The sequence below is a fragment of the Rana temporaria genome, chromosome 10, assembly GCF_905171775.1.
Source record: "Rana temporaria chromosome 10, aRanTem1.1, whole genome shotgun sequence".
Taxonomy (NCBI): Eukaryota; Metazoa; Chordata; class Amphibia; order Anura; family Ranidae; genus Rana; species Rana temporaria.
In genome coordinates this window covers 21,006,468-21,129,299 of record NC_053498.1, presented here as the reverse complement: position 1 = coordinate 21,129,299, position 122,832 = coordinate 21,006,468, and the positions used below count along the sequence as shown (strand labels likewise).

Sequence of the window (122,832 nt, the reverse complement as noted above, 5' to 3'; positions counted from 1 at the left end):
GAAGAGCCGAGGCGTGGTCTGGTCTAATAACCAGCGTACAGGTCCGGGGACGTGGCCTGGTCTAGTAATAAACGAAAAGTTCTGGGGGCATGGTCTATTGACAATCGTACATTTCCGGGGGCGTGGTCGGGTGTATAGAAATTTTAATAGGCGTGGTCTGGTCTAATAACTAGTGTACAGGCGTGGTCTGCTTTAATGATAAGAGTACTACGGGGGCCGGGCTAATGACAAGCGTATAGAGTGGGGGGGTGTTTTGGTCTCAGGACACACATATGAAGGGTCGGGGGCGTGGCTTCATCCCGTGACAAGCATACAGGGTGGGGGCGTGGTTGATCTCAAGACGCGCCTACAGGGTTTGGTCTCAGAGGACACACGTATGCAGGATCGGGGGCGTGGCTTCATCCCGTGACAAGCATACAGGGTGGGGGCGTGGTTGAGGATCCCAAGACGAGCCTATAGGGTTTGGTCTAAGGACCGAGAGCACTGAGCCGTGGGCGTGGTCTGGCGCTCTACGTGCTGAACTGCTCATTGCTGTCCTGTAAGGGGTGACGTCATCGTGGGAGGAGCTGTGCGCCTCTTGCTGAACTACAAATCCCAGCATGCCCATCCAGGACCTCCAAGACTGCATTACATATCATTTAATAAATTATAATAAATTACTGTTTGGTGGTTTATATATTATTTGTACACATTGCATGCTGGAGAGAGATGAGATCACAAATTAAAGAGCACCTGTCACAGACTCCCTGCTCATACCTTGCATGAAGGTTTTACTTGCTGAATGTTTTTTTGTTTGTTTTTATTTGCTGCGGTCACTGAGCTTCGGACCGGGACGCGGGCGCGCGCCCGCAACCCACGGATGGACAACAGCACAGCACGTACAGCAGGTACGTGTTTGTGCCCAGCCGTGCCATTCTGCCGACGTATATGTGCAGGAGGCGGTCCTTAAGTGGTTAAAGGAGAATAAAATCAAAATAATTCATTAGTTAAACCCTCAAGTACTTTTTTTTACCACTACTATTCCTTTATACTGGCTTTTGGAATTCACAAATGCAGCAATTTAGACATTGGATGAAACGTTTAGCGCTGATAAACACTTTTTAAAAGATAAAAAGTGCATTTTATATACATCTATATAGATCAGACCAAATTGAGGGACAAATGAGGAGGAATGAGGGACAGAGGGACATTGCTCCAAATCAGGGACAGTCCCTCCAAATCAGGGATTGTTGGGAGCCATGCACCACTGTTCTCCTCTCGCTGTGCAGCTGCGGGCAGCATAGAGATGACATCATCACTCACTGCCCATCCTCTCTCTGGTGACCCTGATGTAAGGAGCGGCTCTCTGTGGACCCTGATGTAAGTGGGGGGGGGCTCTCTGGGGACCCTTATGTAAGTGGGGGACTTTCTGGGGACCCTGATGTAAGGGGGGCTCTCTGGGGACCCTGATGTAGATTGGGGGCTTTCTGGGGACCCTGATGTAAGTGGGGGCTCTCTGGGGACCCTGATGTAAGGGGGAGTCTCTGGGGACCCTGATGTAAGTGGGGGCTCTATGGGGACCCTGATGTAAGTGGGGGCTTTCTGGGGACCCTGATGTAAGTGGGGGGCTCTCTGGGCACCCTGATGTAAGTGGGGGGGCTTTCTGGGGACCCTGATGTAAGTGGGGGGCTTTCTGGGGACCCTGATGTAAGTGGGGGCTTTCTGGGGACCCTGATGTAAGTGGGGGGCTTTCTGGGGACCCTGATGTAAGTGGGGGGCTTTCTGGGGACACTGATGTAAGTGGGGGCTTTCTGAGGACCCTGATGTAACTTGGGGGCTCTCTGGGGACCCTGATGTAAGGGGGAGTCTCTGGGGACCTTGATGTAAGTGGGGGGCTCTCGGGGGACCCTGATGTAAGTGGGGGGTACTCTGGGGACCCTGATGTAAGTGGGGGCCTTTCTGGGGACCCTGATGTAAGGGGGAGTCTCTGGGGACCCTGATGTAAGTGGGGGCTTTTTGGGGACCCTGATGTAAGTGGGGGCTTTCTGGGGACCCTGATGTAAGTGGGGGGCTTTCTGGGCCCTGATGTAAGTGGGAGGGCTCTCTGGGGACCCTGATGTAATGATAATATATATAATATATAATGTTTTATATATGAATATATATCTATATGTACACACACACATATTATTTGCATGTGTATGCCCGCCCAAGCGTCTGACTTTCTTTACTTTCGCTGCTATGGGCTCTAGCCCCAGATCTTTTGTAGACCTGGCAACGCTCCTGCTTGTAACCATTTTAGTGACTATTTAAAGATAATGTGGTACTGCAGAGGGATGGAATATAGAATCCTTGAAACATGATCATCATCAGGAGATAACATATACAATGTCTGAAGGAATAGACAACTGCAAGTCATCGTGATCTGGTCCCGCCACCGACTCCTCCGAGATAATAGAAATAGCTCATCCGTGGTATGCCGGTAAACAACACTTTATGTAGATTGTAAAGGAATTAAATGAAAACATAATAAGAATAATTTATAATAATAATAATAATGATATAAATGGATTTATATGTCTTAATTTATTTCAAATATTTAATGTGATCCTGACAACAAAATTTTAAAGTAAATGTTCTGCATAAGAGCAGAACCCACAGGTTGTCTATTCAGGGCTCAACATTTCAAGTCCTGAGCTCAAGGGTTACTCGCCACCAGTTGCCCCACCCAGTCTGCCCCGCCCCTAATTTCGCCCCTAAACACGTCCTCATAAATTATCTCATGAAATGACACTTAAATGTTTTATGCAGAATTAAGTTATAATAAATATTAACAACAACTGTATCCGTGCCCACCAGTGCAGGCTGCCTATGCCCACCAATGCAGCCCGTGTCCACCAAATGCAGCCCGTGTTCACTAAATGCAGCCCGTGTTCACCAAATGCAGCCCGTGTTCACCAAATGCAGCCCGTGTCCACCAAATGCAGCCCGTGTTCACCAAATGCAGCCCGTGTTTACCAAATGCAGCCCGTGTCCACCAAATGCAGCCCGTATTCACCAAATGCAGCCCGTGTCCACTACATGCAGTCCGTGTCCACTACATGCAGTCCGTGTCCACTACATGCAGCCCGTGTCCACCAAATGCAGCCCGTGTTCACCAAATGCAGCCCGTGTTCACTAAATGCAGCCCATGTTCACCAAATGCAGCCCGTGTCCACCAAATGCAGCCCGTGTTCACCAAATGCAGCCCGTGTCCACTACATGCAGCCCGTGTCCACCAAATGCAGCCCGTGTTCACCAAATGCAGCCCGTGTCCACCAAATGCAGCCGCCGTGTTCACCAAATGCAGCCCGTGTTCACTAAATGCAGCCCGTGTTCACCAAATGCAACCCCGTGTTCACCAAATGCAGCCCGTGTTCACCAAATGCAGCCCGTGTTCACCAAATGCAGCCCATGTTCACCAAATGCAGCCCGTGTTCACCATGCAGCCTGTGTTCACCAAATGCAGCCCAAGTTCACCATGCAGCCTGTGTCCGCCAAATGCAGCCCGTGTCCACCACATGCAGCCCGTGTCCGCCACATGCAACCCGTGTCTGCCACATGCAGCCCGTGTCCGCCACATGCAGCCCATGTCCACCACATGCAGGCGTGTCCACCACATGCAGCCCGTGTCCGCCACATGCAGCCCGTGTCCGCCACATGCAGGCGTGTCCACCACATGCAGCCTGTGTCCACCACATGCAGCCCGTGTCCGCCACATGCAGCCCGTGTCCGCCACATGCAGGCGTGTCCACCACATGCAGCCCGTGTCCGCCACATGCAGCCCGTGTCCGCCACATGCAGCCCATGTCCACCACATGCAGGCGTGTCCACCACATGCAGCCCGTGTCCACCACATGCAGCCCGTGTCCGCCACATGCAACCCGTGTCTGCCACATGCAGCCCGTGTCCACCACATGCAGCCCATGTCCACCACATGCAGGCGTGTCCACCACATGCAGCCCGTGTCCGCCACATGCAGCCCGTGTCCGCCACATGCAGGCGTGTCCACCACATGCAGCCTGTGTCCACCATTCAGCCTGTGTTTACCAAATGCAGCCTGTGTCCACTATGCAGCCTACCTGTGCAGTGGAGGAGAGGAGCAGGAGAGCCGCCCAGGTGATCAGAGCGCAGTGGGGGGGAACACAGTGATAACAGTTTTCATTTTAATGAAATTTCCCGCCGCTCAACGTCATATTCGGCCCCGCCCCCTGGCCGGGGAACTTTGATTGACAGATCACCCGTCACCAGGATTGGACGGGTGATCTGTCTATCAGAGTCCCGGGACCAGGGGGGTGGGGCTGGATCTGACAGCAAGCGGCGGGGAACACAGCAATTAAAATGAAAACTGTTATCCTGTGTTCCCCGTGCTGCACTCTAAACACCCGAGCGGCTCTCTCTCTCTTCCCCCTCACTGGGAGAAGGACTCCCATTACACACAGGCTGCAGGCAGCCCTTCCTCGTCAGCCTTTAACCACTTGCCGCCCGCCAATGACAGATTGACGTCGGCAAAGTGGTTGTAGAATCCTGACCGGACGTCATATGACGTCCTCAGTATTCTTAACCGCTGCGCGCCCCCGGGGGCGCGCATCGCGGCGATCGTTGTTGCAGGGTGTCAGTCTGACACCCCGCAACACCGATCTCGGTAAAGAGTCTCTCACAGAGGCTCTTTACCACGTGATCAGCCGTGTCCAACCACGGCTGATCACAATGTAAACAGGAAGAGCCGTCGATGGCTCTTCCACACTCGCGTCTGACAGACGCGAGTAGAGGAGAGCCGATCGGCGGCTCTCCTGACAGGGGGGGTTCGCGCTGATTGTTTATCAGCGCAGCCCCCCTCGGATCGCCACATGGACCACTAGGGATGCCCACCAGGGAAGGGCAAAAAAAAAAAAAAATGGGGAAAAAAAGTCAAAAAAATAAAATAAAAGTCTGAAAAAAAAAAAAATGGGAAAAAAAAAAGATGCAAAAAAAAAGATGCCAATCAGTGCCCACAAATGGGCACTGACTGGCAACAAGTAAATCAGTGCCACCCCACAGTGCCACCCCACAGTGCCCATCTGTGCCACCCCACAGTGCCCATCTGTGCCGCCCATGAGTGCCCATCAGTGCCGCCCATGAGTGCCCATCAGTGCCGCCCATGAGTGCCCATCAGTGCTGCCTATGTGTGCCCATGAGTGCCGCCTATGTGTGCCCATCAGTGCCGCATACCAGCGCCGCCAATCAGTGCCACCTCATCTGTGCCCGTCAGTACTACCTCGTCGATGTCCATCAGTGCCATCTCATCTGTGCCCATCAGTGCCACCATATCAGTGCCCGTAATTGAAAGAGAAAACTTACTTATTTACAAAAAAATTACAGAAAAAAATAAAAACGTAATTTTTTTCAAAATTTTCGGTGTTTTTTTAGTTGTTGCGCAAAAAAAAAAAATCGCAGAGGTGATCAAATACCACCAAAAGAAAGCTCTATTTGTGGGTAAAAAAGGACGCCAATTTTGTTTGGGTACAGTGTAGCATGACCGCGCAATTGCCATTCAAAGTGCGACAGTGCTGAAAGCTGAAAATTGGCTTGGGCGGGAAGGTGCGTAAGTGCCCTGTATGGAAGTGGTTAAAATCCACTCGCAAAATGCGAGCAGGCAAGTGGATTTTTTAAGGGCTGGTCTATTATCTTTATTAGGCAGAAAAGTTCAGCCTGTGCACCTCTCTGATTTTAGTTTCACTTTCTTACAAAGTGAATAAAAGAGTATTTGTGCATTAATACTCTTTGTATTCACTTCTTTATTGGTTTTAGTACACCTTATATGTATGCAGCTGTATCATTTGGTTATTTTTGTTGTTTCTTCCTTCTGTATTTATTTTAGTAGCGCTGTAGTACTTTTACATTCAATACTTTCTTACAAAGACTTCTCTGTCTTTTGTAGCTAAGCTTTGCCCATTTGCCACCCTTCTGTCAGGTGATAGCACCTAAGTGACCAGTAATGGTTGTTTGCTTGGAGAGGGTGACAGAAGGTGGTTGGAGGGGCATGAAGGGGAACTTGCACCTCTCCTGCAGCTGCGGAACCCCCCTTATCTCTGCCTCTACCTTGTGTCAGCAGAGAGGTGAACAGAAGTCCTCCGCCAGATCCTGCGTTACTTTGTGTACCCGCAGATAGGCTTAACAATGCATTTTTTGCTGTGAAAATGACAATTGTCCCAAAAATGTGTCAAAATTGTCCGATGTGTACGCCATAATCTCGCGGTCACGAAAAAAATCGCTGGTCGCCGCCATTAGTAGTAAAAACATTTTTTTTTATAAAAATGCCATAAAACTATCCCCTATTTTGTAAACACAGTGGCCCGGATTCAGATACCAGTTACGACGGCGTATCTCCGGATACGCCGTCGTATCTCTGAGTTGCGGCGTCGTATCAATGCGACTGATTCATTACGCATAGATTTCCCTAAGATCCGACCGGCGTAAGTGTCTTACACCGTCGTATCTTAGGCTGCATATTTACGCTGGTCGCTAGGTGGCGCTTCCGTATATTTACGCGAGGAATATGCAAATTAGGTAGATACGCCGATTCAGAAACGTACGTCCGCCTGGCGCATTTTTTTACATCGTTTACGTTAGGCTTTTTCCGGTGTAAAGTTACCCCTGCTATATGAGGGGTATCCTATGTTAAAGAGGGAGTTCACCCTAAAAATAATTTTTACCCGTAGATTGATGCTCATTTTGTCTAGGGGAATCGGCTAGTTGTTTTAAAATCCGAGCAGTACTTACCGTTGTAGAGAGCGATCTTCTCCGTCGCTTCCGGGTATGGGTCTTCGGGAGCGGGCGTTCCTTCTTGATTGACAGGCTTCCGACAGGCTTTCTGACGGTCGCATCCATCGCGTCACGAGTAGACACGAAAGAAGCCGAACGTCGGTGCGGCTCTATACTGCGCCTGCGCACCGACGTTCAGCTTCTTTCGGAAAATCGTGACGCGATGGATGCGACCGTCGGAAGCCTCTCGGAAGACTGTCAATCAAAATAGGAACGCCCAGTCCCGCAGCCCATACCCGGAAGCGGCGGAGAAGATGCATCTCTAAAACGGTAAGTACGGCTTCGATTAAAAAAAAACTAGCCGATTCCCCTAGACAAAATGAGCAGGAATCTAAGGCTAAAAAACGTTATGTACGGGTGAACCTACGCTTTAAGTATGGACGCCGTTCCCACGTCGAATTTTGAAAATTTTACGTTATTTGCGTAAGTCGTTCGCGAATAGGGCTGTACGTAAGTTACGTTCACGTCTAAAGCATTGACGATTAGCGGCGTAATTTCGAGCATGCGCACTCTGATTCTTTCACGAACGTCACATGCGCCGTTCGTAAAAAACGTCAAATACGCGGGGTCACACTAAATTTGAATAAAACACGCCCACATCATCCACATTTGAATTAGGCGGGCTTACGCCGGACCACATACGTTACGCCGCCGTAGCTTAGGGCACAAGTTCTTTCTGAATACGGAACTTGCGCCCTAATTTATGGTGGCGTAACGTTACGCCCGCTGAGAGATAGGCAGATCTTTCTAAATCCGGGCCTATAAATTTTGCGCAAAGGTAGAAGAATACGTATCGGCCTAAACTGAGGAATTTTTTTTTTTTATATATATATTTTTGGGGGATATTTATTATAGCAAAAAGGAAAAAATATTGATTTTTTTTCAAAATTGTCGCTCTATTTTTGTTTATAGCGCAAAAAATAAAAATCTCAGAGGTGATCAAATACAACCAACAGAAAGCTCTATTTGTGGGGAAAAAAGGATGCCAATTTTGTTTGTGAGCCACGTCGCACGACCGCGCAATTGTCAGTTAAAGCGACGCAGTGCCGAATCGCAAAAACTGGCCGGGTCCTTTAGCTGCATTTTGGTCCGGGTCTTAAGGTGGTTAAACACTCCCATAAATAATGGCCATAAATGAGGGCACAGCATGTGAAAAAAACACATTATAGTGTTTGCTTTGCTGATGAGAAGGTTAAAAGCCAGAAAAGAGGGAACCTCCATCATGTTGGTGTAGTGACACACGTACACAAATGACATTGCTATGCTCCAGAGGCATTCCTGAAATACAAGTGTTGACGCTCTACGATCAGCCCTTCCAGCTCTTCCAGATGCCGATCAGTAACGGCAGGGTCAGGTTCTTGGTTCTAAAATCCTATTTCCTCATTGAGATCAGCCCTATTGTGCGATCGTTATTACTTCTGATATTAGAAGTATCCAATTGTTACTTTCTGGGTTTCTTGGGATCACAATAGGTCAGGCTTCCTTTGAATGGTGCTAGGGGGTTCCTTGAACAGTGAGCAATGACAGAATGGTCTCCCTCTTCCAATGACTACCAATATAAGGGGGCGATTTCCTACTGACATTCAATGCATTAAGGCAGAGAGGGCGAGATTTGATGAAGTGAATATGCGTGAGGGCCGACCATTTTGCCTGACATTCTTTGAACCATTAAAACCCTTTCATGCCTACGCCTATGTATGACATTTGGTGTTTACAAGTTAAAATCCATATTTTTGGCTAGAAAATTACTTAGAACCCCCAAATATTATATATATTTTTTTAGCAGAGAATCTAGAGAATAAAATGGCGATTTTTGCAATATTTTATGTCACACGGTATTTGTGCGGCGGTGTTTTAAACACAACTTTTTGGGAAAAATTTACTTTCATGAATTAAAAAAAAAATGAAAAAGTAAAATTAGCCCAATTTTTTTTGCATAATGTGAAAGATGATGTTACGCCGAGTAAATAGATACCAAGCATGTCACGCTTTATAATTGCACGCACTCGTGGAATTGCGACAAACTACGGTACCTAAAAATCTCCATAGGCGACACTTTAAACTTTTTTTACGGTTACCAGGTTAGAGTTACAGAGGAGGTCTAGTGCTAGAATTATTGCTCTCGCTCTGACGATCGCGGCGATACCTCACATGTGTGATTTGAACACCGTTTTCATATGCGGGCGCGACTTCCGTATGCGTTTTCTTTGCTGCGCAAGCTCGCGGGGAGGGGGGCGCTTTAAAAAAAAAATGTTTTGTTTTCTTATTTTTTTTTTTTTTTATAATATTAAATTGTGTTTTTTTTTTTTCTTACATTTTGATCACTTTTATTGCTGTCACAAGGAATGTAAACAGTAATAGGTGGTGACAGGTACTCTTTATGGAGGGATCGGGGGTCTAAAAGACCCCTGAGCCCTCCTTTGCACTTCAAAGTATTCAGATCGCCGAAAACGGCGATTCCGAATACTGTGTACTTTTTTAAATCCGGCGCCATTGACAGCCGAGAAACCCGGAAGTGACGTCATGACGCCGCTTCCGTGGTTTCAATGCGGAGACTGAATCAAAGCCGTTTACGGCTTAGTGTCAGTCTCCAACCTGGACACAGAACGCGGCGGATGGAGGATCGGGTCTCCCGGTGGGACGGGAGGCCCGGTCAGAATGGCGAAAGGCGGCGGGAGGGGGGGATGTCCCCTCCCGCTCCTCCGGCATAACAACCGAGCGGCTTTTAGCCGCATCGGTTGTTATGTTTGGATAGCCGATCGCCGGCTCTAAACAACAGTACCGGGATGATGCCTGCGGCTGCAGGCATCATCCCGGTATAACCCCCGAAAGCCGAGGACGCATATATGCGTTGCGTCGGCATTAAAGGGTTAAAATTCGGTCTAAGTGTGTTCCTCCGAGCGCTAATACACTGCCCAACAAGAATTCTCTTGCCTTTGTGGTGAAGAGATGAGCTTGGGCGTATTATTTGGATATACCGTATTTATTGGCGTATAACACACACCTTCACTTTAAGAGCGAAGTTTCAGGGAAAAAAATAAAAGCGCGCCTAATTTAAATGGTACACGCCCCAATTTGAATTAGGCGGGCTTGCACCGGACGGCTTTACGTTACACCGCCGTAAGTTTACACGCAAGTGCTTGGTGAATCAGGCACTTTCCCTGAAAACTTGCGGCGGTGTAACGTAAAGACGATACGTTACGCCGCCGCGATTCTTTATGAATCTGGCCCCTTGTTCCTTTTATTATAAAATCTGTGCAGTGGCCTCACAGTACACAATACTATTTTTGACATTGAGCTCCAAATATACTTATTTTTTTCTTGCACGAGGGCCTCATGTAAACATTCCATGCAGCAGTCTGAACTGTGTAATAAAAGCTTCATGTGTTTCTTCCTTTCTGTCTATGTAACATGATTCAGCATATTCTTCCTGGTAGACGTGACCAGCCAAGTCATTCACTACTCAATGACTTATTGCTCGAGGAATGGGAGGGACAGGCTACACCGAGTGCTGGACTGAATAAAGATCTTAAAGGGGTAGTAGAGGTTCGTTTTTTATTTTCTAAATCGGTTCCTTTAACCACTTAAGGACCGCCTCCTGCACATATACGTCGGCAGAATGGCACGGCTGGACACAAGCATGTACAGGTACGTCCTCTTTTCGGTCACAGTCCGAAGCTCCGTGACCGTGACCCGATCGCCGCTGGAGTCCCGTGATCGGTCCCCGGAGCTGAAGAACGGGGAGAGCTGTGTGTAAACACGGCTTCCCCATTCTTCACTGTGGCGGCGTCATTGATCGTGTGTTCCCTTTTATAGGGAAACACAATCAATGATGTCACACCTACAGCCACACCCCCCTACAGTTAGAAACACAAATGAGGTCACTTAACCCCTTCAGGGCCCCCTTGTGGTTAACTCCCAAACTGCAATTGTCATTTTCACAGTAAACAATGCATTTTTAATGCATTTTTTGCTGTGAAAATGACAATGGTCCCAAAAATGTGTCAAAATTGTCCGAAGTGTCCGCCATAATGTCGCAGTCACGAAAAAAATCGCTGATCGCCGCCATTAGTAGTAAAAAAATTTTTTTTTATAAAAATGCAATAAAACTATCCCCTATTTTGTAAACGCTATAAATTTTGCGCAAACCAATCGATAAACACTTATTGCGATTTTTTTTTAGCAAAAATAGGTAGAAGAATACGTATCGGCCTAAACTGAGGACATTTTTTTTTTATATATATATTTTTGGGGGATATTTATTATAGCAAAAAGTAAAAAATATTGAATTTTTTTCAAAATTGTCGCTCTATTTTTGTTTATAGCGCAAAAAATAAAAACCGCAGAGGTGATCAAATACCACCAAAAGAAAGCTCTATTTGTGGGAAAAAAAGGACGCCAATTTTGTTTGGGAGCCACGTCACACGACCGCGCAATTGTCTGTTAAAACGACACAGTGCCGAATCGCAAAAACTAAAAATAAAAAAGAAAAAGTGCAGCGCTGAATATTCAGTGAAATGAATCAAAAAATATGGTAAATAATCAAAGTTCAGTGAAAAATCAAAGAAATAAAAAAACACAAAAAAGGGGGACACACCCCCAAGTAATGTGACAGGTAAATAACCTGAAAGGCAGCTAGAAAGTGAGATCTAGCTGGATAATGTGTAATGTGAACACACCGTGATAAGTGAGGGAACACAAAAATAAATGATAATAAGAACCTCAGATGAAGTCCATGTAATTTAAACGTGTAACTCCAAAATGTAAATGTGATAGTCCAAGGTCAAAATGGCCTATACAGTCCAAAGAAATATATATATGCAATGTATTTCCTTTTTAGGAGTTGGTCAGAAGTTCTTTGTGGAAAAGACCAAATGACTGTAAAGGAATGGAAGATGTTGTGATCTTCTCAGGTGTGGAACTCAGATGTTCTTAATAAGCAGTTGGAACCTCATCAGCAATCCATAATGGTATCCAAATAAACAAGTATAAAGATGGGTACTCTTACCGGAAAGTGTGGACATACACGTCAGCGACGGTATGTCAAACACGCATGTACGAGCTCCTAGGCAGCCGTGATGTCAGTGGGGAAGCTGTTTGATGTGCCGGCCTTTAATCCGCCAGGACAGGTCCAATCCAATGAGAGGAGACAGCTCGTGCAGGTGTGGTTCTCAGATGAAAGAGTGTGATATGCAGGCCAAACGTAGAAACCATGTAAGGGAAAACGTACTCACATAGTGCGGTTAATCCCAAAACAAGCCTTTATTAGGCATAGAAAATAAAAGCCAAAATAGACACAAAACTGGATAAAAATATATAAAATAGATAAAAAAGTACAAGCCCAGTGAAAGACGAGTACAAGTGATCACAAGTAAAATATGGCGTAATGAGCAAGTAGCATATGAGCTATGTACCCGACATGTTTCGAGCGGCAGAGCTCTTCAACTGGCCAGGTCCTTTAGCTGCCTAAAGGTCCGGGTCTTAAGTGGTTAAGCTAGTGCATTGTTGGTTCACTTACCTTTTCCTTAGATTTCCCTTCTAAATGTTTTTTTTCTTTGTCTGAATTTCTCACTTCCTGTTCCTCCTCAGTAAGCTTGCCCCCATCACCCGAGCTGTTCTGGCTGGGGGTTAGTCAATGCGCTCGCCCCCTCCCTTGGGACTACATCCCTCTGGGAAGACACTGTGAACGTTCAGGAGGCATCTATCCCTGTTGACTGAGTGGTGTATAGGCTTGTATTTTAACTTGTTTTGTGAGTAGCCATGATCTTTGTACATTTTAGTAATCAAACCTTGCCATTGGTAATGCACAAGGTCGGCGCGCCCTTCTTTTACTTTTTTACATTTCAGTCTCAAGAATGCCCATTATTCTGAGGAGGGCAGCAAGATTTTTGGTCATTCCTCATTCCAACGGAAGTCACTGGTTGTACTACTAAGTGATCGAGCTCCCGAGCACAGGAGATTGTCTGTGTTTCTTTGGACACAGGGGTACAGAAAATTACCTTACCCAAACTATTACCACAAAGTTGAAAGCATACAATTGTCTAATGCTGCGTACACACGATCGGATTTTCCGTCGGAAAAACCTTGGATGGTTTTTCCTACGGAATTCCGCTCAAGCTTGGCTTGCATACACACGGTCACACAAAAGTTCTCTGAACTTTCCACCGTCAAGAACGCAGTGACGTACAACACTACGACAAGCCGAGAAAATGAAGTTCAATGCTTCCGAGCATGCATCGAATTGTTTCCGAGCATGCAGAATTTTGCACGTCGGAATTGCTACAGACGATCGGAATTTCCCATAGGAATTTTTTCCAGCAGAAAATTTGAGAACCAGCTCTCAATCTTTTGAACCAAAAGCTCTCATCAGACTTTTCTTGTCGGAAAATCCGACCGTGTGTACACGGCATTAAATGTCTACGTATGCTACAGCTTTACCAGTACCCGTCACTGAAAGCTGCTATACATGTTAATATGGAGGGGTGTCCACAAACATCTGACCATATAGTGTATGTATATTGCCATTGCTGACCTCTGTCTCAAAGTGTTAGCTGTCTGGCTGTTTCTGTTATCAATGCTCCCTAATGCCCCGTACACACGGTTGGTCTTTTGACCAGCCAAAATCACATCGGAATTCAGACGCAAATTCCATCGGAGTAAAATATAACATGTTCTCTACCTAAACTCTGACGGGAAATCCTCAGAATTTCCGATGAAAAAACTCTGATGGGGCATACACATGGTCGGAATATCCGATGGAAAAAGTCTGTCTGACTTCCCATCGGAAATTCCGATCATGTGTATGGGGCATAAGTTAAGTCAGAACTCCAGATCTGCATACTCATTCAAATTTATAACTCAGGAAGTATTTAAACTATTGAATCAGCATGACATCCAACCAACCAGAATTTTAGGAACGCCACATCAAAAATGGAAGCCTATATAATGAGTTTAGCTCACATAGTCAACATTCACAGAAAATCATGTATACTTGTTTAGCTGGTTGTCGACCAGCCGCCGTTGTTTTACGGCGGCAGGTCGGCTCCCCTTCGCGAGAGCCAGTAGCTATACGTCGCCTCTCGTGCAGGCCACTAGGGGCGCGTGCCCCCGACTCCTGTGTGCGTGCCCGGCGGGCGCGATCGCCGCCGGGCACGCGATCGCTCGTTACAGAGCGAGGACCGGGAGCTGTGTGTGTAAGCAATCAATAAACGCGTATTGTGTTTTTTTTTTTTTTACGAAAAATATGTAGAAGAATACGTATCGGCCTAAACTGAGGAAAAAAAATAGTTTTTATATATTTTCGGGGGATATTTATTATAGCAAAAAGTAAAAAATATTATTTTTTTTCAAAATTGTCGCTCTATTTTTGTTTATATCGCAAAAACTAAAAAACACAGAGGTGATCAAATACCACCAAAAGAAAGCTCTATTTGTGGGAAAAAAAGGACGCCAATTTTGTTTGGGAGCCACGTCGCACGACTGCGCAATTGTCAGTTAAAGCGGCGCAGTGCCGAATCGCAAAAAGTGCTCTGGTCTTTGACCAGCAATATGGTCCGGGGGTTAAGAGGTTAAAACAAATGTATAAGCCTACTCCACCCAAGCTGAATACTTTTATGGTTATGTAGAAAGAGAGCATAGACCCCCTTATGTCTACCCTACTACATCTGAACATAGCGACATTAGATTGTAAGCCTTAGTGGGCAGCAACTTATGTGTATTCTATAAAAGACTACAACAGGCTACATCTGTAAAATATGTAATGTAAAAAAACAACAAGCAGGCAGAATTAAAAGCATAAATATGTTTATTCTCCCTGATGAGCTCTCGTCTTGTCATGGAATCTCATTGTCGTTCTGCAGACAAGAAAGGATGAGAATATTAATAATTCTGGGGCATACTGTATATATACAGTTGTGTGCTCATAAGTTTACATACCCTGGCAGAATTTATGATTTCTTGCCCATTTTTCAGAGAATATAAATGATAACACAAAAACTTTTCTTTCACTCATGGTTAGTGTTTGGCCGAAGCCATTTATTATCAATCAACTGCGTTTACTCTTTTTAAATCATAATCACAACAGAAACTACTCAAATGACCCTGATCAAAAGTTTACATACCCTGTTGATTTTGGCCTGATAACATGCACACAAGTTGACACAAAGGGGTTCAAATGGCTATTAAAGGTAACCATCCTCACCTGTGATCTGTTTGCGTGTAATTAGTGTGTGTGTATAAACGGTCAGTGCGTTTCTGGACTCCCGACAGACCCTTGCATCTTTCATCCAGTGATGCACTGACGTTTCTGGATTCTGAGTCATGGGGAAAGCAAAAGAATTGTCAAAGGATCTGCGGGAAAAGGGTAGTTGAACTGTATAAAACAGGAAAAGGATATAAAAAGATATCCAAGGAATTGAGAATGCCAATCAGCAGTGTTCAAACTCTAATCAAGAAGTGGAAAATGAGGGGTTCTGTTGAAACCAAACCACGGTCAGGTAGACCAACTAAAATTTCAGCCACAACTGCCAGGAAAACTGTTCGGGATGCAAATAAAAACCCACAAATAACTTCAGGTGAAATACGGGACTCTCTGAAAACATGTGGTGTTGGTGTTTCAAGATGCACAATAGAGAGACACTTGAAGAAAGATGGGCTGCATGGTCGAGTCGCCAGAAGAAAGCCATTACTACGAAAATGTCACAAAGTATCCCGCTTACAATACGCCAAACAGCACAGAGACAAGACTCAGGCCCCATACACACCATAGAATCTATCCACAGATAAATCCCATCAAATGGGTTTCTGCGGATAGATCCTATGGTGTGTACACTCCGTCGGATATTTATCCGCAGATAAATCTCCCCTGGGATGGATTTCCAGCAGATGGATATTTGCTGACATGCTCAACAAATCCATCTGCTGGAATCCATTCCAACGGATGGATCCGCTCGTCTGTACAGACTTACCGGATCCATCCGCCCAAAGGGATTCCCCGCACGCGTCGTAATGATTTGACGCATGCGTGGAATTCCTTATATGACAGCGTCGCGCCCGTCGCCGCGTCATAATAGCGGCGACGGCGCGACACGTCATCGGCAGAGGATTTCAGCGCGGATTTCAATGCGATGGTGTGTACACGCCATCGCATAGAAATCTTCTGAAATCCTCGAGAGGATTTATCCGCGGATACGGTCCGCTGGACCGTATCTGCGGATAAATCCTCTCGTGTGTATGGGGCGTCAAACCTGGCACACAGTCATTTGGAGTGATGGGACCAAAATTGAGCTTTTTGGCCACAACCATAAATGCTATATTTGGAGAGTCAACAAGGCTTATGATGAAAGGTACACCATTCCTACTGTTAAACACGGAGGTGGATTGTTGATGTTTTGAGAATGTGTGAGCTACAAAGGCACATGAAATTTGGTCAGAATTGATGGCAAGATGAATGCAATAGGTTATCAAAAAATACTGGAGGAACATTTGCAATTCATCAGCCAGGAAGCTGCACATGAGACGTACTTGGACATTCCAACATGACAATAATCCAAAACTCAAGACCAAGTCGCCATGTCATTGGCTACAGCAGTGAAGGTTCTGGAGTGGCCATCTCAGTCTCCTGACCTCAATATCATTGAGCCACTCTGGGGAGATCTCAAACGTGCCAATCAGGCGAGACAGCCCAAGAATTTACAGGAACTGAAGGCTTTTTGCCAAGAGGAATGGGCAGTTTTACCATCTGAGAATATAAAGAGCCTCATCCACAAATACAACAAAAGACTTCAAGCTGTCATTGATGTTAAAGGGGGCAATATACGGTATTAAGAACTGGGGTATGTAAACTTTTGATCAGGGTCATTTGTGTGTGAAGTGGTTGGTAGAGATGTACTATGACGTGGTGGGGTGAAATTGGTGGCAGAGTGGTATTATGACCAAGGTCATGGAAAGGTGGGGGGGGGGGCTGTGTGATGAGTGGCATGGAGGCACAAAGGCCTGGCAGATGTGGATATGAGGGAGGTACTGTGGCCAGGAAATGTAGCGAGGGGCGGGGGTTGAAGTGGTTTTGGAGAGAAGGGGGTAGTTGAGGGGCACAGCAGCATGAGATGTGTGAATATAAAGTGTAGGACAGCAACATAGGATAGAGGTGAGGAGTGGAGGACAGTAGCATGGGATTGAGGGTGAGGTGTGGGGGCCCACAGCTTCAGATGGGGGCCAGCAGTTTGGTATTGTCAGTGAGGACTACAGTATAGGATGAGTGAGGAGTAGGGGACATCTGTGTGAGATGGGGTGAGTAGTGGTGGACCATGGTGTCAAGTGGGTGCTGTGGAGCAGGGAACTGCAACACTGGACGGGAAAGTAAGGAGCAGGGGACCGCGGCATTAAATGAAGGGTTGAGAAGGAGAGGACTTCAGTGTTGGATGGTGGTTGTCGATTGAGGGTGGGATAAGTGGTTGTCGAATGGGGGTGGGATAAGTGGGTTGAGGAACAGGAAACAGCAACATCGGAAGGGTGGTGAGGTGCGGGGCAGCAACATGGGAGGGGAAGGGCTAGCGGCATGGGAGGGATTTTGGGCTAGCGGCATGGGAGGGATTTTGTGTGGATGTGGTTGCAAAGTTAGAGCACTGGAGCTGGAGGAGGATTAGGCAGCATGGGGTGTAAAAAGGGTTCTGGCAAAGGGAGAGCATTGAAGGCGGAGAGGAAGATCAGGCAGCCTGGGTTGGAGAAAGAGGTGCTGTCAAAGGGAAAGCAGTGAGCCTGGAGGTAGCAGGGGATATCAGGTGGCAAAGAAATTGACTTAAGCAACTAATAGTGAAGCAACAGTGCCTGGACTTGCAGGGGGAGGAAGTGACAGCCGGTAGCCTCTAAATGCTCTGCCTCTTTTCAGCACCAGAGGAGAAAATAGCAGGTAGCTGAATTCCACAAGGGCTAGATTCATAAAGCCCGCCGTAAGTTTGTGCGGGCATAGCGTATGCGCCGTTCGTGAAAGAATCCCAGTGCGCATGCTCGAAATTCCGCCGCAAATCGCCAATGCTTTAGACGTGAACGTAATTTACGCAAAGCCCTATTCGCGAACGACTTACGCAAACGACGCAAAATTTTACACTGGCCCGACGTCCATACTTAGCATTGGTTGCTCCTCATATAGTAGGAGCAACGTTACGCCGGAAAAAGCCTTACGCAAACGATGTAAAAAAATCCGCCGGGCGCACGTACGTTTCGGAATCGGCGTATCCAGCTCATTTGCATATTCTACACTGAATTCGATGGCAGCGCCACCTAGTGGCCAGCGTAAATATGCACCCTAAGATACGACGGCGTAAGAGACTTACGCCATTCGGATCTTAGCCTAATTTCGGCGTATCTTGCTTTCTGAATACAGAAAGAAGATACGCCGGCGCAGATTTGAATTTACGCGGCATATCAATAGATACGCCGGCGTAAATTCTTTCTGAATCTACCCCCAAGTCTTCAAAAGGAACAGCTCTGTTCCTGTTGAAGAATTTGAACCTGAGCAACTACTATTTTCTCTGTGCCCAGCAGAGGCAGAACAGAGGCACAGTATTACAACTTACAGGAGGTGAAAATGTTCTAAACCTAAAAAATTAAGAAAACGAATGCTGCCACCACGCAGGACTACAATGTATTCCATTTTTTGTGTTTAGGTTTAGATACCTTGTATATCTTAAGTATGTTACCTGCTTTTAGCTGGGACTTCTAGCTCTAAAAATGTACTGCACAATGGCTGAAAGGTAAATTTATATATGTACAGTTTCCTTTCCTGAGGCTGTTGTAAAGTACACATTGTGCTACTAGCAGTTCCAGTTGTCCTCGGGGTGAATACAAAAGCCCTTTTTGTTCCAGATGCATAAAGGCTCTATTAATGAATTGCCCATGTCAACCAGCCAACTATGTAGGAGGAACAACAAGGCCAAACTTGAAAGGGAGAAAAATTAAATAATTGAAAAATGAGGAGCAAATAAGTTACTGTTAATAGGTAGTTGACCCCGAGCATTATAATGTGTGTTTGGGAATAGCAGAGTTCCCCTTCTGGACTCTCATCCTCACTTACCTGTAGGCGATGGTAGACCCAGTCTAGTAATACAGTGAGGTTAGTGTAAACTCCGGGGCGGTTGGGTCGACCACAGCCTTCTCCCCAGCTGACAATGCCAACCTGCCACCACAGGCCTCCTTCCTGGCACACCAGAGGGCCTCCGCTGTCTCCCTGTTTTATAAAGAAAGTACCATGTCAATGTTCTGCACTGTAGTATTGGAACCAGAATAAAAATATCTTATCTATAGTACTGCACTTTTCATTTAATTTCTTCAGTATAAAGAGAACCTGAACTCTGGAAGCTGTTCCCCCCCAAAAAAGCAGAGGGCAATGGACTAGTCACTAGTATTGTCTATGGTCTCCATCTTGGTAGAGGCATGGTTTTTCATCCTCATATCACAGCCTCCAGCAAGAAGAACAGTGAGCACTACAGTAGTGACATCAACAAATCTGCCTTCAAATCTCCTGAGACTAGTGTCGGAAGCGTTTCAATGCTCCTTTTCTTTGACAGTTGCTGAACTCATTCCGGCATCTTGGTTTTGGTTATGATGCATCCCTGTCTGCCTGTCCACCTGCAAGGTGATTGATGTGGCCAGTCTCTGGGTGGAGACCAAACCTGATTTAAGCCAGCCAAACCTGCAGTCCAATGCTTGTGATAGCGCTGGTTACATGTGCTAAAGCTCCCTGTTTGTCTGCCCTGTTGTTTGGATTCCCTTGTTGAGGACCTTGGATCGGATATCGGACTACTCTCTGAACGCAACCTACCTTTTGACTACAGATTGACCCTGACTATTCTTTTTTTTTTTTTCTTTAGGGGGGGGGGGGACCCTGACTATTCTGACCCTTGTCTGCCTAGTACCTGGACTGTCATTGAACCTCTCTGCCCGTCTGCCAACCACAAGTACATGTTTACTTTGCTCAGTTCGCACCTGCCCCAGCATGGTGGCCAGGCACTATAGCATTGTGTATAAATCCTGGGGGCAACAGAGTACCGTGTTAAAGGGGCCTAATACATCTTCTCCCTGTGCTCTCTTCTTTTAGCATGTTCCCTGTCAGCACATGTGCATGCAGCAAAACCTGATTGGCTCCTAGGCCTCTCCCTATTTACCCCTTTATCTGAGTGCTGCTGTGCAAAAGATGACAGGAGTCTAATATAAAAGCAGATTCAGGTACTTATACTAGTTGCATGTAAAAGTACATGGCACTCTATTTAAAGGAATACACAAATGCACTAAAACAGGTGTGCCCAACCAGTGGCCCGGGGGCAACATTGGGCCCACGGAGCCCTCTGATGTGGCCAACAACCTTCTGCTCTGGGTTGGAATAAAATAAAATAGAATATTGTTATTAAAGGGAAGTTTATATTACTAAAATCACAGCGTGTGTATGTATGGGCATATCTGTTCTGCAGTGGTTACTGGGCTGCTTTCAAACTGATCCATAGGTACAGAGACGTGCACCTGTGGGTTTCCTGCACTGAGCCATAGACTTCTATTACCTGCGAGTTTGGTGTGCTGAGAGTAGAGTGGGCTGCCATCCACCCGCTCCGCTCATTGTGGCCCGCGACTGGTTACCAAGTTGCTTAAGTGGCCCTTGCTCTTCAAAAGGTTGGGCACCCCTGCACTAAAATAACCTTCAACATATTGGTGGAATAGAAATAAACATATTCTTTTGTATTAGATCATCATTTAACAAATCTCATTTGCCAATTTCCACCCTCTACCTCCCAGGTGTCCCCCGTGGCCTGCTCCACTCTGCTACCAGAAAATCACATTCATCAGCAATACCTTTAAATTTATTTATAAATGTATTACATAACAGTCCTGAAACAATTAATTTATAATCAATTATTGTCAATGACAGCAATTAAGATAATGGGTTTTGTTATCAGCAGACTATATAGCTATTATATTGATTATTCTTTAAGGTCATTAGTGCTTCTTGAAGGGATCAAAACACTCTACTGTAAATGTAAAAGTTGTCAGAGTAGATTGGTAGAAGAAATCAATAAGAGCAAAGGTAAGTTATTTCACATCTAGACTGAGGGTAGGCACTCAACCGATGTTTAATTAGGCCATTGTGTATTTCTTAAATATTATTCCAAAGAAATGTTTTTCTTAGTTTTGAAAAAAGCCAAGAAGAGCTAAGATTTATGCCAGAATTGTCACTATGGGATGCATTTTGTGTATTCTGCAAAATGAGAGTTGATCCTGTTGTTTACTGTCCCTCCCTCCTTGTCCGTGTCCCCGCTGCAGCCTGAGATTGTGTAGACCAGCTGTTGCCACATCTACTGGGCATGCTCCAGCATCAGTTCTCTCCTTTTTCTAATCTGTCATAAATATGGGTGTATACATTCCAGACAAATGATAGCCCACTACCTTTCTCCTCCTCCATGCCCACTAAGCAGCGCTACACTATGGGGGCAGTACATATTGATTGATGGAGGCATCACCCCCCTGTAATTCTAAGCACAAACAAAGAATAAATACAGGCTGGAGAGAAGTGAAACAGACTGTGATTGGCAGAACCTTTTTTTTAATAAACTAAATACAGTGCCATTATCCATATACAGAAAGAGAAGGGATAGAGAAAATGAAACTGTGTGTTTGGTTTTACTTTAACCACTTAAGAACCACCTCCTGCACATATACGTCGGCAGAATGGCACGGCTGGGCACGAGCACGTACCTGTACGTCCTCTTTAAGTGCCCAGCCGTGGGTCGCGGGCGCGCGCCCCCCGACACGGTCCGAAGCTCCGTGACCGCGGGACCCGCGGACCCGATCGCCGCTGGAGTCCCGCGATCGGTCCCCGGAGCTGAAGAATGAGGAGAGGTGTGTGTAAACACAGCTTCTCCGTTCTTCACTGTGGCGCTGTCATTGATCGTGTGTTCCCTGATATAGGGAAGCACGATCAATGACGTCACACGTCCAGCCCCGCCCCCCCCTACAGTTGAAAACACATATGAGGTCACACTTAACCCCTTCAGCGCCCTCTAGTGGTTAACTCCCAAACTGCAATTGTCATTTTCACAGTAATAAATGCATTTTTATAGCATTTTTTGCTGTGAAAATTACAATTGTCCCAAAAATGTGTAAAAATTGTCCGATGTGTGCGCCATAATGTCGTGGTCATGAAAAAAATCGCTGATCGCCGCCATTAGTAGTAAAAAATAATGTATTAATAAAAATGCAATAAAACTATCCCCTATTTTGTAAACACTATAAATTTTGCGCAAACCAATCGATAAACGCTTATTGCGATTTTACCAAAAATAGGTAGAAGAATACGTATCGGCCTAAGCTGAGGAAAAAAAAAACGTTTTTTTTTATATATTTTTGGGGGATATTTATTATAGCAAAAAGGAAAAAATATTGCATTTTTTTCAAAATTGTTGCTCTATTTTTGTTTATAACGCAAAAAATAAAAACCGCAGAGGTGATCAAATACCACCAAAAGAAATCTATATTTGTGGGAAAAAAAGGACGCCAATTTTGTTTGGGAGCCACGTCGCACGACCGCGCAATTGTCAGTTAAATCGACGCAGTGCCGAATCGCAAAAACTGGCCGGATCCTTTACCTGCATTTTGGTCCGGGTCTTAAGTGGTTAAGATAATGTGTTTTGTTATCAGCATACTATATAGCTCATTATATTGATTAGTCTTTAAGATAATTCAACTTTCTTGGAGGAATCAAAACACTCCAGGTCATTGTAGATGTAAAAGACGTCAGTGCCAGCGAAGATTAGTAGAGGAAATCGATGAGATCAAAGGTAAGTCATCTGACCTGCCAGACCGGTGGTGGGCCCTCAACAAAAGTGTAACAAAGCCTTTGAATATTTCTTAAAGCCTTACTCCAACCAAATGTTTTCTTCATTTTGGATAACGAGGAGAAGAAGTAAGATTTCAGGTTTGTTCAGCAGGAACCGGCCAAGATTCGAACTGTGTGTGGGCAAGCTGAATGTACGCAGTTGATCGATCGATGAACTTGGGTACAACCGGCCTGCGATTGTCGCTAGCGGCTTCCGCCACCCGCCGGAAGCAGATAATTGTTTGGCAGGAGGGATTCCCCTATTTGTGTTGATGAGATAATTGTGGTTGAAGGAAAGAGATTTGCATCATCTAATATGGCCTGCATAACTCTAATCTCCCATCCACTAATCCCTAATAAATTAATCTGCTGCTACTGATCCAACTGAAGACCCTCTAACCCAGGGGTGTCAAACTCAATTTAATTGTGGGCCGCATCGGCATTATGATTGCCCTCAAAAGGACCAGTTGTATCTGTAAGATTAGATGTCCTGCACATCCCCTCCCCTTATATTAGAGGTCAAGAGCCACCCCACCATCAGAAGTTGAGTCCCCCACCCTCCCTTACATCACAGTGCACCCCCCTTACCTTATGCTGCTGCTGGGAAGAAGATAGATGCATTGCTTCAAAGCAGAAAGTAGGGGTCTGGAGAAGGGCTAGATCTCTCCTGCAGCTGCAGGAGAGGTGCAAGCAGGGCCGGATTCCAGACAAGGCCAACAAGGCCAGGCCTCGGGCGGCAGTGGGTGCAGGGGCGGCACTGTGGCTGATAGGAGAGGACACTTTCACTTTCATTTCGGGAGTTCCCCCCTGTCATGTCACGAATGGTGAGAGGAGAGAAAACAGAGGGAAAAGGAGGTGAGATGGTTCTCAATGTAATTTCCCCCGGCGGATAATTTCCCCCCTGCACTGCGCAGGCGGGGGCGGCATTGAAGGACCCGGCCTTGGGGCGGCAAAGCGAGTAAATCCGGGCCTGGGTGCGAGGGCCACAAGAAATGGTCTGAAGGGCCAGATTCGGCCCGCGGGCCTTGTGTTTGACATCTGTGCTCTAACCCCTTGTAGACAGTGCAGATATTTCCCCACCTAAGTATTTTTAAAAAGCCCTCATGTACTCATTTCTGAGTTTGGTAAACACGGATAACAAATTTCCTTCAAAAGATCAGTGTGCAAAACAGCTAGGATAAATTGGAATTTTCCTGAATTATAAGGAACATAAATTATAATCAATATACAGAAAACTGTAATGATAAGAAAACCAGTTAAATGCTAATTGAAGACTTGCCATGTACCAAAGTCCAATTAATTGTTCCATTTACAAACATTCCTGTAACTCATGTTATCATGCTGATACGTTAATAGGTTGACTCTGATATGACCCCAAACTCTTCGGTAGTTTCCAATGGCCAGTCACATCTTGAAATGCCATTTTTGATTTTGATTAATAATTTTGTCTCGTTATTATTATTATTAGGTGTTTTATCAATGGGATTCAGAGGAAGCCATTCATTATGACTAGAAATGAGCAAATCAAGTCAAAACTTTCTGACCATTGGGGTTGGCTCACTTCAAGTTAGGTTGACCACTTACAAATCCTCTATTGACTCTGCAGAGTGTAGAGTGGTCCTCAAACAGGAAACCCCTGCTCAGGTAACAGCATGGGTTTGCCATCAAGTTTTTCAGAAGAACCATTGGGTTTCTCACTTTTAATTACTACCCTTCGTGACTTCAGTGGCCTTTTAAGATAGAAGTACACTTCCTATTTATGGGTATAGTGCAGTGATGGCGAACCTTGGCACCCCAGATGTTTTGGAACTACATTTCCCATGATGCTCATGCACTCTCCAGTGTAGCTGAGCATAATGGGAAATGTAGTTCCAAAACATCTGGGGTGCAAGGTTCGACAACACTGGTATAGTGAAACCTTGGATTGCGAGTAACGCGGTCAACGAGCATTATTTTTTTTCAAATCCTGACTCGGTTTGTTGTCTCACGAAACAAGCAGGATTTAAGCCTCTGCGGTGTGCAGTACAGCCTTTGGCCATCGGAGCTGTTCGGAAATACTCTGTTCCTGAGCCTTTCCGAGTTCAGCCGAGCTGTCCCCAAGTATTTCCGAGGCTCTCCGGCAGCCCCCACCTCTGGCCACATGCGGTATTGCATGCCATAGGGGTCAATGCGGAACAAATTATTTTCGTTTCCATTGACTTCTATGAGGAAACTCGCTTTGATATGCGAGTGCTTTGGATTACGAGCATTCTCCTGGAACGGATTATGCTCGTAATCCAAGGTTCCACTGTACTATTCTACAGTAATGTAAAAAATTACCGTGTAATGATGTGCTCCCTTAAAGCGCCCTTTTAGCTTGGGGGCCAGTCTGCACTCTATTTTATCTGCTTAGCATTGATCCCTTAAGTCAGTGGATATCAACCCGGTCCTCAGGGCCCACTAACAGGCCAGGTTTGCAAGATAACTGAAATACATCACAGGTGATATCATTTGCTGCTCAGTGATTGCAGTATCTCAGTCTGCATCTCCCCAAGGTAATACATAAAACCTGGCCTGTTAGTGGGCCCTGAGGACAGGGTTGATGTCCACTGCCCTAAGTGATCCTTTGGTTCTCTTTTTATGGACTTAATATTACACTGGGCATTGTGAATATTTACCCATCAGAATAGATACTAGACTCGATATCCCTGAGTTGCTGGTAAAGGCATTTTCTATTATTCATTTATCTTTGATCATGAATGACATATGAAGCTCAGAAACAAAAAGTTCCCATTGCTTAGATGTGTTTTGTGAGGAGGTAGAAATGCTGCACACACATGCTATAATTAATACAGGTGTATTCCAAAAAATGGAGCAGATGTAGGTTGGAAAGATGTAGGTATCCTCTCTGAGTTAGCCCCTCTCAGCTGTCGGCTTATTGCCATCTCCTATCTCTCCACAGTGACTCACCTGTTGACTCACCTGCTCGTCAGTCCTACCTACTTAAGCCTTCCAGCTCACTTGCTCTCTGCCTTTGCCGTGGTCAACATCACAGAGACTATCTCCTGCGTTCCTGTTAAAGACTTCTTTTGCTGACATCCCTTCTGGCTCCTGATCCTGCATGCAGTTCTACTACGTTCTTCTCTGGCTCTATGACATTTGGCTTGGCTGACTATCCGATTTGGTTCCTGAACTCTGGCTAGGTTTTGACTACGCTTACTCTGTTTATCTTTTTATTATTATTATTAAACAAGTGTGATTTAACTGTACTTCTGTCTCGGTCTGATTCATGGTTCCTGTCAGAAGGGACCCCTCCCTCTGTCACATAGACCTGGGCACTGTTGTATAGTACAGGGGCAATGTAGGGACATTCTTTATAATGCCCCAGTCTTTCTTCTGGTTTGTTATCTCCAAGTGGTGTTGGACAGTGAGCACCAACTTCACTTCCTGCCTGACCACCGCTGAGATATACAAAAAGGTTCTCATATTGATGGTGACCCCATTTGGACTGGAAACCATCAATATGTTCACTGTCTAACATATAATAAGCGGTGAGAGAGTTCATGGTACTGCAAAGTTCAGTCTCCATCAGCATCTAGCGCAAAGCGCGGTGACGTACAACACGTACGACGGCACTATAAAGGGGAAGTTCCATTCGGATGACGCCACCCTTGGGGCTGCTTTAGCTGATTCCGTGTTAGTAAAAGACGATTTGCGCTTTTCTGTCTGTTACAGCGTGATGAATGTGCTTACTCCATTACGAACGGTAGTTTTACCAGAACGAGCGCTCCCATCTCATAACTTGCTTCTGAGCATGCGCAGGTTTTTCACGTAGTTTAAGCCCACACACGACCATTTTTTACAACCTGAAAAACAACATTGTTTAAAACGTTGTTAAAAAATGCAGCATGTCTGATGGAGGATTATCCGATTGTGTGTACACAAGTCCATTGGACTAAAGTCCAAAGTACAAACACACATGCTCAGAACCAATGCTAAAGATCAGACAACAATAGCAGAAGTTGCCCAAAGGGTGGTGGTAAAGAGCAGAAAAAACAGGTGATTTGGTGAAAGTTGGTTGAAAAAGTCCTGCCGTGTGTATGCAGAACAAGTTCATGGCCAACGCCCTTCGGACAAAAATCCAAGGAAAAGTCTGATGGAAGTCCGATTGTGTGTATGAGGCTTTATTTGCACAAAAGTATACCTGACAGGAATCCACTTTTCCATCCAGATAGCCGGCACATAACATTCTCTCGCTGATCATTCCAGGATAGTGAGACGTCTGATTACAGATGCTGTTGCTGATCAAGTGGACCTTGGCCTCCCGTAGGACTGGAGACAGCTGACCTGGGTATGATGGGACAGAAAGAAACTATAAGCCACCCTTGACCTCCTCTTGCCAACCATCCAAGGCTCGGCGTAAGTTACCATAAAGGCTGTTTTTGGGGATGATATTGTTTGGGGCCTATATGTTATCACTAATAGCAGACAATCTAACAGCATGCATCACTATATTACAACAGACATCTAGCCATACACAAGAGCCCAGCCACACACATTGAGCCCCTCTGGCTCCTCACCACCCTCGCTCACGTGTCCCCAGCCACTGATCCAGCAGTTTCCTGTGGCCTGAAATTCCTGATGAGCTCTGGGCAGACACACCGGACGAAGGGTCTCTGCAAGAAAAGTGATGGGAAGAGAAATCAGGGCATGAGCAGCAACAACATCCCAAAGCAAAAGAACAAAGATGCATCTCTTCTCACTGTCATTATTGCTGAAGCAAAGGCACTATTGTGTCGTCCCCCCCCAAAAAAAAAGAACAAGGAGGGCTAAACAGACTTTTTGAATAAACAAAAGTGTGCAGTGGAAGAAAAGGCTTTGGTTTTGTACGTACACTATGGGCCAGATTCACGTAGCACGGGCGCAACTTAACTTTTCCGATTTAAGTTACACCGCCGCAATTTTTCCAAGTTAGTGCCCGATCCACAAAGCACTTACCTGGAGATTTGCGGCGGTGTATCCTAAATCCGACCGGCGCAAGGCGGGCCAATTCAAATGGGGCGAGTCCCATTTAAATTAGGCGCGCTCCCGACGTGCTTTGCGCGAAGTTACGATGCGCCAAGGTTTTGTGAATCGCGACGGGTAAAAAAAAGTTGCGTCGGGAAAAAAAGAGTTGCGCCGGGAAAAAAAAATATTTTAAAAAAAATTTGACAGCGACGCGGGAAAGACGGGTACACTTTTACATGGTGTACTAACTTTACACTTTGTAAAAGGTACCCTAACTTTGCGACGGCAAACTAACACTTACGGCGACTTAACGAAGGGAAAAAGCTTTGTGGATCTCCGTAAGTGCTAATTTGCATACCCGACGCTGGTTTACGACGAGAACTCCCCCCAGCAGCGGCCGCGGTACTGCATCCTAAGATCCGACAGTGTAAGTCCATTACACCTGTCGGATCTTAGGGCTAGCTATGCGTAACTGATTCTATGAATCAGTCGCATAGTTAGAAACAGAGATACGACGGCGTATCAGTAGATACGCCGTCGTATCTCCTTTGTGAATTTGGCCCTATATTACCAAAAGTATTGGGACTGGGCCTGGTTCAGGTGCAAATTTAGGCAAAAATTAGGACCAGAATCAGTGAACAGACACTCACCGGACCCCAGGCATGAACCCGCGGCCGCACATATGTGAACGCGGCCTTAAAGAAGGAACAAATCTTGCAGAAGCACCCATAGGCCTCTTGCACATGGGAGTCAAAATTGCTGAGTTTTTTACTGATTTGAGATCGGATGTATTGTTGGGACATTGCACACAGCTGAGTAAAGATCAGTAATACAGCGTTGAGTACAACGCTAAGCAAAGTGTAGAATGTTTTTGATTCTCCTACTCCATCCAGATACATTCACGTATTATACAATAGGACTGACATACCAGAGAAGGCCATAGGCTGGCTGGTTTTTATCAGAGCAACATCAAAGTCATTGGTTTCAGGGTTGTAGAATCCATTGTAGTAGATGCTGCGGATGGAGACAGATGTTGATGGGATGAGAGATGTAGAGCCGACGTGAACCTTCCATCGACCCACCGTAAAGAAGTTAGACCTGTGATGTGGAAAACAGTCAGACTCAGAATGGAGAGTACTCATTACTCAAAGCATAAATATATGGGTGATGGCAGCAGGTGACGGTGGCAGGGGGTGACGGTGGCAGGTGATGGTGGCAGGGGGTGACGGTGGCAGGTGATGGTGGTAGGGGGTGATGGTGGCAGGGGGTGATGGTTGTGGCAGGTGGTGGTGGCAATGGGGTGGTGGTTGCAGAAGCTGATGGTGGCAAGAAGTGATGGTTTTAGCGGGTGATGGTTGCAGAAGGTGATAGTGGCCGGTGATGGAGGCAGAAGGTGATGGTGGCAGGTGATGGTGGCAGAAGGTGATGGTGGCAGGGGGTGATGGTTGTGGCAGGTGGTGGTGGCAATGGGGTGGTGGTTGCAGAAGCTGATGGTGGCAAGGGGTGATGGTTTCAGCGGGTGATGCTTGCAGAAGGTGATAGTGGCAGGTGATGGTGGTAGGGGGTGTTGGTTGTGGCAAGTGGTGGTGGCAATGGGGTGGTGGTTGCAGAAGCTGATGGTGGCAAGGGGTGATGGTTTCAGCGGGTGATGGTTGCAGAAGGTGATAGTGGCCGGTGATGGAGGCAGAAGCTGATGGTGGCAGGTAATGGTGATAGGTGATGGAGGCAGAAGGTGATGATGGCAGGTGATGGTGGTAGGGGGTGATGGTGGCAGGGGGTGATGGTTGTGGCAGGTGGTGGCAATGGGGTGGTGGTTGCAGAAGCTGATGGTGGCAAGGGGTGATGGTTTCAGCGGGTGATGGTTGCAGAAGGTGATAGTGGCCAGTGATGGAGGCAGAAGGTGATGGTGGCAGGTAATGGTGACAGGTGATGGAGGTAGAAGGTGATAGTGGCAGGTGATGGAGGCAGAAGGTGATGGTGGCAGGTGATGGTGGTAGGGGGTGATGGTGGCAGGGGGTGATGGTTGTGGCAGGTGGTGGTGGCAATGGGGTGGTGGTTGCAGAAGCTGATGGTGGCAAGGGGATATGGTTTCAGCGGGTGATGGTTGCAGAAGGTGATAGTAGCAGGTGATGGAGGCAGAAGGTGATGGTGGCAAGGGGTGAGGGTTTCAGCGGGTGATGGTTTCAGAAGGTGATAGTGGCCGGTGATGGAGGCAGAAGGTGATGGTGGCAGGTGATGGTGACAGGTGATGGAGGCAGAAGGTGATGGTGGTAGGGGGTGATGATGGTGGCAGGGGGTGATGGTTGTGGCAGGTGGTGGTGGCAATGGGGTGGTGGTTGCAGAAGCTGATGGTGGCAAGGGGTGATGGTTTCAGCGGGTGACAGGTGATAGTGGCAGGTGATGGAGGCAGAAGGTGATGGTGGCAGGTGATGGAGGCAGAAGGTGATGGTGGCAGGGGGTGATGGTTGTGGCAGGTGGTGGTGGCAATGGGGTGGTGGTTGCAGAAGCTGATGGTGGCAAGGGGTGATGGTTTCAGCGGGTGATGCTTGCAGAAGGTGATAGTGGCAGGTGATGGTGGTAGGGGGTGTTGGTTGTGGCAAGTGGTGGTGGCAATGGGGTGGTGGTTGCAGAAGCTGATGGTGGCAAGGGGTGATGGTTTCAGCGGGTGATGGTTGCAGAAGGTGATAGTGGCCGGTGATGGAGGCAGAAGCTGATGGTGGCAGGTAATGGTGATAGGTGATGGAGGCAGAAGGTGATGATGGCAGGTGATGGTGGTAGGGGGTGATGGTGGCAGGGGGTGATGGTTGTGGCAGGTGGTGGCAATGGGGTGGTGGTTGCAGAAGCTGATGGTGGCAAGGGGTGATGGTTTCAGCGGGTGATGGTTGCAGAAGGTGATAGTGGCCAGTGATGGAGGCAGAAGGTGATGGTGGCAGGTAATGGTGACAGGTGATGGAGGTAGAAGGTGATAGTGGCAGGTGATGGAGGCAGAAGGTGATGGTGGCAGGTGATGGTGGTAGGGGGTGATGGTGGCAGGGGGTGATGGTTGTGGCAGGTGGTGGTGGCAATGGGGTGGTGGTTGCAGAAGCTGATGGTGGCAAGGGGATATGGTTTCAGCGGGTGATGGTTGCAGAAGGTGATAGTAGCAGGTGATGGAGGCAGAAGGTGATGGTGGCAAGGGGTGAGGGTTTCAGCGGGTGATGGTTTCAGAAGGTGATAGTGGCCGGTGATGGAGGCAGAAGGTGATGGTGGCAGGTGATGGTGACAGGTGATGGAGGCAGAAGGTGATGGTGGTAGGGGGTGATGATGGTGGCAGGGGGTGATGGTTGTGGCAGGTGGTGGTGGCAATGGGGTGGTGGTTGCAGAAGCTGATGGTGGCAAGGGGTGATGGTTTCAGCGGGTGACAGGTGATAGTGGCAGGTGATGGAGGCAGAAGGTGATGGTGGCAGGTGATGGAGGCAGAAGGTGATGGTGGCAGGTGATGGAGGCAGAAGGTGATGGTGGCAGGTGATGGTGACAGGTGATGGAGGCAGAGGGCGATAGTGGCAGGTGATGGAGGCAGAAGGTGATAGTGGCAGGTGATGGTGACAGGTGTATTGTAACTATACTGTTTGCCCCCATATTGTAATTACATACACTCAGTGTTGGAGGTGCCAGAGCTGCCTACCCCCGCATTCCTGTTAAAAAAAAAGCCCTGATTGCCAGAACCAGAAGTCAAGGAAACTAGGGAGAGTATTCATTACTCCGGCATCTATTCATTAAATGGTTTGCACTGCATTGTCATTTGTAGCTGATGTCTATGGAGGTGCTTGGAAGAATAGATTTTGGAACTGACCAATCAGCATTCCTTGGCAACAAAGCCAACTTTATTCAGAGAACATAACAGAACACGTCATTATACAGTATATACTAGAAGGATACCTATGGTAGACCACAAAGAAGTGTAAAGCCATGATCCACGCCTACACCTCATGTACTGATGTCTTCTGCAGCCCCAGTATATAAAGCAATACTACCGAGGAATATTTTTACAACATACAGCGAGATCAAATAATAATAATAATACAGTAAAACCTTGGATTGCGAGCATAATTCGTTCCAGAAACATGCTTGTAATCCAAAGCACTTGTATATCAAAGCGAATTTCCCCATAAGAAATAATGGAAACTCAGATGATTCGTTCCACAACCATTTATTCATAGGTCCTTCAGTTTATAGTCCATATAAAAAGATTATAGCAATGTGATTGGTTGTGTAACCATAAAATGTTCATCCACAAATGGAAGCCTCCCCAAGGTGATTAGAAGCAAACCCCAGCAGGAGCGACAGAGTATAAAAGAGAAGAGAGGCGCCTCTAAGTGTAGCAATACGGTTACATTTAATGAAGGTACAACATTTAGCAACTCACATGGTTGATGAATAAAAGAGGCACATCTAAGTATGCAGGGATCCGGGGTAAAGCGATCCACATAGACCGTCCCCCCGCACCACCGGCTCTCACTGCTGTCCAGTGGCGGTGCGTTCATAGTGGGCGCACGAGCGCCGCCTCCTCTCTCCTGCACTCACTCAACAATACATAGATTCTTGCATTGCATGAATCTTTGTATTGTCGCCGCTGCTGCCCGCTATTCAGGTGTCTGGTCCCCTGTTGAGCGCCGGCCATCTGAATAACACCGGTGGGTGTGTTTTGGAAGTGTCTATCAGAGCCAGCGGCTTCCCGATTACAGCCTGTGGGCTCTAATCGGCTTCCAAATGGTTAACCAGAGGGCGCACAGGGTGTGCGTCCCCTGGTTAACACTGACACGTGTGCCAATCAGGTTCACTGGGCCTGGTCACCGGATTGGCTGAAGCGACATCGAGGGCGGGAGAAGACATCGAGGGAGTGTGGAGGAGGATGGCTGACCCGAGCAAGGTAAGTGCCAGGCGGGGGCAAACTGGTGGTATTTTGGGGCAAACTGGCTGCATTTTACGGGAAAAACTGGCCGCATTTGATGGCACAGTGGCTGCGTTTGATGGTACAGTGGCGACAATTGATGGGCACAGTGAGGCTGCGATTGATGTTTTTTTTTTTTCGTTTGTTTGCACCCCCCAAAAAATTTGACCACTAGCCACCACTCCTGCTGTCAGTCTGCAATCGTGACCAGGAAGACTACCCTGCAGTAGAGCGTTCTGAAATCGAGGCTTGAAGCACTCATGGAGCGCAGCCAGAAAGGGATGACGATGGCGTTGAGGGCGGTGAGGAGGACGTTCTATATGGACAGCTTTACCCCGGATGTCTGCATACCTAGATGTGCCTGTTTGTACCATACGTGCTACACTTAGAGGCGCCTCTCTTCTCTTTCATACTCAGTTGTGATATGATGCTACTTATCAAGACATCGCTTGTATATCAAGTCAAATATCTAGATTCAGAGAGGGCGTCCTAACTTTGCGGCGGCGTAGCGTATCGTGTTTACACTACGCCGCCATAAGTTAGCGAGGCAAGTACATGATTCACAAAGTACTTGCCTGCTAAGTTACGGCGGCGTAGCGTAAATCGGGCAGGCGTAATGGCGCCTAATTCAAATTTAGCTGAGGGGGCGTGTTTAATGTTAATGGAGCTTGACCTGACGTGATTGACGTTTTTTTTGGAGCGGCGCGAGCGGCGCGGGCCTATTGGTTTCGACGTGGACGTAAATCCCTATTCACGGACGACTTACGCAAACGACGTAAAATTTTCGAATTTCGACGCGGGAACTGCGGCCATACTTTAACATTACTATTCAACTATTTGATGGAATCTCTTTAGGCCTGATAATGCGTTACGTAAACGACGTATCTGTACTGCGTCGGCTGGGCGTACGTTCGTGAATAGGCGTATCTAGTGATTTACATATTCTACGCCGACCGCAATGGAAGCGCCACTTAGCGGCCAGCCTAAATATTGCACCCTAAGATAGGACGGCGCAGGCCGTCGTATCTTAGATAGGTTTAAGTGTATCTCTGTTTGAGAATACACTTAGGCCCCGTACACACGATAGAATCCATCCGCAGATAAATCCCAGCAAATGGGTTTCAGCGGATAGATCCTATGGTGTGTACACGCCAGCGGATCTGTTTCCGCGGATATTTCTCCCCTGGGATGGATTCCAGCAGATCGAATATTTGCTGACATGCCAAACAAATCCATCTGCTGGAATCCATCCCAACGGATGGATCCGCTGGTCTGTATAGACTCACCGGATCCATCCGTCCGAAGGGATCCCCCGCATGCGTCGTAATGATTCGACGCATGCGTGGAATTCCTTATATGACAGCGTTGCGCACGTCGCCGCGTCATAATCGCGGCGACGGCGCGACACGTCATCGCCAGAGGATTTCGGCGCGGATTTCAATGCGATAGTGAGTACACTCCATCGCATTAAAATCTGCTGAAATCCTCGAGAGGATTTATCCGCGGAAACGGTCCGCTGGACCGTATCCGCGGATAAATCCTCCCGTGTGTATGGGGTCTTAAACATAAGTCGGCATAGATTCTGAGTTAGGCCGGCTTATCTACTGATAAGCCGGCCTAACTCTGAGGCCCCGTACACACGAGAGGATCCATCCGCTGAAAAATCTCAGCGGATCGGTTTCAGCGGATAGATCCCCTGGTGTGTACGTTCCAGCGGATATTTATACGCGGATATTTCCGATTTCCAGCAGATAAAAATTTGTAGACATGCTGACAAATCTATCTGCTGGAATCGGCTCCAGCGGATCGATCCGGTGGTCTGTACAGACTCACCGGATCGATCCGTCCGAACCCATCCCTCGCATGCGTCGTAATGATTCGACGCATGCGTGGATATCCTTATATGACAGCGTCGCGCACGTCGCCGCGTCATCATCGCGGCGACGGCGCGACACGTCACCGCGATGGGAATTCGGCGCGGATTTCGATCCGATGGTGTGTACACTCCATCGGATCAAAATCCTCAGAGGATTTATCCGCGGATACGGTCCGGCGGACCGTATCCGCGGATCAATCCTATCGTGTGTACCAGGCCTTACTGAATCTACCTATAAATGTATGAAAAAAATTAGCTTGTGTTGCAAAACGCTCTCAAACCAAGTTACTCTCAAACCTGTAAACTGCTAGAAAAAGACTCACAGGACAAAGCAGTGAGCCGCGCTCATCACCCACTGCGATGAAATGATGGATCCTCCGCAAACATGGCGTCCATCCCAACGCAGGCTGGCTACCCATGGCCAACGTCCCCAGGTTGACGGAGACCCTCCAACGATACGCTGAATCTCTGAAGCCGACCTTCCGCAATCTGCGACAAATGTGAAATAAGCAGAGCAAATGGCTTCAAACAGATCAATTCTTGTTGTTGAATGAAAAAACAAATTTTTATTTTTATTTTTAACAACATTTGGATATTTTAACCCCTTCCATACCAGGCACTTACGCACCTTCCTGCCCAAGCCAATTTTCAGCTTTCAGCACTGTCGCAATTTGAATGACAATTGCGCGGTCATGCTACACTGTAACCAAATGACATTTTTATCATTTTGTTCCCACAAATAGAGCTTTCTTTTGGTGGTATTTGATCACCTCTGCGGTTTTTATTTTTTGCGCAACAACTAAAAAAAAATCAGATTTGTTTTTATTTTTTTCTGTTAATTTTTTTTGTAAATAAGTTGTCTTCTTTAATTATGGGCACTGATATGGCGGCACTGATGGGCACCGATGAGGTGGCACTGATGGGCACTGATAGGCGGCGCTGGTATGCTGCACTGATGGGCACTCATAGGCGGCACTGATGGACACTCATAGGGGCACTGATGGGCACTCATAGGCAGCACTGGGCACTATTTGGCGGCACTGATGGGCATTAATTGGTGGCACTTATGGGTACTTATGGGTGGCACAGATGGGTGGGCACTGGGCATAGATGGGCACTAAGAGGTGGAACTGATGGACACTGAGGAGTGGCACTGATGGCATTTCTGGGCATCATTTCAGTCAGTGCCCATGATACGCCTGAATGTGGGCTAGATCCGACTGACGTACATCTAAGTACGCCATTGGATCTTAGGTGCATATTTACGCTGGCCGCTAGGTGGCGCTTCCGATGATTTCCGCGTCGAGTATGCAAATTAGCTAGATACGCCGATCCTCAAACGTACGTCCGCCCGGCGCATTTATTTACGTTGTTTACGTAAAACGTCGAAAGCGTTCAAAACATCAATCACATCGGGTCACGATTCATTAGCATAAAACACGCCCACCTCTTCACAATTTGAATTAGGCGCGCTTACCCCGGCACATTTACGCGACGCCGCTATAACTTAGGACGCAAGTGCTTTGTGAATACAGCACTTGCCTCTCTAAGTTGCGGCGGCATTGCGTAAATGAGATGCGCTACGCCGGCCTATATATGCGCCGATGTTCGTGGATCTGGCCCTTGGTGTGTAGGCAAGACTGATGAAAGTCAGCTTCATCGGATATCCGCTGAAAAAATCCATATGTATCAGTGCTCAGAAAAAGTAGGATGTCTATCTGATAGGTAAAGGAGTGAATAACCCATGCCTCTCATGATGGGAAATGGGGGATTTTTTGGTGCCTAAAAATAAAAAGTCAGTATAGCAGAAACATATAAAATCACATAATATTTTATTTATACAAAATTATTAAAAAGGCAGAAGTGTAGGCTTGATGCAAGATACCAAATGTTAAGCACATATATACTTGAATGGATGGAAAATATTGTCAGGATTGACACGTTTCTCCCAGAAAAGGGGCTTCTTCAGGATCCACTTTTTGGAAAATAAAATGCTTTTAACTCACATAATGTAGAGCACATTCAATGAGAACATGCTAGTAGCCCACTACACACTACACAAAGGCATGGGTTCTTTACTCCTTTCAATATCTACTTTCCTCGATTGTGCCAGAATTTTTAAACAAGTCACCCTACCCAATACTCATTCGGACATCTACCTGCAGAGGCGGCTCTTTAATTAGGCAAATTAGGCGGTCGCCTAAGGCCTTACACTCACAGGGGCCTCGTGGCCACCTAACCCAATGCATTACCTCAGTTTTTAGGGACAGGGAACCTTAACGCTGATGTGCTCAGGCAGCGTTATGAGCCCTGACTCAGGAGCGGGGCTGCCAGTGTCCCTAACAACCAGTAAATATCGATGACACCACCCTTGTGACGTCAATGACCCAGCATGCCCTCAGTCAATGACGCTACAAGCAAGCGGGTTCACCAGGTGACATCACTGGGTGGCCCCCACCCCTTAGTTATTAAAGAGCAGGATCTGGGGGCCGCCTTGTTAAAGGGGGCTTCCAGATTCCGATAAGTCCCCTGCCCGCAGACCCCCACAACCACCGGCCAGGGTTGTGGGGAAGAGGCTCTTGTCCTTGAATTATTTTTCCCATCATGGGCGAGAGTGGGGACCCATGTCAAGTTTTGCCTAAGGCCTCACAAAGCCTAGAGCCCCCTCTGTCTACCTGGCACCATTTTCTGGCCATAAGCTATAGTGCAGTCATTAAAAACTTCCACTGTTTGCTCCCAGCTACCGGGGGCAGTGATCAATGTCTTACCTGTGCACTGCAGTGACACCCCCTCCTGAGCTGGGCACGTTTCCCTGTAATAGACATAAAAGACACAAGATTTCAATATATAATCAATTTCCATTCAAGCTGACCCGTGTGTGAGGGAGAAGAAGGGGGAGAGGACAGAGAGACTTTGGTGCCAGGGACAAATGGTCCAATAAAAGTACTTCAGAATTTATTGAATTTGTGCAAATGAACAACGTTTAAAGTAGTTGTAAACCCATTTTTCTCACTTTATGCTACAGGTAGGCCTATATTAAGGCTTACCTGTAGCTAGCCTGGATATCTCCTAAACCTGCACGGTTTAGGAGATATCCCCGTGTCTACATGTGCCGATGTGATCGGCACATGCGCACTGAAGCAATGACATATCGTGCCACTGCTTCAGTTAGCTGTGCCGTTACTGGCGGCTGCCGCGCGCAAGCGTCATCGTGGCTCTGGCCAATCACAACGCTGGAGCTGCGATACCCGGAAGCAAGCTCCGGGAGAGATGTCCGGGGCCGGAGGGGGGGGGGGGGTTGCGGGGGGGGGGGGGGGTCGAGGATGGCTGCAGGGGCTTTGATCTCAGGTAAGTAATACATAATGAGCTAGTATGCTATGCTTACCAGCTCATTATGCCTTTGTCTTGCAGGTTTTTATAAAAAAAAAAAAATTATTAACTACCTGCCCGACCAGCTGCCATCATTTTACGGTCAGCTCCCCTGCGCGAGAGCACGTAGCTATACGTTGGCTCTCGCGCAGGCCACTAGGGGCGCGCGCACGCCCCCCACTCGCCCCCGACTCCCGTGCGCGTGCCCAGCGGGCACGATTGCCGCCGGGCACACGCGATCGCTTGTTACAGAGCGGGGACCGGGAGCTGTGTGTGTAAACACACAGCTCCTGGTCCTGTCAGGGAGGGAAATGCTGATCTTCTGTTCATACAATGTATGAACAGAAGATCGGTCATTTCCCCTAGTGAGGCCACCCCCCCCCCCCTACAGTTAGAACACACCCAGGGAACATACTTAACCCCTTCCCCGCCCCCTAATGTTAACCCCTTCACTGTCAGTGGCATTTTTATAGTAATCCAATGCATTTTTATAGCACTGATCGCTATAAAAATGCCAATGGTCCCAAAAATGTGTCAAAAGTGTCCGAAGTGTCCGCCATAATAACCGGAAAAAAAAATCACTGATCGCCGCCATTACTAGTAAAAAAAATATTAATAAAAATGCCATAAAAATACCCCCTATTTTGTAAACGGTATAACTTTTGTGCAAACCAATCAATAAACGATTTTATTGCGATTTTTTTTACCAAAAATAACTAGAAGAATACGTATCGGCCTAAACTGAGGAAAAAAATGATTTTTTATATATTTTTGGGGTATATTTATTATAGCAAAAAGTAAAAAATATAATTATTTTTTTCAAAATTGTCGCTCTATTTTTGTTTATAGCGCAAAAACTAAAAACCGCAGAGGTGATCAAATACCACCAAAAGAAAGCTCTATTTGTAGGAAAAAAAGGACGCCAATTTTGTTTGGGAGCCACGTCGCACGACCGCGCAATTGTCAGTTAAAGCGACGCAGTGCCGAATCGCAAAAACTGCCCAGGTCCTTTAGCTGCCTAAAGGTCCGGGTCTTAAGTGGTTAAAGAGCAACTGCAAGGAAACCTTTTGGCATTGCCAAGGCAGCCATATATTTTGAAAGCGGAGGTCCGGTAATTATTATTTTTTTTTTTAAAGTCAGCAGGTACAAATACTGCAGCTGCTAACTTTTAAAATAAGGACAACTTACCTGTCCAGCGCGCCTGTGATGTCGGCACCTGAGGCCGACCCGTCCCTCGGTCGCTGCCGCCGCCATTTTCGGTAAGGGAATCAGGAAGTGAAGCCTTGCAGCTTCACTTCCTGGTTCCCTACTGCGCATGTGTGACTCGCGCTGCGCAATGCCACTGGTCCCTGCTATCTTCTGGGACCTGTGTGTCTCCCAGAAGACAGCGGGGGGGGGGGGGCGGATGTGGTGTAGACTGCGGCAGATAATGCGGAAGTCGGTACTGCGCTGCACTTATCACAGGCAGCGAGACATTGTCCCGATACGCGGCTGCAGAGCTGGGGACCATTAGCTGTATTCAGGTATCCGTGCCTAACGTTAGGCAGGCGTAGCGTATCTCATATACGCTACGCCGCCGTAAGTTAGAGAGGCAAGTGCTGTATTCACAAAGCACTTGCGTCCCAAGTTACGGCGGCGTAGCGTAAATGTGCCGGCGTAAGCGCGCCTAATTCAAATTGTGAAGAGGTGGGTGTGTTTTATGTAAATAAAGCATGACCCCACGTAAATGACGTTTTGAACGAATGGCGCGTGGACGTATCCCAGTGCGCATGCTCCAAATTACGCCGCAAAGACTTATTGGTTTCGACGTGAACGTAAATTACGCCCAGCCCCATTCACGGATGACTTACGCAAACAACGTAAAAATGAAAACATTTGTTGCGGTTCCGACGTCCATACTTAACATTGGCTGCGCCATCTTTTTGGTGGAATATCTTTAGACCTGAAAACGCCTTACGTAAACGGCGTATCTTTACTGCGAGCGTACGTTCGTGAATAGGCGTATCTCTCTGATTTACGCATTCTAGGCGTAAATCAGCGTACACGCCCCTAGCGGCCGGCGTAAATAGACAGCTAAGATACGACGGCGCCGGTGGTCATATCTTAGCTAGATATAAGTGTATCTCAATTTGAGAATACACTTAAATATATGACGGCGCAGATTCAGACTTACGACGGCGTATCTACTGATACGCCGGCGTAACTCTACGTGAATCTGGCTAAATGTCTCCCTGCCTGTGATTAGCACAGCGCGTGCCGACTTCCTGGCGGGCTCTGCACGTGGAGTGTGCGAACACGCCGGAGCTCATCCCTAATTACAAACATTCAGTGCTGGGGGTTCCCGCCGCTGGAGGTGCGTTCCATCGCGTTCCCACTGTGAAAAAAGGCAAGTGAATGGGGCCCTAAAATGTGATAGGAAATCCAAAATATAACAGTTGCCACTAGAACAGGAGTAGAGGGAAATTCTCCCAATGGAGTGATGTGTTCCAGTGCCAACTGCCATTAGTGGATTAACTGTCACTTTGGGGATATTTCCTTGTGGGAAAAAAAAGGACAGAAGAAAAATAACAAACTGACGGATGTTCCATCCCTCCCTCATTGTATTCAAAGCTAGAAGAATTTAGTCCAGAGGTTGAGAAATGTGGTCGAGTGGGTACAGACTGCCATCTAGTGTTCATGGGTTGTCACCTACACAGGGCTCAGGAACGTCTCGAGGTTACTGGGAGATCCGGGAGTTTTGTTCACCACAGCGAATGATTGTAGGCAGGCGGCATCTGTCGCGTTCAGTGACACCGGAGAAGACAATACTGTGTTGCTGTCACAGGGAAAGAAATAGAGAGAGACGGTCAGAACAGAACGATCACTGCCAGGGGCGGACTGACCATTGGGACTGACCGAGGGCCCCATGCCACTAGGGGGCCCCATCAGGGTTGCCAGGCTCAATAAAACCAGGGACAGTATGTAAAAATCTGTGGGCCAGATTCACGTCCGATCGCGTATCTTTGTGCGGGCGTAACGTATCTGATTTACGTCACGCCTCCGCAACTTAGACGGGCAAGTGCTGTATTCTCAAAGCACTTGCTCCGTAAGTTGCGGCGGCGTAGCGTAAATCGGCCGGCGTAAGCCCGCCTAATTCAAATTTGGAACAGGGGGGCGTGTTTTATGTAAATGTTCTGTGACCCGACGTGATTGACGTTTTTCCCGTCCGTGGAATTTCCCAGCGTGCATTGCTCCAAAGTACGCCGCAAGGACGTCATTGGTTTCGATGTGAACGTAAATGATGTCCAGCCCCATTCACGGACGACTTACGCAAACGACGTAACTTTTTCAAATTTCGACGCAGGAACGACGGCCATACTTAACATTGGTACGCCGCACTTACGCCACCATATAGCAGGGGTAACTATACGCCGGGAAAAGCCTAACGTAAACGGCGTAAATGTACTGCGTCGGCCGGGCGTACGTTTGGGAATTCGCGTATCTAGCTAATTTGCGGAATTTGATGGAAGCGCCACCTAGCGGCCAGCGTAAATATGCAGTTACGATACGACGGTGTAACACAGTTACGCCAGTCGGATCTACGGGAAATCTATGCGTAACTGATTCTAAGAATCAGGCGCATAGATACGACCGCGCAACTTAGAGATACGACGGCGTATCTGGAGATACGCCGTCGTATCTCGTTTGAGAATCTGGGCCTGTGTTTTTTTTACATCTGTCCCTGCCATGTCTTAAACCGACATGCTTTTGATGTGAAAATCCTGAGATTTTAGCTGCCCCGCCTCTGCACTGCCTCCTGGCGTGGTGGCCATCCTTAAGCCCGGGGGCCCCATAATCTTCTATTGCCCGGGGGCCCCATGGGTTGTCAGTCCGCCCCTGATCACTGCTACAAGTATAGAGGAAGGGAAATCAGAGGACTCCCATTGGAAACTGCAAACATAAGGGATCCTTCACATGGGGTGTACTGTACCGTGCACCCGTTCCGGGGGGCGTGTTTACCCGTATGGGGGTTCCATGCACCCCCTTGCAGGCAGGCAGTCCCACTGATGTCAATTTAATCATAGACATCCTCGCTTTAATGCAGTATTAAACCCAAAAGCAAACCTTTATTATATTGCAGCTTATCAATTCTTAAATGTTATGGCTGCATTCGTTTTCCTTATTAGGCTTTCTTTCTTTCTATTTTCATATGGTGAACCAGCCAGCAAGTCCGTTGTTTTTCAAAAGCACAAGCTCTCCAGCGCAATGTGCCAGTTTTCATGGATGAGACAAACCACTTAACACTGGCAGAGGTGCTTAAAGGGGTTGTAAAGGTAAAAAAATGTTTTCCCTAAATAGCTTCCTTTACCTTAGTGCAGTCCTCCTTCACTTACCTCATCCTTCCATTTTGCTTTTAAATGTCCTTATTTCTTCTGAGGAATCCTCACTTCCTGTTCTTCTGTCTGTAACTCCACACAGTAATGCAAGGCTTTCTCCCTGGTGTGGAGTGTCGTGCTCGCCCCCTCCTTTGGACTACAGGAGAGTCAGGACGCCCACTAACACAGCTCCTTTCTCTATCTGCAACGTAGAGAGCGTCCTGACCCTTCTGCTCGCCCCCTCCCCCCTCAAGGGAGGGGGCGAGCACGACACTCCACACCAGGGAGAAAGCCTTGCATTACTGTGTGGAGTGACAGACAGAAGAACAGGAAGTGAGGATTTCTCAGAAGAAATAAGGACATTTAAAAGCAAAATGGAAGGATGAGGTAAGTGAAGGAGGACTGCACTAAGGTAAAGGAAGCTATTTAGGATTTTTTTTTTTTACCTTTACAACCCCTTTAAAGCGGGGGTTCACCCTTAGAGGGCACTTTTTCCCCTTAGCTTCCTGCTCGTTTTGTCTAGGGGAATCGGCTATTTGTTTTAAAATATGTGCAGTACTTACCGTTTTCGAGATGCATCTTCTCCGTCGCTTCCGGGTATGGGCTTCGGGAATGGGCGTTCCTTCTTGATTGACAGTCTTCCGAAAGGCTTCCGACGGTCGCATCCATCGCGTCACGATTTTCCGAAAGAAGCCGAACGTCGGTGCGCAGGCGCAGTATAGAGCCGCACCGACGTTCGGCTTCTTTCGGCTTCTAGTGACACGATGGATGCGACCGTCGGAAGCCTCTCGGAAGACTGTCAATCAAGAAGGAACGCCGGCTCCCGAAGACCCATACCCGGAAGCGACGGAGAAGATGCATCTCGAAAACGGGTAAGTACTGCTCATATTTTACAACAAATAGCCGATTCCCCTAGACAAAACGAGCATGAAGCTAAGGGGAAAAGAGGAAAAATTAAATAAATGGGTGAACTCCCGCTTTAACTACTTGCCGACCAGCCGTCGCAGTTCTACGGCGGCAGGTCGGCTCCCCTGCGCGAGAGCCCGTAGAGCTACGTCGGCTCCCAAAGCGGCCACTAGGGGCGGGCGCGATCGCCGCCGGGCACCCGCGATTGCTCGTTACAGAGCGAGGACCGGGAGCTGTGTGTGTAAACAAACAGCTCCCGGTCCTGTCAGGGGGAGAAATGCTGATCTTCTGTTCAATGTATGAACAGCGATCAGTCATTTCCCCTAGTGAGGCCACCCCCCCTACAGTTAGAACACACCCAGGGAACATACTTAACCCCTTCCCCGCCCCATAGTGTTAACCCCTTCCCTGCCAGTGGCATTTTTATAGTAATCCAATGCATTTTTATAGCACTGATCGCTATAAAAATGCCAATGGTCCCAAAAATGTGTCAAAAGTGTCCGAAGTGTCCGCCATAATGTCGCAATACCGAAAAAAAAAAACGCTGATCGCCGCCATTACTAGTAAAAAAAAAAATATTAATAAAAATGCCATAAAACTATCCCCTATAACTTTTGCGCAAACCAATCAATAAATGTTTATTGTGATTTTTTTTACGAAAAATATGTAGAAGAATACGTATCGGCCTAAACTAAGGAAAACATTTTTTTTTATATATTTTTGGGGGATATTTATTATAGCAAAAAGTAAAAAAATATTAATTTTTTTCAAAATTGTCGCTCTATTTTTGTTTATGGCGCAAAAAATAAAAACCGCAGAGGTGATCAAATACCACCAAAAGAAAGCTCTATTTGTGGGGAAAAAAAGGACGTCAATTTTGTTTGGGAGCCACGTCGCACGACCGCGCAATTGTCAGTTAAAGCGACGCAGTGCCGAATCGCAAAAAGTGCTCTGGTCTTTGACCAGCAATATGGTCCAGGGGTTAAGTGGTTAAGGCAGAGATTAGTGTCAATAGGGCAGAGGACGCTGTCGGCTACTTTTCAGTAGCTGTGTTCAGCAGCTTGATACATACACTTAGCAGCGCAGTAATTCACACCATACCAAGTAGTTTTTTATTTGAATTTTTTATTTACAATTTTATCTATTATTATTTATTTTTTTGGAAGCCCTAATGGGGCTTTGGTGGAATATCAGGGGTCCAAACAGATCCCTGATGTCTCACTTTTAGGACGGACAAAGGGACTGAGGACAGAGATTCCCCAGTCCCTTTCTCTGCAACCTCAGCTGCACTGAACAGTGAATGAATGGGAAGTGCTCTGTGCTGAGCGCTTTTCTGTTTAAATGGGGTAGATTCAGGTACGACTTGCCTATTTCTTACGGAGGCGCAGTGTACCGTTTTAACACTGCGCCTCCGTAAATTTCCTGCGCTACGCTTGATTCACGGAGCAGTAGCTTCGTAATTTGCGTGGGCGCTCCTGAAAAATGCCCGGCGTAAGCACGCATAATTTAAATGATCCCATAGGGGGCGTGGATCATTTAAATTAGGCGCGCTCCCGCGCCGAACGTAGTGCGCATGCTCCGTCGGGAAACTTTCCCGACGTGCATTGCGGCAAATGACGTTGCAAGGACGTCATTTGCTTCAAAGTGAACGTGAAAGGCGTCCTGCGCCATTCACGATTCACTTACGCAAACGACGTAAAATTCGAACGTCGCGACGCGGGAACGACGGGTATACTTAGCATTGGCTGCCCCTGCTAATAGCAGGAGCAGCCTTACGCGGAACCCGACGGACGTAAACGACGTAAACTGCGTACGTAGGGCGCGCGTACGGTTGTGAATTGGCGTTAGTATGCAATTTGCATACTTTACGCTGACCACTACGGGAACGCCACCTAGCGGCCAGCGTCAGAATGCAGCCTACGATACGACGGCATAAGAGCCTTATGCTAGTCATATCTTAGGCTGCAGTCGGCGTATCGAGCTCTCTGAATCAGGAGCAGTCGATACGCCGGCGCAACTAAGCAATTGCGCTGCGTAACTATGGATACGCAGACGCAATTGCTTGTTGAATCCACCCCAGGGAGTGATTGCCCTGCATGCCCGCAGCAGCTGGCAGGAGAGGAGGGGGGAGAGGGAGCTCTCTTGAATTTGCCTGGGAGAATTTACAAAGACAAATCCAAGTAGAAAGAATGACTAAATCCCATGGAAATTCTTATCTAACAGGAACATTACACTCAGTTGTTGTATCCCACAGACAGAGACGCACTGAGTACCTGTTGAAGCCCAGCTCTCTGCACACCGTCCAACCATGGGAGGTCTTCCAGCCCTGGTGACACACGGTGTAATAGCGGCCAGCCGGAGCGCTGTACACCTGCAGCAGTGACTGTCCGGTCAGCAGCAGCACTGGATTCCTGTATTCTGACAACATAGCCAGAGACTGTTATATTTGTCTGGTGCTAGTTTAAAGTGCATGTCAATACAGAATAATAAAATATAATAATAAAATAATGATAATAAAAAAAATAAGTATTACAAAATTCTATACCTCTGTAACAGGCTCGGACTGGCCATAGGGCATACCGGGCATATGCCCGGTGGGCCGCAGCAGCCCGCGGGCCGCAGGTCATGTCTCTGTAATGTATAAGGGGTCTGTATGGGCTGTATTATGACCTGGCGCCCGCCTGTAATTGAGGCTTTGCGGCCTTCACAGAAAGAAGCTGAGGCCTGCAGAAGGCTCAAAGCCGCGGCCTCAATTACCGGCGGTAATTGAGGCCGCGGCTTTGCGGCCTTCTGCAGGCCTCAGCTTCTTTCTGTGATCTGGCGCCATCTTGTGGTGGCCGTTGGCATTACAGGTTACATTACATTACAATTAGCAAAACAGCAGTTCTGTGTTTTTCACTGCCATCTCCTTCCCTCTAATTAGAACCCCCAAACATTATATATATTTTTCATTCTAACACCCTAGAGAATAAAATGGCGGTCGTTGCAATACTTACTGTCACACCGTATTTGCGCAGCGGTCTTACAAGTGCACTTTTTTGGGGAAAAAATACACTTTTTAATAAAAAAATAAGACATCAGTAAAGTTAGCCAAATTTTGTTTTTTATACTGTGAAAGATAATGTTACGCCGAGTAAATTGATACCCAACATGTCACGCTTCAAAATTGCGTCCGCTCGTGGAATGGCGACAAACTTTTACCCTTTAAAATCTCCATAGGCGACGTTTAAAAAATTCTACAGGTTGCATGTTTTGAGTTACAGAGGAGGTCTAGGGCTAGAATAATTGCTCTCGCTCTACCAATCGCGGTGATACCTCACATGTGTGGTTTGAAAACCGTTTACATATGCGGCCGCTGCTCACGTATGCGTTCGCTTCTGCGCGCGAGCTTGGCGGGACGGGGTGCGTCTTTTGGCTCCTAATTTTTTTAGCTGGCTCCTAGATTCCAAGCAAATTTGTCAAACCCTGATTTAATAGTTAGTTATTATTAGTAAGTTAGTTGTTCTTTCGAATTTTCAGATTCTCTTTTTTTATTTTCAGATTTTGAATTTTCGAATTTACGAATCTATGAATTTACAAATGTCTGAATTTACGAATTGCGATCATAACGAATAACCTGAAAAAAAAAAAGATGAATGAAACATACAAATTTTTCGGCACTGCACATATTTATATTTAACAGACCAAAAGGGAGCAAATAAATAAAGAATGGCCCAGATTCAGGTAGCAATTGCGCCTGTGTAACCATAGTTACGCAGCGCAATTGCTGACTTGCGCCGGCATAACGAGTTCTCCTGATTCAGAGAACTCGTAACGCCGACTGCAGCCTAAAATCTGCGTGGCATAAGGCTCTTATGCCACGCAGATTTTAGGCTGCATTCTAGCGATGACCGCTAGGGGGCGCTCCCATTGTGATCTGTGTATAGTATGCAAATTGCATACTAACACCGATTCACAACGTTGCGCGAGCCCTGCATACGCAAATTACGTAGTTTGCGTACGTCGGGTTTCGCGTAAGGTTACACATCCTAATAGCAGGCGCAGCCAATGCTATAGGATACCCACGTTCCCGCGTCGGAATATTTGAAATCTACGTCGTTTGCGTAAGTGAATCGTGAATGGCGCTGGACGCCATTCACGTTCACTTTGAAGCAAATGATGTCCTTGCAAGAAAGTTTCCTGGCGGGATCATTTACATTGCGCGCGCTTACGCCGGGCAATTTTGCCGGCGCACCCTCGCAATTTACGGAGCTACTGCTCCGTGAATCGAGGGCAGCGCAAAATATTTGCGTGGGCGCAGGGCAAAATCGTTGCCCTGTGCCTCCGCAAATAAAGCGCAAGTCGTACCTGAATCTGGGCCAATATCTTCATCAGGGTTTCCATTCATTTTACCAGACCAGTCTTTTACACCAAAATACAAAAATAATATTTAAAAAATCCACTTTGTTATCATCATCTGCTTCCTCACCGCTGACAAGGGTCCGGTTGCTTGGCTGCCTGCTTGGTGGGCAGGGGTTGGCACCATCGGTAAGAGAACAGTTTAAAGAAGGGACACAACTCTCTAGGTAGTCCGGACAGGCTCGCTGGACCGCTGGATGGTAGAAGTACTGCACTGAAAACAACAGAAGTGTATTCATTATCATCACCGGTAATGGCAGGAGTAGCGCTATACATTGTTCCTATTGTACTATTTATGTATGTTGAAACATTAGGCCCCATGCACACTGGACGTTTTTAAAGCTGCTTTTAAACCACTTCAGCCCCGGAAGAAATTACCCCCTTCCTGACCAGAGCATTTTTTGCGATTCGGCACTGCGTCGCTTTAACTGACAATTGCGCGTAGGTGCGACGCTGCACCCAAACAAAATTTACGTCCTTTTATTTACACAAATAGAGCTTTCTTTTGGTGGTATTTGATCACCTCTGCGGTTTTATTTTTTTGCACTATAAACAAAAAAATAGGATTTTTGTACTCACCGTAAAATCCTTTTCTCTGTAGTTCATGGATGGACACAGCAGATTATATTGACAATAGGGTATTTCCCTTCTATCAGGAGAGGACTAGGCAGAAATATTGTTAAAGTGTTAATACAACCTTAAACTGTACAGTACCGCCCAAGAGGCGGTCCCTCTAGGTACAACCCCTCTCCCTGCACACAGCATCCTTAGTTCCTCAAAAAGCAATACAAACATAAAAAGGAGGGGTGGGTGCTGTGTCCTTCCATGAACTACAGAGAAAAGGATTTTACGGTGAGTACAAAAATCCTATGTTCTCTTGTGTTCATGGACAGACACAGTAGATTATCTTGACAATAGGGACGTCCCCAAGCAGTGTCAGAAAACGAGGGGTGGGAACAGCAATCAAAAACAAAACTTCACCCCAAACATAACCAGAGCTCCTCAACAGAGGAGATGCAACACTAAACAGCCGCCTGCAAAACCTTGCGGCCGAAGCAGGCAACCCGACAATGCACTCACATCAACCTTGTAGAATTTCGTGAAAGTGTGAACGGACGAACAAGTCGCCACCTTACACACCTGGGAGAAAGACGCCTGATGTCGGAAAGCCCAGGAGGCACCTATCGACCGGGTAGAATGCGCTGTGACAGGAAATGGAGGCGCCCGTCAACGTATGGCATAGACCTGAATCATGACCTGTCTAATCCACCTAGAGATGGTGTTCGATGAGACCGCCATACCCTTCTTAGGACCAGCCACCAAAACAAACAGTGAGTCCGACTTCCGGAACGAAGCAGTAGCAGACAGGTACACCCGCAGACAGGGCTGGACTGGGACAAAAATTTGGCCCTGGACTTCATCCAGACTGGCCCACTTTGACATGTCTCTCCTATGGCGGCCGGACAACTCCCGCAAACCCCCCCCCCCCGGCCACCCAAGCCCCCTCTCCCCCTTCACTAGCCGTTCTACTTTATTAGAGTAGAATGGTTGGTACTGGTACTCTTATAGGCGGTACCAGTGGGGAAGCTAGACATTATTTCTCCCGGGGCAAAGAATCAGTTTGGTCCCCCCCCCCCCCTTATGGGACAAGATTAGGCAAAAGTGAGAAACTCCCAGGCCATAGCTGTTGAGTCAGCTGTCTGTCCCCTCCCCCATGCTCCTCTGTCGTCCCCCCTGCTCCTCTGGTCCTCCCCCTGATTCTCTGTTTCCCCCAGGTGAGCGCTGCAGGGAGGGAGAGGAGGTGAGCTCTGTGGGAAGGGAGAGACAGAGGAGCGGAGGGGGGCAGCGGTCCGCTGTCACTGAAGCCGGCCCACTGAGCCATCGGCCCACCGGGAAACTCCCTGTAGTCCCAATGGCCAGTCCATCCCTGCCCGCAGAGCTCGGATCATGTCCAAGGAATGTAAAGCAGCCTCTTTAGGATGCGACGGTCGAGGGCACAAGGACGGAAGTACGATGTCTTTATTGAGATGAAAAGCCAAAACGACCTTAGGAAGAAACGAAGGTTGCGGGCGAAGCATCGCCTTATCCTTGTGGAGGATCAGATAAGGAGCCTTGCAAGACAAGGCCGCCAGCTCAGAAACCCGTCTGACAGACGTAATAGCCACCAAAAAGGCCATCTTCTGAGAGTCAATAGAGGAATCTCCCCAATGTTTTCTAACAACGGTTTCTGAAGTACCGAGAGGACCAGATTCAAGTCCCACGGAGATAGAGGTGGACGCACCGGAGGAGCCACATGTCGAACCCCCTGTACGAACGTACTCACCAGTGAGTGCGCCACCAAGGGCCATTGAAAAAAGATGGCCAAGGCAGATATCTGTCCCTTAATAGTACTTAAGGCAAGCTTCTGGTCCACACCTCGCTGTAGAAACAGCAGAATCTTTGAGACCGAGTATACACGTGGGCGCCACTTCAGCTCCTCACACATAGAGATGTAGGCCTTACAAGTACGATGATAGATCTTCCTAGAGGAAGACTTCCATGCTCTCAGCATGGTAGCAATAACCGCATCAAACAGGCCACGGTCCCTCAACACCTGGCTTTCAATAGCCACGCCGTTAAAGCCAGCGACTGTAAAGCAGGATGAAGTATAGGACCTTGCGACAGAAGGTCCTCTCGCTTCGGTCGTCACCACGGAACATCCGCCACCAGACGCACTAGGTCGGCGTACCAGGGACGGCAAGGCCAATCTGGAGCAATTAGAATCATCAGGATTCCCTCGGTCTGCACCCTGCGAAGCAGATGAGGAAGAAGCTTCAGTGGGAGAAAGGTGTAAATCAGTCGATACTGACCCCACGAAGCCACCAACGCGTCCGTCGTGTCGGCCCAAGGGTCTCTCGACCTGGCCACAAACCTCAACACCTTTCGATTGAGTCGTGAAGCCAGAAGGTCCACGTCTGGTGTGCCCCACCTGTTGCAAACGAGTTGAAACACATCCGGGTGTAACGACCATTCTCTTTGGTCCAGCATCTGGTGGCTGAGGTATTCCGCCTGCCAGTTTTCTATGTCCGGAATGTATACAGCCGATAGAGCCGGCATGCTCTGCTATGCGCACCTCAGAATGTGAGCGACCTCCGAGACTGCCCCCTTGATGGTTGACATATGCCACTACCGTGGCGTTGTCCAACTGAATCCTGACCGGACGCCCCTGAAGTCTCTGAGACCATGAGGAGAGGCAATGCTTGATCTCCAGAAGCTCCAACACGTTGATCAGTAGGCGGGATTCTTCCAGCGACTGGACACCCCAAACACCCCCCCAACCGGTCAGATTGGGGTCCGTCGTAATCACCATTCACTGAAGGGGAAGAAAAGACTTTCCGGCCTGAAGGGCCGGAGATCTCAGCCACCAGATCAGGGAAGCCTTGACCGTCCGGTCCACCTGGATTTAACAACCCAGGGACAACGGAGACTTGTCCCATTTGGTCAGTATTTCCTTCTGCAAGGCCCGAGTGTGGAATTGAGCATATGGCACTGCCTCGAATAAGGCCACCATGAGGCCCAGGACTCGCATGCAAAAGCGCAGCGACGACCACCTGCGGGAGGTCAGCAGCCTCACCGCCGCCTGAAGAGTTTGTAATTTGTCCGAGGGGAGAAAAACCCTCGCCTCTAGGGAATCCAGGACCAGGGCCAGGTACTCCAGGCGCCGAGTCGGCACCAGCACTGACTTCTGGAGGTTCAGGACCCAACCGAAATTTCGATGGGTCTGGATGACAATCGCCACATCCACCTCTAATTCTAAGCTTGAAGCAGCCCTCAGAAGAAGGTCGTCCAGGTAACCCACGATAGCGATACCTCGCTGTCTAAGCAATGCCAGAACTGGGGCGAGCACCTTGGTAAACACCCTTGGCGCTGAGGCCAGGCCAAAAGGAAGAGCCACAAATTAGTAGTGGTTGTCCCCGACGCAGAAACCTCTGATGTCTGACAAATATGGGAACATTCAAGTATGCGTCCTTGACGTCCAAGGACGCCAGGAAATCCCCTGGATGGAGTGCCGCAACTAACAAGCGCACCGATTCCATCCTGAACTTTTATAAAGCAGTTCAGGGCCTTGAGGTCCAGGATTGGCCGGACCCCTTCCTTCTTTGAGACCACAAACAGGTTTGAATAAAACCCTTGAAAACTTTCCAGCGGGGGCATGGGCACAATCACTCCCCGTGCCAGTAAATCCTGCACAGCCCCAAACAGGGCCACCCAACGAGTCAGAGGGAGCTGAAGGTTTGAGGGAAAAAATCTGTTTGGAGGGTAAGAGAGGAACTCTATCTTGTACCCTGAGGAAACCACTTCGAAAATCCACCGGTCGGAAAGTAGGGAAGACCACCGAGCCGCGAATGTGCGAAGGCGCCCCCCCACCCGCGTGTGCATGAGGCCTTATTGAAATTTGTGCAATGTTCCCTCATCCCATATGAATGATCCTTTTACTCAGCATACACTAAAACTTATAGCTAACTATAAGCATAATCTACCCATCAGTTGCAGCCATGCAACGGTCATGGGGAGTAGCGCCAGAACAAGTGGTATTTAATGTCTTGCAGCTGCTTCCCTGTGCTCTGAATTTAAGGAGGGGATGACGTTCTGAGATGGACATGGTGAGGGTTCCAAGGATGAAAGGTGTGCTTTTTTATAATCACTGCAATACTTATTTCTGGCTTTTGCCCTCTGCATTACTACCTACACAAATGAACCATCAAAAAATGTGTAAAGTGCATAAAAAATTCAAATCCAATTTCATATACCTATAAATAAATAAATAGAAATTCATAAACATATAACTTCTGTTGCCACAGTGACGAAATCCGCTTGGGCGAAACGCGTAGAGAAGAGTCTGCAGAAGTGACGCAATCATGTCTGCCGGGGCATGCAATGCTGTATATGCGATATGCTATTGTTACTTCTCTGTGATGTGAGTAGATACCTTTCTTTTCATAAAAAAAAAAAAGAAGAAACCACCAGCATCAATGATCTTCTGTACCACTCAGAGGAAGAGGTGCAAGCTGAGTCAGGATTGGAGTCCAGGGAGCAAGGTGCAGGATATTTCTCTTTGTACCCCTTCCCCTGAGTGGTGCACCCAGAAGATCAAGGACACTGCTGGTTTGGTTGTTCTGATTGGATCAGTAATGCAAAGGACAGGACAGCCATCAGGAGGTAATATATTTTAGTGTGACTTACCAAGGAGAAGGATGGACAAGGATATTGCAACGATCGATACGATGATGGAAATGGCGACGAGGATTCTTGACGCATGGTGTAAAGAACACAGAGACAGCTTCTCCTCTGAATTGCAAAGACTTTCACAATTGAAGACATCTGAAAGAGTTAAAAGTAATATTAGGGGAAAAAAACTAAGCTCTGCTTACACTGAAAATGGCAATAAAAATAGTACTATGCGATAATCACCAGGATTATCTCTATAAAAAGTGCACATGTGCGTAGCCACGCCTCCTCAGCACCTGTGTGTAGCCACACCTTCTCCTTAGCACCTGTGTGTAGTCACGCCTCCTCCTCAGCACCTGTGTGTAGCCACACCTGCTCCTCAGCGCCAGTGTGTAGCCACACATCCTCCCCAGCATCTGTGTGTAGTCACGCCTCCTCCCCAGCACCTGTGTGTAGCCACGCCTCCTCCTTAGCACCTGTGTGTAGCTATGCCTCATACTCAGCACCTGTGTGTAGCCACACCTCCTCCTTAGCAACTGTGTGTAGTCACGCCTCCTCCTCAGCACCTGTGTGTAGCCACACCTCCTCAGCGCCAGTGTGTAGCCACACATCCTCCCCAGCATCTGTGTGTAGTCACGCCTCCTCCCCAGCACCTGTGTGTAGCCACACCTCCTCAGTGCCTGTGTGTAGTCACACATCCTCCTCAGTGCCTGTGTGTAGCCACGCCTCCTCCTCAGCACCTGTGTGTAGCCACGCCTCCTCCTCAGCACCTGTGTGTAGCCACGCCTCCTCCTCAGCACCTGTGTGTAGCCACACTTCCTTCTCAGCACCTGTGTGTAGCCACACCTCCTCAGCACCTGTGTGAAGCCACACCTCCTCACCGACACCTATGTGTAACCACACCTCCTCCTCAGTGCCTGTGTGTAGCCACACCTCCTCAGTGCCTGTGTGTAGCCACACCTCCTCCTCAGTGCCTGTGTGTAGCCACACTTCCTCTTCAGCACCTGTGTGTAGCCACACCTCCTCTTCAGTGCCTGTGTGTAGCCACACCTCCTCCCCAGCACCTGTGTGTTGCCACACCTCCTCAACAGCACATGTGTGTAGCCACACCTCCTCCCCAGCACCTTGTGTTGGCACACCTCCTCCCCAGCACCTGTGTGTTGGCACACCTTCTCCCCAGCACCTGTATGTAGCCGCACCTCCTTCACAGCACATGTGTGTAGCCACACCTCCTCTTCAGTGCCTGTGTGTAGCCACACCTCCTCCCCAGCACCTGTGTGTTGCCACACCTCCTCAACAGCACATGTGTGTAGCCACACCTCCTCCCCAGCACCTTGTGTTGGCACACCTCCTCCCCAGCACCTGTGTGTTGGCACACCTTCTCCCCAGCACCTGTATGTAGCCGCACCTCCTTCACAGCACATGTGTGTAGCCACACCTCCTTCACAGCACATGTGTGTAGCCACACCTCATTCCCAGCACCTGTGTGTAGCCATGCCTCCTCCCACCACCTGTATGTAGCCACACCTCCTCCCCAGCACCTGTGTGTAGCCACGTCTCCTCCACAGCACCTGTGTGTAGCCACACCTCCTTCACAGAACATGTGTGTGGCCACACACATATATCTTTTTTTTTAATAGCATGGGAGAGAGTTAGAAACTTTGATCAGATGGGATCAGATGACACCGCAACAGGAACATTTTTGTGTTTGGAGTTCAGCTTTAAAGGTCCATAAGTATCAGCTCTAATAAGACCGTCTCCTATGTCACCCCATAGTCTCCTTACTCTGATTTCGCCGTTCGGTAGCGGTTGAGATGATCACACCAGCTTCATCCACTGGCAGTGTGGCGCAGCCTTCCCCCACATTTTCCTCTCCACTTCCGCTTGGATTATTCCCATTCTGGAAAATCAACAACGACATAGAAGATAGAAATTAGACCATTAAAGTTACATACATAGTTACATAGTTAGTCAGGTTGAAAAAAGACACAAGTCCATCCAGTTCAACCACAAAAAAAAATAAAATAAACAAACAAAATAAAAAACACAGTACAATCCCATACACCCAACTCCATACCCACAGTTGATCCAGGTAAAGGTAAGGTTTGCAAACTTGATCTTAGTTAAAGCGAGGTTCCACCCACAATTTTTTTTTAAAGTCAGCAGCTACAGACACTGTAGCTGCTGACTTTTAATAATGACACTTACCTGTCCTAGGCGTCTGCGATGTCGGCCCCCCCGAGGCCGATCACTCGATCCTGGCAGCTCCCGATGCCTCCATCCTTACTGAGGGAAACAGGCAGTGGAGCCTTGAGGCTTCACTGCCCGTTTCCTACCTCGCATGTGCGAGTCGCGCGGCACTTTTGTGAATGGGCGGCTACTTTCTGGGATACACACAGTTCCCCAGAAGACACCGCGGGATTGGACGAGGAAGAAGACCTGCCACGGTATGGGTAATTAAAAAAAAAAAAAATTTAATTCTTTGTGGCTACTTAAAATGTATGTCTGGGCAACATAAAAAAAAAAATTCAGTATATCTCAGCAATACATGCACATTTCCCCAGATTTGGTCTCTTTTAAAAAGTCTATGACCCCTCCTGCCCATTAAGACTGTCAGGTCATGTTCCTGCCAGAAGAACTGTGCATTCGCCCAAAACAGCCAGCAGAGCTGTATGCAGAATTAGGGCCATAATTATGCATGTCAGGGTTTTTACGCTTAGGCGCCTGAGCAGCCTCATTAGCATGCATGTTAATTGGACTTCTGGCGCCTAGTGGCCTATTTAAAGTACTGCAAGGCTCAAGGGCTCTTGCTGAGTGGTCATCAGCTCCTGTGACCAGACCCTGCTTGTTCCTGTGTTAGGCTAGGTTCACACCTAAGGGGCGCTGTAATTGGCTGTTGTGCCTGTGTTTTACGTCACCGGCGCATGCACTCTGAAAAGACGGCATACTGTGCTGGAGCTGAGGGCTCCCACATGCATGCATGGGAGTGATGTCATCATGGCTCCAGCCACTCATACAGCCAGAGCCCGCAAACTCATTAGGAAGGGTGTGACAGCACACCTCCCAACTTTTTGAGATCAGAATGAGGGACACCTATCAGCAAAAGTATGCAGGCATAGGACACACCCCTTGCCACGCCCCCTTAAAGGGGAATTGTACAAAAAAAAACAAGATCTGTTATACCCGCAAGTGCTTTTTTTTTACCATTACTATTCCTTTATATTAGCTTTTGGAATTTACAAATGCATCAATTCAGAAATCAGATAAAAGGTTTAGCGCTGGATAAAGACAAAGTACAAAGGGGCAGATTCTCGTAGATCGCCGCATCTCTGCGGCGGCGTAACGTATCTCATTTACGTTACGTTGCCGCAAGTTTTACGGGCAAGTGCTTGATTCACAAAGCACTTGCCTGTAAAGTTGCGGCGGCGTAGCGTAAATCCCCCGGCGCAAGCCCGCCTAATTCAAATTAGGCGGGTAGGGGGCGTATAGCATTTAAATTAGGCGCGTTCCCGCGCCGAACCTAATGCGCATGCGGCGTCCCTAAAATTTCCCGACGTGCATTGGGCTAAATGACGTCGCAAGGACGTCATTGGTTTCGGCGTGAACGTAAGTGGCGTCCAGCCCTATTCACGGACGACTTACGCAAACAACGTAATTTTTTGAATTTCGACGCGGGAACGACGGCCATACTTAACATTGGCTGCCCCTCATATAGCAGGGGCAACTTTACGCGTCGCAAATCTAACATAAACGTCGTAACTTCACTGCGTCGACCGCGCGTACGTTCGGGAATTCGCGTATTTTGCATACTCGACGGGGAAAACGACGTCGGCGACACCTAGCGGCAAAAAAATAATTGCATTTAAGATCCCACAGCGTAAGAGCCTTACGCCTGTCGGATCTAATGCTTATCTATGCGTAACTGATTCTAAGAATTAGTCGCATAGATACAACGGCCCAGATTAGGACTTATGACGGTGTACATTGCGTTGCGCCGTCATAAGCCCTTTGTGAATCTGGGCCAAAATATTTTTTCACTATGCTACATGTAAGCCTATATTAAAGTGGTTGTAAACCCTTTACAACCACTTTTACATACAGGTAAGCCTAGATTAAGGCTTACCTGTAGGTGCAAGAAATATCTCCTTAACCTACACGGTTTAGAAAATATTTACAAAAGAGAGATGGGCGCCGATGTCCACGTTTAGAAACCTTTAGAAACTGCAATCGTGCCGTTTCTAAAGGAGATCGTGCCGTGACTGGCGGCTCCCACGCGCAGGAGTCAACTGGCCACATTGGAGTCAAGTCAAGAAGAGTGAGGTTCAACAGTTGTCTGACTGTCACAAGACACAACCCACACCTCCCAACTTTCTGAGATGGGAATGAGGGACATCTATCAACAAAAGTATGCAGGCATAGGACACACCCCTTGCCACGCCCCAACAAGTACAGCACAATGTACAGGAAATACAACACATTATAGAAATGCATAACATATCGCTGAGCATTAGCGACATCTAGTGTCCTGTTTGTGAACTGCAGTCAATAGGATAAGCTGAAGTTGTTGACCCAGATTCAGAAAGAAGTTACACTGGCGTATCTATTTATACGCCGCGTAACTTCTATGATGCCCCGGCGTATCTTTTTTCTGTATTCAGAAAACAAGATACGCCGGAATTTTGCTAAGATCTGACCGGCGTAAGCCTCTTACGCCGTCGTATCTTAGTTGCATATTTACGCTGGCCTCTAGGTGGCGCTTCCGTATATTTACGCGTTGAATATGCAAATTAGGTATATACGCCGGTTCAGAAACGTACGTCCGCCCGGTGCATTTTTTTACGTCGTTTACGTAAGGCTTTTCCCGGCGTAAAGTTACCCCTCATAAAGCAGGGGTAAGTCATGTTAGGTATGGTCGTCGGAAAAGTACGAACAGCGTCGGATTTTACGTCGTTTGCTTAAGTCGTCCGTGAATGGGGCTGGACGTAAGTTACGTTCACGTCGTCTAGACATTGAGCGGGCGTAATTTAATTTGAAAATTCGACGTGATACTGAGCATCATTTACGTGAGGTCATGATAGTTTAACATAAAACACGCCCACTACCAGCCACATTTGAATTAGGCGTGCTTACGCCGACACATTTACACTACGCCGCTGTAACTTAGGGCGCTAGTTCTTTCTGAATACGGAACTTGCGCCCTGAGTTACGGCGGCGTAGTGTATCTGAGATATGCTACGCCCGCCGAAAGATACGAAAATGTATCTGAATCTGGGCCGATGTATCTCCAACAGCAGTTACGTCGGGGCCGGAGGTCCTCTCTCCTCCAGTTGCACCCGTTGTAATTGTCTAAATGCAGGCACCTGAGGGTGGTCAGGTCATGTCTGACAGGCAAGCCACCCTCTCAAATCTTTGGGCAGATTTAATGTACATACAGATCGAATATTTTGAAAATAAAACACTTGACTGCACCCAACACTGAAATGCCACTCCAGGGTGGGGTCACCCGATTTTACTACATTCCCTCTTGTTTTATTGTCACTGATGGGAATGTGAGATAAGAAGTTTCTGCGCTCCGAACAAACATTTCCATAACAGAGATCATTTTATTTTTCTGCCTTTTATATGGTTTATATTGCTTATTTACAGTTTGCTGACCAGAGAACAGATATAAAATCGGTACAGATTCAGAGCCAAGCAGGTCATTGCAGGACATTTGTTGTCTACAATGGTGGGTTGCCGTTGATGGTTCCTGCACATCATACACTTCTACGTTACATAGTCCTGATAAAAGTGTTCGATGTCTTCACAGTTGCTTGTTTTAATGAAATCCTTCTTTAAAAGGGGGCTCTCGGATTCCGATAAGATCCCCACCCGCAGAACCCGACAACCACTGGCCAGGGTTGTCGGGAAGAGGCCCTGTCCTCATCAACATGGGGACAGGGTGCTTTGGGGTGGGGGGGTGCCCCAAAACACCTACCCCCCCCCCCCATGTTGAGGGCATGTGGCCTGGTACGGTTAAGGAGGGGGGAGACGCTCGCTCATCCTTTCCTGACCGGCCGGGCTGCGTGCTCAGATAAGGGTCTGGTATGGATTTTGGGGGAGGGGGCCTACGCCCTTTTTTCAGTGTACGGGGGTTACCCTTAAAATCCATAGCAGACCCAAGGGCCTGGTATGCTCTTGGAGGGGGAACCCATGCCGTTTTTTTATTTTAAATTTGCCGTGGAGTTCCCCCTCAAGATTCATACCATACACAGTGACCCGGATTCATGTAGCACTTACGCCGACGTATCTCGAGATATGCCGCGTAAGTGCACAGATGCGCTGTCGTATCTATGCGCCTGACTTTGAAACAAGATACGCCTGAAATTAGGCTTCATCCGACCGACGTAAGTTTCCTACGCCGTCGTATCGTGGGCGCATATTTACGCTGGCCTCAAAGGGCGCTCCCATTGATTTACGCTTCGAATATGCAAATGACTGAGATACGCCGATTCACGAACGTACTTGCGCCCGTCGCAGTAATATACACGGTTTGCGTAAGTCGTACGTCCGGCGTAAAGTTATGCCTCATAAAGCAGGTATAAGTCAGCAGCATCAATGCAAATGGCTGCACCAGGGAACACAGCTGTCGTATTTTATGTTGTTTACGTAGTACGTGAATAGGGCTGGGCGTAGGTTACGTTCACGTCGTAGGCAGTGATTCGACGTATCTTAGGCGTTCGTTCTGACGTGATTCTGAGCATGCGCATTGGAAAGTGTCCACGGGACGGCGCAATTTACGTTACGCCGGCTAAACGTTGGGAGCATTTCCTTTGTGAATACTGTGCTCGCCGCTCTAAGCAGCGTCGGCGTAGAGTATATTCGATACGCTACGCCCGCATAAAGATGCGCCGAGGTATGTGAATCTGGGCCAGTGCTTGGTATTGGCAGGGATCCAAGTCGGATCCCCGTTCAATATTGTGCCGTGGCAAAAACGCAACCACAGCTAATAGCACTGTACAAATGCAACTGATCGCTGTGCCTGGAGTCTTGAATTCCAGCAGAAAATAAACATGCTTTTAACTGCGGCAGAACAGCCGTCGGTGTGAAAGTGGCCTAAAGCTTATAGCCAGGTGCCTATAGGTAGTATTGTTGAAGCTAGAGAGTATAAACTGCTAAGGCTAGGGAAGGGTTAAACTTTGGGTCTGTCGGTTTTGATCGCCATGCTGTCAGCATAAAAATCAGGGGAGGAAGGCCGAGCTCGGGGACCGCATGGGAAAGGAAAGAAGGTCCACGCCAGCCGAGGATGTAACCTCCAATCAACACCATCCCACGGGAGCCTATCTATTAACCACTTCCCTACCGGCCCATAGTAAAATGACGTCCACAAAGAACTTCTGCCGTTCAGAGTGGACGTCATGTGACGTCCTGGGCTTTCCGGGTGGATATCTGAATGATGCCTGCAGCTAGAGGCATCATTCAGATATCCTTCTAAACTGCCGGCGATTCTGCACAACGTAAGAACGATCATAGCGGCGGTTCCGCCGCTAGATCGTTCTTACAGGCGGCGGGAGGGGACATCCCCCCCCTCCCGCCGCCATCCGGTGCTTCTCCGGGCTCTCCCGTGCCATCGGGGGCCTGGAGAACGAATCGTCCGGCGCTCGCAAGAAGCATAGAGATGACTGGTGACCAGATGGTCACCAGTCATCTCTATGACCGTCGGAGGACCCGGGCGCGATGTGATGACGTCACGCCCGGGTCCCGTAAGTAAACAAAGCCGCGATTGCGGCTGCTAAGCAACAGCAAGCATGAGATCGGTGAATTTTTTTTCACCGATTTCATGCTTTCCAGCCTGGAGGAGAGATGTGGGGTCTTATTGACCCCGCATCTCTCCATAAAGAGTACCTGTCACACACATTCCTATTACAAGGGATGTTTACATTCCTTGTAATAGGAATAAAAGTGATAAAAAAAAAAAAAAAATTAAAAAAAAAAGTGTAAAAAAAGAAATAAATATATATAAAAAAAAAAGAAATAAAAATTAATTTTTTTAACGCCCCTGTCCCCGGTAGCTTGCGCGCAGAAGCGAACGCACACGCAAGTCCCGCCGACATATGTAAACGCCGTTTAAACGACATATGTGAGGTATCGCCGCGTGCGTTAGAGTGCCAGCAACAATTCTAGCACTAGATCTCCTCTGTAAATCTAAACTGGTAACCTGTAAAAAATTTCAAATCGTTGCCTATGGAGATTTTTAAGTACCGAAGTTTGGCGCCATTCCATGAGTGTGCGCAATTTTAAAGCGTGACATGTTAGGTATCTATTTACTCGGTGTAACATCATATTTCATATTTTACAAAAAAATTGGGCTAACTTTACTGTTTTTAAATTTTTTTAATTCATGAAACAATTTTTTTCCCAAAAAAAGGCGTTTGAAAAATTATTGCGCAAATACCGTGCAAGATAAAAGGTTTCAATGACCGTCGTTTTATTCCCTAGGGTGTCTGCTAAAAAAACATATATAATGTTTGGGGGTTCTGCGTAATTTTCTAGCAAAAAAATTATGATTTGTACATGTAGGAGAGAAGTGCCAGAATAGGCCTGGTATGGAAGTGTGTATAACTGCCCGGTATGGAAGTGGTTAAAGTGAATGTAAACCCAAAAATGTTTTTTTTTTTTTTTTAATGTCACAATGTAGAGTATAAGATTTTCTATCATCTGTGCCCAGTCTTGCCACACAGTTAAAGCGGAGTTCCACCTAAAAATGGAACTTCCGCTTAATCCACTCCTTCCCCCCTTACATGCCACATTTGGCATGTCATTTTTTTGGGGGGGTAGTGGGGGGGTCAGGAGGAGTGGCACTTCCTGTCCCACTTCCTCCTTCCGCCAAGGGGCTGGTATGGCGAATAGCTTAATCGCCTTATTGCAGCCCCTCCCTGTAGGCGAGCGCCTGTCCAATCGGCTGCTGACTTTTAATAAACTTAAAAAAAGGCTGGAACACCCCTTTAATACAGCTCTAAGCAATCCTCTTTTATTGTTCAGTGAAAATTGACAGACTTCCAGATAAAACCCTGTCTAAATTAAAAGTCCTTTCCTCTCTCCTTGCTTTGAGTGACAGGTTATTTACATATCTAGCTTGGACATGTTTATCATATGGTATGTTATGTTTATCATAATATGAGGTGATCCACAGTTCATTGTATATTACCAGGATGTGTTATGTGGGGAAGGGGTGGATTTCTCACTTTTTATACTGTGGATCACCTCATAGAGAGGAAAGGACTTTTTATGCAGACAGGTTTTTATCTGGAAGTCTGTTAATCCACTTTAAGGATCTCTCCAGCAGGGACTTATGCCTGGGGATCCCGGACTAATGTTGGAGGTGTCAGGAGGAAAGAGGGACTCTACTCCACGGGCCAAATTCTCAAAAAAGCTGCCTAACTTAACTTTCAGCAGTTAAGTTACACAGGCGTTAAATTTCTACCTAAGTGCCCGATCCACAAAGCACTTACCTAGAAATTACACGCCGTGTAACCTAAGTGCCTCCGTCGCAAGGCGGTCGTCTGCTCGAGGGGGCGATTCCTATTCAAATGAGGCGCGCTCCCGCGCCGGACATTCGGCGCATGCGTGTGACGTCATTTTTCCCGACGTGCATCGTGCAAACGTACTTTACGCCGGCCTTTGTGGATCGCGACGGGACAATAAAGTTGCGTCGGAAAAAAAAAAATACGGGCCGGGAAAAAAAATTAAAAATTTTAAAAAAAACGCGGCGATCGAAAAAAAGGTTTGTTTTTACAAGGTCTAAACAGTTTAGGCCTTGTAAAAGCATCCCTAATTTTACGTATGCAAAACGTAACTTACGCAGAAAACACAAAGCTAAAAAGCTTTGTGGATCTGCTTAAGTACTCATTTGCATACGCAAAGCGGCATTTCGACTCAAAATGCCCCCAGCGGCGGATGCGGTACTGCATCCTAAGATCCGACAGTGTAAGTCTATTACAGATGTCGGATCTTCTGACTATCTTTGGAAAAATCCTTCTGAGGATCGTTTCCAAAGATAGGCACAGGGATACGCAGGCTGAACAGCAGTTCCGCCTGCGTATCTCCTTTGAAGATTTGGCCCCACGTTCTTTGGTCCTGCCCAAAACTGGAGTACTTCTGGAGGGAGATTTGGTGGATAGTACAGAAATTTACTGAATATAACCTCCCAAAAGATCCAGCTTTATTTTTGTTACATGTCTCAAACATACTTGTGTTTGCGGAGATACGCCGTCGTAAGTTGTTTCTGAATCCCGGCCCTAGTAAATAAATTTAGCGCTATTTTATCAACGCTGCTAGATCGCGTATCGTACGGCAGTGGAGATATACGAGCCCTCCCACAATTCTTACATGGGTCACACAAATTGAAGAGGTTAATAGGATGGAGGATTTGTTACTATCGGCTCAAAATCGAAAGGAGACATATTTAGAAACTTGGGGCCAATGGAATACATTCTCAGAGGAAGGGAGTTCCCTCTTTGCTCCTGAGAGTATTTGAAAAAGAGAGGAGAGGGGGGCCTTAGGGGTGCCCTCACTTCTCGGGATGATGGTATAGTAAACTCACCTTTACCTTGGTACATTTCCCCTTCAACTCCGACTCTCCCTCCCCTATCAGTGTCCCCCTTTTTTTTTTCTTTCTCTCTCTCTTCTTTTCTCTTCCTGGCTTTTTTTTAAGGAATTTTAAGGAATTCTTTTCCCTCATGTTTTTTTTTTTTTGTTACTTTATCCTTTTTCCTCTTCAGATATGTAAAGGTCTTTATTCCAGATGGTCACCAGTCATCTCTATGACCGTCGGAGGCCCGGGCACGGGGTACCCGGAAGTAAACAAAGCCACGATTGCGGCTAGTAAGCATGTGATCGGTGAAATTTTTTTCACGATCTCATGCTTTCCAGCCTGGAGGAGAGATGGGTCTTATTGACCCCAATCTCTCCATAAAGAGGACCTGTCACACACCTTTCCTATTACAAGGGATGTTTACATTCCTAGCAGGACAGTAAAAAAAAAGTTCTGCTAGCCGCATCTTTGGAGTGGTGAAGGAGCAATGTGTATACCACTCCTGCCCATTGAAATGAATGGGCACCGCGGCTTTACCGCTGCTGCAGCGGCACTCTGCAGGTGGTTTTAAACACTTTTTCAGCCGATAGCGGGGGTTAAAAGTGCCCTGCTTGATCCGCCACTGGTGTCAGTAGTTTTTTATTCTTGTTATTTTAGTCTTTATGATTTTTTTACCATTTTATTTATTTAATCATTTTTTTTTTTACAATTGTATTTTTTACTATTGATTACAATTTTTTTAGGAGCCCCGTTGGGGGGGCTTTGGCTTTGGTCAGACCTCTGATGTTTCACCTTTGAGACAAAGAAAGGAGATTGAGGACACAGCCCTCAATCTCAATCTCTGATGCCTCAGCAGTACGGAATGAATGGACAGGAAAACCCTCGTACAGAGATTCCCATTCATTCACAAACTGAAGCATAGTAAACACAGTTTACTGTGAATGGACAGTGATCAGTACTGATTACTGAATAATGCATTCAGAAAAGGTATGACATTTACCTGCCCCTTCCTTGCTCTTCATCCTGACATGTCCCCCACAGCAGCTGGCGTGAGAGGGGAGGGGGGAGGGGAAGCCGTCAGAGCTGCAGGGGGACGAGAGGGGGCCAGGAGAGTACACAGGGGCCCGGGAACAGAAGAAAGAAGAGAAAGCAGTGTAGGATGGTTGGCGGGGGCAGCATATAGAGTAAACGATCCCCTTGGTTTTCCTCCTGCAGCCGCTGAATGCCTGCAGGAGGGAGAGGAGGAGAAGCAGGCCATCAGCAGCTGCAGGAGGAAAAAGGAGGGGATCGGTTCCTCTATATGCCACTCTTGACACTCCTCCTATCCAGGTGTACAGGGGGGCCACACAGACCCCTGTAAGATGGGGCTGAGTCGCAATTGTGATGCCTGCGACCCCTGTAGTTACTCTCCCTGATATAACAACAGCTATGAAGTAGATGGCTGATTAATACCTGTAGCTTGTCTGGACTCTGAATACAATTCTGGGACATGCAACGGCAAGAGGAATGCAGTATGAGGGGGGCGTGTCTCTGCATTCCTCTTGCTGTTGCTTGTCTCAGGAAAGAGCTCAGAGCCCAGACAAGCTTCAGCTACAAATCAGCCATCTCCTTCACAGCTGTTGGCAGATCGGCAGTGGTAGGAGCAGAGGGGAGGAGGTCAGGCATCATAACTAGAGTTAGAGAACTCATGGAAACGCAAAAAACAGCATAGGGAACAAACCTGTAAAATAAAAATCATACTGAGAGTCCTTTTTTAACTCACCTGATCTCTGTTGCTTTCTGGAAAAATGTCAAATACAGAGATTCGTTTTGATACCTATAAATAAATAAATATATATATAATTATACAGCAAATATTTTGCGCAAACCAATCAATATACGCTTATTGTGTTTTTTTTTACCAAAAATATGTAAAATACATATCAGCCTAAACTAAGGAAATTTTTTTTTTATATAAATATATTTTTTCGGGATATTTATTATAGCAAAAAGTAAAAAATATTGCTTTTTTTTCCAAATTGTCGCTCTTTTTTGTTTATAGCGCAAAAAAAAAAAAAAAAAAAACGCAGAGGTGATCAAATACCACCAAAAGAAAGGTCTATTTGTGGGGAAAAAAGGGCGTTAATTTTGTTTGGGTGCAACGTCGCACGACCGCGCAATTATCAGTTAAAGCGGCGCAGTGCCGTATCGCAAAAAGTGCTCTGGTCAGGAAGGGGGTAAATTCTTCCAGCGCTGAAGTGGTTAAAACAGTAGTTATGCAAGTCCAGATAAAAGATAATAATAAATCTCTCCAGGATCATAATTGCTGCTCCTCTTAATTCAGGTCTTAGATAACCTAATGCATATAGAACACAAGATGGCGCCACCATCCAAATGTAGATGATCTAACAAAGGAAAGAATTACAAACAAGATGGCACGCACTGCTTTAACCACTTCCCGCCCGGTCCATAGGGGATTTACGTCCGGGAAGTGGTTCTGAAATCCTGACTGACGTCCTGCAGGATTTCATGACGCGTGCGCCCGTGGGGGCGCGCAGCGCGGCGATCGGTGATGCGGCTTGTCAGTCTGACACCCTGCATCTCCGATCTCGGTAAAGAGCCTCCGGCGGAAGCTCTTTACCACGTGATCAGCCGTGTCCAATCACGGCTGATCACGATGTAAACAGGAAGAGCCGTTGATGGCTCTTCCTCACTAGCGTCTGACAGACGCGAGTAGAGGAGGGCCGATCGGCGGCTCTCCTGACAGGGGGGGTTCGCGCTGATTGTTTATCAGCGCAGCCCCCCCTCGGATCGCCACACTGGACCACCAGGGAAGCCAAAACTGGACCACCAGGGAAGGTCAAAAAAAAAAAGGGGGGCAAAAAATAAAAGTCAGAGGAAAAAAAAAAAAAGCAGTAAAAAATAAAAAAGATGCCAATCAGTGCCCACAAATGGGCACTGACTGGCAACATGGATAAATCAGTGCTGCCCCACAGTGTCCATCAGTGCCACCCCACAGTGTCCATCAGTGCCACCCCACAGTGCCCATCCATGCCCAGTGCCCACCTATCAGTGCCAATCTGTGCCACCTACGAGTATCCATCCGTGCCACCCATAAGTGCCGCCCATGAGTGCCCATCTGTGCCGTCTATGAGTGCCCAGTGCCGCCCATGAGTGCCCATCAGTGCTGCCCATCAGTGCCCATTAGTGCCGCCCATAAGTGCCCATCAGTGCCGCCTTTGAGTGCCCATCAGTGCCACCTATGAGTGCCCATCAGTGCCGCCTATGAGTGCCCATCAGTGCCGCATACTAGCACCGCCAATCAGTGCCACCTCATCTGTGCCCATCAGTACTACCTCATCGATGTCCATCAGTGCCGCCATATCAGTGCCCGTAATTGAAAGAGAAAATTTACTTATTTACAAAAAAATTAACAGAAAAAAATAAAAACGTAATTTTTTTTCAAAATTTTCAGTCTTTTTTTAGTTGTTGCGCAAAAAAAAAAATCGCAGAGGTGATCAAATACCACCAAAAGAAAGCTCTATTTGTGGGGAATAAAAGGACGCCAATTTTGTTTGGGCACAAATGATTTGGGTACAGTGTTGCAGGGCCGCGCAATTGTCATCGAAAGTGCGAGAGCGCTTAAAGGGGAGTTCCAGCCTTTTTTTAAGTTTATTAAAAGTCAGCAGCTACAAAAAGTGTAGCTGCTGGCTTTTGTGATGGTATTAGAAGGATATCCCCGTCAAAGATTCCTTTCTCCCCATACAAGAACATCCCATCCTGGAATCGCCATAATAAGCCACACGAGTCAGTGCTTACTGCTGGAACAACACACTTTAATGGCAGCTTGCTGCTGGTATATATACAGTTTTCAAGCTAAATCCTCAATCAAGGAACAATGAAATCTCCACCCCCTTCTCACACACAAAACACATTTTCTTTAGATAATGACATCAGTGTAGGTAATTACTAGTTGTACAGAATACATTATCTAGACGGCTTGGCCCCGCACATAGAAGGGATAATTACCACAATGAAGCAATCCGAATAATTAACATGAGCCACTTATCTAATCACAGTAATCAGTAACCACAGGGCTCCTTCACACACACAATTACCCTTTGAAATAGTACTGGCTGAGGAAGGGTCATTAACATTTCAAAAGCCTGTTACACTTAACCCACACACAATATTACTTAGCAGGGAGAATTTAAACTGAAGCATCCTTCACAGCTTTTAATAAACAGACACTTACCTGCTCCACGGCTCCAGCGACGTGCCGGCCGGGGCTCCGCTCCTCGCCCCCCCTCGCCGGCCGGCATCTTCATTCCTAGTGTGGGCACCCCGGCAGTGACAGCTTTCGGCTTCACGGCCGGGCACCCACTGCGCATGTGCGAGCGGCACTGCGCATGCGCGAGTGGCGCCGTCAGAACAGGCGCTCGCCTACAGGGAGGGGCTGTGAAAAGGCGATTAAGCTAATCGTCTTTCCAGCCCCTCGGCGGAAGGAGGAAGTGGGACAGGAAGTCCCCTTCTCCTGAAGCCCCCACTCCCCCCCCAAAAAAATTGCCCCAAATGTGGCATGTAAGGGGGCGAGGAGTGGGTTAAGCGGAAGTTCCATTTTTAGGTGGAACTCCGCTTTAAAGCTGAGAATTGGGGGTTGAAAGTGCCTGGTATTGAAGTGGTTAAACACCTGAGTATTGTTGCTGACCATGTCCATCCCTTTATGACTACAGTGTCCCCATCTTCTGAGGGCTCCTTCCAGCAGGATAATGCACCGATCATGTCACAAAGCTCCAATCATCTCACCACTGGTTTCTTGAACATGACAATGAGGTCCCTGTACTCCAATGGCCTCCACAGTCACCAGATCTCAATCCAATAGAGCACCTTTGGGGTGTGGTGGAATGGGAGATTCGCATTATGGATGTGCAGCCGACAAATCTGTAGCAACTGCGTGATGCTATCATGTCACTATGGAACAAAATCTCTGAGGAACGTTTCCAACACCTTGTTGAATCTCTGCCATGAAGGATGAAAGCAGTTCTGAATTCAAAAGGGTCCAACCCGGTACTAGCAAGGTGTACCTAATAAAGTGGCCAGTGAGTGTATATGTCAAGCGCTGCATTAATTAACAGTGCTATGTAAGTACCTGTTACAATATGTTGGCTGCAGCTCATTAACCACGTAATCACCGCCTTATAGACGAAAGATGTCTACAAGGCGGTTCCTTAACTCTGGGAGGACGCTCTGGGTGCGCGCCCCTGGGGCGCGCACACGGGATTGTCCGAGACCGCCTGGTCCGGAGAACCCGGCGCATCATGGATCACGGTAAATCGCCGCTGATATCGGCGGTTTACCACGTGATCGCTCCGTCCAATGACGGAGCGATCACTTGTAAACAAACCGGCGTCATGTGATGACGCCGGTTCCTCACTCCCCTCTCTGTACCGAACAGAACACTCTCTCGAGTGTGAGAGGGGGGGAGAGAGCGGATGCAGCACGAGTGCTGTGGCTGGATCTGTGACAAATGCAGTCACAGATCCAGCCATCCATCCCTGCTCAGCCATCCCTGCCCCATACTAACAATACTCTGCTCCATACTCATACTGTGCAATACTCTGCAATACCCCACAATACTCTGCAATACCCCGCACTACTCTGCAATACCCCACACTACTCTGCAATACCCCACACTACTCTGCAATACCCCACACTACTCTGCAATACCCCACAATACTCTGCAATACCCCACAATACCCCGCATTACCCTGCAATACCTCACAATACTCTGCAATACCCCACACTACTCTGCAATACCCCACACTACTCTGCAATATCCCACACTACTCTGCAATATCCCACACTACTCTGCAATATCCCACACTACTCTGCAATACCCCACAATACTCTGCAATACCCCACAATACCCCGCATTACCCTGCAATACCCCGCATTACCCTGCAATACCCCGCAATACCACACAATACTCTGCAATACCCCGCAATACTCTGCAATACCCCTCAATACTCTGCAATACCCCGCACTACTCTGCAATACCCCGCAATACCTCACAATACTCTGCAATACCCCACAATACTCTGCAATACCCCGCACTACTCTGCAATACCCCACAATACCCTGCAATACCCCTCAATACTCTGCAATACCCCTCAATACTCTGCAATACCCCACAATACTCCCAGCCTGTAAAGAGGACCTGCCATGCCATATTCCTAATACAAGGGATGTTTACATTCCCTGTAATAGGAATAAGGGCCCTTTCACACGGAGCGGATCAGTAATGAACCGCTCCGTGTGTCCGCAAAGCTCAGCGGGGATCCTCCGTAAAATCCCCGCTGAGCTGGCAGCTGACAGGGCGGTCCCCGCACACTGTGCAGGGACCGCCCTGTGTTTCCTCCGCTCTCCCCTATGGGGGATCGGACGAACACGGACCGTATGTCCGTGTTCATCCGATCTGGCAGACGGAAGAAAAATAGGATTTCTTCCGTCTGCAAATGCGGATCTTTGCGGAGGCGGACAAATTACGGGTGTCAGCGGATATTCATCCGCTGATACCCGTAGTCACATAGGGACCCATGTATGTCCCGTTTTCATCCGCAAACGGATGGATGAAAATGCGGACATACGGTCCGTACGTGTGAAAGGGCCCTAAAAGTGATCAAAACGTTATATTTTTTGTGGAAAAACGTGTCAAACTAAAATAAAGTAAAGTGAACAATAAAATATATATATTTTTTAAAGCGCCCCTGTCCTCGTGTGCTCGCATGCAAAAGCGAACGCACACGTAAGTCCCGCCCACATATGAAAACGGTGTTCAAGCCACACATGTGAGATATCGCTGCAAACGTTAGAGCGAGAGCAATAATTTTGGCCCTAGACCTCCTCTGTAACTATAAACATATAACCAGTAAAAATATTTAAAATGTCACCTATGGGGATTTTTAAGTATCGAAGTTTGGCGCCATTCCACGAGCGTGTGCAATTTTGAAGGGTGACATGTTGGGTATCTATTTACTCGGTGTAACTTCATCTTTCACATTATGCAAAAGAATGAAGAAAAAATAATAATTTGCTCAATTTTATAACAGAAACAAAGAAAAATTCATTTTTTTTACAGAATTTTCTGTCTTTTTTCTCTTATAGCGCAAAAAATAAAAAACCCAACGGTGATTAAATACCACCAAAAGAAAGCTCTATTTGTGTGATAAAAAGGACCAAATATTTCATTTGGGTACAGTGTTGTATGACAGAGTAATTGTCATTCAAATTGTGAGAGCGCCGAAAGCTGAACATTGGTCTGGTTATTAAAGCGGGGGTTCACCCTTAGAGGGCACTTTTCCCCCTTAGCTTCCTGCTCGTTATTACTAGGGGAATCGGCTATTTATTTAAAAATAGGTGCAGTACTTACCCGTTTACGAGACGCATCCTCTCCGTCGCTTCCGGGTATGGGCTTCGGGAATGGGCGTTCCTTCTTGATTGACAGGTTTCCGAGAGGCTTCCGACGGTCGCATCCATCGCGTCACGATTTTCCGAAAGAAGCCGAACGTCGGTGCGCAGGCGCAGTATAGAGCCGCACCGACGTTCGGCTTCTTTCGGCTACGAGTGACGCGATGGATGCGACCGTCGGAAGCCTCTCGGAAGACTGTCAATCAAGAAGGAACGCCCGCTCCCGAAGACCCATACCCGGAAGCGACGGAGAAGATGCATCTCGAAAACGGTAAGTACTGCTCATATTTTAATACAAATAGCCGATTCCCCTAGACCGAACGAGCAGGAATCTAGGGGAAGAAAAAAAATTTTTTTAGAAATGGGTGAACTCCCGCTTTAAGTGGGTTTACGTGCCTGGCGGTCAAGTGGTTAACTTGTAGACATAAGAGCCAGGCAACTAGCATTTGCAACAGTAGCCTCTGCGTTTCTCATGACAGGTGTCCTTTTAGGTGACATGTCACAGGGACTTACCTTTGTCATTCTGAGTGGCCATACCACAGCGGCCTGCTAGCTGTTCTAGTGATGTTCGCTGTCAGTCCTCTGTGCCACCAATAGCAGACAATCCTCCGGCTCCCATCAGACGCATAATAATTTACCCGTATCTCTGTATCCGCCAACCAAGGAGATCACAGGTAGAAGACTCCTTTGTTACCCCAAATGACAGCCAGCGAACAGAGGAAAGAGCGTCCCGGTATCCTGGTGACATCCCAGGAGAAGAGGAGCTGTTGGCGGGATCAGGTGTCCACTGCGCAGATACAGTTACTGAAATAGTCATGATATACTGCTGTCTGCGTGACACACTGATACTCCTGGGTGGCCGGACGAGGCGGGTACTGCGAAAGAAGCAGAGGTAGAAATCATCGCTAACGTTGGGTGACATCATTATTATTGATCATCAAGTGGCTAAAGTCTATGGGCCGGATTCAGATACATTGGTGTATCTATCCGCGTGGCGTAACGTATCTCAGATACGGTACGCCGCCTTAAATTAGGGCGCAAGTTCCGTATTCAGAAAGAACTTGCGCCCTTAGTTACGGCGGCGTAGCGTCTGTGGTCCGGTGAAAGCCCGCCTAATTCAAATGTGGATGATGTGGGCGTGTTTTATGTTAAAATTCACTGTGACCCCACGTATTTGACGTATTGCGCCGTTCGTGAAAAAATCCCAGTGCACAATGCTCGAAATTACGCCGCAAATCGTCATTGCTTTAGACGTGAACGTAACTTACGTACAGCCCTATTCGCGAACGACTTACGCAAACGATGTAAACTTTTCAAAACTCGACGCGGGAACGACGTCCATACTTAACATAGGATACCCCTCATATAGCAGGGGTAACTTTACGCCGGAAAACTCCTAACGTAAAAAAATGCGCCGGGCGGACGTACGTTTCTGAATCGGCATATCTACCTAATTAGCATATTCATCGCATAAATATTCGGAAGCGCCACCTAGCGGCCAGCGTAAATATGCAGCCTAAGATACGACTGTGTAAGACACTTACGCCGGTCGGATCTTAGGGAAATTCTGGCGTATCTAGCTTTCTGAATACAGAAAGAAGATACGCCGGCGCTTCGTAGCACTTACGCGGCGTATCAATAGATACGCCGGCGTAAAGGCTATCTGAATCCGGCCCTATGATATCAACAAATGAATTCCTAAAGTGGTATTAAACTCAAAACCAAAAGTGTATTATTTTGCAGTTTAGATGTGGTGGCTGCATTTCTTTTCTTTTCTTAGGCTTTTCCCCCTCTGTTTTGCTACAAGAAAAAAAAAAAAAGGGAAATGTGGGCTTCAGAGGCCTGCAGCGGATCTTCCCATCAGCTGTCGGGTGCTGCCGGCGACATTGCGGCTAAGGGGACCTGGCAGTGTAGCATTTCGGCATCACACCGGGAACCCTACTGCCCATGCGCAAGGCCCGCTCCTCTCTCCTACTGGCCCAGCGGCCGGGGCGAGGAGGAGGGAGCCCCGTGGTGACGTCACGGCCGCGGCCCGGACGTGGGAAAGGATACCTGTCAAAGACAGGTATCCTGTCCCCCCCTCACCCGAAAGGTGCCAATCAGATGAGTGGAAGTTTCAATTTTGGGTGGAACTGCGCTTTAAGGACAGCTGACATACTTCTGTGTAGAGTGGGTTACAAGGCATGGTGGGTATAATACAAGATGAACAGGTGGGCGCCAGACACTTTTTGGATGCAAAGAGATTTATTGTCTCTTAAACAGAACTGTGGGAGAGAGGGTTAGGGTCAGGACACCCTTCAGTGGATGCAAAGACAATTGGCAGACACCGAGACTCCTATAGGTAGACCATTCACCATTGCATTCGTCCCTGAAGAGTTGGTATATCCCAACGAAACGCGTCGGGCATACATAGATGCATGATGTTCATACAGATGATTTTATGTTTTTTATACTGTTTTACTCCTAGATTCTCATCATACTATCAAGCCCCTCCAGTGGTTCATGTTGTGCAGGACTTGTCCTTACTCCACGATATGCCAAGTACCATGGTGTTATTATGCATATGTAATTTGTAGCATGTTTATGCGATTTTGTGGATGCAATTTTTGTCATTCAGTATGCTTTATATTATATCACAAGGCATAATAAAATTCTCTTTGCTAAGACTGCTCTTTGTTATACACCTCTCATTGCAAGTCCTCAACTAACTCCCCCCTTTTGTGTTGGAACCTAATTAAGCAATACTGTATACCTTATATGCTTACTCCGCATGGTGATTGGCCTCATTTAACCGCTTAAGGACCGCCTCCTGCACATATACGTTGGCAAAATGGCACAGCTGGGCACAAGCACGTACAGGTACGTCCTCTTTAAGTGCCCAGCCGTGGGCGCGCGCCTGCGACCCAGTCCGAATCTCCGTGACCGCGGGACCCCGCGGACCCAATCGCCGCTGGAGTCCCACGATCGGTCCCCGGAGCTGAAGTAAGTGCCCAGCCGTGGGCGCGCGCCTGCGACCCGGTCCGAATCTCCGTGACCGTGGGACCCCGCGGACCCAATCGCCGCTGGAGTCCCACGATCGGTCCCCGGACCTGAAGAACACAGCTTCCCCGTTCTTCACTGTGGCGCCGTCATTGATGGTGTGTTCCCTTTTATAGGGGGACACAATCGATGACGTCACACCTACAGCCACACCCCCCTACAGTTAGAAACACAAATGAGGTCACACTTAACCCCTTCAGCGCCCCCTTGTGGTTAACTCCCAAACTGCAATTGTCATTTTCACAGTAAACAATGCATTTTCAATGCATATTTTGCTGTGAAAATGACAATGGTCCCAAATTTTTTTTAAATTGTCCGAAGTGTCCGCCATAATGTCGCAGTCACGAAAAAAAACGCTGATCGCCGCCATTAGTAGTAAAAATTTTTTTTTTTATAAAAATGCAATAAAACTATCTCCTATTTTGTAAACGCTATAAATTTTGCGCAAACCAATCGATAAACGCTTATTGCAATTTTTTTTACAAAAAATAGGTAGAAGAATACGTATCGGCCTAAACTGAGGATTTATGATAGCAAAAAAGTAAAAAATATTGCATTTTTTTCAAAATAAAAACTGCAGAGGTGATCAAATACCACCAAAAGAAAGCTCCATTTGTGGGAAAAAAAGGACGCCAATTTTGTTTGGGAGCCACGTCGCACGACCGCGCAATTGACAGTTAAAGCGACGCAGTGCCAAATCGCAAAAACTGGCCAGGTCCTTTAGCTGCCTAAAGGTCCGGGTCTTAAGTGGTTAAAGTCCCGCTGACCAAACTCTCTTTTTTCTGTTCAAATTTGGGATGGAGGCCATTTACCTATGGTGCCTTGGACCACATCGTTTTTTCTCACTTTGTGTTGGTCTATCACATAAAATCCCAATAAAATCCATTTATGTTTTTCGTTGTAACATGACAAAATGTCAAGGGGTATGAATACTTTTACTTTTTCAAAGCACTGTAAATGCAGCAAAGCGATCTATAATGATCAATCAGATTTCAGTTAACGACTGCAATTTGTTTTGTTTTATTTGCGTTATTACCCATTGCACGTCTTTGTTTCTCTTTTTAATGTGTTGCTAAATGACTCTGCGACAGGTACACTTCACAACGCATTACATGCCTAAAGCAGGAATAACACAACATGTTGACACTCGGAAGAGCGATGTAAGGACAATAATCCCCAGCTGAAGCCAATATATCAGGCATGCCTGCGTTCCTCCAAAAATGTGGCCATACAGGTTTGGGAGCTCGGCGCGTTCTTTGTTTAATAATGAAAAGGCACCACCAGGCGCACAATGGCGATCCATAACGTTCTATAGATCCGCCGGCCACACAGGAGGAGACCCTGCTATCTATTAACAAAGGAGCCGAGTACTCTGACACTGCGTCTCCGATGACATTCACTTATTTATAAACAGCGGCTGGAGCTGACGCGCGGACCGCGATTACCTTTTATTATTACGGTCTTGCTGCATCCGCGCGCTTAAAGAAAACCTGTCCTGAGAGAAATATGCAGCCGCCATAGCTTTCTCCGACTTCCTCGCTTAGTGATTTGGAATATTATAGCAAAAAATATTGATTTTTTTCTAAATTGTCGTGGTATTTTTGTTTATAGCGCAAAAAACAAAAAACGCAGAGGTGATCAAATACCTCCAAAAGAAAGCTCTATTTGTGGGAAAAAAGGACGTCAATTTTGTTTGGGAGCCACGTCGCACGACCGCGCAATTGTCAGTTAAAGCGACGCAGTGGCGAATCGCAAAAAGTGCTCTGGTCTTTGGCCAAGGAAATGGTCCGGGGCTGAAGTGGTTAAAGAGGCGACGTACAGCTACGATGGCTCGCCCAGGGGAGCCATTCTGCCGCAGTATAACTGCGGCGGCTGGTGGGGAAGGGGGGTTAATGTTGCTTTAGGCCTTTTGGCAGCCCCCCTGACCAGTTTTCTTCTCGTCTTTTCAGCAATTTTGGAGGGATGTCCAGTTTTTGGTAATACAAAAACATACTTGGGGGGCACACCCTAAAAATGCTATACATCTAAGATGGTGCTGCTATAAGACCAAAAACAGTACAAAACAGATTATAGCGCACACATGCAAAAATTAAATTTTTGGAAGCACTCTGCGGACCATGGCTTTTGCTGTAGGATGCGACTAAGAAAATGTCAGGAAAGACCTACTAGAACAGCTGAACTTTATATCGGTTTAATCAGAGGCACTTTATATGATGGCTGGTGTGTACTCACTCCTATTTAGTCCCCTTTCACACTAATACGACTTGTACCGCGATTTTGGATGGCATGAAGTCATTCTCCATGATTTTCAATGACTACCATTCATATTGGCACGACTTTAAGTCGTGCCGACTTCAAAGTAGTTCCTGCACTACTTTTTCCATATTAACAGATCCGACTTTGGCATGCGACTTGTACACGACTTGTGCATGAAGGGGAACTCCACGCCAATTTAAAAAAAAAAAAAGCATACCGGGCCCATAGGTCTGGTATGGATTTTAAGGGGAATCCCCACGCCGAAAAAACGGTGTGGGGTCCCCCCCAAGATCCATACCAGACCCTTATCCGAGCACCAACCCGGCCGGTCAGGAAAGGGGGTGGGGACGAGTGAGCCCCCCCCCCCTCCTGAGCCGTACCAGGCCGCATGCCCTCAACATGGGCATGCGGCCCAAAGCACCATGCCCCCATGTTGATGAGGACAAGGGCCCCTTCCTGACAACCCTGGCTGTTGGTTGTCGGGGTCTGTGGGCGGGGGGCTTATCGGAATCTGGGAGCCCCCTTCACCTGGGGGGGAAAGTGTCAAGAAAAAAAAAACACACGACAAAAACACGACTTCGGGGGTCTTCTTCCAACTCTCCGCTTTCTTCTCCCGCTCTCCGGTGCTTTCTGCCGGGCTTCGCTATCTGTACTATATACACACACTATATACTGTACTATACACACACACACTATATACTGTACTATACACACACACACTCTATACTGTACTATACACACACACACTCTATACTGTACTATACACACACAGACACACACTCTATACTGTACTATACACACACACTATATACTGTACTATACACACACACACACACACACTCTATACTGTACTACACACACACACACACACACACACACACACTCTATACTGTACTATACACACACACTATATACTGTACTATACACACACACACACACACACACACTATATACTGTACTATACACACACACTCTATACTGTACTATATACACACACACTATATACTGTACTATACACTCTACTATATACACTATACTGTACTATATACACACACATACTATATACTGTACTATATACACACACACACTCTATACTGTACTATATACACACACAATATATACTGTACTATATACACACACTCTATACTGTACTATATTGTACTATATACACACACTATATACTGTACTATATACACGCACACACACTATATACTGTACTATATACACACACACACACACACTATATACTGTACTATATACACACACTCTATACTGTACTATATACACCCTATACTGTACTATACACACACACACACTATATACTGTACTATATACACACACACACTCTATACTGTACTATATACACACACACACACACTATATACTGTACTATATACACACACACTATATACTGTACTATATACACTATACTGTTATACTGTACTATATACACTCTATATTGTATTATATAGACACACTATACTATATACTCTATACTATACACACACTATACTATATATACTCTATACTGTACTATATACACACACACTATATACTGTACTATACACTCTATACACTATACTGTACTATAGACACACACTATATACACTATACTGTACTATAGACACACACTATATACACTATACTGTACTATAGACACACACTATATACACTATACTGTACTATATACACACACTCTATTATACTGTGTACTATACACACTCTATATTTTACTATATATACACTACATACTGTACTATATACACACACACACTATATATTGTACTATATACACTCTATACTGTACTATATACACACAGTCTATATACTGTACTGTATACACTTTATACTGTACTATATATACACTCTATACTGACACTGTACTATAATACACTCTCCTCTCCCAGGATCGCGATCTCAGGCAGTGTGGTCCGCCCGGGATGCCGTACTCAGTGTAGGGCAGTTCCGTCTCCCCCCCCGCCTCCCCGAGCAGCGGCGCTGTGGCCCCTCCCCCGTGTCTTCTGCCCCCACCGATGTCCGGTCAGCCCGCAGCCAGGTGAGTCCCCGCCGGGGCCCGATTAACCCCCTGCGTGCCGGACAGAGCACCTAGGCCGCTCTCCGGCAGGGGAAGGGTTAAGAGGCCGGACGCCAAGTGACGTCATGGTGCCCAGTGTTCTGCTGATTATTGCCCTGAGCCTGCACCCCCTATACTACCCCTAGCTGCACCCCGACATGCATGTACCCCTGTAACTGCACCCCAACACCCTATACACAGGCTTGTGTTCTTCCACACCACTCCCTGCCTGCACCCCTATCACCCAATACATGCACCCCAACACCCTGCCTGCACCCCTATCATCTAATACATGCACCCCAACACCCTGCCTGCACCCCTATTATCCCATACATGCACCCCAACACCCTGCCTGCACCCCTATCACCCCATACATGCACCCCAACACCCTGCCTGCACCCCTATTACCCCATACATGCACCCCAACACCCTGCCTGCACCCCTATCATCTAATACATGCACCCCAACACCCTGCCTGCACCCCTATCACCCCATACATGCACCCCAACACCCTGCCTGCACCCCTATCAACCCATACATGCACCCCAACACCCTGCCTGCACCCCTATCACCCCATACATGCACCCCAACACCCTGCCTGCACCCCTATCAACCCATAGATGCACCCCAACACCCTGCCTGCACCCCTATCACCCCATAGATGCACCCCAACACCCTGCCTGCACCCCTATCATCTAATACATGCACCCCAACACACTGTCTGCACCCCTATCACCCCATACATGCACCCCAACACCCTGCCTGCACCCCTATCAACCCATAGATGCACCCCAACACCCTGCCTGCACCCCTATCACCCCATACATGCACCCCAACACCCTGCCTGCACCCCTATCACCCAATACATGCATCCCAACACCCTGCCTGCACCCCTATCACCCCATACATGCACCCCAACACCCTGCCTGCACCCCTATCAACCCATACATGCACCCCAACACCCTGCCTGCACCCCTATCACCCCATACATGCACCCCAACACCCTGCCTGCACCCCTATCACCCAATACATGCACCCCAACACCCTGCCTGCACCCCTATCATCCAATACATGCACCCCAACACCCTGCCTTCACCCCTATACATGCACCCCAACACCCTGCCTGCACCCCTATCATCCAATACATGCACCCCAACACCCTGCCTGCACCCCTATCACCCCATACATGCACCCCAACACCCTGCCTGCACCCCTATCATCCAATACATGCACCCCAACACCCTGCCTGCACCCCTATCACCCAATACATGCACCCCAACACCCTGCCTGCACCCCTATCATCTAATACATGCACCCCAACACCCTGCCTGCACCCCTATCACCCCATACATGCACCCCAACACCCTGCCTGCACCCCTATCAACCCATACATGCACCCCAACACCCTGCCTGCACCCCTATCACCCCATACATGCACCCCAACACCCTGCCTGCACCCCTATCACCCCATACATGCACCCCAACACCCTGCCTGCACCCCTATCACCCCATAGATGCACCCCAACACCCTGCCTGCACCCCTATCATCTAATACATGCACCCCAACACACTGTCTGCACCCCTATCACCCCATACATGCACCCCAACACCCTGCCTGCACCCCTATCAACCCATAGATGCACCCCAACACCCTGCCTGCACCCCTATCACCCCATACATGCACCCCAACACCCTGCCTGCACCCCTATCACCCAATACATGCATCCCAACACCCTGCCTGCACCCCTATCACCCCATACATGCACCCCAACACCCTGCCTGCACCCCTATCAACCCATACATGCACCCCAACACCCTGCCTGCACCCCTATCACCCCATACATGCACCCCAACACCCTGCCTGCACCCCTATCACCCAATACATGCACCCCAACACCCTGCCTGCACCCCTATCATCCAATACATGCACCCCAACACCCTGCCTTCACCCCTATACATGCACCCCAACACCCTGCCTGCACCCCTATCATCCAATACATGCACCCCAACACCCTGCCTGCACCCCTATCACCCCATACATGCACCCCAACACCCTGCCTGCACCCCTATCATCCAATACATGCACCCCAACACCCTGCCTGCACCCCTATCACCCCATACATGCACCCCAACACCCTGCCTGCACCCCTATCATCCAATACATGCACCCCAACACCCTGCCTGCACCCCTATCACCCCATACATGCACCCCAATACCCTGCCTTCACCCCTATCACCCCATAGATGCACTCCAACACCCTGCCTGCACCCCCTATCACCCCATACATGCACCCCAACACCCTGCCTGCACCCCTATCACCCCTATACATGCACCCCAACACCCTGCCTGCACCCCTATCATCCAATACATGCACCCCAACACCCTGCCTGCACCCCTATCACCCCATACATGCACCCCAACACCCTGCCTGCACCCCTATCATCCAATACATGCACCCCAACACCCTGCCTGCACCCCTATCACCCCATACATGCACCCCAATACCCTGCCTTCACCCCTATCACCCCATAGATGCACTCCAACACCCTGCCTGCACCCCTATCACCCCATACATGCACCCCTATCACCCCATACATGCACCCCAACACCCTGCCTGCACCCCTATCACCCCATACATGCACCCCAACACCCTGCCTGCACCCCTATCACCCCATACATGCACCCCAACACCCTGCCTGCACCCCTATCACCCCATAGATGCATCCCAACACCCTGCCTGCACCCCTATCACCCCTATAAATGCACCCCAACACCCTGCCTGCACCCCTATCACCCAATACATGTACCCCAACACCCTGCCTGCACCCCTATCACCCCATACATGCACCCCAACACCCTGCCTGCACCCCTATCAACCCATACATGCACCCCAACACCCTGCCTGCACCCCTATCACCCCATACATGCTCCCCAACACCCTGCTTGCACCCCAACTTTCTCCGTCATCCTGCCTGCACCTCAAACCCCTCGATTGTCCTGCCTTCCCCCCAAATCCCTTCGTCACCCCGCCTGGGACCCAACCACCTCCATCATCTTGCCTTCATGCTGACCACCTCCGTCAGCCAGCCTGCACCCCCTCCGTCATCCTGCCTACACCCGACCCATCCGTCATTTTGCCTCGAACCCAACCACTTCCATCATCCTGCCTGCACCCTGACTCCCTCCATCATCTTGCCTGCACCCCATCCCCCTTCATCATCCTGCCTGGAACCCAACCACCTCCCTCGTCCTGCCTGCACTTCGACCCCCTCCATCATCCTGCCTGCACTCCGACCCCCTCCCTCATCCTGCCTGCACTCCGACCCCCTCCATCATCCTGCCTGCACTCCGACCCCCTCCATCATCCTGCCTGCACTCCGACCCCCTCCATCATCCTGCCTGCACTCCGACCCCCTCCATCATCCTGCCTGCACTCCGACCCTCTCTGTTATCCTACCCGCCTACACTTATACCTCCTCTGTGATTTTGCCTACCCATAACACTTCCTTCATCCCCTCTGCCAACACCATACCACCTACAGCATCCTGATTGCCCCCCTTTCCACTTCCACCATCCTGCCTGTCTGCCCATATAACACTTCTGTCACCCTGCTAATGGACTCTGCATTCTGTTCCCCTCCCATCCCTGTCAGCCCCTCACACCTTACCTGCATTCCAGTCACCTTTTATCACCCCTGACCCCCCCCCCCCCTTCACCCTCTGCAGGCCCAAGGAGTGTTTGTGTATATTCAGGTTCATCTCATACAATTTGAATATCATCAAAAAGTACATTTATTTCAGTATTTCAATTCAAGAAGTGAAACTCATATATATATATATATATATATATATATATATATATATATATATATATATATATATATATATATATATTATATAGACGTGTTACACAGGGTGATGTATTTCAAGCTTTTCTTTCCTTTGATGATTATGGATTCCAGCTAGTGATAACCCAGAATTCAGTATCTCAGAAAATTGGAAGATTACATAAGACCAATAAAAAAGGATTTTTAATACAGAAATGTTGGCTTACTGAAAAGTATGTCCATGTACAGTATAGTATGCACTCAGTACTTGGTCGGGCTCCTTTTGCATGAATTACGGCATCAATGTGGTGTGGCATGGAGGGGATCAGCCTGTGGCACTGCTGAGGTGTTATGGAAGCCCAGGTTGCTTTAATTGCGGCCTTCAGGTCGTCTGCATCGTTGGGTCTGGTGTTTCTCATCTTCCTCATGACAATACCCCACAGACTCTCTATGGGATTTAGGTTAGGTGAGCTTGCTGGCCGATCAAGCACAGTGATACCATGATCAATAAACCAGGTATTGGTACTTTTGGCAGTGTGGGCGGCAGTGGCGGTTCGTCCATAGAGGGCGCTGGAGCGCCGCCCCCTCTGGCTCTCGCCCGCCACTGAGTCTAATAACATACATTCATGCATTGCATGAATGTATGTTATTGTTGCCAGCTGCCGCTGGTCTATTCAGAGATGGCCGGAGCTTGAGCGCCGGCCACCTGAATAACGGCAGCTGGTTGGCTGTGCGGAAGTGCCTATCAGAGCCAGCGGCCCTGATAGGCTTTCCGAGTACAGCCCTCGACTCCCGGATGTCTTATCCTCGGAATGTGCAGGGGGTACGTTCCTTGGATAAGACTGACGGCCGTCTCAGCCAATTGGGTTCCCCGATTCTGGTTATCGGTAACCGGATTGGCTGAAGCGTCACCAAGGTGGGAGAAGACACAGTGGTGACAATTGGCACAGTGGTGACAATTGGCACAGTGGCGACAATTGAGGGGCACAGTGCCTGCGTTTGATGGCATGGCACAGTGACTGCGTTTGATGGCATGGCACAGTGACTGCGTTTGATGGCATGGCACAGTGGTGCGAATTTATGGCATAGTGACTGCATTTGATGGCATGGCACAGTGGTGATAATTGATGGCGCAGTGGCTGCGTTTGATGGCATGGCACAGTGGTGACAATTGATGGTACAGTGGCTGCATTTGATGGGCACAGTGAGGCTGCAATTTTTTTTTTTTTCGTTTGCGCCCCCCCCCAAAAAATTTTGAGCACCAGCTGCCACCGGTGGGCGGTGCCAAGTCCTGCTGGAAAAATAAATCAGCATCTCCATAAAGCTGGTAGCAGAGAGAAGCATGAAGTGCTTTAGAGTTTAGAATTTCCTGGTAAGACGGCTGCGCTATTGAGGACCAATACCAGCAGATGACATGGCTTCCCGAATCATCACTGACTGTAGAAGAGTTTTCATTTGGAAATCGAGGTCCCAGAGTCTGGAGGAGGAGTGGAGAGGCACAGAATCCAAGTTGCGTGAGGTCCAGTGTGAAGTTTCTATATGGGTATAGAAAAGAAAATTAAAAATAACAAACATGTTTTGTGCAGTTCGTTTTGCACAGAGTGTCCCTGAACCTGGTCTTCTGGGGTCCTTCGGCGGCTGTCTCGGCTCCCCCCGCAAGAGCTTTCCAATTTCATGCAAGCGATCTCCCGAAAAAAGAAAAAAGCTCTTGCCATAGCGGCCGACTGTATCACTTGGCCCCGGCGCGCCACATCATTGAATGTGATTGACAGCAGCGCCAGCCAATGGCTGCGCTGCTTTCAATCCATCCAGTGTAGCCAATCAACAGCCAGGCTGAGAACCGAGGAGGATGACGGGGGGCGAGCGCGGGACTTTTGAGGGCTTAGGTAAGTAAAACGGGGGCTGGTCAGTTTTGTCCGATGTTTTTTCACCTTAATGCATAGGATGCATTAAGGCAGGCCTCGACAAAATCCGGGCGCCCGGGCGCAATTGCGACAAGAAATTGTGACCTGGCGCCCGGGGAAGCTTAGGCCTGCAGAAGACCGCAAAGCCGCGGCCTCAATTACCGGCCGGCGCGGGCCCGCCGCGATTGCCGGTAATTAAGGCCGTGGCTTTGCGGCCTTTACAGAAGGAAGCTTAGGCCTGCAGAAGGCCGCAAAGCCGCGGCCTCAATTACCGGCCGCACACGTTTTTTCGGCAATGCGCAGTGCGAATGCATCGCACATATGTGAACCAGCCTCATTGAAATCAATGTATTTTACAATTTTATGCAAATTGGTTTAAGCCGCAACAAATTTGCATAGGTGTGAACCCGGCCTAATGGTCTAGAAAAAACAACGTTTTTTTCAACCCGATTATTGTTAAGCCGGCCTTGCCTACACATGATTGTGAATTTTTTTTTAGAGCATGTTCTAAAGTTTTAATGCCCATTTTTAACATCGTGGAAAATGCTCTGGAGCCTACACACGATCGTTTTTTAATGACATTAAAAATTAATTTTTCACATTGCGAAAGACGGTCGTGTGTACGCGGCATTACAGACCACTTTAACCTACAGGTAAGCCTAGATTACGGCTTACCTGTAGGTTTTGGAAATATCTCCTAAACCTACACGGTTTAGGAGATATTTACAAATCCCCCGAACGGCGGTGTATTAGGCGCATGCGCCGGTGTATTAGGCGCATGCGCACTCTAGAAAGGGTACGCTGTGCCATTTCTAGAGGGGTTAATGCTGTGACTGGCGGCTCCCAAGCACATGCGCAGAAGTGACGTCACGCGACTCAGGCCAGTCACAGAGCCAGAGTTCTTGGCCCCCGGAAGGAAGAGGGGTGAAGATGGACGCTTCCAGCCAGCGAGGAAATCGGTGACATCGCAGGCTTCGGTTTCAGGTAAGTGACATATAATGGGTGCGTAGTAGCCCATTATGCTTTACCTTTGCAGGAAAACAAACAGGAAGTAAAACCCATCACTTCCTCTTTAAAGTCGGGGCTCTGACTAGGCCATGTAAGGACATTCACCTTTTTCTCCTTCAACCTCTGTGTGGTCATGTTTGCTGTGCGCTTTGGGTCATTCTCATGTTGGAAGGTAAACCTTCTTCTCGAGTGACAACTTTCTGGCAGGTTTTCCTCAAGAATTTGAAGGTATTTTACCTCATCCAATTTTTCCTTCCACCCTGACAAGTGCTCCAGTCCCTGCTGTGGAGACGCACCCCCATAGCAGGATATTACCACCTTCATGCTTTACTGTAGGAACGGTGGTCTTTGGATTTCCGCCAGACATATCGATTAGTGTTGAAGTCAAATAATTTCATTTTAGTCTCATCTGACCATAACGCCTCAGAGTCTTCAAGGTGCGTTTTGGCAAAGCTCAGTGGTGACTGTATGTTGTCTTTTTTAAGCACTTGAGGCCCACGCTATAGCCGAATGACGGCTTCGGCGCGGACCTGAAAAACCAACAGGACGTCAATTGACGTCCGCCCCTTTCCGGAAACTCTGTGCTGGCCGTGTCCCTTGGACACACCCAATCGCAGATCGCCGTGAACGGCCAATCGGAGTGGCCGTTTGGTAGGCGTTCTGTGCGGCCAATGAGAGATGATCTCATATGTAAACATATGAGATCATTTCTCATTGCCGGTGACTTGTCCTCAATGTTCCCCTATGGGGGAAGTTCCTTCACTGACTGCGCAGGCGCAAACTTCCCGACGGAAATCTCCGAACCTCGCCCGGCATCCAGGCTTATTCTTTAACATCCCCGTGGATTGGAGGATGTTAAAAAAAGAGCCAGGAGGCCGAGCGAGTGCGCTCGGACGTGAGGCCAACTGGCCACTTTCCTCTAAATCCACGTCGCCCTGGATGCCGGCCGCCGTTCGGGGATTTCCGTCAGCAAGTTTGCACCTGCGCAGTGCTTGAAGGAACTTTCCCGATAGCTGGAACCATCTCAGCGCATCAGTTCGCGCATGCGCTGGAACTTCCATGATACCTGGAACCAGCACGGCAGATCACCGGCTCTCACAGAGACAGCGTCCTGTCAGGGAGAGAGGAGACCGATCTGTGTCTCTTGTACATAGGGACACAGATCGGTCACCCCCCCCACAGTTAGAACACTATGCAGGGTACACATTTAACCCCTTTCTCACCCCCTAGTGTTAACCCCTTCAATGCCAGTCACATTTATACTGTAATTAGTGCATATTTATAGCATTGATCGCAGTATAAATGTGAATGGTGCCAAAAATGTGTCAAAAGTGTCCGATGTGTTCACCATAATGTCGCAGTCCCAATAAAAATCGCAGATCGCCGCCATTACTAGTAAAAAAAATAAAAAATAATAATTCTGTCCCCTATTTTGTAGGCACTATGGGCCAGATTCACAGAAGAGATACAACGGCGTTTCTCTGAAACGCCGTCGTATCTCTCAGAGTATCTATGCGACTGATTCATAGAATCAGTTCCGCATAGATAGCCCTAAGATCCGACAGGTGTAATTGTCTTACACCGTCGGATCTTAGGATGCAGTACCTCGGCCGCCGCTGGGTGGAGTTTGCGTCGTATTCCAGCGTTGGGTATGCAAATGAGGTTTTACGGCGATCCACAACAGTTTTTCCGCATTCGTTACGTCGTTGCTAGTCTAGTTTCCCCGTTGCAAAGTTTGTCGTCGTTTTACCTGCCCTAACTTTACACAGCCCATGTTAAAGTATGGCCGTCGTTCCCGCGTCGAATTTCAATTTTTTTTTCTTGCGTTAGACGTCCGGGAATACGAAAGTACGCTACGCACGTCACCGTTTGAAAAAATGACGTCACTTCGCGCAAAGCACGGCGGGGAAATTCAAAACGGAGCATGTGCAGTAGGTCCGGCGCGGGCGCGCACCTAATTTTAATGCCACACGCCCCTTTGAATTACGCGGGCTTACGCCGGAGGCCGCCGGCGTAAGTTTTCACGCAAGTGCTTGGTGAATCAGGCACTTGCGATGAAAACTTGCGGCGGTGTAACGTATATATATATTTTTTTTTTACCAAAAATATGTAGAAGAATACGTATCGGCCTAGACTGAAAAAAATATGTTTTAAAGAAAAAAAAAAATTGAATATTTATTATAACAACAGGTAAAAAATATTATATATTTTTTTCAAAATTGTCGTTCTTTTTTTGTTTATAGCGCAAAAAATAAAAACCGCAGAGGTGATCAAATACCACCAAAAGAAAGCTCTATTTGTGGGGAAAAAAGGACGTCAATTTTGTTTGGGAGCCACGTCGCATGACCGCGCAATTGTCAGTTAACCACTTCCAGACCGCCGCATGTAGATATACGTCAGCAGAGTGGCACGTACAGGCACATTGGCGTACCTGTACGTCCCTGCCTAGACGTGGGTCGGGGGTCCGATCGGGACCCCCCCCGCGCTACATGCGGCGGTCGGATTCCCGCGGGGAGCGATCCGGGACGACGGCGCGGCTATTCGTTTATAGCCGCTCCGTCGCGATCGCTCCCCGGAGCTGAAGAACGGGGAGAGCCGTATGTAAACACGGTTTCCCCGTGCTTCACTGTGGCGGCTGCATCGATCGAGTGATCCCTTTTATAGGGAGACTCGATCGATGACGTCAGTCCTACAGCCACACCCCCCTACAGTTGTAAACACACACTAAGTGAACACTAACTCCTACAGCGCCCCCTGTGGTTAACTCCCAAACTGCAACTGTCATTTTCACAATAAACAATGCAATTTAAATGCATTTTTTGCTGTGAAAATGACAATGGTCCCAAAAATATGTCAAAATTGTCCGAAGTGTCCGCCATAATGTCGCAGTCACAAAAAAAAATCGCTGATCGCCGCCATTAGTAGTAAAAAAATAAAAGATTAATAAAAATGCAATAAAAATATCCCCTATTGTGTAAACGCTATAAATTTTTGCACGACCGCGCAATTGTCTGTTAAAGCGACGCAGTGCCGAATTGTAAAAACCCCTTGGGTCATTTAGCAGCATATTGGTCCGGTCCTTAAGTGGTTAAAGTGACGCAGTGCCGGAAGCTGAAATTTCACCTGGGCAGGAGGGGGGTATATGTGCCCAGTAAGCAAGTGGTTAATGGGGAGTGGCTTTTTTCTTGCACCCCTCCCATACAAGCCACATTTGTGGAGAATTTGTGATATTGTTGTCACATGCACACAATGACCACACTTTGCCATAAATTCCCGTAACTGCTTCAGAGTTGCTGTAGGCCTCTTGGTAGTCTCTCTGAGCAGTTTCTTCCTGACTCTTTCATCCAGTTTGGAGTGACGTCCTGATCCAAGGAGGGTCTGTGTTGTACCAAATACCTTCCATTTCTGGTTGTAAAGGTACAATAAAAAATTCCCTAAATAGCTTCCTTTACCTTTTTTCCTTTTTTTTTTAAAACACCCCGTCCCGACGAGCTTGCGCGCAGAAGCAAACGCATACTTGAGCAGCACCCGCATATGAAAACGGTGTTTCAACCACACATGTGAGGTATCACCACGATCGTTTGAGCAAGAGCAATAATTCTAGCCCTAGACCTCCTCTGTAACTCAAAACATGCAGCCTGTAGAATTGTTTTAAACATCGCCTATGGAGATTTTTAAGGGTAAAAGTTTGTCGCCATTCCACGAGCGGGCGCAATTTTGAAGCGTCACATGTTGGGTATCAATTTACTCGGCGTAACATTCTCTTTCGCAATATAAAAAAATTGGGCTAACTTTACTGTTGTCTTATTTTTGAATTCAAAAACGTTTTTTTTTTATGTAAAGAGGCATTCTTATAATGACCACCATTTGTAAGAGTGACATTCTTCAAACTGGCCGCCAATGTAAGGAGTATTCTTCCAACTGGCCGCCAATGTAGGGAGCATTCTTTAAACTGGCCGCCAATGTAAGGAGCATTCTTCAAACTGGCCGCCAATGTAGGGAGCATTCTTCCAACTGGCCGCCAATGTAGGGAGCATTCTTCCAACTGGCCGCCAATGTAAGGAGTATTCTTCCAACTGGCCGCCAATGTAAGGAGCATTCTTCCAACTGGCTGCCAATGTAAGGAGTATTCTTCCAACTGGCCGCCAATGTAGGGAGCATTCTTCCAACTGGCCGCCAATGTAAGGAGCATTCTTCCAACTGGCTGCCAATGTAAGGAGTATTCTTCCAACTGGCCGCCAATGTAGGGAGCATTCTTCCAACTGGCCGCCAATGTAGGGAGCATTCTTTAAACTGGCCGCCAATGTAGGGAGCATTCTTCCAACTGGCCGCCAATGTAAGGAGCATTTTTCCAACTGGCCGCCAATGTAAGAAGCATTCTTCCGACTGGCCGCCAATGTAAGGAACATTCTTCCAACTGGCCGCCAATGTAAGGAGCATTCTTCCGACTGGCCGCCAATGTAAAGGAACATTCTTCCAACTGGCCGCCAGTGTAAGGAACATTCTTCCGACTGGCCGCCAATGTAAGGAACATTCTTCCGACTGGCCGCCAATGTAAGGAGCATTCTTCCAACTGGCCGCCAATGTAAGGAGCATTCTTCCAACTGGCTGCCAATGTAAGGAGTATTCTTCCAACTGGCCGCCAATGTAGGGAGCATTCTTCCAACTGGCCGCCAATGTAGGGAGCATTCTTTAAACTGGCCGCCAATGTAGGGAGCATTCTTCCAACTGGCCGCCAATGTAAGGAGCATTTTTCCAACTGGCCGCCAATGTAAGAAGCATTCTTCCGACTGGCCGCCAATGTAAGGAACATTCTTCCAACTGGCCGCCAATGTAAGGAGCATTCTTCCAACTGGCCGCCAATGTAAGGAACATTCTTCCAACTGGCCGCCAGTGTAAGGAACATTCTTCCGACTGGCCGCCAATGTAAGAAGCATTCTTCCGACTGGCCGCCAATGTAAGGAACATTCTTCCAACTGGCCGCCAATGTAAGGAACATTCTTCCAACTGGCCGCCAATGTAAGGAACATTCTTCCGACTGGCCGCCAATGTAAGAAGCATTCTTCCGACTGGCCGCCAATGTAAGGAACATTCTTCCAACTGGCCGCCAATGTAAGGAACATTCTTCCAACTGGCCGCCAATGTAAAGGGACATTCTTCCAACTGGCCGCCAATGTAAAGGGACATTCTTCCAACTGGCTGCCAATGTAAGGCGCATTCTTCCAACTGGCTGCCAATGTAAGGCGCATTCTTCCAACTGGCTGCCAATGTAAGGAGCATTCTTGTCACTGACCACAAATCTAAAGAACATTCTTCCCATTGAAATTTTAGGATCTTCCCTAGTTCCATTGGGGAAAATGTTGACAAAGGCTTCTCCAGACCCTTCCAACTTTGCTTTTTTTTTTTACTTTATTCAAATGTCACAAATTAGGCCTAAAAAAGACACAAGTCCATCTAGTTTAACAAATAGCATTTTTTTTAAAACAAAGACACATCTATAGATGTTGCAGTGCCATGCGTTGCGCTGGGTATACGGTATATGCAGACATGCTGTGCCCCTCAATGCAGTGTTATGCTGTGAACAGAACTCCTAGGAAGCAATTGTTTTCTATATGCCCTTGTGTTGATTTAATTTATGCAGCTCAATATACATGGTGTGAATGAGTCCCCAGGAGCAGTATTTTTAACATATTTTTGCTTTTTTTTTGTGTTTATTTTTGTGTTTTTAGAGACAGTCGCTTTAAGCATTTGTGGAGCGACGCTTTTCATGTTCCTATTTTTACCACGATCTACACAAAACACGCATTGTTCTTCCACAACACATTTTCAGGCAGATTTTCTCCATAGCAGCCCCAGTATCTACTTTGCAAACTTCCTGCTTTTGCTTTTTTTTATTTGTTTTGCTAGCATTAAAACCATTGTTTTCTTACGCTCACGTGACTCGCGTTGCTGCGGCAACCCTAGCCGGGCCCGGGCTTTGGGAGAGAATCCATTTTGACCTGTAGGACCCCTTAATATTTCAGCCCGGCCTCAGAAAAAGGGCGAAAATAAATAAATAATGTTTTTCCATTAAACAGAGACAGGAAGAGCTCCAGCCTGGGGGTCTGGATCTGCCATTGATTAAAGTGGGCTGCCGGAGGAAATTTGGGAGCCAAGCGGTTAAAGGCTGTGGGATGTGCAATGTGTTATGGCGTGGAAGTGTTATTTTTATATTGAGGCCGTAAATATCCCTCTCCGAGCCTCAGACGCGGGACAAACTGCCGCCGCTCATTTATTTTTGCAGCCCTAATACCATTTGATTTAGGTTTATGTTTTATTTAGATGTTTTTTTTTTTTTTTTACATACCAATGTGCGCCCAGTGTAGCGGCTGTTTGTCTTTTAAGCCATAATAATGCAGCACAAAGGAATTTTTTTTTTTTTTTTTTTTACACATAAATGCAGAGCAAGCTAAAAAATTCAAGAGATGGCTTTGCAAAAAAAATAAAAATAACAAATGCTTATTATTTACCCAGAAAAAGTGAGGGCAGAAAAAAAGAACCAAGGGCCAGATTCACAAATAATTACGGCGGCGTAACGTATCCCCTTTACGTTACGCCGCCGCAAGTTTTCGGCGTAAGTGCTTGATTCACAAAGCACTTGCCTGTAAACTTGCGGCGGCGTAGCGTAAAGCCGTCCGGCGCAAGCCCGCCTAATTGAAATGGGGCGTGTACAATTTAAATTAGACGTGTTCCCGCGCCGAACGTTCTGCGCATGCTCCGTTATGAAATTTCCCGCCGTGCTTTGCGGGAAATCACGGCGCCCTGACGTGTTTTTTGAACGGCGACGTGCGTAACGTACTTTCGTATTCCCGGACGTCTTACGCAAAAAAAAAAATTAGAAATTCGACGTGGGAACGACGGTCATACTTTAACATGGCTGGTCTAAATCTAAGCCATGAAATAGCAGGCTTAGGATTGCGACGGCAAAAACCGACTAGCGACGACGTAAGAGAATGCGTCGAACGTGCGTACCTTCGTGGATCGCCGTAAACAGCTAATTTGCATACCCGACGCTGGAAAACGACGCAAACTCCACCCAGCGGCCGCCAGAGAATTACACCTACGATCCGAAGGCGTACGAAGCCGTACGCCCGTCGGATCTATGCCAAAAGCCGTCGTATCTTGGTTTGAAGATTCCAAATCAAGATACGACGCAGCAAATTTGAAAATACGCCGGCGTATCAGTAGAAGATCCGAAGATCCGTGACCGCGCCCGAGGGACCCGCGGACCCGATCGCCGCGGGTGTCCCGCGATCGGTCACCGGAGCTGAAGAACGGGGAGAGGTGAGTGTAAACACAGCTTCCCCGTTCTTCATTGTGGCAGTGTCAGTGATCGTCTGTTCCCTGATATAGGGAAAGGGACTAAGGACACAGATTCCCAAATCCCTTTCTCTGCAGCCTCAGCTAAATTGAATGGACAGGAGACAGAGGCTCCTCTCCATTCATAAACTGAAACATTGTAAATACAGGTTGGGCGACTAAGTGGCAGATGAGGTTTAATGTTGATAAATGTAAAGTTATGCACTTAGGCACTAAGAATATGCAAGCATCATACATACTAGGGGGAGTACAACTGGGGGGATCTGTAGTGGAGAAGGATCTGGGGGTCTTGGTAGATCATAAGCTCAATAATGGCATGCAATGCCAAGCTGCGGTTTCCAAAGCGAGCAAAGTCCTTTCTTGTATTAAGAGAGGTATGGACTCCAGAGAGAGAGAGATATAATTTTGCCCCCCTGTGCAAATCATTAGTAAGACCTCATTTGGAATATGCAGTTCAGTTTTGGGCACCAGTTCACAAATGGGATATCAGGGAACTGGAGAAAGTGCAGAGAAGGGCAACCAAACTGATAAGAGACATGGAGGAGCTCAGCTATGAAGAAAGATTAGAAGAACTAAATCTATTCACTCTTGAGAAGAGGAGAATTAGGGGGGATATGATCAACATGTACAAATATATAAGGGGTCCATAAAGTGAACTTGGTGTTGAGTTATTCACTTTACGGTCAACACAGAGGACAAGGGGGCACTCTTTACGTCTAGAGGAAAAGAGATTTCATCTCCAAATACGGAAAGGTTTCTTCACAGTAAGAGCTGTGAAAATGTGGAACAGACTCCCTCCAGAGGTGGTTCTGGCCAGCTCAGTAGATTGCTTTAAGAAAGGCCTGGATTCTTTCCTAAATGTACAGAATATAACTGAGTACTAAGATTTGTAGGTAAAGTTGATCCAGGGTAAATCCGGTTGCCTCTCGGGGGATCAGGAAGGATTTTTTCCCCTGCTGTAGCAAATTGGATCATGCTCTGCTGGGGTTTTTTGCCTTCCTCTGGATCAACTGTGGGTATGGAGTTGGGTGTATAGGATTGTATTGTGTTTTTTATTTTGTTTGTTTATTTTTTTGTGGTTGAACTGGATGGACTTGTGTCTTTTTTTCAACCTGACTAACTATGTAACTGATTCTGTTCATTCAGAACAGGTAGGAGCCGGGTTTAGTGGCTCCTACCTCCGCTCTCCATCCTGACGAGGACAGAGGGAGTACAGGAGGACATGGAGGGGAAACAGAGCGCAGAGGGGGACAGCAGCAGGAGGGGGGACACGCAGCATGGAGGGGGAGAGCAGCATCACGGAGGGGGACACGGGACACAGAGCATGGATGAGGACAGCAGGATCACGGAGGGGGACACTGAGCGCGGAAAGCAGCATCACTCGGGGGGGGGGGGGGGAGCAGCATCACGGAAGGGGACACGGGACACAGCATGGAGGATACAGGCATCAGGACACAGAGCATGGAGGACAGCAGGAAAAAGGAGGGGGACGCAGAGCGCCGACAGCAGCATCACTCGGGGGGAGAGCAGCATCACAGAAGGGGACACGGGACACAGAGCATGGAGGAGGACAGCAGGATCACGGAGGAGGACACTGAGCGCGGACAGCAGCATCACTCGGGGGGAGAGCAGCATCACGGAAGGGGACACGGGACACAGCATGGAGGATACAGGCATCAGGACACAGAGCATGGAGTACAGCAGGAAAAAGGAGGGGGACGCAGAGCGCCAACAGCAGCATCACTCGGGGGAAGAGCAGCATCACAGAAGGGGACACGGGACACAGAGCATGGAGGAGGACAGCAGGATCATGAAGGGGGACACTGAGCGCGGACAGCAGCATCACTCGGGGGGAGAGCAGCATCACGGAAGGGGACACAGGACACAGCATGGAGGAGGACAGCAGGAGCACGAAGGGGGACGCGGCGCGCAGAGGGGGAGAGCAGCATACACCCGCCCTCTCCGCTCGCAAACTCTGCCCTCCATATCCGCTCAAAACCTCCGCCTGCTGACCAAGTATCGGGTCAGGCATTCGGGAGCATTTGTGCGAGTACAAGTACTTGCGCAAATGCTCTGTATCAGTACCGATACTAGTATCGGGACAACCCTTTTTTTTATATATATATATATATATATATATATATATATATATATATTTATTTTTTAGCAGAGGCCCTATAGAAAAAATGGTGGGTATTGCAATGTTTTATGTCACACAGTATTTACCCAGCGATTTTTCAAATTCACTTTTTTGGGGAAAAAAACACTTTCGTGAATTAAAAAAAAAACCCACTAAAGATAGCCCAATTTTTCTGTATAATGTGAAAGATGAAAGTGGTTAAATGAATAAAATATTAATACAAAACCATATAAAGCATCAATTTTAAAAATTACAAAAAAACAAAATACTCTAAAACCATTGTAGTTTTTCTTGATGAAAATAATTTCCTCTAGTTGATATAAGCGAGCTTCAATCTTTTAGCCCTGGTTCACACTGGGTACGATTTGGAACGATTTGAGCTGCGATTTGACATGTCAAATCGCATCTCAAATCGGCGGCAATTGTCGGCAATGGCACTGTCCTAATCAGTGCGACGCTGCATCTGCGATTTCAAAAAGTAGTTCCTGTACTACTTTTTGCGATTTCAGGCCGCGATTTACATTAAATTGCGGCCGAAATCACGGCAAAATCGCACCCACGAAATCGCGGTAAAATCGCGCATTTTACCGCGATTTTGAATTCGCAGCAGTGTGAACCTAGGCTCAGAGGCAAACAGTTGACAACAACACAAGTCCAGATACTTGATACTTCGGCAATGTTAGGCTATGTTTTTCCCCACTCTTTGGTGCGTTTTCCTCCATACTTAAGACCCTGTCTCACATTAACCACGCGATCGATTCAAAATGATCATCTGCACAAATGAAAGCGAGTCCAAAAATCAAAAGGACGGAAACATGAGAACCCAAATAAAAACCCGTTTCAGATTTTGGCCTCTAGGAATCGGCGAGGCGGAAGGATATTCTACAAAAAGAGACTAATTGCAAACATATGTTTCAGCGCTTAGATAATATTACATGAGTATGGCTTTAATTCAATGTGACGCCTTCTTTGAATATTACAGAAATTGCTTCTTTTTTATTTTTTTTCTTTTGAATGAGTTCCGTATTGAAGAGAGGTTAAGATTGTAAATATAAATAGTATACATGTCTTGGGGGGACCTCCATTGCTGGTCCATGTTTTGGTGACTGATCAGTCTTTGTGAAACCAAATTATTTATACTTTATCTTTATATAGCTCTTAGAAATTAAAGAGGAACTTAAAGTCTCATATATATATATATATATATAAGGGGCGAAACAACTAATCGATTATGAAATTAATCGATTACAATTTTCATAATCGATTAATCGGCCAGTTACATAATAGGTAGGGCTGCAACGGATCACAGGTGATCCGTGATCCGAACGGGTCACCCCCTTCGGATCGGCACACACTGTGATCCGCGGATTGCCGCGGCTCCGGAGCTAGGCCGAAGCCGCGGCCTTTCCTAATGTTATGTCCGCGCCCCCCGGAGCTCGGCCGAAGCCGCGGCCTTTCTTAACGTTATACCTCCGGAGCCATGGCCATAACGTTAGGAAAGGCCGCGGCTTCGGCCTAGCTCCGGAGCCGCGGCAATAACATTAGGAAAGGCCGCGGCTTCGGCCTAGCTCCGGAGCCGCGGCAATAACATTAGGAAAGGCCGCGGCTTCGGCCTAGTTTCGGAGCCGTGGCCATCTTGGTACATCCGGCAGTGGCCCTCCTCTGTTTAAACCCACAGAGGAGGAGGAGCCCGCACTCGGACACACCGCTGGAAGTGACTCTGTACTACCTGAGGGGGGGGGTTGTCTTGCCTGAGGGGGGGTTGTCTTGCCTGAGGGGGGGTTGTCTTGCCTGAGGGGGGCTGTCTTGCCTGAGGGGGGGCTGTCTTGCCTGAGGGGGGGGCTGTCTTGCCTGAGGGTATGTGGATATTACAGTGGGGGGGATGTGGATATTACAGTGGGGGATGTGGATATTACAGTGGGGGGGATGTGGATATTATAGTGGGGGGGATGTGGATATTATAGTGGGGGGGGTGTGGATATTACAGTGGGGGGATGTGGATATTACAGTGGGGGGGGGGATGTGGCTATAACAGTGGGGGAGATTTTTTTTTTTTTTTTTGCCGATCCGAAAAATTATCCGATCCGTGACTCCTGATCCGAGGAACGATCCGAACCGTGGGTTTTTTGATCAGTTGCACCCCTAATAATAGGCTTTAAAAAAACTAAAATTAGCCCTTTATAGTACAAAAAAGCAAATCGCTACTGTAAATATCACTTTCACTGTCCCACAGTAAAAAATTTTACCCCTTACAGTAGCGATTATTTGCTCTTTTTGTACTTATTTTTGTTTTTTTTAACCCCATTATGTTACTAAACATCTCAGGCCGGGGGTCACACCTCTGTTTTTTGGTGCTTTTTGCAGAAACACACTACAGTTCATTTACATGTTTTCCTATGGGATACATTCACATCCATGATTTCTTTTCAGCTGCTGCGTATTTGGAAAGGGCAAGGACTTTTTAACGCAAAACGGTGCTATTTTGTTTTTTTGGTTCAATATACTTCAATGGAGAAGCTGCAGAAAAGTATGCAATGTGTTTTTTTTTTTTTTAAGGCTATTATCCGAATAATCAAAACAATAATCGGCCAACTAATCGATTATGAAAATAATGGTTCATTTCAGCCGTAATATATATATATTAGAGCTGCGAGATTCTGGCCAAAATGAAAATCAAGATTTTTTTTGCTTAGAATAAAGATCACGATTCTCACATCGTAAAATCTTTCACATTATACAAAAAAAATTTGGTCTGACTATACTGGTTATTTTTTTTATTTTTTTATTAATTATTTTTCCCCAAAAATTGCATTTGAAAGACTGCTGTGCAAATACAGTGCTGTCCTCCGCCGTCTGTGCACTGAGAACCGAGCCACCGAACATCAGACCGCTCTCCGCTGAAAACGGGTCACAGGAGTGCAAAACGAATTGCACTCCTGTGACCCTTAGGAGAAGCTCAGCCTAAAAAGCTCAGGCTGGACTTCTCCTTTAAAGGAACCTATTTAGAAAATAAAAAACAAACCTTTACAACCCCTTTAAAGGGATTGTAAACCCTTATATACAGTGCTTAGCTTAAATGAGTACACCCCTTTTGAAAATTACGATTTTAATCAATATCTCAGTGAACACAAGAACAGTTTCCAAAATTTTGACGTAACTGATGCCGCGTACACACGATCATTTTTCGGCATGAAAAAAAACGTTGTTTTTAAAAAACGTCATTTAAAATGATCGATTAATCGGGCTGCACATCGTTTTTCAGTTTCTGAAAAACGACAACATTTTTTTTTCCGAACATGCTGCATTTTTTAACGTCGTTTTAAAAAATGTTGTTTTTCAGGTAGTAAAAAATGATCGTGTGTGGGCTAAAACGACGTTTTAAACCCGCGCATGCTCAGAAGCAAGTTATGAGATGGGAGCGCTCGTTCTGGTAAAACTGCCGTTCATAATGGAGTAAGCACATTCATCACGCTGTAACAGACAAAAAAGCGTGAATCGTCTTTTACTAACACGGAATCAGCTAAAGCAGCCCAAAGGCGAATAGAACTTCCCCTTTAGAGTGCCGTCGTACGTGTTGTACGTCACCGCGCTTTGTTCATCATTTTTTAAAAACGATGGTGTGTGGGCAACGTCGTTTTTAACGATGAAGTTGGAAAAACATCGTTTTTTGGACATGCTGAAAAACAACGTTTTCTTTAATGCCGAAAAATGATCGTGTGTACGCGGCATGAGTCTTATAGAACATCTGTTTAGCTCATTACATAAAAGTAAGGTTAATAATATAACTTAGATTACAAAATCTTCAGTTTTACTCAAATTAGTTGATGCAAAAATGAATACACCCCACAATAAAAACTACTACATCTAGTATTACCTCCATGATTTGTAAGGACAGCCCCAAGTCTTGTAGGCATGGAATGAACAAGTTGACGACATATTGCAACATTTATCATTTTCTATTATTCAAGACTGTATGTCTCCTGATCTGAACCCAATTGAACACCTATGGGGAATTCTGAAGAGACAAGTTGAGCATCACTCTCCATCCACCATCCAGGTTCTAAAAGAGGTCCTTCTAGAGCAGTGGTTCTCAACCTGGGGGTCGGGACCCCCTCAGGAGTCGAATGATGATTTGCCGGGGGTCACCGGATCATGGGCTGTTCTTGAAGCCCACACCGCTCTCCCTGGAGCAGGGCTGTTCCTGGAGCCTGCGACCGCCAAGCAATTGCCCCTTGAGTTCATGGCATGGCTGGGGGGGAAAAGACTAGCTTACTAGTGAGGAATGTAAAGTGGGAGGGGCTGGAGGAGACCCTATCTCTTGATTTTGGCATAGGTGTCACTGCTACAAGACACCACAACGTCGGAGACAATGTGAAGCCAGAGACACTTTGAGTAACGCTACCTGTGATTAGAGTTGCCATTAAAAGTCCCCACTACAGTTCTCAGATCAGCAGATGACCTGGATCAAAAGCACCTAATCCACTCATCCCATTCCCCCAACCCCCCCACCAAGGAGTAAGAGAAGGAATAAAAATAGAGAATACATGGAAGGGAGAGGAAAAGAGGGGGAGGAACAAAGAAAAAGGGAGAGAAAGAATAAGAGAGAGAACAAGAAAGACAGCTATAGAGAGAGGGAATGGGGGGTAAACAAGAAATTGGGATAGAGAGAGATAAAAGGGAAAGGAGAACAAAGAGAAAGAGTGGTACATCCTAAAACGTACAATAAGGGGTTTTAATATTGTAAGAGTGGAAGGGGCTCAGGGAGCGCTAAATGTCCATGGGTTAGGGGCGCAAATTACTTGGGTGCTGACAACCCACGCTACGATTTTTTTTTTGCTGTTAAGGGTCCCCACAACTTGGAAAATGTTATCAAGGGGTCACGGCATTTGGAGGGTTGAGAACCACTGTTCTAGAGCCTGGATGGTGGATGGAGAGTGATGCTCAACTTGTCTCTTCAGAATTCCCCATAGGTATTCAATTCAGTTCAGATCAGGAGACATTCTGTACTTTGCCACTGAATCGCTTTCACTTAGAAATGCAACAGTGGCCTTAGATGTGTGTTTTGGATCTTTGTCATGTTGGAAAAGTGCACGACCAAGGGCACGGAGTGATGGTAGCATCTTCTCTTTCAATATAGAGCAGTACATCTGTGAATTCATGATACCATCAATAAAATGGATCTCCCCGACACCAGCAGCACTCATGAAGCCCCACAGAAGGACACTGCCACCACCATGTTTCACTGTAAGCACCATGCATTTTTCTTTGTACTCCTCACCTTTTGCGATGCTATACAGCTCTGAAGCTACCAGTTCCAAAAATATTCATCACTCCAGAGTACAGGGTCCCAGTAGTCTTGTTCTTTTTCAGAATGGGCCCTGGCAAATTTTAGGCAGGCTTTTTTGTGCATGGGCTTTAGGAGAGGCTTCCTTTGTGGACGACACCCATGCATGCCATTCCTCTGCAGTCTATGCTGTATTGTGGCTTTTTACTTCTTTAGCTAACCGCAGTGCACTTGCATGACGATTTTCTTCAACCCTTCTCATCAGAAGACGCTCCTGTCGAGGTGGATGGCCTGGACTTCTCTGTGAGATGGTTGCATGTGTTACATTTTTGTATCACTCTTGCTACAGTATTCTGACTTTGCTGATCAGCTTTGCTGATCTTCTTGTAGTCTTCATCTTTCTTGTGTAAAGAAATTATTTTCTTTTTCAGGCCTTGTGACATTTCTCTTCCATGTGGTCCCATTGGTGACAGCATGAAAGCATGAGCTTGGCGTGTTGATTGGAGGATAGAGACCCCCCCCCCCTTTCATACAGGAGCAGAGCTGAGACTGTCAATCAGTTGGAGGTCCCACCCCTGTCACCTTTTTATCTCTTGGTGTCAGGAAAACATGTTAGGCCCCGTACACACGTCCGAGGAACTCGACGTGCCAAACACATCGAGTTCCTCGTCAAGTTCAGTGTGGAAGCCGCCGAGGATCTCGGCGGGCCGACTTTCCTCATTGAACAACAAGGAAATAGAGAACATGTTCTCTATTCGGCCCGACGAGTTCCTCGTCGGCTTCCTCGCTGAAAAGTGTACACACGACCGAGTTTCTCGGCAGAATCCAGCTCCAATCGAGTTTCTGGCTGAATTCTGCCGAGAAACTCGGTCATGTGTATGGGGCCTCAGAAGTAATTTATGCTGATCGCAGATGAAGGAAGCAGCAGACAGAAATGACACTTAGTGGTCTGGATTGAGACAGTGATGGTGAACCTTGGAAACCCCAGATGTTTTGGAACAAAATTTCCCATTATGCTCAACTACACTGCAGAGTGCATAAGCATCATGGGAAATGTAGTTCAAAAACATCTGGGGTTCCAAGGTTCACCATCACTGCTATAGAGAGATATGCTTTGCTCATATTTCATGTCTGAGGTTTACAACCACTTTAAGGCCTCATGCCCACGGACGTTTTTACAGCCACTTTTATGAGCGTTTTTGTGCAGCTTAAAATGGCTCTCCATGTTAGCTTATGGCCTCATGCCCATCATGACGTTTTTGAGCTGTAAATGGCTGAGCCGTTTTTAAGCTGCAAAAAAAAAACAGGACCAGTGCGTTCTGAAGCTCCAGCGTTAGAGCTGTAAAGACATCAGATGCCGACAAAGGGTGTTAAACGCGATTTAACGAGGCTTAACGCTGTGTTAAGCCTCGTCCGGCGTTTCTTTCTCTATTCAAAATCAGTGGTTCCCTACGGGAGCCCATCGGTTTGAATAGAGGTCGCACCAGAAGTCGGATCAAGATGATCCGACTTGTGGGGCGACTTGTGTGCAGAAAATCTTGAAGGGGAACCCCACGAAAAAATTAAAAATAAATTGCGTGAGGTTCCCCCCAGGATGATACCAGACCCTTCGGTCTGGTATGGATCTTAAGGGGAATCCCCCACACCAAAAAAAACGGCGTGGGGGTTCCCCCAGGATCCATTCCAGACCCTTATCCGAGCACGTAGCCCGGCAGGTCATATCCGAGCACGTAGCCCTCCTAGACCATACTAGGCCACATGCCCTCAACATGGGGGGGTCGGTGCTTTGGGGCAGGGGGGCACTGCGCCCCTCCACCCCAAAGCACCTTGTCCCCATGTTGATGAGGACAAGGGCCTCTTTTCGACAACCCTGGCCGTTGGTTGTCGGGGTCTGCAGGCGGGGGGCTTATCGAATCTGGGAGCCCCCTTTAATCTTGTCTCTTTCAGTTTTCTGGAACCCAGTTTCTGTTCCTATATGACGGCAGCTCTGAGTGTTTGGACATTTTCCACTCCATAATTATTTATAGACTTTTTAGACCGTCTTTTTTTTAGACTGTTTTTATATATTTTTTTACATTTGTGGCATATATTCTTCTAGTTTTGCGCCTTTACTTGTCTATTTGTCACTTTAACCCGGCCTAACCTTCTCCTATGCCTGAGGCCCCATACACACCATAGAATCTATCCGCAGATAAATCCCATCAAATGGGTTTCTGCGGATAGATCCTATGGTGTGTACACGCCAACGGATATTTATCCGCAGATAAATCTCCCCTGGAATGGATTTCCAGCAGATAAATATTTGTCGACATGCACAGAATATCTATCTGCTGGAATCCATTCCAACGGATGGATCCGCTCGTCTGTACAGACTTACCGGATCCATCCGTCCAAAGGGATTCCCCGCACGCGCCGTAATGAATAGACGCATGCGTGGAATTCCTTATATGACAGCGTCGCGCCCGTCGCCGCGTCATAATAGCGGCGACGGCGCGACACGTCATCGGCAGAGGATTTCAGCGCGGATTTCAATGCGATGGTGTGTACACGCCATCGCATAGAAATCCTCTGAAATCTTAGAGAGGATTTATCCGCGGATACGGTCCGCTGAACCGTATTCGCGGATAAATTCTATCGTGTGTATGGGGCCTAACACTTGTCTGTGTCTCAAAAAACAAACAAAAAAACATACCTACTAGACAAGTGATGGTGAACCTTGGCACCCCAGATGCATTGAAACTACATTTCCCATGATGCTCAACTACACTGCAGAGTGCATGAGCATCATGGGAAATGTAGTTCCAAAACATCTGGGGTGCCATAGACCATGGAGTCGAGCGTGGTCTTGCTTGAAGCATAAGTACTTTCTTCTTCGCTCTTCTCCACCACCATCTTTAACTAATATCATTTTTGGGTGGACTTTTGAGTTTGAGACACACAGCTGTTCACGATCGATACAGATCTAATGTGCTATTGTCTGTCATCTGTATAGGGCAGGGGTCTCCAAACTGTGGCCCTGGGGCCAGATGCGGCCCTCTGCTTGCCTTTATCCGGCCCTTGGGGCACTATCATCCACTGACACCAACAATGAGGAATCATTCCTGTTGCTAAAACCACCAATGGGGCACTATTCATCCAACTGACGCTATCAAAAGGGTACAATTTCTTCTATTGGCACCAACAATGGGGCACTAGTCCTCCCACTGACACCAAAGATATGGTATTGTTTACTCCCACTGGACATTTTTTAGTCCCAATGGCTGTAGTCTGGCCCTCCTAAACTCGAAAGTACAGTAGACTGGCCCTTTGTTTAGAAAGTTTGGAGACCCCTGGTATAGGGCAAAAATAATTACTACTGTGCTAAAAGACTTAAATAGAAGAAAAAGTCAAAGCCAAATACTCCCTTGAGTAACAGTTCCCAACTTACCCAGCTTGTGTTTCTTGTCCCTCAGGTTTCCAGATGTCTAAACCGGATGTTTTATCGATAATGGAAAATGTAGATGAGCCGTTCGGTCAGGAAAACAATCAAGCTAGAGCAAGTCGCGTGGAAAGTAAGGATGTCTCTTAAAAAGTTAAAGAAATGTCCCGTGTTTCCTATCTTATTATGTAATGCTGTTTTTAACCACTTGACCCCCCCCCCCCCCTTATTACCAGGCCATTTTTTGCGATACGGCACTGTGTAACTTTTAATTGACAATTGCGCGGCCGTGCGATGCTGTACCCAATTAACATGTATGTCCTTTTTTCCCCCCCCATAAATAGAGATTTTATTTTGGTGGTATTAGATCACCTCTGTGTTTTTTTTATTTTTTGCGCTATAAAGAAAAAAGTCAAACAATTTAGAAAAAAAAAACAATGGGTTGGATTCACGTAGATCGGCGCATCTTTGTTCCGGCGTAGAGCATCTCATATGCGCTACGCCGACGTATCCCAGAGAGGCAAGCTGAGTATTCACAAAGCACTCGCTCCCTACGTTGCGCCAGCGTAACGAAAATTTTTCGGCGTAAGCCCGCGTGATTTAAAGTTGGTGGACGGTGGGCGTGTTTCATTTAAAGGAACCGTGACCCCATGCAAATGAGGGGCCGAACGAACGGCGCATGCGCCGTACCGTGGACGCATCCCAGTGCGCATGCTCAAAATCACGTCTAAAATACTCCATAAGATACGTCGAATCACTGCCTACAACGTGACGTAAGCTACGCGCAGCCCTATTCACGTAGTCCTACGTAAAATTCTAAGGCTGTTCCGTCATCTATACCTTTTCATGGGATGCGCCTCCTTTAGGTGGGATAACTTTACGCCGGACGTACGCCTTACGTAAACGGCGTAGATTACTGCGACGGGCACAAGTACGTTCGTGAATCAGCGTATCTAGGTCATTTACATATTCAACGCGTAAATCAATGGAAGCGCCCCTTACAGCCAGCGGAAATATGCACTCAAGAAACGACGGCGTAGGAAACTTACGTCGGTCGTATGAAGCCAAAATTCAGGCGTACCTTACTTGGAGAATCAGGCGCATAGATACGACGGCGCATCCGTGGACTTACGCGGCGTATCAGTAGATACGTCGGCGTAAGTGCTTTCTGAATCCGGCCCAATATATTTTTACTTTCTGCTATAAAACCTAGCCTGAAAAAAAAAAAACACATAAATTTAGGTCAATATGTATTTTGCTACATATTTTTGGTAAAAAAAAAAAAAACAATAAGCGTATATTGACTGGTTTGTGCAAAAGTTATAGCGTCTACAAACTATGGAATATTTTCATTTAGTTATATTTACTAGTAATGGCGGCGATCAGTGACTTATGGCGGGACTGCGATATTGCGGCGGACAGCCAGAGACCTACTGACGCTTTTGACACTATTTGGGAACCAGTGACACTAATGCAGTGATCAGTGCTAAAGATATGCACTGTCACTGTACTAATGAACCTGGCTGGGAAGGGTTTAAACATCTAGGGTGAAAAAGGGTTAAATGTGTGCCTAGCCAGTGTTTTTCTGTACAGTGTGAGGTGCTTTTACTAGGGTAAGTAATGGATTTAATTCCCTGCTGTGCGAGGAAAGTAAATCCATTACTTCCCTGCTGACAGGACAGAGTTCTGCCTTGTTTACACAGGCAGAGCCCTGTCCTATGTGAGTTCCCGGACGATCGGCAGTAATCTATTGTAAAATTACAAGCAGAGCCGGGTCGCCAGTGGTGCGCACGCCCCCTACCCAGAAGTGCCATATCGCATACTAGGTGCGTGATCTAGCGCAGCAGGGCCACCTTGATGCCAAATATCTATGTTATACGGTCGGCAAGCGCTTAGGCTTGTCATGATAGTGTGTTTTTTTGTTTTTTTTAAATCATTCCGTAATAATATTCTTAACTGCTTGCCGACCAGCCGCCGCAGTTCTACGTCGGCTCTAAAAGCGGCCACTAGGGACACGTGCACGACGCCGGAGGCGCACGCGCGCCCCTCGCTCGCCCCCGAGTCCCATGCGTGTGCCCGGCGGGTGCGAACGCCATCGGGCACACGCGATCGCTCGTTACAGAGTGAGGACCGGGAGCTGTGTGTGTAAACACACAGCTCCCGGTCCTGTCAGGGGAGAAATGCTGATCTTCTGTTCATACAATGTAGATCAGCGATCAGTCATTTCCCCATGTCAGTCCCACCCCCCCCCCCTACAGTTAGAACACACCCAGGGAACATACTTAACCCCTACCCCGCCCCCTAGTGTTAACCCCTTCCCTGCCAGTGGCATTTTTATAGTAATCCAAGGCATTTTTATAGCACTGATCGCTATAAAAATGCCAATGGTCCCAAAAATGTGTCAAAAGTGTCCGAAGTGTCCGCCATAATGTCACAGTACCGAAAAAAAATCGCTGCTATTACTAAAAAAAAATATTAATAAAAATGCCATAAAAATACCCCCTATTTTGTAAACGCGATAACTTTTGCGCAAACCAATCAATAAACGCTTTTTGCGATTTTTTTTTTTTTTTACGGAAAATATGTAGAAGAATATGTATCGGCCTAAACTGTGGGAAAAAAATGTTTTTTATATATTTTTGGGGGATATTTATTATAGCAAAAAGTAAAAAATATTCATTTTTTTCAAAATTGTTGCTCTATTTTTGTTTATAGCGCAAAAACTAAAAACCGCAGAGGTGATCAAATACCACCAAAAGAAAGCTCTATTTGTGGGGGAAAAAGGACGCCAATTTTGTTTGGGAGCCACGTCGCACGACCGCGCAATTGTCAGTTAAAGCGACGCAGTGCCGAATCGCAAAAAGTGCTCTGGTCTTTGACCAGCAATATGGTCCGGGGGTTAAGTGGTTAAAATGGACATAACCCAATAATCAGAAGTAGTGATTACACATTGAGCACTGCTTGGGATATTTGAGTTGTTTCTGACCTCCATAGAGGGCAAAAATTAGCATTTTGGCTATTGGAAGTTCGAAAATCTCTGTGTTAAAGGGGATGTTCCTGGTTCTTTCCAAGAAGAAAAGGACGGGCTGAACTGCTTAGCTTCTGCACTATTGTAGAGGGTTTCCACTATTTCTTCTTGACAGTGCAAAACTCTTTTTAAAAAAGGGAAGAGATCGCGCTAAATAAACGATAAGTGAACATAAATAGTGACAAAAGTTCAAATAAGTAGTCAGTCCCGTCACAAAGGCAAGTAAATCAATTCTCTCAAGTGATGAACTCAATCCACAAAAGAAAGTGCCTGACAGAAAAGATCCTCCACCAACGATATAAAAGCCTCTTACCAGATGGAATTGATCTCCAAGTTATAAGAGATCAGATGGCGCATGGTAAGAGACATGGATGAATACTATCCCATAAACAGCAACAGCGATGGAATCTTGATAACTGTGTCTTTACAGGTATGTGCTCTCGGTATGTCATCCTGGGGTATATAAAGACAGAAAGGACTCACATAGCGTAAAACTGTCTTGTTTAATGAAGAATAAAAACGAAAATGCACTTACATAGCACAGCAGGTAAGAAGCATGTAAGATAAGCTGGCCAGCTCAATACACAGCCCGTATCCGGGTAGAAGATGCGCGGTGACATCAGAACGCCGCCTCCCTACGTTTCGTCACGACAGGACTTGGTCACGGGATTAACATACATTGACATACCGAGAGCATATACCTGTAAAGACACAGTTATCAAGATTCCATTGCTGTTGCTGTTTATGGGATAGTATCCATCCATGTCTCTTACCATGCGCCATCTGATCTCTTATAACTTGGAGATCAATTCCATCTGGTAAAAGGCTTTTATATCGTTGGTGGAGGATCTTTTCTGTCAAGCACTTTCTTTTGTGGATTGAGTTCATCACTTGGGAGAATTGATTTACTTGCCTTTGTGGCGGGACTGACTACTTATTTGAACTTTTGTCACTATTTATGTTCACTTATCATTTATTTAGCGCGATCTCTTCCCTTTTTTGCATTACTGTTTGTGTGGTATAACACTTTTTGATCGCTGCTTTATTTCACTTTAACAAGCGCAATATTTTCTTTTTTACAAAACTCTTTTTAATTTATTTATTGTATTATCTGCCTGTTGTTGGAAGCAAGCCATTTTCAATTATAGCTAATTATTTGCATTTAGTTTCAGAATGTTGGCCCAGTGGAAGGACAGAAGAACCAAGATCATTTGCTCCCCTTGTTGGAAAGATACCTGAAGAACAATCCACTTCACAAAACAAGCAAACCACACTTATTGTGAATGAAATCGACAACCAAGACAACCATTGGAGGGAGAAAACAGTCCATCCAATCATTTCCCATGAACCAGACAGAGGTTCAGTCGAATATAGTTTCCCGGCTGAACAAAGTTCACCGACATCACTGCCTCTTATGGAAAAGACAGGAAGCAGAGAAGAGGACATCGTGGAGCAAGCAGCACAAGGTGCAAAAATTACTGGAACAGGAGAGGATGCAAGTGCACCACTGGTGCTTCATGGGGTTTCTTCAATGCCAAGCAATTTTAGTAAGCCTGAAAAAGGAGATGCGGTAGCTTCCAGGCCTCACGGATGGTCTAACGTTGGCCATCAAAGCAAGACCATGGAGACAGGTAGAAGAAAAGATAATGAACCAGCAGAACAGCCAAACCAGAGATTCTGGGGTCTCTTTCAGTGCTCCTTCTGCAATTTTGTTTTTCAAGATCTTTCTGAACTTCTTCAACACCAAGAAACCCATAATCAGGAGAAGTTCCAGGGCATTGGAAATGAAGTGTCCCGCCCGGATTCTCAGCAACAACAGCCTGTGTTGGAGTGGAGAAGGTACCGCTGCATAGTGTGCGATAAGACTTTCTGCAAACAGTCCTCGCTGGTCACACACTTACGTATACATACTGGCGAGAAACCATTTTCTTGTCACGTTTGTAGAAGAAAATTTAACCAGCGTACAAGCCTCACTGTCCATTTACGCACCCATACAGGGGAGGCACCATTTCCCTGTAACAGGTGTAACAGAAGTTTTCGACAACAGTCCAATCTCACCCACCACATGAAGAGTCATCAGAGAACTGAAGATATTGATGGAGCTGAGTGGAGCGAAGAGAACACAGCTCCCGGTATTCCATTCATGTATTTGATATCTGAAGCAGATGACAGTAACAGCGAAGTATGGGGCGGCAAGGTTCCCTTTATTAAGAACGATAAGGGAGAAGATTCTGGTTCTTGTAAAAGGCCATATGTTTGCGGCCATTGTTTCAAACGATTTACGCATCAGTCCAACCTCCTGGTCCACCAACGCATTCACACAGGAGACCGATCTTACCGCTGCCAAGAATGTGGCAAACATTTTACTCGTAGAACCAGCTTGATGGTGCATCTCCGGGGCCATACAGGAGAGATGCCTTATTCCTGTGTACAGTGCGGAAAAAGTTTTCGCCAACAGTCGAACCTCCTCTACCATATGAAAAGTCATGTGATGTCAATTGAGCCCAAAGTGGACACCTCTGCAGAACATGAACAACATGGGAAGCTCTCTGGGCAGCTAATAGGGCCATCTGGACAGTATGTCGATCGAGAGAATCCACAATTATTAAATACTAGTGGGGAGAGAGTTGAAGAAGGCCAATTGAGAGCTTTTCAGTGTACCCACTGTGCTAAATGGTTCCCGAGTTCACACAGCCTTCTGTTGCACCAAAAACTTCATGTGGAACAACCTAGCGCTGCCATGCATCGTAGAGAAATACAGGTCCCATGTCCTATTAATAGGAGCCTTCCACATAATTACACTGAAAACTTGCTGTTACCTCGCCAAGAGCATGAGAGCTATCCATCACATTTCAAGCTATCTCCTCGAGCAGAAAGCAACTGTGTTGTGGGGACATTGAACAGTCTAGAATCAAACCTTATTCCCCAAACTGGACATAGCTCTAGTTTCCAGAGAGTCGCGAGTCACAGTTCAGAGGGAACATCTGGTAAAGGTCCTTACCATGTTCTAGGAAGAGGAAGACCAAGGAAAATCACCTTGCTAGGACAGGGCCATGGCCAGATGGGAGCATTTTTGGGTGGGAAAGCAGTACACAGGTGTTGGAAGTGCCCTCGTTATTTTAACAACAAGTCAAATTTAATTGTTCACTTGCGTATTCATACTGGGGAAAAACCTTTTCAGTGTTGGCTCTGCGAGAAGAGATTTAGACAGCAGTCAAATCTGATTCAGCACCTCAAGAATCACGAAGATGTTCTTGGAGACGATCTTATACCACGTCCAAGGAAAATCTTAAATAAGGACCAGCCAAATGGAAAAAATGTTCAGGGTTTAGGCTTGCTTCAGGCCTCAGGCTCCCCTCAGCCTCATTTGGGTTTCCTTCCTTTCGATAGAAACCCCATGCATCACAACGGTCAGCTCTACGAGGCCCCTCAAACAATACACCTAGGTGATATAGCGTCTAGTACAGAGTGTATATCTAACAATTTAGATGGCAGTAACTCACCAACATCACCTGAAAGGATATACAAATGCAGCAGCTGCTTTAAAACATTTAATCACAAATCCAATCTTTTGGTCCATGAGCGTATCCACTCAGGAGATAAGACTTACCGTTGCCTGGAGTGTGGCAAGCACTTTAGCCAGCGCACCAGCCTGATGGTACATTTAAGAACTCATACAGGTGAAATGCCGTACTCTTGCCTTCAATGTCGGAGACGTTTTCGTCAGCAGTCTAATTTGCTTTATCATATAAAGACAAACACAGTTCAAGGGCAGCTGAATTGCACACCAGAAAATCTGCCAGGTTCCCCAATAATTCCTAGGCTAGAGCCGGTGGTTGAAGCTAGTATGAGTTCCAACATGGAGGCTTCCCCTGGGCCTCCACCTTCCTGGGTGCATTTGGAAGCCAGTCCTAAAAATGATGCCACATCATTAGAGATCGGAAAAGCAGAGTACAACTGTCCTGCTTGTGACAAAGTTTTTACTCATCAATCAAACCTCCTAGTTCACCAGAGGATCCATTCCGGAGAGCGTACGTACCACTGCCACGAGTGCAACCGCCAGTTCAGTCAGCGTACCAGCCTAATGATCCACTTGCGTACCCATACTGGGGAAATGCCCTATTCTTGCCAGTGTTGTGGAAAACGGTTTCGCCAGCAGTCGAACCTTTTGTATCATTTGAAAAGCCACGTAGGGCAGGGCATTTCCATTGATGCTGATCAAACTGCAGAGTATGCAGTGCCCAGGGCAAGAGGCCGTCCCCGTAAAACCGACTTGAGTGACACAACAAGAGAAAAAGGAGTTGCACCCCGTGGCAAGCGTACATACAAGTGCACAGAATGCCCCAGGCGCTATAACCTTATGTCTAATCTGGTTGCTCACCAGAAGTCACATGACCTACAGCCTTTGTACAGCTGCTTGGAATGTGGAGACAGCTTCCTCCATCAGGGTTATCTTTCTGTCCACAAGAAGCAGCACTCCAAGGTTAGCACTCCTCATCAAGGAGTGCAGTTCTGCTGGAGACCAAACCATGAGTTAATGGATGCTCGAAGCCCAGGTACAGAGCCCGAGAGAAGTTCTGTATATACACAGCAGGAAAAGTAGTGACAAACAAGATCTGCCACACATATAGTAGGGCCAAACAACGTGGCAAAAGAGCAATACTTGACCAGTAGTAGACCTTTCAAATTTGTGTTTCCGAAGATGCTACCTTAGGAAATGTGCTTTTCAGGTAGTAACCGAACAATCCGGTTGATGTCACTGTTAGCCAACATAGGCTATATATGTGTTCTATTACAATGGTGATGGACAATATTACTGTAGAAAGAGTAAGAATTCTCTGAAAAGAGGTGGCCCAATACAAAAAACTGTAAAGGACCGCCTGTTCTTTAATTTTTTTTAAGCTGTTGCCATGAATAGTTTGGCCCTAAGTATGCAGATAAGCTGAGAAAGACCTCAACCCAAAACCATTTTTTAGGTTTTGAGCGCACACTACCAATAACAGAAATTAAGTAGAGTGATGCCTCTGCTATCTCGGTTTTGAAGCTTCTCTAATGATCAGCTGATGCAGTATGCTACATGATTCGGTATCAAGCCCACTGATCTTGAAGGGCTTGACACCAGCTGATCATGGGGCAACTTCAGCACATTGTCGCTGAGAAATTCAGGCAGCAGAGGTTAATTTTTTTCACAATTTCATGGATTCCATGGTGGGTCTGTTTTGGAACATTGGGATAGAGTCCAAAATGGTGTTATAAAATGAGAAGCACTTTTGTGTTTTTTTTTTAGCTCTTGCCTAAAGGAACGCCTGCACAGAATGGAACTAATAAGCATTTGGATGGCTGATAAAAGTGAATGTAGTGTTTGTCCTTGATTTGGCAGCCATTTTGTATGCTGCCCCAGCAGAGATCGCAGCCAGAGAACCAGTCATCCGCAAAATAAAGAAATGAATGAAATTAGAATCTAGCAAGATCGCTAGTTCCTAATCCATTGGACTTTGTGCTGGATGGATGAACAATTGCCTCATGCCACACTATAGCTACGTTGTTGCTACTTAGGTGCCACAAAGCTTAAAGGGATTCTCTACTTTAAAAATGAATCTGTACTTTATACTGAAGAGATCCCCATCCTGGCACCACCCTTCGTAAGTAATAACACAGATCCTTCTCTTATAGTGATCATAGAGGTCCATGATATCAGTATGGTTTGGCGGTAGTATGGGGGCATTGTCGGCAGGTGGTGTTTTAGGTGCAATCCAAGAGTGCAGGTTCTAATCCAGGAAAAACCAGGCCTGTGTGAGAAGCAAAGGCTTCTCTGCATGGTGTGGCCTTCTGCAGGGGTCAAGTTTAGCCAAACTTGGAGGATTTCTTTAATCTTTGGCAACAGTTTGTGTAACTCCTAATGTCAACTGTTATATTGAGTCTATAGACTGAAAATGACTTCAAAGTGGTATTTATTTTTATAATACTCTGTGTTTGTTTTATGCTAATGACCATATAACTATTTATTCTTTTGTGTGCATTTGTTACATTCTGTTTAGCATTCGTAGGGATGAATCGGCAGCTCTATCTTTTAACCTTTCACGTTGCCTTTACAACTTCTTTTTTTGACCGCTAATGGTAGACCAAGGCCTTCCAATACTATAGATTGACATTTGCATTTGAAAGAGGACTTCCAGGCCATACACAAAATTCAGTTGTAAATAAATCTTCATAGCTTCAAAAAGTTCTGAGCTTGTAGCAGGCAACGAACTCTATCTCAGATAACTTGGTGCTTGTCTTTTACGGACAACAAACTAGCCATTATTTTGCCTTCACTCTTCAACCCAACATTGGCCTCTACCCTCATCCAGCAAATGCCGAATTGTAAAATCACCTTTATTCACTGGAAACTAGATTGAAACCTTCAGCAAAAGCACCTTGCTTCCAGTTTTTTAGAAAAAAAACTGATGGTCTTAAAAAAAAAGTAAATTAAACGAATACCCTTCACCCAACAATATGTCAGTTTACTGGCAATTTTTGGTTCTACCTGAAGTTCTCCTTTAAATAACTGCTCCTGTGCATGTGTTTGTTCGTACACATGTATGCATATATTTTAGTTAATAAGGCTGTTATTGAAGGTGCTGTAGACATGAAAGTCTTTTTACCTGATCTGGTCTATTATGGTCATCTTGGGAAATACCCCATGATCAGGTGATCTGTAAAAGAAGAGTCAATCTTCCAAAATGGATTGTCCCTCCTGACTTCTATTCCTCACCATATATAAGGTGGGGGCCAGGGGTGTCTTGCCAGTCCTGAAAGGCTTTGCCAAATGATCCTTTGTATTTCTGTTCTTGACTATAGGTTTAAGGTGGGGGCCAGGGTTGTCTGCCCAGTGTTGAAAGGCTTGGCCAAAATGATCTCTCCTAACTTCTGTTCTTTATAAGATTAGGGCCAGGCATGTCTGCCCAGTGCCAAAAGGTTTGGCCAAAATTATCACTTATGATTTCTGTTCTTCACCATATATAAGGTGGAGGCCAGGGGGTGTTTGCCCAGTGCTGAAAGGTTTGGCCAAAATGATCCCTTCTGATTTCTGTTCTTCACCATATATAAGGTGGAGGCCAGGGGTGTCTGGCCAGTGCCATTGGTTTGGCCAAAATGGTCCCTTCTGATTTGTGCTCTTCATCATATATAAGGTGGAGGCCAGGGGGTGTTTGCCCAGTGTTGAAAGGTTTGGCCAAAATGATCCCTTCTGATTTCTGTTCTTCACCATATATAAGGCCAGGGGTGTCTGCCCAGTGCCATTGGTTTGGCCAAAATGGTCCCTTCTGATGTGTGCTCTTCATCATATATAAGATGGAGGCCAGGAAAGTCTGCCCAGTGCCGAAAGGCCTGGCCAAAATGGTCTTACATTTTGGAAGGATGATGGTGAGACAGTTGTTAACTTCCAGCCAGCATCTCACATCTATGGACAGGCCCCAGCCAACGTCTAGGTGATAACAAAAAGTTTGAGAGTTTAAACTTATTGGCCTCCAGCTTGTGATCACTTGCAGTTTACAGTAATTACTCGAAAAAGTAGTATTACCATAATATATCTCGCTGCCCTGTAGCGCCAAGGGACAAGATGAGCAATGCTTCTACATTGCTGCTAAAAAAAAGTTAAAGGGAACCTATTCGAAATAAGCAAGCTGCCATTACTGTTTTCTAAGGTGCAGACTCCAGGGCTGTTATACTGACACTTCCCTTTCTACTTCCGAGTCCCTGACGCAGGACACACATGCGCTTAGTGTTTTGTTGGAAAACCCTACATGCACATACAGTACTTGTTCTGGGTCTGTGGCCCACTATTGACTGTGCCACGAAACCTGCAACTTCAAAGTTAAGCCAGCAACTGAAGCTGCAATTTTGACAAGTTCCTTTTAATGCCCAACTCCAGACATTTTTTTTAAGTTTTGGATAGAGCAAGAAAGTATTGAAGTTTTTATGGGCTTTACAAGCTGAAGTTTAATCTGCTTATATTTTGTCTTCCCTGATTCCTCATCCCTTCCCTCTCCTACCCCCCTAATAAAATTATATAACAAAAAAACTTTCTGTTTTCATTACATTCCTTATTGTAGACCCAATGAAGTCCAGTGCTGTACATTACTGAAAACGTTACAGCACCCTGTCTCAGTACTCCTCTCAACAACACTCAGTCCTGATTTGGGGTGCAACGGATCGTCACCGATCCGTGATCCGAACGGGTCACCCTGTTCGGATCGGCACACCACGCGATCCGCGGAGCGCTCCGGAGCCTCGGCCGTAGGAAAGTCCCCGGCTTAGGCCTAGCTCCGGAGCGGCGGCCATCTTGCTCCGCCCCCGTGTGCTTGTCAGAGCACAGCGTGACACGCCTCCCCGTCTCAGCGCGCTCACTACAGACCCGTAACTGCCTGCAGACATGTGGAGACAGCATCGGTGAGCTCTGCACCTGCAGGTAGGAGCTACACCATCACCTGGGGAGCATGTCTGTACACCAGAGTGGAGGGGGGTGACGCCAGGGTGGAGTGGGGTGACGCCAGGGTAATGATAGTGATTAGGTGGGTGTAACAAGATTTGGCTTATTTTTTTTTTGCTGATCCGATCCGTGACTCCTGATCCGAGGATCGATCCGATCCGTGATTTTTTCGATCCGTTGCACCCCTAGTCCTGATGCGGGCAGTGGGGGCGGCTCTTGAAAGGAGTTATATGAATATAAAAATGCCCTGATGGATGGCTATCGGTCTGCAGGCATGGGAGTTCCTAGGCAGGCTGAATTTGTTATGCAGACTGCCCTTAAGTAATGCCCAAATGCAGTGGCGCCTGGTGGTATATTTCTTGGGGGGGGCAGCAAACAATGCACTCACAGCCACCCTCCACAGTTGGTCGGGTCACCCGCATCCACTTACGGGGTTCTCTGTGCCCTGAGCCCACCCTTTTTTGAAGCCAATTAGAGCATCAGGCTCTAATCATGTGCTTCTAAAAATAAAAAACAAAATCCCCATTGGAATCCATGCGTTAGGGGGGGGGCGACACCATGTATGGCTGGGCCGCCACTGCCCACATGTGATCTGAGCCTCTATGACTGAAAGAACTTAAATCCAGTGAATGAAGGGCGTGGGTCAGGGAACATTTTGGCTGGGGAGGAAAAGGCTAGATAATTGTGGGCATCATCGAGCCAGGAAATCTTACTGGCTTGCAGCTTCTAGTGCACACTGTGAGAGGCTTTAGTAGAGGAGAGGAGCGGAGCCTGTGCAAGTCTGAAGGGAGGGCTGGAGTTAAGCTTTAATTCCTGCTTGGTACCCCATTAGGGAGATTTTCTATTACGCCTTATCCGTATTTTCTATATATTTCTAAAAATATATATATTTTTTTTTTTTTTGAAAAGCCTATGGCGTGTGAACACACCCAAAAAACTCCACCCGGTGCAGAAAAAATGTGCACACACATAAAGAGTGTTCACAAAAAATGTGCAGACGGGTGCAACGTCAAGTGGTCCTCCTGTGAAGAGGGACCCAAACCCTGATCCCCCGGGGCGTTAGGCTCCAGACGGGGACTGAGGTACTGTGGTCCGAGCAACCGAAGCCGACACGGACCCAACTTCCTCGGAGGGACTGCCGAATCAGAACCCTCCCAGTACTAGGTGGGGCTCCCCTGAAGGGAGACCCCATGAGAGCAGGCGAACTAAGCCAGAAGGCCATGTCCACCCACTCCCAAGACGTTCAGGGCTGGCCCGAGGACCCGCACCCTACTAATCACACAGTGACAAAACGTGCACAACAAAAAAAAAGACAAAAAAGTGACAAACACAGGCTTAAATAAAATAAAGTGGGGGAAGGGATAGTGGAGAGGAGAGTGAAAGAAGTGGCCATTGTGGTGAAACAATGACCAGGCCCTCCGGCCAGGAATAAAAAATTCCTCCGGTCCTAGCCAAAAGGCCCGGCCCAGGAGGCAGGTGCTATATTTCCAAAAATATAGAGAGTTGTAGATGAGCCAGGGAACTCTCTGTGGCTCAGTGATGTCGCTCTGCTTCTTGCTTAGCAACTGCTGTCTATGACCTCCTTAGGGAGATTATCTCTCACTTTGTGTCCCTAAGATACCAGGGCCAAACATTGGTGGGGTGTGCTTGTCACTACAACAGGAAGACTCGGACAGCATTAAAACATTCTTGCAAGGGTCTACATCCCTGATGCATAGATTTCTCATCACTTCCTGTCCTTACAGGAAGTAAGGGGAAGTCCTCCCAACACCCAGTTGACATTAAAATAAAAACTTTTATGCTCTATCAAAAACCTAAAAAAAAAGTTTTGGATGGACCTGGGCTTGTTTAAATCTTTCTTTCCACTATGACGGTGGCCACGGAGCTGCAAAACATCTCTCCTTATAAAGAGGTTGAGGAAAGTACATCTGTAGTATTGGTACCCTTGTTTAGAAAATGAATATCATAAATATGTGCCTACACTGTGCATAGCGTCCATGCAATTTTTGGTATCTATATCTGAACTGATAAAAAATAAGATAGAGCTGACATTTCATGTGTTGTGTTTGTTAAAAACTAAGTGTCACTTTTGGTCCCCCCCCCCCCCATTTTTTTTTTTAAATACCTCCTTTTAGTAAATTCCATAATCGTTTTACTGTAAGATTCTGGTTCTTTACAAAATTTCTCGCACAAACTCTGGGCCAGATTCTCAAAAGAGTTACGCCGGTGTATCTACTGATACACCGCCGTAATTCTAAATTCCCGCCGGTGTATTATTGTTTTGTATTCGCAAAACAAGATACGCGGGAATTAGGCTAGGATCCGACTGGTGTAAGTCACTTACACCGTCGGATCCTAAATGCAATACAACGCTGACCACTAGGTGGCGTTTACGTTCAGGTCTCATTTGACTATGCAAATGAGCCTGATACGCCGATTCCCGAACGAATTTGCGTCGCGTACTCGTCGTTTGCGTAAGCGTAAGGTTACCCCTGCTATATGAGGGGTAACCTTACGCCAGTCCGACGTATGCCATGTTAAGTATGGCGTCGGGTCCGCGTCGTCTTTTCCCGTCGGGTACGTCGTTTTCGTAAGTCGTTCTTGAATACGACTTTACGTCAATGACGCACACGTCGGCGTCATTGACGTTTTCCGTCGAGAACTGGAGCATGCGCACTGGGCTATTTTTAGCCCGGCGCATGCGCAGTTCGATCGGCACGGGGGCGCGCTTAATTTAAATATAAGCCGCCCCCTTTGAATTACGCGGGGATACGCCGGGCCTTTTACACTACGCCGCCGCAAACTACGGAGCAAGTGCTTGAGGAATATGGCACTTGCTCCAGTAAGTTGCGGCGGCGTAGTGTAAATGGCTTACGCTACAGCCACGGGAAAACTACGAGAATCTGGCCCTCTGTCTTTTTTGCAAAACTCCTCCTTTCCCTTTTTTGCACAACTTATGTCTTTGCCGAAGTTTTCAAGTCCGGCATTAGCTTCCAGAAGGAATTAAAGGGTAAGTTCACCTTTCCATGAAAAAGGTGAACTAACTCCAAATATTCTGGCCACCCCTCTGAACCCTACTGCACATAGTGGCCATGATACTCTGTGATACCAGTATAGTGGTCTGTTCACCTTACAACCTTAAACGCAGCCCTCAAGTGAGTATCTATCATGATATTTACAATGACGAGCACTCATTGGTCAGCGTGGTCATGTAAGAAGTGCTTCTTTCTTCTGGGGCTCCTTACTGGACAAAGTAGCAGCCTTAGATGCACTTCTCATTGGTCAGCGCGGTCACATTGATTCGCTCATCAGTGAACATTTGCCGTTATGATGGATACTCTTTCCAGGGCTGTGTATTGCAATGTATGAACCGTTACACTGGTAGCGTGGGGCATCACGGCCGCTATGTCCAGAGGGGGGTTGAAGCTAGTTCACCTTTTCATTTTTCATTACAAGGTGACCCTACCCTTAAAAAGCCTTCAGAGGCGCGCTCACCAAAGTGCTTAGAAGCCAACTGTTTCCGGATTTGCCAGGACAGTTCTGCATTTAAAGTGAAGGATAGAGGGCGCTAAACCACACAATAGTGAATGTGATTGGTAATTACCACATCAAATGTGCAACGTAACAAATAATAAAATTCAACAAATACAATTGTTTTGAAACAACTCTGCGGCATGAGTGAACATTAAACACTGTGTTGAGGGAAAGAAATATAAATCAAATAGTCCCAAACGAATGTGCATAATTAAGCAGATGACTCTGCAGTGTAAATAGACAAAAACACTATAGTTCACTGTGTTGAAAAAATGGTCCCAATATTATGCATAGAAAGCCAAAACGAATCTTCTTAATTTGTTATGATCTTCCTAATAGAGATAAGTAGAGAATGCCCCCCTGAAGACGTTCATCCAAACGAAACGTACGTCGGAGGCGGTCCTGGTCACGTGACGTCCTCCCGCTCTGCACAGTGTTTACTGTTCACTCATGCCGCAGAGTTGTTTCAAAACAATTGTATTTATTGAATTTTATTATTTGTTACGTTGCACATTTGATGTGGTAATTACCAATCACATTCACTATTGTGTGGTTTAGCGCCCTCTATCCTTCACTTTCAACGTTCACAATTCAGTATTGTTCTATGAGGAGCAGCTTTTTTCTTATTTAAATTTAATTTAATTTAATTTTTTTTGCAATTGGCGCGGAATTTTTTATCTTTTCAGTTCTGCATTTAGGTGATCTGTCCTGAGGATGCTGTGTCCCGAGGGTAATAATTAAGGGGATCATGGCTGCAAGTAAGCTGGCCCACATCATTATGTTCAAGACTGCTGGAAAGCTGGCATGATCTGGGAGGACCACCTGGAAAGTGCTTGTCTTATGGGCAGGACCACTCTGAAGCATTTTAAGCATGGGCTGTGGGCGGGAGGAGACTGGGAACTGGGATGAATATGTTGACACGTATACAAATGACAGAGAAGCAGTGCAATACTAGAGGAGCAAAGGGAGAATTTAAGTGTGGTCGCATGGTTTGCAAACCACAGAAATATAATGTTAGCATAAAAACGGCAGTTACTTACAAAACGAAGGCAAAATGACATCTGACAGTAAGAATTTTTTTTTTTACATTTAGACAGAAAAGGGCAAAAAAAGTATAATGGAGGCTATCGGAGACGGAAGAAATTCAAATATTCTGAAAACGTTTGTGTTATCAGTGTATGAATTCCTGAAAATGTTTTTTTTAGTGGCGGTATTATAGTATAGGAACCAGTACGTATACGCAGCGTGGTTTGCGCCACAAGATTGAAGAAGTATTGTGCCAGTTTTAATGTGTGTGAATGCTGGAAAGGTTTTCTGAAAAAGAAAGATTTATATATTTATACCTACTTATGACAACTAGTTTCTCATAAAAAGTTTTAGAGGGGCTTTTTGTGTGCTTTGGTACATTATGTGGCCAAACGCCTATATGAGCTTGTTGGACATCCCATTCCAAAATCATGGGCGTTAATATGGCGTTCCCCCCCTCTGTGGCTTTAAAGTGGACCCCATACACTACCTGGACCCCTCTCCCTTCACATATCTGTACCTGTAAAGAAAAAAGGTCAGATTTATACTTGCCTCACCCACGTGTGGGTGGACAGGATGACATCACACTCCTTCAAATCCTGGGGAGTACTGAGTAGCTGAAATTTCACAAGGTGCCCTTGCAATGGATTAAAGTGTCTTCCTATGAGAATTCTCCTGCTCTGCATTCCCCATTCAGCCAAAAGAGCATTTGTAACATCCGGCGCTGAAGACCTGGCCTAAAGTTGGTGTTTAAATTCATTCCAGAGGTGTTCAGTAGGGTTAAGGTCAGGGCTCTGTATAGGCCACTTGAGTTCCTCCATTTCCATCTGACATTCACTCTCAATTAGGCATACCTTTGTAGGTCTTCTAGGGAGCTCCTAAACACCCCTTTCCCATTGCATTAGGTTGGAATATCAATGCTGATAACTGCATGTTAAAAGTGCTTTACTCCAGTGTTACTCTGACCCCTAGATGATCTAGTGCCCCTGTTACCCCCATCCAGTGTTGCCAACCGTCCGTATTTTTACGGACAGTTCGTAAAAACAGGCACTTTTTCCCCCCCCATTCGTAAATGTCCGTGGTTGCGGGAATGTGCCAGTAAAAAAAGCCGAGATCGGTTTGGCTTGGAACTGCGCATGGAGATTGGAGGCAGGGGGTGTTGGTGGCAGAGGGGTTATGGAGGCAGGGGGTGATGTGACTAATTTGGCCTTATTATATCGAAAATAACAAAAATATTTTTTTTTTACCTTAATATCTACCTTAAATCACATTGCTATTTGCCTAGCGTACTTGTTTGTAGCCTAAATCCTGAAATTTGCACCTAAAAATTTAATTTAGTAACGTTTGTGAAATGCCAGTAAAAACGTGGCTGCGCCAGTAAATTTCGGGTATTGTGCCAGTAAATTTCAATCTGGTAGGTTGGCAACACTGCCCCCATCCAACACATGCAAAAACTCACCTGTACAGAGCACGCATGGACAAGTGAACTGGAGGGATGGGTGAAAGACTAGTTCCTCCTGTTGACATGCCTGGTATAATATGTTGGTGCCCACACACAAGTTGTGACAAGGGCACTGGTGAGTTTATTGTGACTTTTATTAACTATAAGGTGCTTTAGCTTAGAAGAAGGGTTTGTAAGCTATGTGTCCCACAAGAGACTGAAAAATACTTGACAATATTTGACCTTTACAGGTGTGTTATCACGGTTACGTGATAGTTTAAAGTTTTTTTTTAAATGTTCAGAGAGATCACATAAACACTTGTAGGTATAACATTTCATTACGTAATGACAGATACAGATAAAAATGTAATAATATTAGAAAATGTAACAAGAATACTTCGCTATAGATGCCTTTTCATCAAGGGTCCCTCGTCTTGCGGCTTGGCACAGATGATCAAAACCAGGCACTAGCATTTAGGCAGCTCTGGGATTGAACAACCGTTACAAGTTTTGGCTGTGGTATATACAGGACTAGTGGGTAGCATTTGGGCAATTACAAATGAATAGCAGTATTACCTTTTAAGGAGATAGCCCATCCTGGTCAGTTTGTAATGACATTCCTATAGCATTAGTTCAGTTAAGGTAAAGCCATTCATACAAGATGTCCTTATATGGCCCCTTAACCAGGTTTGGAATTGATTGTTTGTGGGCAAATAATAATTTGACATTTTACCACTTACAACATATTTACACTCGCAGTGGTCGATAATTGGTTGGTTCTATATTGCATGAAGAGGATAATGGTAAGCTTATGACATCAGTGTTCATCACCCAATTACCCCCTCCCCCTTTCCATCATAAACAAGCTTTAACAATGTAGTAGGAAATCGGGGACCCTTTCCACTCCACGTTAACTCTCATTTAAGCATATTTTTTGTAGGTCTTCTAAACTTTTTTGAGACCAGGGCCTGATAAATTTTTCCAAAACCTAATGTCCCAACAATAAAGAATAAAGTTTATACTTACACAGTAAGTGTATGTGAATGCAAAACACGTATTGAAATCCTAGAAGGCTCTGGATGGAGCTAGGTGTCACTGTGGGGGATGGGGGTTTTGGAGTAGGATTAGGGGACACTATGGCAGACTTGCAGGCTCTGTAGATGAGGTTGAGAGGTACTATGGTAGGTTGGGGGGCACTATGGAGAGTTGGAGTCACTAAGGGCCCTCAGATGGCACCCCTTCCAACCTTCTATAGTGATAGGAGCAAGGAGTGCACTGTGGGTGGTTAAGCGATCTGCAGTTAGTTGGACCCTTGGAAGAGGGAGGCCTGTGGGGCCAATAGATGAGAACCACTGTTCTAGAGAGCTTGTAAATCAGCACACCCCTTCCTTTAGCATTGCACTAGGTTGAGAAATTGGTGCTGATAATTGCATGTTGACAGTGCTTCATTGTATCGCTACACTGACCCCCGTGGCCCGAGAGGGGTTTCTCCACCATGGGTTCCACGAGATTGTTTAAAAATAAAGAATTTTTTGAACTTCACACAATGCTTGCACTCTCAGTGGTTGACAATTAGTGGACACTGTATTTCATGGAGGGAAGGATAACAGGCAGATGACCTCAGTCTCCTCCCCGGTTACTCCTTTCCTCTTCCCGTCATGAATAAGCTCTACGAATGTAATAGGAATTCAGAGAGAAGACTTTTAGGCTGCATGTGTTTTATAATCGTCCCCCACAGTAAAGACTAGAACATTTAGGGGCTTGTTAACGGCTCTTCATAGCACTTGTTGTTATGCATTTTGCAGCTCAGGTGAAATTCTTGCAAGCAGAAAATCCATTAGGCCCCGTACACACGACCGAGTTTCTCAGCAGAATTCAGCCAGAAACTCGATCGGAGCCGCATTCTGCCGAGAAACCCGGTCGTGTGTACACTTTTGGACGAGGAAACCGACGAGGATCTCGTCGGGCCAACTAGAGAACATGTTCTCTATTTCCTCGTTAGTCAATGAGGAAACTTGGCTCGCCGAGATCCTCGGCGGCTTCACAAGGAACTCAACGTCGAGTTTCTCGGACGTGTGTATGGGGCCTTATTCTTGATGGGTTCCATTACTAACAATCCATTTTGAAAATGACATGCTGCATTTCAGGTGTGTGAACTTGCATTTGTCTTTTGGTTAAATTGATTGGGATCCTTCAAATTTGCAGAGCCTTTGAAAGCTTACAGTAAGATACTTTAACGCAAAGCATGTTAAGGGCACACCTGGGGTTGCATTTACTAAAGTATGAGGAGAGATAA

At 46.8% G+C, this 122,832-nt stretch overlaps 2 protein-coding genes across 3 annotated transcripts; one reads left to right on the top strand and one right to left on the bottom strand.

Annotated features, from left to right (window-relative positions):
• Positions 1 to 14,608: 14,608 nt before the first annotated feature.
• LOC120916404 (transmembrane protease serine 3-like) lies at positions 14,609 to 71,739 on the bottom strand. Of its 2 annotated transcripts, XM_040327360.1 has the most exons (14): positions 71,242 to 71,739; positions 65,045 to 65,098; positions 54,495 to 54,609; positions 52,725 to 52,862; positions 47,572 to 47,715; positions 45,377 to 45,521; positions 40,535 to 40,657; positions 37,242 to 37,285; positions 34,797 to 34,962; positions 28,596 to 28,765; positions 27,241 to 27,336; positions 26,865 to 27,007; positions 18,893 to 19,045; positions 14,609 to 14,675 (listed from the first exon to the last, which is right to left on the bottom strand). In XM_040327360.1, exons 1-14 carry the CDS (start codon positions 71,248 to 71,250, stop codon positions 14,655 to 14,657), a joined length of 1,521 nt encoding a protein of 506 aa, XP_040183294.1. In that variant the 5' UTR covers positions 71,251 to 71,739; the 3' UTR covers positions 14,609 to 14,654. The 2 variants fall into 2 exon arrangements, with proteins under 2 accessions (XP_040183294.1, XP_040183295.1); XM_040327361.1 differs by lacking the exons at positions 14,609 to 14,675; positions 18,893 to 19,045 and having other exon boundaries at positions 26,873 to 27,007; positions 27,254 to 27,336.
• A 6,208-nt stretch (positions 71,740 to 77,947) lies between these two features.
• On the top strand, positions 77,948 to 112,076 carry LOC120916403 (zinc finger protein 585A-like). The gene is made up of 3 exons (XM_040327359.1): positions 77,948 to 78,079; positions 103,072 to 103,170; positions 107,232 to 112,076. The coding sequence occupies exons 2-3, from the start codon at positions 103,080 to 103,082 to the stop codon at positions 110,666 to 110,668; spliced, it is 3,528 nt and encodes a 1,175-aa protein (XP_040183293.1). The 5' UTR covers positions 77,948 to 78,079; positions 103,072 to 103,079; the 3' UTR covers positions 110,669 to 112,076.
• Positions 112,077 to 122,832: the final 10,756 nt, after the last annotated feature.

Excerpts from the sequence above, each read along its gene's own strand:
- LOC120916404 (XM_040327360.1), bottom strand. Across the intron at positions 34,963-37,241 it reads GGTGTCACTGCAGTGCACAG|ATTGCGGAAGGTCGGCTTCA; the intron begins GTAAGACATTGA and ends CATTTGTCGCAG. Across the intron at positions 14,676-18,892 it reads GGGTCTACCATCGCCTACAG|AACGACAATGAGATTCCATG; the intron begins GTAAGTGAGGAT and ends TCTTGTCTGCAG.
- LOC120916403 (XM_040327359.1), top strand. The coding sequence starts at position 103,080 with ATGTCTAAACCGGATGTTTTATCGATAATGGAAAATGTAGATGAGCCG. Across the intron at positions 103,171-107,231 it reads TAGAGCAAGTCGCGTGGAAA|TTTCAGAATGTTGGCCCAGT; the intron begins GTAAGGATGTCT and ends ATTTGCATTTAG.